Source organism: Pocillopora damicornis, chromosome 4 (assembly GCF_964200805.1).
Source record: "Pocillopora damicornis chromosome 4, jaPocDami1.2, whole genome shotgun sequence".
Lineage (NCBI taxonomy): Eukaryota > Metazoa > Cnidaria > Anthozoa > Scleractinia > Pocilloporidae > Pocillopora > Pocillopora damicornis.
Genome location: NC_142673.1, coordinates 17128497 through 17247281, shown reverse-complemented (window position 1 = coordinate 17247281; position 118785 = coordinate 17128497). Strand labels below are relative to the sequence as shown.

Below are 118785 nucleotides of genomic sequence, written 5' to 3'. Positions count from 1 at the left end.
GTTTTGTATAGACCAATCATATCAAAGGAAATGGTATAGACAAAACTGTCTATGGCTCGGACTGTTCCTTAAGGGAAACAAAGGACCCAGTAACATTTCATCCGTTCCTGAAATGTCAGTTCTTAGCGCAGTTAACACATTCTTCCAACTTGTACGTGGAAAAAAACTGGTTGAATCCCCATAGAAGTTTGGATTTTTTCTTTCTACCGTTCTCCTGCAGTGATCAGACACCTGCCAGTTTTTTTAATGGTTGCCTTTAACCAATCTTACTCCCGCGATCCACCCTAGATAAGTTAATATAAATTGCAGTTTAAGCTCACGGATGAAATCAACTTGTCACTCGTCAGTTAATCCTTCTTATTTGACCCGATGAAGCAAGAAGAAGCCTCAGTCGAAGTTCTACAATCTTATGGATTAGTACAAGAAGCCTCCCTCAAAACTGATCAAGAATAAAGCCTAAAAAATCTTTGATTGTGTCAAAAAATGAGCAAAAAATTCTCCTAGTACAGTGATTGACGTCTCTTAGGTAGGGTATAGGGAAACTGATTACCGCGATTCTAAATATCTTCTTTTTCAATTAATACCTTTCCGAAAATTAGACTATAATAGGATATACTCTTATTAACCAGTCACAGTCAGGCGGTAGATCTTGTCCAGTCCGAGCCAAAAATCCTCCCTTAAATTTCCGAAGCCCCGATTGTTCCGATTGTAGTCACTCCAAGTTCGGAAGAAATGCACAGAGCCATCAAATCTCTTCTGAAAACCTTCTATTCTCCACCGTCTGTTGTCTGATCGCAGTAGACTTCAAACTCTCTAAAAACCATCAACAGGATTGATTATGTACAAGCCGCTGTTCTTTTTCCCAGACTTGTAAAGTTCAGCACAATTCTTGTAAACTGTAAATTCAACGAAGGTTTCAAACTGTCTTTTCTAAATTTGGCCAGGCCATTCCCAACTGAGGGTTTTACGATAAGTGGCAGCTGAGAAGCGAAGAGGGGAAAATTAAATTATATTATCATCGCAATGTTAAACATATAGGAATCAAAACACAACAGATTTTATCTTTTTTAAATTATATCATTCACACTGTCAAATTTAGCTTTCTGCCTTGATTAAAAAGTTGCTTTAAATCCAAGCTTAAAGCAGATCGCCAGTTTGTTTACTGGTCTTCTAAGCAAGGAAGAATTTACTCGACCTACGAGTTGAGATGTTAGAGTTTTAATTTTTCTTCTCTGGCCAGGCTTCATATAAAGATAGAAAATTCGACACTTAAATTACCCTTTGTGTATTGTTCACATACAGGTTGCGCATAAAGCTGTTGAAATTATTTAAATCCCATTTTATTCAGTGAATCAAACCCTGGAAAGCTTGGTTCTTCCTCGAACTCAATATGAATTAAAACGGCTCTGGTACGTTGACCATATTTACTTAGCTACGGAGACTTCGCAGTAATTGCTCCGCTGAACCATTCTAAAAAAAGTAGTTAACCCTCTCCATCATGAACAATGAATCCAGTTAGGATTCCCTGAATGTTCTTGATTTCTTGTTTTCAGTCTGGCTAATTCTTGTTTCATTTGCGCAAACATTTGCTCCATTTTTTCGCACTTAGGTACAGGCATAGAAGCTGTTATAATTGTTGTTGATGTTACACAGCTTCGGGCTCGTTAGTTTCGTAGTCGGCTGTAAGTTTACCAACATCGCTATTAACAAACCCAACAGCGTGGCTTGAAATAAATTCATCATCGTGGAATAATGACCATAAAATTGTACAGTTAACAAAATGAGAAAAACACAAACAGCTACATAAGATAAAGAACACTTTGTTTCAATAAGGTGTCTTGATTTTTCAAACGAAATTTTTCGCGTGCGTGCATACCCAATTACGTTTCGAAGCGCGTTGACATTTAGGCTTTGAAGCAAAGTCCAATCAGAATAATTCTGATATCTGTCCTTTTCCGATGCAAACGAAAGTTCGAAACTTCAGCGCTGCACATTTCGAAATAACATTCGCATATTTTTTCAGCTGGAAGGACTAGTGCTATAAGAGAAAGTTTATTAACACAGTAGACTGATGATACCTTCTAAAGAAACCATTTGCGTTGTTTGTTATATCAAAGTGACAACTTGACCCTGATTTCACCAAGAGCGCATATAAACATACATACATTTTACTATAGTTAGTATCAAATTTGAAAATTCAGGGGTTTCTGAAGAGCCTGTTATAGCCGCAAACGCTAATCACGCGTATTTCAAACTTTACTAGAACAAACTTGACACATTGTTGAATACGGTAACTGAAAATGACAAAATTACAAACACGCGAATGAGCATAAAATAACTTACATCGTATGAGTGAAAGTACTGGAAAACGACAAAGTGAGATAAACAAGGATACTTACAAGACGAATGTGACCAACCCAAAGACGAAAACATGAAACCCAGAGCTAGATATGTAACGGTAATTTTCACAAACTAGACAACTAACCAAATAAATTACGCGCAACCAATATATATACGATATGCAAATAAATATAACAAGTACAAAACTGGTAACTGACAAAGGACACTAATGGAAGACGAGAAAATAAACACCTAACACGAAACTATGAAACACCAACACTAACAAAAAATGATAGTACAAATTCTTGCGCCTACACCTGTGACTTCAATATGTCGGCGCATTTCGAAGAGCTTGTTTATACCGGACTGTGTTGGTTCTATTTGATTGAGCTTATAACGTTTGTAGCCATTTTCAGTCGGGGGGTGACAATTTTTATAGTGACACGTCATAACTTATGTCTTTTAAGCGATTGTTTGATGAGTCATACAACCTCACGAATTCATGAATTCGTAAGCTTGTTTACCTCTCCAATATAAATCTCAGATATCTAGAAGCGAGTGATCTGGAAAAATAGTAAAAAAGCATTGATAGCATTTCTTTCCCTCTTTTTTCGGTGTCCTCCTTCCTTATCAAACTGTAGTTCTCTTGGTAATTTAGTGTTAACAACTGGGTTGAAAACGTAAATTAGCCACCGTAAAGAGTAAAAAAGCTGACGTTTCGAGCGTTAGCCCTTCGTCCATCGCTCTGACGAAGGGCTAACGCTCGAAACGTCAGCTTTTTTACTCTTTACGGTGGCTAATTTACGTTTTCAACCCAGTTGTTAACACTAAATTACCTTCTATACTCTCCCACCGACGCAGCACCACAGTTTCTTTAGAAACTTACCCCTTCATTCATCTGTAGTTCTCTTGGGCTTGGCTTCTCCACAAAATTACGGAACCAGTCTCTTTGACGAATAATTTTGACCTAGGAGCCTGGGAGCAAAAATATTATGTTAAAATGGCGGACAATCGGTGTTATTAATGAAATCTTTGATCATGAGTAAGCGGAAAAGTATCTAATTAAACCCTCTTCAGGAAAACTTTTCTATGTCCCGTATTTTTTCACACCGTTCCTTGAAAATATGAGCTCCATTCAGAGAGAGGGATCGAGAGATTTTATCTCAGTTTCCATGCCGTGGAATAATGACGACAAAAATGATGACAACAGCAAGGGACGTCGACATACCTCACTGTATAGGGTAAGAGACCGACAATGTGTGGCACTTGTGTAGCCGATTGTTGGTGTTCGTACTTTCGAGTGGAGTAAGAGCGTTCCATCATGTGAAAACAAAGATCATAAACTATTAAATACGCGGAACTGGATTAGTAGAACGCTGCAGGGCATCGCAGCAGAAAAGGAATGAAGGTTAAAACGTGTGCATAAATTTTCAAAGAGACACAGTTACATGAATTTCGTCACAATCTACTGTATTATAAAGACTTATGGATAAATAAATTTAATGGCTATTGAATTTCATCTTTGCGTAAACTGAATCGAAATTTGTTTACATCGTTAAACTAAATGTGTTATTTATTGTTATTTTTTACTGCAGAAGTGGCGAGCCATGTCTTCTTTTCAAAGATCGCTCATTTTCCTGCTGTGTATTCTTGGTTGTGTCACTTTTTTGTTGTGGCGTAAAGGACTAATGTGGCAAAACTTTGAAACTGACAATATGGATGAAACTGTAGGTCATCAAGGTCACAAGATTTCTGAGGAACATTCTCCAAAGTTTAACAGAGTAAATAAACAGAAAATTATTGAAAATAATTTGAAAGAACTAGAAGAACTCAGGAAGCAACATGCCCTGGTAATAAAGAAAGGGCCTCCAAAGTTGAAAAATAGGGATAAACCAATTGATGACAATGTAGATGATAACAAAAATCTAAATTCAAATGAAGATACAAATCAGGGGGAGATTCATGGTGATACAGGTGTACATACTGAGGATAAGCTGCCCGGTGATGTTGGAGCAGACACTGCTGGCGATGGTGAAGCAAGTCCTGTAGAAAATAATGAGAATTTTGCTCTGAACATAAATGGAGTTAACATACTTCCATTAGATAAACAAAGTCAGCGTCAAAAGAAGGTTGTAGAAGCATTTAGACATGCCTGGGAGGGTTATAAAAAATATGCATGGGGTCATGATGAATTGCGTCCCATTTCCAGATCGCATAGTGAATGGTTTGGTATTGGGCTGACAATTATTGATTCACTAGATACCATGTTGTTAATGAACCTGCGTGAAGAGTTTCAACAGGCTCGTGAATGGGTAGCCAACAGCTTGACCTTTGAGAAAAATGTTGATGTGAATTTGTTTGAGACAACAATCCGTGTTCTTGGAGGACTCCTGAGTGCATACCATTTGTCACGAGATGACCTGTTTTTGAGAAAAGCAGTAAGTAGTTATGAAAAAGTAATATCTTTGGAAGGATTAGCAGATAAGTTATATTGAAGCATGAATTTTTCCAATGCCTGACCTTTATTCCAAACATCAAACACTAGTCAGCTTTTTGAAGCACACACTTATTATTCACATATAGAATGGTTCAGCCATATGTTTCATGTTTGTGTTTCAGCTAAATGTTAGATCTTCACTAGTGCTAAGCTACTTCTATTTCTTGTCATTTCATTTACATCATTTCTGATGCTGATGAGGAACTCAAGAAAAGAATATCAATTACGAGATTATCAGTTGATCCAATACCAAATTCTCTGAACTACCGGTAACATCATAAGAATTGTATGGCAGATAGTGAGGAGAATTACTAATTAGATCTTGGGACTGAAAAGGTTAACCCTCCTAACTTACTAACTTACTGTTTGTATATCTTTTTTTTTTTTGCTATTCAACTAACATTTATTTCCTGCATATGGCTTACTGTCATTGTATTTCATCAATATAGCTGAAACAAATGCAAATAGTTTATGTTCCTTTTATCTCTTGTGTCAGATTGATTTGGGGGATCGCCTCCTGCCAGCTTTTCACTCGCGATCAAACATTCCATATTCCGATGTGAATCTGCTGACTCGTACAGCTCACCCTCCTCGCTGGGGTCCAGACAGCTCAGTGTCTGAGGTTACCACCATACAACTGGAGTTCCGAGATCTCACTTATACCACTGGGGATGCAAAATACAAGGTAACTGGAATATTGTGTCGCAGGGGAATACAGTATTATTCATGTTCAACATGTTGCTTTGATAGCATTTTTTTGTTGCAAGGTATTTTACTGTTGTAGTGTCAATTATTCAAGTACTATTGCAATGTAGGTGATGTAATTTTCATATGAGAGGAAATGTTAGAATTGTATGTAAGAAATACTTTAGTTGAAATTCTTAATATTGCTATGTAAGTTTTGCCAGAATTCTATTCCTAATAGGAAAAGAAATAATATTCCTCTTGACAATAAAACATTAAAAATTTGTTGTCAATGTAGTTAACTTTTTCCATAAAAACTTGGTAGAAAAAATCAGAACCAGGAAAAGAATGTTCATTTTTCAACTACTAAGTTTTGGTATTCAGAATCTAAAATTATTCTCTTATTTAAAAGTATTTTTAGGTAACTATAAACTGTACACTGTATTTATTGATATATTTATTTAAGGTCTTTGTCAATTGATTCCTTATATTTTTAGAATTTGAATTATGTAAAGATTTGTTTTGTTTTGTTTTTTTTATATATATACATTAGGAAAGGTGTGCCCTCTTTGGTGGCAAATGTAGGTTAATAATTTTTTTTCTTTTTTCAGAGTGCAGTAGATACAGTAATGAGTCACATTCATGCCCTTCCAAAGCGGGCAGGCTTAGTACCAATCTTTGTGAATGCAGATACAGGCAAGTTCCGACCTGGTTCAACAATTACCTTGGGTGCTCGGGGTGACAGTTACTATGAGTATCTTCTGAAGCAGTGGCTACAGAGTGGGAAAACAGAAAATTGGTAAGAGAATGCATATACACAGTCTGTTGGGCTTGGTATAATAATCTTGTTTTCTTTCATGTTTGTGTTTGTCTTTTTGCTTGTTTTTATGGGTGTTTTGTTTTTGTTTGGTTAAAATTTGAAAGACTTGGCTACTTTTATCACACCCTTACAGTTCCTCTAGCCTATGCTATGCTCTCAGTTAGAGGGAACAAGGGAGCAGGTATGCAAAAACTGCAGGGTGAGATATGAACAAAAATGAGGGAGAGAAAATCTTCAGAATTTTTTTCAAATTTTTAGCATTTATCTAAGCTGGATAGAGAGGCATAAATCAAATTCCTTGTAGTAATCATTAGTTTGCAGTCTGCAGACCAAGATTTGTTTGCTTGAATTTATGTCTCTAATGGGGGAAATTTCAATTCAAACAAACTTTTGAATTTAGGGACTGCACAGTGAAATATAGCCTGCTAAATTGACTTTAGTTATTGTGGTGCCTGTACTAACTGAGATAATTAATAAAAAGTTTAGCGAATATTCCTTTTTTGCATATTTTCTTGATACATCATTTAATTGTCATTATGTAGTTTGCAAGAAACATGTAGCTGTTTGAATCATTTAATGCTTCATAAACAGATCTCTAGCAAACCGCTGAAAGTGTGTTTAGAGATTAGCAAGAATCAACCAATGCCACAAATGTATTGTTGTCTCACTACCTTCTGTATAGGAAGGAAGGTTGGGTTCAGTAGTTTAATGTTTTTTTTTTCTTGCCAGGCTTCGAGATGACTTTGTAGATTCCATGGATGGAGTCATGTCTCTTTTGAGGAGAGAATCAGAACCAAGCAAGCTGGTGTACATTGGTGAGCTTCTGCATGGCTCAACATTCAGCCCTAAGATGGTGTGTATGAAAAAATAGTAAGAATTTTAACAATAACGATAATAATAATAATAATAATAATAATAATGATAATGATAATAATGATGATGATGATAAAAATAATGATTTTTATAATGGTGATGATAATAATTGTAATGATGATGATAGTGATAACCACCATTATATGCTTCATTTGGAATTCAGAGATTTTTTTCTTAGTGGAGTGAAGAAAATTAGGAAACCAAAAAACAACCTCAACCCATGTGGTATTGGAGAGAGGCAAGCACTCTCACTTCTGCAGCATTCCTGACCACCAATCATTAAATGGTGTACTTTATTTGCCAATCTGTGGTATACCTACTAGCTTAATAAATTATTTACAACCATACTGTGGTTCATCTGTTGCGTCAGGCAAATGTTCTACACATCTCATTAATGAATGTTTATTTTCAAATATCATATCCCAAAATAATTTTTGGGTATCAATATTTCCCCATTTAATTTTGGACAGCAACAAAATGCAAATTTATGTCATGGTAAATGAATCTTACTAAATGTTCAGTTAACATGAAATGTGGAGATGAAAAGATAACATGTTGAGAGTTAAACGTGACCATTTCTTATGTGACCATTCTTAATTTCCCCCCCTCCCTCCCCTACCCCTTCATAAGCAGTCACTTGGCAGTCAATTTTTTAAACCCCCTTCCACCTTGTACTCTGTTGACAACAACTGATCCTCCCTCCACTCCCCCTAGATCCTCTAACCCCTCCTTGCCCCCCCCCCGGCCATAAAAAGCCACTGGTCCCTAAATGTACATCTTCAATGTATAATACCTTGCTAAAAGCTCTCATTGTCCTCCTTAAGAAATCTAATTTCTTTGCTTGCAGGACCATTTGGTGTGTTTTCTGCCAGGAACATTAATGTTAGCTGTCCAGAATGGCCTGGACAAAAAATACGAACAATTTGCAAAGGATCTGTTGGAGACATGTGTTCAGATGTATAAACGTATGCCGACTGGATTGAGTGCTGAACTGGTTTACTTTAACCAAGGGCCTTCCAAACATGAAGATATTCAAGTTAGGGTAAGCTTGTCAACACTGCAGTTGGTAACACGGATACAACACTAGTCACTCTCAAATCTTGGTTCAGTTTCTATTCAGTGCTCATAGTTTAAATCATTATTTATGTCTCGATATCTCGATGTTTCGTCAACTCCGAAGACAAAAGCGTAGAAATTTCCTATAACTACACCCTCACTGAAGTTACTAACGCAATACGATTGAGGTCATTGCTATGTTCGTCTTGAATATCGCTTGTCAAATAACGCTACCCGAAGGTCACGCACATGTGCACTGTAAGCAAGAAGAATGTAACTATGGCTAACTATGAGGTTGTTAGTGAAAAAGTAAAGATATCTTTCATCTGAGTTCATCAAGTTGTTCTAGGTGCTGGAACGTCATCGGAGCATCACTTTAAGAGTGTTTTTTTTTTTTTTTAACATTTTCCAGCCATTAGATGCCCACTGTTTGCTGCGACCAGAAACTGTAGAATCATTATTTATTCTCTATCGTCTAACGAAAGACAAGAAATACCAGGATTATGGCTGGTCCATATTCCAAGCCATCGAGCAACATGCCAAGATAAGCACTGGAGGATATTCGTCGTTGAACAGTGTCAAAGACACAAAGTTGGGATTCAGAGACAAAATGGAAAGTTTCTTCCTTGGGGAGACTCTAAAGTATTTATTCCTATTATTTAGTGATGTGGACATGGTGCCTCTTGATAAGTTTGTATTTAATACAGAAGCACACCTATTGCCTATAAGGAAATCCTAGCCAATGGAACTTTAGGTATAATACTATCAAGGTAACAGAAGCCTTTTTTTTTTTTTGGCCAGTCGCGCTTAAAGTGGGCGGCCGGGCTGAAAATTGTAGTACAGAATCTGGGCGCTAGGATAGCGAAAAAACGTCCCCACGCGAAAGGTGCAATGGGTTACATGCTTAAAGGGCTACACAGATAATGGAAAAGGAATAGCATATCTCGCTCGGGTTTTCCGCACGTACGTGCCCCACGGGCTAGGGAAAATCACAGGGTGCAGGTTTCCTTGACATTTAGTGGTTGTAGTTCTAAGTCCCAATTTTTTTGCCTTTCATCTCTTAAAGAAAGGTCGTCACGCGCGGGTAATCGCGCTTCATTGATAACACACATGACATAAGTTTTAAACTTTCAAATTCTGAGCAGTGGACCACGGATAAAGGCTTTTATAGCAAACCTTCTGTAGCGAAATCTTTAGTTTATCTTGGAGATGAACCATTGCACAATGCAATCCCTTTGAAAATGGCCTCAGTTCTGACTTCTACGGTGGCACAATAGCGAATAACTTCGGCAAATACTTCATTTCAAACAGAATTCAGATAAAGGGATTTCAACCCTCGTGATGCAGCAGAGAATATAAACTGATATTCTCTTGATATGAAGTTATTCCGTTTCGTTTCTAAGCAAGTTGTTGTAACACATCTTCGGCTTGCAAGTGGAAATTGAAATCAGCTATCAACACGCAGTTTAGAGAAGTTTTCAATTGAATGTCGAAATGCCAAAAACCTATTGGTCGCAACGGCCAATCAGAACGAACTTGACTATATTATTAGCCAATGAGAGCCCAAAGGAAAGACTAGCAAACTGCTAAAGGGGCGGGAAAACGCGGCGACCAGTTTGCATCTGATTAGCTTAGGGGTATATAACGCAGATTTTCTCGACCGAACGGAGCGCGGCAATGCAAAACCAATGTGATCCTGGCTTACTTTCGACACTCATTGAAAACTTGACGTTCTTAACGGTGGACACTGTCCAAATAAAGGATTACCATGCAACAGTAACTCTGTAAACGTAAGCTTTTACCAATTCGATAACATGGTTAACTTATCTTTACTAATTTCGTGTTGATAATATACTGAATGCAGCCCTTAAAAAGAACCAATAGAATATAATGGTACTTATTCCTCAATTCCTTCACATTTTGTCACGAAGGGACTCCACTGCAGATGATATTTTATAACGTTTGAAAATATTGTGTTTATTTAATTTTGAACATGTTAAAGGCTGCACAATGGAAAGTGGTCTGTTATGTTTATTCCCCAGCAAACACCTTAGAAATTGTTTTGCTCGTGTACTTTTGTTTCACCCCATTCTCGTCGAGTCAGCAACACAAAGATTTTTGAATTCAGTTTTTCAGCAAGCTCAGACTTTTGCGCTCACTGCAGTCAATGGAGAAAATTTTGAAGTAATCAACTTGACGTCCATTTCTCTCCTCCAACAGGGAACTTTCAGTGAGGAAAATTGGTAAAATATTTTCAAATATGCGGTGGTTTATGCGGTGAAGATTTGTTCGGGAAAAAGGGCGAAATATTCTTGGGAGCTAAAAGTTAATCAAGACAGAACAAAATGCGCGCCATCTTGAAGGAAGCGTAAAACGAAACATGATTGGCCTAGCAAAGGTGTTTAAAGAAAAAAACAGTTTCCCTCTAGAAAAGGGTTGTAGTTGGAGTGTTGCAAAATTTGCTCGTGATTTGGTTGCTGGTGTTTAGAAGAGTTACACGAGTTGAAAACTGCGTCTCGTAAAAATATGCTCGACAAAATGAGGCTTTCTATTCAAGAGAAGCTGACTTAAACACTTAAGGTAGCATTCGATCTTGCAGTGTTAGATCTAGTGCTGGCAAAGTTGACAGCCGTAGTTTGCTTGATGCAAATCAAAGCTAGAGTTCTGCTTCATGATACGGTTAGCGGTCTCCAATTTTCCTTTTACTCAATTGACATCAAACATTCGGCCTGCGTGCTTGTTATGAACCAAAAATTTGCGATGTCTTCGTTGGAACTGTTTTGCTTCGAAAGTCATGCGTTTCAGTAACTACGTGTATCACTATGGTCAAGCTGTTGCATACGTTACTACCTCCAATTGTGGAGGTTTGAAATAAACCGTGCTTTCAAGCCATTCTTTCCATGTCTGTGTTTTCGTGTAATTCACGCAAGCTTCTGAAGGTGTAGCCATGATGAACTCCGTGTCCGTGGCTCAATGGAGTACTTTGCTTCCAAGACAACAACACGGTCATCGCGTTCACGTGGGCTGTTTAATGTAGACTGTAGTGTCTTCGTTTGGTTGGACGTGTGTGGTGTTACTTTTTAAGTGTACGATGAAGAAACCTTGAGACAAAATGCGTAAAAAAGAGGAATTTTCATTAATACTAGAAATTAACGATTACATTACCTACATTTCGATTGGGTGTCGTAGAACCAAGAAATCCCAATTAAAAATCAGAAAATACTTCAAGGGGCTTAAAGTGGAAAAAAGCAAACTGTCTGAACCGTGGTAAAGCGCGGGGCTACGCTGTTTGATTGGCCTTAGAGCTTGCATCTGATTGGTTAGGCTTGTAGCATGCGCGGTTAGCTGAATGAATAGCGTTGTGAAGCAAAACCATTCCCTCAGCAATGCCTGTCGAATTGTGTTTTTGACTCTGAATCTAAAGATGCTCAACTGCTTCGGGGGATCTTACTTACCCGTCCACAATTTCGTTTCCGTCGAAACGAAAGCCATACACTCCTCTTCCATGTCACACTCGTACTTGGCCTCAGCGATGTCATATACTGCTAGTTCACAGGCACCAGGCAAACGTGTGTTTGAACAGTGATAGTCATGCAAGGTGGGAAAGTCGGCTTTTACGATCTTCCTGTACAAATTTAACGGCCTTGTGTACGGTTCTAAACAAAAAGATTGTCAATCAATATGAAAAGTAAATGTAAACGAAGTTCGAGAGGTATTTTTCAAAATCGAAGATCACAAGGTATACCCTAAGGTATCCTTCTCAATTAGTTTGAGCGCTAGAGAAAGACGAGACCCTCTCCACAAGATTCTGATTTTCACAAGTTTTACACGCAACAGATTATGGGGCACAGCCATATCCACAACAGAAAACTCCGCGGTAGCTTGTAGGGAGATTACCACCGCGTTGTTTTATTCCTCGTGAATAATTTTTACCTCGGTGTTTCCCAGCATGTAGAAGGTTGAGAACTCTTTCCAGATGCCAAACAAACGTGTCAGTGTTCCAGATTAGTCTTTGAAGATTCTGTTTGACTTCCTTCAAATGGCCTCGTAATTTTTTCGGAGCTCCCGGCACAAGAACGTGACTAATAACATTCCGGCAGGCATTATCTAAATTTGTAGCAGCAACCACCCCTTGACATCTTCCACTGACACACTTTAAAGTCTTATTTTTTGCAATCCCTCTGACGACACAATCCCTGTCCGCTGAACATCTGGGTTCTTCGTTGTCGACATCGTCAAAATCCGTCAGTTTAACCTCACCGCTGACCAAGATAAACTGCGATAGCTTGAAATCCCGGATGAAGAGCGGTCCGAGAGGAGAATGGGCCAAGTAGTGCAGTAACCTGGCGAGGCCAAGACAAATCTGATGAAAGAAGAAGGATATGCCATAATCAGCATTGTTATTGGTACTCAGCAAAATATTTGATAGCACAGAGGGAACCTACGTTACTGATCAACCAATGTAAGAAGTTCGTACGGGATAGCGCGCAGAGCTAATTTATCTTTCCAGTATGTACAGTAGTGATCACAGTTCAGATCCGTCGGAGCAAAATACATGGAAAAAATTTGCAGTTCAAAGCCGATTGCGACTTGCAGTTTTGCGCGCCTCAAGAAATTAGCCTGTTCCGTTTTTACTTGAAGTTCTGATTGGCTGGTGATGATGGGTATCTTTGTTCTGATTGGCCGTTTTGATTTTAATCGAATTAATAGGATGTAGTCCGCTTCAAGCTGAAGATAATTTTGCATGTTGCACGAAGAATACTTCCTCAGATATCGTGACAGATAAATCGCGAAACGGCTCAGATTTTCTTTCTTCGCTCTTTTTTCCATTTATTGCATCATAGCTATGAAGTATCAACTTTTGTAACCAATAAAAAAATCTTTCCCTACCCTAAATCGTTCCTGCCATGGTAACTGCACCAGTGTGAGGACGTTCAGTTCTGTACCGATCTCTGTTACCATAGTGAGGCCACGACTTTTGAGATCGGCTGTGTTTAACTCATTTTGCCAACAGAAACCTAAAAGCTAGAGAAAAAAAATACTGTAGAACAAACCTCAATACTAGGACGAAGATTACATTCCTGCTCAGTCAGCGTCGTGCTTATGGCTACTAAAGAAGATATTGAATTGAGCCTGATGTGTTCCTTACATCCTGATGTTTTATTTGTCATCCGATCAACCGAAACGAGATCCCCCCTAACTGTGCGTTTGAAGCTCTTTTCTTATACTTTTATTTTGTTCTATTCCGTGAGCAGAAAACCCAGGTCGGATGTTGCCTTTTCACCGAACTGGGAGACGTTATTTTTCGTTATTTTTTGTAGGAATGTTAACTTGTCTGTTATGTCCTTTTTGCGCTTAGAATTTTCCTATTTACCTTGTGGCCTAAAATAGGAGCTAAACTCTGCGTGTTAATTCAAAAGCGTCTGTATCTCCTTGTTTGGTTTTATCTTTAAATCATAATCAACTTTCACCAGATAGATCTCAGCTGCTCCGATGTGACACTTCGGAAGGAAATAATCTCTTGACTTTTCACGACCCGATTTTGATTTTGACACAAGACAGCTGCCTGTTTTTGCAGCCACCTTGGAAATATTAACAAACCTAATACCTTCATGTTCTTTATTCACTCAAACAAACATTGAGAAGTTTATCCTCATCGACTCTAGGCTACTGAGGGGTCATCATCTGTTCGCCTTACCTAAGCATAGCTCGAGGAATTTTAAGTGGTATATTTTAAAGCTGTTATCTTATATATGTAGCACATTCCTAAGCCGTTTAAGAGGATATAAAGGTGAGAAAAAAAATCAAGAGATCAATTGAGCTTTTAAAATGAGTCAGCTCGTATTCACGTGATTTCCAAATCAAGTTTTCAATCGACTTGGTACTTCAGGTAAATTATAAGATTTACATCTCATACAATTCCAACCTTTCCTTAAAACAACTGTATATAATGAACATTTCCAAATAAAAACAAGGTTTGGTTTTCAATTTGACATAGCAGAAATAAGAACTGTAGACATTTAAAATCTGTATCTCTCTGATAAATAATATTGTGCAGTCGAAAAAGGATAGAATAGAGAGAGGAATCCAAAAATAATGGCTATTTCCTGACATGGGAAATAAAAAGTTATGATTAGCTGTCCACTAAACCAATTAAATATTCATGCTGATCGTGCTAACTTACCTTAACAATATTTGCATGCCGCAGCTGTTGCAGCATAATAATTTCCTTAGCAAGCTTATATTTGGCGAAAATGAAACACTCTTCAATTGATCTAGGCGCTGATGGATTTGAAACACAGCTTTTAATATCCTCGTTTTCAATGTGGACGCTTTTTAGTGCGACTTCGACGCCTCTGAGAATTCCCTTTTGAACAGTTTTGGTATAACCTCGACCAATATTCTCCACGACTTGAATGGATTTTACGTCGCTGCAGTCGAGAAATGATTTCCTGTCTGTCGTCGTGTTGTTGTATCTTTGCGCGTTGTGGTTGTCTTTCGATTGTTTCAAGTAGGTTAAAGACTTCAGACCTTTTTCTTTATCCTGATAGTTAGTTACCAATTGTAGATTTTTTAAGACAGCTGCATCTTCTGAGTCTACTGAACTGTGCGAAGCCGGCGAAGGGAAGTCGATAAAATAATTATTTACTTCCGAAGCGCGCAGCTGATGATCGCTGTTAATCTCGCGCTCAGTTTTGAGAAGAACTAATAAAGAGCAAAGCACTATCAACAAGAAGAAAGTCAAAACGGTTTGCGACAGAAATCGACGCCGCAAGCGCTTCATTCCGATTAGATTCCGTCTGCGCTACGCAAAGTTTTCCTCCATGATAAAATTATTCATATCTCGATCGGTCGGCCGGAAAACCAGGAAAACACAGACGCACTCGAAAGTGTCTATCTTCGAGTCATTTTAGACAAATGTCAGAGATGCCTTGCGATGGTAGTGTAAACAAAAGCGAGGCTATCATGTGAAACGGATAGCGCTCGTTTATTATTTCTTAACAAGGGTGTTAAAATAATAGCATGGGGTTGCAGACGGAAATCATTAGGGGAGCATCACAATATAATTTCAATAGGGTTGTTAAAATATCTTTAAACATCACGCCCATTCGTATGATATGAAACGCCCACAAGATAATGGACTGCAAATCATCAGGTTCAGACATTTCATTACCTGTGCAATTTATTGCCACCAGGCTCAATTTTCTTTGCATATTTTCCTGTCTAATCAAGTGGGCACTGATTTCAAGTTCTGTCTTCATTTTCCAATCTTCTGATCCTGAGACAGTGTTTCTACTTGCGTTGACGCGAGAAAGCTGCACACAAAACAATAAGACAGCCTTCCAGCTTTAAATTAATTTCCATGGTACGGATACCCTTGTCATCCATGAGGTCATCTATTTATGATATGAAGCCGGCTCCATTTGAAATGTCTGACATTCTTTGCTGTTCCATAAAAAACTTCAAGCTAAATATTTTGAACGTTTGGAGAAAAAAAGGCCTACTTGAACAAAATCAGAGAAATGCAGAGAAATACTGTTATAGCCAGAGGAGTAATTCAAACGTGTGCGATTCTAAGTTTTCTATGTGTGTTTTTAGAGCGTTCCACCATCCTTCAGAGTTTACCTCAGTCAGTACCGCAGTCACACAAATAGTGACTAGAATTTCAAAATTGACTGACTGACTAAATTACCAACAAATGGCCGTTTTTATGCTAGAGATGTTAAAGTTATCTAAGACGTTAAAGTCGTCTCGAGACGACTTTAACGTCTTAGACAACTTTAACATCTCTAGCATAAAAACGGCCAATCAGACTTAAATGTAAGAAATTTTTTTTCTTTTTCTTTACTTTGTTTTTCTTTTACTTTTTTTTCTCGGGAAGATAATTAATAGAGAAAACACACCGAGTATAAAATGATTACAATCAATTAAGATTCCTCAAATTTCCGACATGAGATATTTAATAATATCATTCAACAGTGTATTTCACAAATGCACGGCGATTCGCAATAATCAAATGGCTATAAAAAAAAGCACAGATATACATAACAACATAACCAAGAGAGGATACATCCTCTCATCTTTTCTTAACCGTTTAGAAATTGTTTCAAACAAGTTAAGAGCGTTTGCACGTAAGTTCCATTTCACTAATGTATTATTTGACCAGGAGCAATTTTCAATCCAGTGTCGCAAGTAAATCTGGGATTGCTTTGGTTTTGCTTCACTTCGCTCTGTAACTGGTCCAAAATATTCGCGCCACTTTCTCAACCAATCAGATTCAAAACTAAAACCAATCGTCACTAGCGTTTTCCCGCGCTTCAGGCATTCGCTTGTATTTACTTTCGTTTCTAATTGGCTCTTTGAATAGTATCCTATGTTCTGATTGGCTGTTGTACATATTTGGTTTTCACTTTACGACACTCAGTCGAAATGCACTCTAAGAGGAGTTGGTGGGTAATCCAAACAGACGGACAGTGCCTGCATCGCGATCGTGTTTGTCCTGAAAGAAAAATTGAAAATTGTTATTATATTTTGCTACGAAATAAAACAGATATCAGACCACGTATATAAATTTGAATCATACAGTTTTAACACGTTGTGCCAAAGCATCGGCAAAATGAGTGCGAAAGGATAGGTTTAACGATTACGACACAACTGTGCATGGTACACGTAATCTGATTGGTCAATCCACTTTTCTATGCAATGTTTAAAGGCTTAAATCCCACAAAGATGAAAATAGAACTATCAAAATTAAATTATTCTCAAAATATGGCCACTGAGGCAAGGAAATGCCATTTTCCAGTCCAAGTTTGTGAAATTAGGAGAAAGAGATTGACGAAGACGTTAAAATCTTATTCAGGCGATTATAAAGATAGCACACAAAGACAAATTGTCCAAATTTACCAAAAAAGGAAATTAAAGTTTCTATCTCTTTTATTACACCAATTAATTCAAAAGAAAGTTTTGTCCAAAAATTCAGTTTCAAACCTTACGTGAAAGGGGGGGGGGGGGGGGGGAGAAGAGGGGAGGGGAGATTCCACAACTGACTGAAATGGTGCGCAACAGAGTAGTAGAGCGCTTAAAGATCCTTTTCAACTGTAGGACTCACCTTATCGTCACAGGCAAATGCCAAAAGAGGTTTCTGAGGATGCCAGGCTACTGTAAATGTTGGAGCATTGCATTGTACTTCACATATCCTCTCTCCTGTCTCAACCATCGCCTGGAAAAAAATATGCAGTGTTACACTAGAAGGCAAGGCTGTCTAGCGGTTCCAATACGGTGTGAAAATATTGTTCAGATAAGTATGATAAACTGGTGGGAAGGAAAGAGGCAAAACATCAAGCCAAAAGAACAATCTGATCCTCAACACCCACTATGTCAATAATGAGATCCTCAGAACCAGACGCTAGCATCCCTCCATCGTGACTAAAACTGAGCGTTCTTACAGGCCAGCTGAAACACAAAGAATTAAGATAGAATTTAATCCTCCGTGTTAAAGATACAGTCTACGCACAAGGTTTCGGTGAAAGACCTGATATGCCACATTGGGACTTATCATGGAAGCTTAAATCAGTAACGATAGAGGATTATATAGATACATGAGAAATCGAGAAAAAAGCCTGAATACAAGATCTACGCTTCGACGAGGCCGAGCTCAAAATTTACCGTCTTTCTCAGTCTCTTGACTCCCACACACACGTCTCTTTCAACATAGCTGATCACGTGAGCGTAGCAAGTGAGCTCTCCCTTGCTTGTTGGAAGGGATATCGGAACTGGCCTCAATTCGAATATTCACGGGGTACTCAGGAATCCATGCTCGTAACAAATATGACTCATATCTCTATAGGGTTTTAAAATGCCAATCATGAACGCACTATCGTGCATAAAGCGGCCGCAGCAGCCGCATAACGAAAGTTAGTCAGTAAAAACGACAAGAAGCCAATCAGTATTTAAAGAAAAAACAACCAGTCTAAAGCGCGGGAAAATGCAGAAGACCAAGTCGCGATTGGTTTTAATTTTGCATCCGATTGGTCGAGAGGGTAGCTCGAGTTTCCTGGACCAATCACAGAGCGTCATGGTGCAAACCAACGCAATTCCGAGTTACTAATTAAAAGACACTCATGAATGAAAGTGATCCTCGCAGTGATGTGCACTACTTAGGCAGTAGTGAAAATAAGGTCTGAAAAAAAAAATTTCAGGCCTGTACGGGATTTGAACCCATGACCTCTGCGATACCGGTGCAGTGCTCTACCAACTGAGCTAACAAGCCAACTGGGAGCTGGTCATGATGGTGGTTCTAAATAAACCCGTGAAGTGATGAATATACGATTTAGAATATATGAAAGTCATATATTTGACACTCAATTGATAATAATTCTAGCGTTGTTACTCACTCTAATCTCGAGAATGTTCTGACACAAACCAGCTCATCCAGATCCCACAAACTTACTAAAGCATCGGCACTTCCAGTAGCAAAGTATCTGTGAAAGATTCAGAGCAAAAGTCACAGGTTATTACATTATTTTTTCAGTTGAATGCATTGCACATGCGTAGTTTTTTATAAAACATACCGCTTTGTTTGTCTACGTAGATGGCCTTATTATTAATAAGCATAACGAGGATTCCGACTTCCATAAAACAAGTTAAAGATTTTCATAGGAGGCATTACTTAAAGACACATACCTTAATCACATCATGCACCATAATAAAGTGATGCCAAATTTAACGGTAGCTAAGTTTTGTCTTTCATTCACAATACAGTGTTGTTACAAAATGTTGTACGTTACCTGGCCCTACTTTGTAGATTCTATTTTTCTCTAGGTGAAGCTTCACTCACCTTCCTTTAGGATCAAACTTTATACATATACAGTTGGCAGGATGAGCGTGTAATGTTTGCAGTGGTTTTAACTCAGGATAACTAAAGAAAACAGAGTTCAGGCTTTAGATGGCTTTTGGATTGAATGTCATAAAAACATAAACAAAGCAGTCAAAATGGCCAATCAGACCAAAGACAAATATCACAATAAAAACACACAAACTACTTAACGCGCGGGAAAATGTACGTGACCACATCATGATTAGTTTTAGTTTTGGCATCTGATTGGTTGAGAGGTTGGGGGGTCTTTTTTAGACCAATCACAAAGCAAAGTTAAGCAAAACTAATGCAATTCTGAATCACTCTCTACACCCAATTGAAAATTGCTCTAGATATGCGTCTACAGTAATGATCTCAAAATCCCTCATCTAGAAAGTTTTTTCACCTTTTCTTTAACAGATTAACAAAGAAGGCCTAAGAAGTGAGGTGGGTTCATTTGAACATGTGTATGAGGGGCCATACTTTAACCGTCTAAGTAACGTAGTTAATTATTTAATTTTGTGCTGCATTATTATTGTTTACCAACAAAAATAACACTAAGAAAAACATATTGCCCCCTGCTGGATGCCTTAAATGGATGCAGTAACTTTTTTTTTGCACAACTACCACCTCATGGTGTAGATTACCAATTAGTACAACACTTGGAAATTTAGATTTTTAGATAATCAGATAAATGCTCCAATTTTCTGATTGGGGGTCATGTTAATTCAAGGGCAGCATTAATTGATTTGTGGAGTTGTTACCAGCAGCATCATCACCATTTACCTTAATATATTTATACACCCATGACCATTAGTGAGAAAAAATTGATCATTGGTGTTGTTCCATGATATTTCATTAACCTGAAATAAAATTTCAAAAGAAAATATTCATTAGTTATTATGAACAACAATGAAGAGTGTGAAATAGAAACCTAAGTGTTCTATTTCCTGTATTTATCAATATTCACAGAAATTAGATCAAAGGAAAACTGAATATCAGAATACCTGTTTTTTTTTGTCTTGTTTTTTTTTCAATTTTGAAAATTAGGGCTCGATATTCAAAAATCTCACCTCAAATTTAAATTGTTCATCACACCTTGCTTTGAATGTTCTTGCATCAATAAATGTAATAAGGTCTTCCTAGGGACAAGAGTGGTTAAAAAATTACATTTATGAAAATTTTGATAAACTTAAAACAAGCTTTAAAAGCAGTTTCCTTCCTTAAAGGGATTATTTTTCCAGACGAGGACGACAAAAAATGAACACTAAATTTACAACTCCCCCCAAAGGTGCTGTTCAGGATCACTGTAAGCATTAGCAAAGAAACAAGTTTTTTAGAAAAAGACATACATGAGGTTAAATATCCCAGTTGTTGAGGTTTCGACCAGCTGGATATGGAAAAGGGGACAGCCAAAGATTTGAACTTGGGGAACACAAAATGAATCAACAATCACTGGATTATGACTCCAGCGGCCTTACCACACCATTGTACTGCCTTTATACAGGTGTCTGAAACTGGAGTGGCGAATGTTGCACCATCAATAACAATTAATCATGAGTGGTGCGACAGCTCTGGTATATAATTATTTTATTACAAACTGTAATACCTTATTTCCCACTGCTATTGTGTTCCCATCTGGACTCCAACAAATATTTATATTCTCTCCTTTGGTATTTACTACTGATACACACTTGCTGGCTGTAAATTAAAATATGACAACTATAACATTTTGCATTACACCTTTCAAAGGGTCAATACTTTTCAGCTATGACCTTTCTTCACTCCCCAATTCAATGTTGGCTAAACGTTCATTCTTTTTTAGAGGGGAAAGAGAGCTAATAAGTTAACTTAAAAAGGGCAAAAGAGATAAAATTGAAGTAATAGGGGGTTGAAAAAGATCAATGTGTCAACAATTTTGTTGCCGCTTAAAGGCTAGTTTTCACAACCAAGTTGCATCTGACAATAACCAGCCTGAATTTTAAAAATTTCTCACATACTGGCCTGGGATACAATTTCTGAGTATACAGAGAGTGACAAGCATAACAACAGGTGAAAAATGGCAAAGCCATCAAAATGGGAATGTGACTAAAGTCAACATTTTACTGAACAGATTTTTACATAACTCATTAAGCTTTGACATAGCTGTCCTTCTGTTTTAATCATTCAAGAAATTCGTTGTGATGCCAAAAAAGAGTGTTTTCAAAGAATTCAAATCTCTCTCCCTCTGGCTTCTCTTTTGGAGCAATGTGGCAATAAGATACAACCATCATACATGGCAGTCGGCCTGGCTTTGCCAAGTACTTTGTGAGGATTAAAATTTCTAAAAATTTTTGTGGTATATTTGGAGTTGAAGTTATGTTACATGGAGTGCACCCTTGCATCTGCTGTTTTCTAGCATGCTTTGATCTGACCATTGGTATGATTTAGAAGATTACTAGACAAAAACCCAGAAACAGAGGTGTTATAGGTTATTTACCTCTAGCATCCCATACTCGGATAGTTTTGTCTCCTGATGCTGTAACAAGGAGATCTGGATTGCTGGGGTGCCAACAGAGCTGATCAACGCTCTCACCATGACCTTTGAAGGTTGTTTCTTTTGTCTAAAACAGAATATGACTAATTAAATCAAACCAATAAATGTGTATTAACCCCTTACAGCCTAAGATCAGTTTGCATATCCTCCGTTCTCTATACATTTCCTAAAATACTGACAAGGAGAATTTGTTTAACAATCAAGAGCTGCTTCAGTTGATCATTCCATTTCTTCTTGTGACCTTAATGTATGATCCAGGGGTAGTAGTGTAAGAAGAAATTAGATCCCTGAACGGGAAAAAAATTGTCAGAGCCAGGTGAGAAGTTCGTTTTCAGTCAGTGGAGTGAGTGCGTCTGTTTCGTGAAAACTGATCACGTTATGATTACACAAAGTAATATAAAGAGGCACATTACAGTATTACTGCTTACCAATCGATCTTTTTCCAAGACGAAAATGCTAACAGTTCTATCAAAAGATCCTGATGCGAGTCTTCTACCATCGGAGCTCCATGCAACTGAATGAACCTAAAGTAAAGTCGTGCAAAATGACAAATCGAACTAATAGTTGTCAATTTCTTACAAAAGATCGAATTTCGAGTTAAAGTAGATCTCTAAAGATCTCTATGACAGAAATCACTAGATAAAATATAAAAAAGTCTTCTTTTATCAAACCTTGGCTGTGTGAGCAACGAAGTCCTTTGTGCGGTTATTATTTTCAAAGTATCGTCGCATTTCGTTCAAGTAATCATCGGCCGCCATTTTAATCTAGTTTCAGTCCCAGATCCTCTACGATTGTCTGGTCAAAGTAGAGAGAGATCTGGGTTAAAGCTGATTAATTATTCCCTCTTGGCTATCTCCTTGCGGAATTTTGCAAAATTAAGGAAAGAGGCTCTTTTTTATCCTTCTTATGGTCCGTTATCAGTGTAGCACTTGGGGTATTTTCTCACCAAAACTCGCGCGAAAATGACTGCACGCACACGGCGTGAGTAGTTGTGAAGAGACAGACAAATAATTTTCAATCCTCATTGTTCATATGGTGATTTGCGAACTAATTTTATTACGAAATTGCAATCAGTTAAAAATTGTGAAAAAAAAACTTCATATGATCATTAAAAAGGTTACATGGCATAACAGTCTGTAAATCGTACGTACGACAAATAATTGGCATTCTTATTGCTATGTGGAAACCCCCACCCACCTTAGGTGGTTTTCAATGGAACTATTGTTGGTATAGGTGACTGATAAGAAAATTAAACCTGAAAAATTTATTGATCACATGGTTTTGTTAGTTTTTGTGTGTAATTTTTTACCGCACACAACAATTGATAGTATCATTTTGAGCTGACTGACCCGATGAATATTCCCATCAACACACAACTCAGGATGAAGAGACTAAAACAAAAGATCGATCGAACGCAGTCGCACAGTCCTCTTTTGTTTTTATTTTTGATTTTATGACGGTTTTCATAATCAGTCAGATTTACCAACGGTCTACGATTTATGGGAAATTATCTTCATACTCTTAACAATTACAGTGTTCAATCCTAACTAAATTTTGAATCTATGACTAAATTATTTGTCCGGCTATACTGAAGTTCGGTAGTACATCCTCTCTTTGAAGTGATGGTACATTGCACCATTATTCATAATGAGATCCAACCTATTTTATTCAGAATAGCAAATCTACGGTGTTTCCCACAAAAAGCTAAACAGTGGTCCAATCCATGTTAAGAAACAATTTTCTTCCTTCAATTGCTGCGTAGCTATCCAGTTCATCTTGCTTTGGAGCCTCCGGCGATTCATATCCGTCGAATAATGAGGTATCGCTGAGATCGAATCCTCTCTCACTTTCGGTCAGTCCTTCTTCGTTGGATATTAAATTGTCTTTGCGACTCTTTCTTTGGTGCCGCTTCCAAATGAAAAGGAAGACACCCACAGCGACGAGGACAAGAAGCCCAATTACAATTGGCAATATGAGTGAAACTGGAAGTTAAACAAAAAGCGAAAAGTATACTTAATGTAGCAGCATTCAGAACATTCATGACAGGACGGATAATGCATGCACTGTAAGTATCTCCCGTTGTTCCATACAAAGCCTTAGAAAAGTTTTCTAAGGCTTTGTATGGGACAACGGGAAGGTACTTACAGTGCATGCGTTTTCCGTCCTGTCATGTTGCATGCACAATACTTTGAGCATAAAACATATTAGAAAGAGGTAAGTATTGCGTACTCTGGAAAACTCGGTGAGGGAAGGGCTACTGACTTATTTTTCAACCTGACTGAGAATTGAATCACGTCTCTGCGCGCCAAGCGAGTAGGACAACAAAAGTTTTTAACCATTTCACTCACAAGATCTCATTTGAAATTCTCCCTACTGTTTACAATACAATTCTCATGATTTTAGATCTAAGAGCTTGGTATTGAATCACCTCATAATGTCCTAATTGATATTTTTCTTCATTCTCATCACTTGTCTGCTTAAATGATTTTGTACTGGTATTGATAAGGGAAATTCTTTCTTGGCCATTTGTGCGAGTTAAAAAACAGGCACTAAAGACCCTGTAAAAACACTGCACGGACTAGAAAGGAGGACGAATTGAAAGAAATCTTTGAATGAAATTATTCCACAGTCTTGTTTTCGCATAAAATATTTCAAGACCACTGCAGTAGTGTAGTTAATCATAGCTGCCATATGATTGCATATAAGTCGTTAACTAACCTTTTCTTTCAACTGCGAGTGCGGCTTCTTTTGCGGAAAAAGGTCCTACTTTGACCGTAACGCTGCGGGTCTCGTTCACCTTTAATTTCCTGTTTGGTCTGCAGCCAAAAATGCACTAAGGCTCTGTGTCATTTAGCTGACAGAGGATGAATCTGCACTGGATGTACACCGTTCCTTTTTTCTTGTGTTTGGAGCTAGACAATTTGTATGTGATTGTCTGGGACGAAGACTTTTGCTGGAAGAAGTAACCACACAGGCGTGGTGCTGACACACAGCTATAAATAGTCAAAAAATACAAATATAACTGACTGAAAAAAACATCACGTAGAAAAGCGCTATAAATTTCTTGTGTTAGGGGCACTTATGAGTAATTAATTTTGTATACCCAGCCCATTCCTTATTGTTTCAGCTGACACTTCGGCAGGCTGAAATAAAAAATGCATATAGAGCGCGAACAGTTGGCCTCAGGTGCATGGCAGTTTTACCCATTCTCTATAAGCGTGGTGCCATCCGTACTGCTGGAGTTGTCGTCAGAGGAAGTGTGGCAGTTTTCCACTGCCACTCCAATAAAGTGAACGCCATTTTTCTTTCCATGATGGTTTGATGAGAACTCGGCCGTCAGCTTGACTTCGTCGCCATTTTGTACAATCTCCTTAGTCTTGTATGTTATCGGTAAAGGAGGATCAGAGTGGCTTACTGAATGAAATTAAAGAAAAAAAAAAACGAAAAAGAAAAGCTAAAATCAATATATGAAGGACAGGAATAGGACCAAACGGACAATGAAAGCGTCAATGAATTTTATTACGCGCACGCTGCGGAACAAGCATTTGGTGTTGTGAGGCAAACCGAGATGGACTAAGGTACACCAATGTGATTTCAATTGCTGATCGGTGCAAAAAAACCAAAATGTCAATGGAGCTAAAACGAACACAAGAGACAAACCGACAAAATGAAGCAAGCAAGCTGCCTGAAACACGAGAAAACGCGGGTGGTAAAGAAAAAAACTTTCGTTCATTGTTGGTTTTGTATCTAACTGGTTGGAAGATCGGGTCAAGATTTTTCCAGACAAAATACGGCCGAGTGAAGTAAGACAATGAATTTTGGATTACTTTGAACACTCAATCGAAAATTTTTCCCTAGTATTAACTTGTGCATTTAAGAGATATACTTTGATTTTGAGAGTTTCTCCTACTTCATTAATATATGAATGACTGCCGCAATATTAATGAAGAGGTCGTGGACAGAACTTACCATTTCTTTGTTGTAACGAAAAAGCTTTGTGGTGATGTCCAACTTGAAAAAGAGTGCTGTCTTGGGTGCTGAAGTTTGGCACAACGTTATCATACTTCAAGGTGGATACATTCCTTTCTGATGCATCGTGCGGTTTCACACATTTAACTTTATATGTTTTAGAAGCACTCCCTGGTTTATTTTTTTGTCCCTTGATGTATCCATAGACTCGATTTGTATAGATAACTGAGCCATTTCCGAGAATTTGCTTGAGCGTTCCACAGTCATTCAGTTCAGTTTGTAATCTAATGTGCGTTGTGTTAATCTGCTGTCCTGTGCAAGATTCGTTGTTTAGGTGAAATAAAGCGTGATTGAAGTTTGAGAGACGATTCTTGGTCAGCGAAATAGCGATACCGTTTGAGAAACAGTCGTACTTTACTGAATTGGAAAATTCGTCGTGATCTGTTGAAAAATTTTGAAAAACTAGTAAGAATGATATCAAATCAAGAGAATATTCTATTCTCTTGATCAACTCATTTTGGCCTTTGAAAATAAGGTACGCTTCAAAGGTGCTGAAAAAGAATCCCCATGAGGCTGGACACGAAACTGTGCGAGAATAACTCGCATAGCTTTGTAGCATGAGGACATGGGTAATTTTGTCTTTCTTCTTGATTGAGATGCCAATCCATCCTACCTAGCACTGCGACAGCGCTTTCCCTGACATATCACAAGTTCCTTTTCAAAATCCCTGGTGGATTTGACACTGTGAAAATAGAGGTGTTTTAGCCAGGAATACAACAAAATGATACGGGGGTTTGAATTCAGACCTTCCAATGTGGAGTCCAACTCCATTATTGTTCATCATGTTGACGGAAACCACGCCTTCCCCGAGGGGATATTAACCGAGGCAATTGAGTATTGTTACTCTTCCCTTTACTAGAATGAAACTCCAAGCAGAGGCTTCTTTGGTTCAACGAAGTTTTGCCAATTATATTTCTGAGTCTTCTAACATAATACGAGCAGACATTCAACTTTTGTCAGTACAAGAGCAAATCGTTCAATTTCCGACTCGACCCAGTGCCCCAAACTGCGACCTATATCGTCACCTAGCAACTAAACTAAGCTGACAGACGAGCCTTGTTAAGCGGCCTAAAGCAGTTGAACAGACTTAAATGCCACTTTCATAAAACGTTATTAAACAATAAATACATCTAACTCAAGATCACATTTACGCTATCTTGACCAAAAAGTATTTGTATGCTGCTAGAGCAAGTGCTACGATTAACAATTTTAGCTATAAATTCCAGATTGCATCTGCTTCGACCATGACTTTTGAATCGTGAATCGCTCCTTGTTAGATTACCATCTAATACACGTCTTTCCGCTATTATACTTACTATTTTCTTTCCCAGGACCGCATAGACTTAGATCAAAGTAAATGAAGATCATTAAGAACGTTGAAAATGAATCAACCATAATCTCCAAGACAAATCGTGAACCAGCAATTTGTAATAGTCCAAATTTGCACCAGTTCAGTTTAATGATCTTTGACCAGCGGCAACTCTACCACCATTTCAACCTCAGAAAGTTGAATGTATTCAATCGTTCCACTGGGAACTCGGCATAATACAGAACTTTCATTAATCCTTTGTTAGTCAGCGCAAGTTTGCGAGGTATTTTCCGACACACAAGAAAGCAATAATTTTCAAGTGCGAAACACTTGTCATATCATTGTCTGGTTGCCTCTTCGTCCAAATGATAAGTTCGAGTTTAAAAGGAGGAAAAGGAAAAGGAACGTTACAATTCAGGAGAAGAAGAACGAAATGTTTTTTCTGTTTTCTCTGCGAACAATATCTAATCCTTTTCGAAATGCTCCTTACTGACTAAACATTCGTGGGGTCCAGAAGTTACCGTAATGATTCAATTTAGCACCCTCGCTCTAAAAATTACCCCCCCAAATTTGTATTTGTAAGTAAGCACCTTATTGCGCAAGCACTCTCCTTACGATAAGCGCCCCTATTCTGTTTCACTGATAGCGACGCTAGACTACATTCCTTATCATTATTATCTGTACATTTGTTACTCTCATAGTTTCTGATATTGTTCCTTTTTAAATAAACATCAAAGCGTTTATAGCACTTTCTGCTGTTTTTCAAAAAATGAAATAAGCCTCCTGTTCCTAATAAGCGGCCTGTTCAGAATAAGCGCCCTCATTAGAGGTAACGGAGGCCTAAGTAATAGCCCTTGGAGGTACCATGAGTATATAGACGCCCCAGGCACTAAATAGAATCGTGAAAGTACTAGGTTTTTTTAGGTGACTGAAGATTTGTGTTGACAAAGGAACCCTGTTGCAAACACTTTTTAGGTAGCAGTTAAACACCGCTCTCGGTTGACGAAAAGAGATTCGGAAGAGGATTTGAGCTATACTGGTAACGTCACATGAAACGAATTTTATTCACAGTCCTCACCTCGTCTATCTCGTCCCCCTTTCGTGATGAAAGAGAGAAACTGAGAACTACTTATAAATTTCAACATGGCGGCGAAAGATTGGAGGATCATGGAAGAATTCGAAATTGTGTCCTGGTTTGGTTACAGCAGAACCGTAGAAAAATATATTCGACGGCTGCAAAATACAGAAATAGAGGAAATAACGATGATAGTTCACACACACAGCCCACGTGCTGCGCACACAGAGTCGAGGTAAGCTCTAGTTTCTCCAAGCAATACATGACGCCTTGTTGCAACTGTTAGTTACTGCCTACTTTTATATTATATTACCGAGTTTTTAAGTCCTACAACTGGTTGGGTTATTTTGGGTACTCTTATGTAAGTATCTAGCAATAATTTGTTTTAGGTTCATAACATAAGTCTGACATGTACACATAATGATCATTACTTAATATCCAGACTGAGCTGTAGTCTGCAGTCTGAATACTAAATGGCTTTTGAAAGGTGCTGTTATGATAAAAATGCTCATCTCTTGAAATTGAAGGGGTTATCATAGAGACTTCCATGAAAGCTTGAAAACTATTTTTTCATTTTGAAATACCTGGGTCAGTTTCAGAGATATTTTGAATATAAGTTAAATATACAAATTAGACAACTGATGATGTCATTTACTTTGCCCAGTTTTACATCAGGAATGAAAAGAGGACTTTTTCCATCAGTAGGCAGCAGATTCTACTGAAATTGGTCATAATTTAGGTTCTGGGTGCTGCAAAATCTCTATTGTTATAATATGCTGTTCCCAGCACACTCTCATGGCCACACACTCATATTCTTGTTCTATCAAACCTAAATGAATTATTTCAGTGATTTTACTTGAAACTCAGTAAATTCAAACCATCTTGACCAAATGCTCTGAAATGCTCATGAGATCATGCAATGGTGTTATAATTACCAAATACTAAAATGCATTGCCAAAAATAGCTAGAAAATCCAAATGCATCAGGTATGGGACTTAGTGAGTTGCTATGGAACCAACTTCACTCTGCAGCCAGGTTTGGATAGGTCCTTCTCCAAATAACAAACAGCCTTTAAAATATATGTTACAAAAAAAAAAAAGATTCTTAATATATTCTGTACATACTGCAAATTTTATTTCAGCATTACTTTTGCTATAGAAAGAAAGACAGTCTGACATTTTTTTTTTTCAACAATAGTTTTCTCATTAGGGGTGTGACCTTAGAGGCATGACAAAATTTCAGATTTCATTTCTCAGCAAAAACATTAAGCATTGGTTGAGTGGAACTATGTATCAATTTTATTTGCAGTTTTATATGTTGGTGTCAATTTTGAGCTGCCATTTTTTAGGAAGGTCTATTTAACTTTATAAGTCATAAGATATCAATACCATGGCTCAATTATAAACAATACTTTCTATCTCCTGAAGTGAATGGATGGTGGCAGTTGATAAAATACTGGAATTTCCCTCTTTCAAAAATATGAGTCCATTTTTGTGCAGAGTGAATTTACCTCTGTTGCCTATGATTTGTGAAGGTAACAAGTTTGTCATGGTATCCAGCTTTATCATTGTGGTGGTGATCAGTAAAATTTAGAGTCACACACATTTCTTGGGAGTGAATACCTTAAATCTGTGGTTTGAATAATAGTCCAATTACCCTCAGTAGAGGAATACACACCTAAGAATTTTCCATTTTTCACAGACACAATTGAGTGAATTGTGAACTACCGACATTTTTGAAGAGTGCAAGAGAGTTGGTTTTCATCCTTAAAAACATTTGCCTTGTCATTCATCATTCCTTGAGGGGTTAATTTTATGAGGTTGCACCCTAAGTCTTTTTATTTTAGCCATTTTGTTTTGCCTTTTCATATTTATTTTCTCTTCATTTTTTTTCTTCAGAACAGGAATGGAGATCATTCTCAAATTCAGCTTTCTCTGGACACATGTACAGTAGAAACCGTTTCTTGAGGCTAGCAACTGGCATTCTCAGCTATGAAATATTATCAGGTGAGACTTGACAGAGTAACAATGGCTATTGGGCTATTAAGGTATGTACCTTTGATTACCAGTGATTAAATCAAAATTTAAGTTCAAATGGAAATCTCAATTTTTTTTTCAATTAACATATTTTTCTGAAAATTGCCAAAGATAATTGGAATAGAACTTCTGAAAAATGAAGGTACACTGAGTTTTGGTTGGATTGTACAACCTGCTGTTCAATATATGGGCAGCAAAATATTTGTAATCACCTCCAAGGTTTAACATTTCTGAAGAGAATGTTTACTTAACAATATCAGAGGTGCAACTTCAGCTGTATGAAAAACCTTTAATGCAGAAAACGTATGTTCATAAGGTGGTGCAAGATTTCAAGTGGGTCAAGTCAGATTGCCCATCTGCCAGAGCTCAGGCTGCTTTAGCACTCTGTCAGAACTTTCCTTGACATTTTTCCAGTACCCATTTTAGACGTCCTAGAGGCAATGTGAAAGTAGAGTGTCTTTACAATGACACAATGGACCTATAGACCCAGAGTTCTGGGCACCTGACCACCAGACTGCTGTTTCTCTCACAATGTTTTTCTTTTGAACAACTGTGAATAGATGAATATTATATATTTATGAACTACAGATTAATAGCACCATGTTTTATTTTACACATCTTTTGCAATTAGATTACCAGTATTAATTTCAGACAAAATAAGTATGTCACCAAATGAAAATACCTTATTTACTCAACTATAAACTGAGTATGACTTTTAAATGCTGAAACCCAAAACTTGAGAGATGGTCTTAAGCTTGTCCCTCTCAGGAAACATGCATTAGTTGTTGAATGATTAGATACAATCGTAAAGATATTCTAAAGCTTATTGAAACAATTAGCAAATCAGCTGTGCTTAATTGCTTATCTATAAATAGGTTTTTGGTGGAAAATTCTTGACCTTTTCTTCTTAGGTTTGAGGTAAAGGTGATCCTCATGGATGAAAGAAGAGAAAATAATTAAGGCAAAGGAAAGAGAAAGAGAATATAAAATAGGGAGTATGTGGAAATATCATAGTCTGTGCTCTGACATCCTACAGAAAAATTGACAGACAGTTCTATGGGAACACTGTATTTCTCCCATGTAATTTATGACTGTTAGATGGAACGTGAAACTCACAGACACGTTCAATTTTTCCAACTATTATATTGAAAGGTGGTATCGATTTGACTGGCTATTTAACTGGCTCTCGCTCTCATTACTGACTTGCTAACAGCTTAAATTACCAGCTGTTCATCTATCAGCCTCTTGGATTAAGAGACAGACCTACAGAACAGTTGGTGAATAAAACGACTAAATTAGTGACTAAAAGCACTTTTGAGTGCCGTCCTGACTGATTGACTGACTGTCTGTTTGATCTAGTGACTGTGTTGTATTTCCTCAGATGGTTAAACTGACAGTTTGTCTGAGTTGCACCGACTGACTGACTGAGGTGTTTTGACGTAGTGTCAGACTTTCTGCTCGGTCAACAGACAAACAAACTGTTTTGCTGAGGTACGCTGTAAAGTGATTGGTTAAATGGCAGAAACACTTTAAAACTAACTGGCTGAATGACTGACTGGCTCACTGTGTGACTGGCTCACTGTGTGACTGGCTCACTGTGTGACTGGCTCACTGTGTGACTGGCTCACTGTGTGACTGGCTCACTGTGTGACTGGCTCACTGTGTGACTGGCTCACTGTGTGACTGGCTTACTGACTGATTTAATGACTGACTGACTGACTGACTGGTCTGTTGTCTCAGTGGCTGGGCGTTCGGACCATGGATCCACAAATGTACCCGCTAGGTGACGCTAGGAGGTACTAGGGCGATGCCATGCACTAAAGTTATGGACATTATCCGTGAATTGAAATAAGCTCGGAGCAGTAGTTTGGGAATCAGTGCCGCTATTTCATTTCGATTTCCAAGTGCAGTGAATTTGAGCTTTGAGACTTACAATACTTCCTCGCCCTGCTATAGTATAGTGCGTTGAAACATTGAGAGGCACAAATCGTAAGAAACTCGTGTGTGCTGATGTCTTTCAGGTAAATAGGGGACTGCTTGAAGAGACTAACTGTACCTCATTGTAGTTTGTTTAAGGGTAAATTGAAAGTCGCATGCTGATCTCCTTATCATTCATCAATAGGTAAGCAATGCTTGAAAAAGTACTCCAAGAGTATTTAACGCAATGCATGATAAATTCGACACCGTCAGCTCGTTTGATTGAGGTCACTTTTGGTTGATGTCACTGTAAATCAAACGTTGTTGCCATTTTTTGTTCTCTGATGAGGCTTCGTCTTTAAATGTCCACTGCTGAAACCTGAGCGAATGAAAGGCAGTTCTTGTCATCTTGTCAACGCAGAGACGAATAGTGCTTTGCTAATCATCTCCGATCTAGCCAGTCCGCGCGCGCGAAAAGTACTGTCAGGGATATTTTAAGAGACATTTATTTTGGTGTCGTTGATTTAAATATGATAGCTATAAAATTTCTGTTTGTGGTACCGTCACATCTTCTAAGACTGAGAATTTATTTTTGACGAGTTGCGAGGAGTTTAGAAATGTGATTAAACATAATCATGTTACGCGTTCATTGATGTTATGTTTTTTTGTTACATATAAATGTTTTTGGTTGTTTGTTTTGTGATTTGTTTTTTTGTGATAGTTACAATTTCATGTTGTTGCATGCAATGTGTTACTTCGAGGTCAACCCATTTGTGTGTTAGCTCTTTTCCATGGTGTTTTATTGTTCCGTGTTTATTCTATTGATGAATGTTGCGAGTTTAAAGGTTTTGACGTCCTTCTATCTCCGATTTTTTTCAGATTTTGGAAGGAGCGTAAGGAAAGGAAATGGGCTCAAGATCACTTTAGCTCTTAAGTAGGCGTCTAAAGAAAATGAGGAGGGCCGAGTATGGTTTTGTTTACTGTGATTGGGATTTGATTGAAATTGTATTTAATACAGACTAAGAGGTATCATCTTTACGTTCCCTATTTCCAAAATTAATGTTTGTGGATACAATTTACTTCAACCTTACGAACAAGGGCGGACCATTGTCTACATTTGCCACATACAAATTTCCGTTTTCCCAGTTTTCCGTATTGTGAAAAAGTTGATTTCAAAGTGACTTTGCTTTTTTCTTAAAATTTGGGGTGGCTCGCAGTCTTTACCGTCTTGAATAACATCCGACCTCCTTTTCAGCTTTTACGTGAAGGTGTCGGCGACTCCTAAGGAGATGCATTCATAATTTGCCGTCGGGGTTCCTGCTTAGTTGTTACTCTGCCGATTATATTTTTTTGTTTTACCACGTTATCATCGGCATAGCCGTCCTGGTTTACATAGCTTCCTATTTTATGGTGCAGGTGAAGGATGTATAATTGTAGTAGATGTTGATTTGTTTTTCTATGGTTGCCGCTATTGTAAAATAATTGTTCTTATTTTGCTATTTTAAGACGATAACGCAAAGACCTCAAGTTTAAAAGGGCGCTCAAGGGAGAAGAGAATGGTGAGTATAATTGATGTGTTATTGTTCAACGTTCAGAACAGAAAACGTTGTTTTTTCTTTAGCTCTTCCAGTTTCTTTTTTAAATATATATCGTGTTTTTCATTACTCTTAAACAGTACACTTTAACTGGTTTGGCAGTGACTGATAACTGATTTATTTTGTGTGTGTTGTACAGTTTCCTTCAGATTCTAAGAGAAGGGAAGGAGAAAACGAAAGGTCCAAGAAAGTACCGGCGTGGAAAGGAAGGGGAAGTTTGGTAACATTCCAAACTATCAAACTACAGTAGATTTAAAGTGGTTTCAATTTGAAAATTTTTATTGATCTATTGTGAGTTAGTTGTACGTTGCAGAGTAAAGCTATATTAAAGAAGACTTCTGCCTTCTCCAAAGTCTCTACTTGCTATAGTTTTTTTCTTCACTTCCAAGTGACTTACCGATGAAATAACCACCTCAAGTTGGAGTCCAAGGAAATGTCTACCTAGGAAGGAACGAATCGAAGGAAGGAAAAATCGGGGGTCGAAGTTGGAGTCCAAGGAAATGTCTACCTAGGAAGGAACGAATCGAAGGAAGGAAAAATCGGGGGTCGAAGTTGGAGTCCAAGGAAATGTCTGCCTAGGAAGGAACGAATCGAAGGAAGGAAAAATCGGGGGTCCACCACCGTCCCCCACCACACCCACCTCTTATAGACAGTTATTTTGTAATTTGACACAAGTTCATCCTTGTGGTTTAATGCATCTTTTAGTACACATGCGTTTTGTTGGACGCATGCCTACTAAGATATGTCGTACCACAATGTTAAACTTCTATAAAAACTACAAAAAAAAAAAAAAAAAAAACTGTCCGTAAGAGGCGGGTGTGGTGGGGGATGGTGGCGGATCGACCCCCAATTTTTTTCTTCCCTTCCAAGGTTGACATTTTTTTCGGTCTCTTCCTCTTCCTCTTCGACCCCCAATTTTTTTCGTCCCTTCCAAGGTTGACATTGTTTTCGGTCTCTTCCTTGAGATGGTCATTTCTCATGACAACTATAAAGTAAGATAGAGAGAGTTCAAATATGCCATACAAACGTTTCCCGCCAGAAGACTTAGAAAAATGTTTCAGTCTTCAGGAACATGCCCATCCGTAGTGGACGTTACGTGAGTGCACCACAAGGACGAAGAGATATTTCGACCCTTGGTTGATAGTTTGATTGTTTCTTGAGCAGAGATACCGTGTACCTGCGAAATATAGAGAAATAAACGAAAAACTAATTTTCTATAATATCATTAGAGAAGGGCTGCATATGAGTTCAACTACACTTCAACAGATATACTCACCAGATTATTAAATGTCCTGGTCTCCTTGGCCTCTTGAAGTAACCATTTTCGCTTTATTGGAAATAAAAAATTCAAGATATTAAAAAAATTCCTACATAGCTGAATCTACGTGAATATGAAAGCGATTTTCGCAGTCATAAACACTACTTGAGCAGTAGTGGAAATGAGGCCTGAAAAAATTTCAGGCTTGTACAGGATTTGAACCCATGACCTTTGCGATACTGGTGCAGTGTTCTACCAACTGAGCTAACGAGCCAACCAGGAGTTGATCATTATCTTGGTTCGATCTAAACCCGTGAAGTAATGAATAACTGACTGTGAATATATGAAAATCACATTTGTGAACTGAGGATAAAGCCGTGAAAATGAAAGCGATCTTCGCAGTAATGAACACTACTTAAGCAGTAGTGAAAATAAGGCCTGGAAAAAAAAAATCAGGCCTGTATGGGACTTGAACCCATGACCTCTACGATACCGGCGCAGTGCTCTACACCAAAAAATTGTGAACTTCCTATCAACTACACAAAAACTAGGTGAAAGGTGAACACATTTGAAAACAACCTAGTTCAACTTAAAATAACATACTTATCAGAGTTGAACATAAAGAAGCAGACCAACTTTACTACTAGTTTTGCTTTTTCAGAGTCCGTGTATATACTTCCTGATTTTGACTCGCCACCCACTTCGTAGGTCTGATCATTTGGCGCAATGGTTCAGAACAAGATAAGAAATTAAATATTCAAATCAAAAGTTTAATTGCAACCTGGGCTGTGCAAATTTTTCTTTAACAATTTTTTCGTTATCGGAAAAAAACAGACTGCGTGAGAAATAGATTCAGTTGAAAAGGATGAACTTTTTTTTTTGGTCAAAGAAGAACGATTTGAAAGGAATTCTTATGTTAAAGACTTCTCTTGAAACGTAAAGACTCGTTATAGAGCATATGCAAACAAATTCAGTCTTTAAATCCAATGAAAGTAGCCAGTGCGATAACAATTGTTCTGCGTGCCCCGTCGTAAATTATCTTCGATAAAAAGACGTGGAATTTGAAAGACCTTTGTAAAAGGGGTGCTGCACCCTCGAAAAGAAAGAGAAACATTTTTCAGGTGGACTGTGGACACGTACACCTTATCTGACGATTCTATAATAGGCGCAGACACTTTGCGAGGTGCATAGTAGTTTGGGGCGACGGAAAATTCGAATGGTGAGCAAAATCTCCCCTCTTGAGATAAGTTAAACAATTGAGTAAGGGAGCTGCCATCCCAATATTATTTTATTTTATAGCATTTTGGCTTTGAGTTTTCGGAATACATACTATGTTCTCATCTGAGTATGGTGTCGATCGCATAAGGCCTGCGCGAAAAACGAAAACAACACAAACGAAACCATGAGAATGTTCTTAATGACCAACAAATATTCGGATGAGCTTAAAAATTCTTGGCCAGGAAAAAAGTCAACGTTGGATGTTTCAGTGCTGCCGCATTCGCCAAGAGGGTTAAATGGCTTGATATTGGAATAATAAAATGACAAATCTAAGGAAATATGAAGACACTAGAACCGAACTGTTACCTTCCTCTATAAATTTCCTTCCATTTGAAAGTAAGCCAATCCTTTGGGTCCAACTCTCTCTTGCTTGAATTTCAAGATAAGATGGAGATAACCAAAAATATCCGGTTGAGCAACTACTTTAAAGGGCATCAACCAACTTCCCATTTGTACAGCTTTTTCAATCTGACAGGGACGCGATGTGCTAGACTTTCATATGACCAGATATCTTGCTCTGAAGTGTGTGTACTACTTCAATCTGGAAATAAAAAACATCGCCACAAGTGAGCCACGCCGATTTCAAAAATAAATACGTATCGCTACATGCAGGACCATTCTCTTAAATAAGCACGTGTCAAGACAAAGAGGAGTGAATTCGCTATTTCCCAAGAGTGTCAGAAGATTAATCAGTACTCCATCACGTGACCGTTCAATGTTCATTATGGAGACACAGGCAGGAGTTCATTATTAGGGGATTCCCCTATCAGCGCCGTTAGGAGAGCATTCCTACCCACACACTTCCTTTATGACAAACAAGTCTGTAACACCCAACAAGTTTCCCATGGTAGGTATTAAAGCATACACAGTCAATAGCTTAGTCTCCGGGGAGGGGGTACTTCCTAGTATTAGGTTGATGGGGATTGTTGACTATAATGGAGTCGCCTTTTCAATGGAATGGGGTCGCACATTTTCAAGATTTTGAGGGTAAAAAAATTCTGGTAAGTAGGGATTTAAAATGTGAGCTACATCACCCAAAAAAGACTATGTTGGGGTCTATAATTAGCCACAGAATAGACTATAATCGGGTAGGGGTTCTAAGAGGCCAACACAACATTCCCAGCAAAAACTAACCCGAGTACCCCTCCCTCTGTATAATCTACAATGGACGGAATTTAGTTTTAACAGTTTACATTATTACTCCACCCCCCCACCACTCACCACAAAAAAATAAAACACAACAAAAATAAAACACTAATTTTTCATCATTAACTAATAATTATACTTTTTGATTGTTTTGCGTACACCAAAATAAAAAATACCTCATTCGCACTTAATTTTGCGGGTATTTAATCTCGATTTTCTAGCGAATGCAAAAAACTCACGACATGAAAGGCCCGCGAATAAAGATTCCTCGCGGAATTTAAACACGCGAACTTTATTACCCTTAAAGAAAATTCAAATCACAGAAAAAAAAATGATTAAACTGTAATAACAACAACACATACAAGATATGTACTGACAAATACACATTAACTCATCTTAATGGTTAGTTCTGTTTTGTATCTTCTGTCGTCAAATGAAGTAAATTTGCAAAAATTTCGTGTATGAAGTAGATAATCAACCAATCATCTTCCTCTGAGTCGCTAGTTTCGTGCAAATTCCTTGGAATATCTTCCATGAAGTAGTCAAAAGTAGACATTTTGAAAAATAAAATGAAGTTGAGAACGTTTGAATTGCGAAATCTGATTCTCTACTTTCATGCTTCTTGAAATCGCGAAATAAAAACCCGCAGAATACCGTCTCGCCAAAATCGCGAAATCGAGTACGAATAAGTTAGTTTCCCCATATTAAACTCGTATTAAATCTCGAGAGCAAGAAACAATAATATCAATTTTGGCGGGTTCACATCTTATTGGTGGAGGTGGTTTAAGGGTTTTAAACCACTGGTGAAATAAATTACGCCCGTGCAAGCCTAGATTTCTTCGGAAACCTGGAAAAGAAAATTGCTCTACTCTCAAGAATGATAAAAAATAACTTCTACTTATTTTAATCAGATACGTTAACCGTGTTCATCAGTATCCAGTGCATAGATTTTTGAATCCAAGAAAAGAAACAAGAAAATAATACCTCATCATTCAGTCTTTACGGTAACTTTCAAATTGCATGATACTTTGTTGAATGCAAACAAAATCCTACTGTTTACCTGCATTTTTGTTTTAATTTTGGCAAAGTGAGTGGGGCTTAACTATATCAATCAAATAGAATTCCTCACTGAGAAAACGTGACCTACTTAGTCTCCATGGGCTAGGAAAATATTCACCAGCCCACATAAGAATTAAAGGACACAGCCTAGAACAGCTTTTTACCTTTTAATTGTGAACCCAATCTTTGCATCTTAGGAGGAGATTTGGTGAGGGAAACTGACTCCTTTGTGGGTAAGCTTTTAGCCACCCATCTCTTGTAGACAGTTCAAGATCCCTTCAGACAAACCAGTTTCTGAAACAGCTTTCTCTCTTTTATCTTTCTCTTTGTCTTTTGATGGAAAAAATGTTTAGTATCCAGATAAAGACTGGGAACGAGACTTTGTGTGAGGCTGACTCTATTTAAGGTGAGCTGTGCATCACCCATCTCTTGTAAACAGTTACAAAACTGCTCAGTACAACAAGACAGTCCAGTTTCTGAAACAATTTCCACACTCTTCTCTTTCTTTTTTGGTGGACCAAGTCTTAGCATCCCAGATCAAGATTGAGGAAGAGACTCAGTGGGTGAAGCTGACTCCATTGCAAGTCAGATTTTAGTTGCCCACCTCTTGTACACAGTTCAAGATCTGAGACAGTCCAGTTTCCAAAAGAGTTTTCATGCTCTTCTCATTGTTTTTTTGGTGGACCCAGTCTCAGCATCCCAGATCAAGACTGACGAAGAAACTTTATGGGTAAAACCAGCCAACTCCATTACAGATCAGCTGTTAGTCACCCATCTCTTGTACACAGTCAAGATCCATTCAGCGCAGTAAAACAGTCCAGTTTCCAAAACAGATATCACGCTCTTCTCTTTGTTTTTTGATGGACCAAGTCTTGGCATCACTGATCAACACTGAGAAAGAGACTTAATGGGTGAAGCTGACTCATTAAAGGTCAGCTATTTGTCACCTGTCTCTTGTTCACAGTTTGAGAACTGCTCAGCACAGCAAGACAGTCCAGTTTCCAAAACAATTTTCACACTCTTCTCTTTCTTTTTTGGTGGACCAAGTCTGATAGCATCCCAGATCAAGACTGAGGAAGAGACTTAATGGGTGAAGCTGACTCCATTGCAGGTCAGCTTTTAGTCACCCATCTCTGATACAAAGTCCAAGATCTGTTCAGTACAGCAATACAGTATAGTTTCCAAAACAGTTTTTGCACACTTCTCTCTGTTTTTTAGGGAACCAACTCTCAGCATCCTTACCTTAAAGGCTGATATTTTTCAATCACCTCTTTTTCGAAGGGGTCAGAGATACCTGCAAAATAGAGAGAAATAGAAAGAAATTGAAGTTCAGACAAATTAAGATGCTTTAAATTCTTGACTGTCAACTATATCATGAAAGTGTATGCTTCTCTAACAAACTGGAGAATTGAGCTTCCATGTGGTCAGTTGGGGTCACTTGTGTCATTAGTGCATGTAGCTTTGTAAAGATTTTATTACTGTACCTGAAAATTGGCTCCAAATGATATATGTTGTACTTGGAACATTTTCCTGTGTGTAACTTAACTTTCTTTTCAACTTAAAAAATGTATTTTGTATTGACCAATAGAAGGTAATTTTTAATAATTTGTGCCATAAAACCTTTGTAGTGCAATCTTACCAGTGAGCCTCATGTCACAAACTTTTTGGTTCTCTCAATAAATTTTAAAGAATTACTATTCACCAAAATGGAGATGAAAAATTATTGACATCAACCATCTCATAACAAGTACAGATAAGCATTTATTGCAATAACAATGAGGTGTGGAGCCATTTGTTTTAGCAGATATCACACACATGGAATAACTAGAGGACAAAAATTTTTTAATATTTCTGACAATACATTATGCATCAACAAAATGCAAAACTCATATATGTAAAACTATTGATACACAATGCCTCTGATTATGTGGAGATGTAGTGGCATAACTGTTCACAAGCTGGACTCTGGGTCAAGAGATCCAGTTAAAAGACCTAGAAGGGTCATTATGTTGTGTTCTTGGGCAGAGCATTTAAAATGGGTACAGGCAAACTGTAACGGGAAGCTGGAAAAATGCCAGGGGGTAATCTGTGATGGATAAGCATCCCATCCAAGGGGGAAAGAAATACTTCTAGTTGCTTCATGCTACCCAAACAGGAATAATCTGTGGTTGAATGGGCCACCAGCCTCGAGTGCAGACCTCACCCACCTTCCAATCTTGTAAACATGACATTCTGAAGACACATACTGCAACATAATAGACATATATTCAATGTACTTTAGTTATACAACTATAACAACTTCAAGATTTATCTTAGGGATTAGGGTTTCAAGATTGAGATTCAAACATTTTCCTTTGTATGCATTGAATTCAAAGCCTATAGATGCAATATTTAAACTATACTAAGAAAGCATTCAAGAATATCAAGAATAAAATCATGTAATCATACATGGCTTGAGCATAGTTCAGCTTAGATATTCTCCTTTTTATTATGTCACCTTTTCAGCTGCAATTTTGTCCTCAAATAATCTCTTAACGAATGATTTTAACTAAAATCCTATCAAGAAGTGTGTTCAGCCCCATTAAAAAAAGTGTACAAGGTACTAACAGGCACGATTGACAATAACTCGATCAGATGTTCCTTCAGTGGAGAAAGTATTTAAACATCCCGTAAAACATCAAAAACTGTGCGTAAAGAATATCAGAATAAATCAAAAATATTGCAAGCTTGCTTCGCAACTAAAACAAGCACGAAGAAGTCGAGATAAAATGTTTCAATCTACCTGAAGAGCAGTGCTCACTTCTAGTATTTTATATGACTGTCTCACGTTGTCTCCACTTAAGAGCTTTCCAGCCACATTTTCCATATCTGTAAAGAGTCACTTTCGCTCCTGTTGTAGTACCAGAATAGCCATTTCAATCCACACTCTACTTCCAATGTAACTCAAATTGGCCACAATGTTATGTTTACTTTCCTCTAGATCCCAGTGTTTTTCGTTCGTGACGCAAATTTGCGTCATCCTCACACGCGCAACTGCGCGGCAACACGCTGTCCACAAGTTTAAAACCTTCCGCAATAAGTGCCAGTCATAGTGACACCTCCACGAAGTCTGTCAAAAGGATGTTAAAACACTGGAAATGGAGAGGAAAGATAAATGTTACGATCGATTAACTTCCAGACAATTGAATGGTCCAAACTCGCAAAGGCGGGAAATTTGTTATCGTCTTAGATATCGAAGTATCTGTTTGCTCACTAAATTCGTATTCAGCGTTCGGCCGTATTCCAATCGATAATTTCGCTTTCTGAACAAAATTTCCAATTCTATGATGGCACGTAAATTAACTTCGCAAGAAGTGAGTTCCTTGTTTGAGAGAAAGTTGTCTGAAAGGTCAGGTCTGGTGAAGGATGTCAGGTCAGCAGAGTTCATTCTTCGAGAGTATGAAACTGCTACCGTCACCAAAACTGCGAAAGAGCCCTTAAGCAGGAAGAGAAAAATAACCATTGATTTAGCATGTGGCATTAAAAACTGATTCTCAGAGCTTCCCATGAATTGTTTATTAAGATAATCGTCGAAGTGAAATACATCTATGTAGTAATTTTTATATATGTACAATTCAGCTAGATCTTGTAGATCTTTCGCTAAGTACGCTCTTGCATTTAGAATTGAAAATCCTCATCTCAAATATTGTAAAAATATTATCATGAAATATTTTCAGTGATATCATGGCACAACGGAGATAGAGAACATGTAATAGTTGAGACAAGACATGGATTATCCTTGTCGACAAAAGTAATATCGCTTGCTACATTATATTCATACTTAAATCTCCGTCCAATCGAGGTAATGTTCAATTTTTTAATCAATTACCATATTAGAAATAACAATATATCGCTTAAACTCTGAACGTAATTACCTTAAATTTATTTCATCAGAAATCCAGAAGATTTTTAGTAGTTTTGGGCGTGGTTGCTTTTACTGAGTTTACCATGTACCTAGATGTTTTATCTGAAAAGCTTTATTTAAGAAAAGGTATTTCTGTTTACAATGCCTTATTTCGTGCGAAGATAGTTCGTATTTAAAACATCATTTCCGGTGTTTTAACATCCTTCTTCTGACAGATTTCGTGGAGATGTCATTACGTTGTAGTTTTGATCGGCCATTCCTGAAAAGGAGGCGTCAAATGGAATTTGTGGAATCTGTCATATAGGTTAGCAACGGAAAAAATACAATACGCTAATACAAAGTCATGAGCGAAAACGACGTAAGTGGCTCTAAAATTCTAAAGAAGGCCTTCAATTACGTAGAGAACATCGGGCGAGCTCGGATTTCGTCATCAGGCATCTACCCGAGATGACCTCTGGTGTTTTAACACCCTCCTTTTGACAGATTTCGTGGAGGTGTCAATATGTTGTAGTTGTGATCGGCCATCCGTGAAAAGGAGGCATCGCAAAAATTTTGTGGATTCTGTAATATAGGTTAGCAACGAAAAAAAATGCAAATATCTTCACGCTAATACGAAGTCATGAGCAAAAACGAAGCACGCGTTCATTTCTACTCTGTTTTGCGGGTGTAATATGCTAAATAGGGCCTTTATCACGAGCACAACATCGGGGGAGCTCGGATTTCGTAATCGGAAATCTACCCGTGGTGACCTCCTTCTGACGGATTTCGGAGTACGCTTTCCTTCATGCATAAACCCGGTTTGTAGAAAACGTGATCAAAATTAAAAATAAGACTTGATTCGTCTATCAAATTTCGCCACTGGCGTGATGTCATTGTCTGAAGTTTATGAAAGGGCTTTATTTTTTTTACAGAGGCGCATGAGTTTGGTAACTCGAGTGAGTTCTCTTAACGAAACCTTAGGAAAATCCCACTCAAATGGATGGAGAAAAAGGCATCAAAAACGCTTTTGAGAAGCTGAAGCGTTTCTTTAGTGGTAAAAGGTTCCAAGATAGCTCGTGGTCATGGGTTGTGTGTATTACAGCGGCCGTGTGTCATGCAATCAACCTTGGTTTTGCACTCAGTTTTGGAGCTTTGTTCCCGGAGTTGATGAGGCACTTTAATGCCACAAGAGAAAGGACAGGTATGCTGATGATAAATCTGTTTCAGTAACGGAAAGTTATAAGCTAAACGCTGATTTTGTCGTTCAATTCTTATCAGAACACTGGCTTAGGCCTGAGGGCACACCATGAGATAACTATGTTAATAACCAGTATGAATAACACGAACAAGCTTTAGCGGAAGTGACAGGACAATGCTTCTCTCTTTTTCCTTGTCTCTTTTTATTTTGGAGCTGTGGAAATGCAAACCCTTGTTCTAATAAACCATGTTCAATAAAGCCAAGCGCTTCATCACTAAAAAGTCTAAAAACGTTGATTTTTGCAAGCTGTTTAAGAAGGCCTGTCGTATACGATGAAGACGATCGTTCATTTTTAAAAAACAACGCATCCGAAATTAATTTTTGTGATCCACTGTTTGCTTCGGCAGCTTTCGTTTAAATAACTGGCCCTAAGATTTTTAGGCCTGAAGAGTCCTCCCACCGCAGAGTACCAATGAGGGAGTCTTTCATGTAAAGTATAAGCTTGTGGTTCTCTGTTGATAACTAAAGATCAACTGCAATTAATTTCTGCTGTATGAGCTGCGGATCGAAAAAAGTCATATGTAAAAGAACTTTTGTATCAGTTTAGTAAAGTGATACTGGAAAACCAAGAATGGAGTGCCGTAGCAAATCAACTGAAATGATTCCTTCAGGTTTTCTAAACATTTATTACGGAATGTCCACCAAAGTGACCTTGCTTGACCAAGTGGTAAAGCCGCAGATGTTTAGTATGTAAATTTTTGTAATAATTCACAAAACTCTTAGATTCTATTAATACGTGACCCACGTGTGTCTTGGTTCATAACGCAGACAAGATGCGGGATTGCCACACTAGACTCAGGCAGTTTTTGAAAAAGAAAAGACGTACCGCGCTGAGATGACTTATATTTATCGATGAGATGCAAGTTGGCATTAGTGAAATACTATAACACCATGGCTGTTTATCTCAGATGGCATGGTTGTTGTTGAATCCTGTCTGAAGAGGAACATAATCATTTCTCTTGAAATGTCAACAACCGTTATGATATGTTTGAACTGGCAAGGGCCAATTCGAAGAAAACACAACACGATGCCTCAGCAAATGTTTTACTTATACGTTATAAAAAAGTAAATTCCAAAAAGAAATTAAAGAAAACGATGAAAATAAAGCCGCTTACCAAATGCTGGGGAAACCGCGAAAAAGATAAAATCTACTGCTACGAATACTGTTCCACGGATAGACACGAAAAAATTCTGGTAAAAAGAAAGGGGCGGGATAACAAACTATATAACTAAATTTACACACAGCACGTAACAAAGGTAATTAACGAAATACCGAAGAGCAAAAAAAAGCACACAATGAAATGTAAGTGAGAAAACGAAAGCAAAGGGAAATTATGCCCCAATAATGTTTTTCCTAAAGATTTTCAGCTGATTTTGTATCGGTAATTATACAAATGAGATGAAAGGAACTCATATCACTGAAAATCATCTTTTTGACAGCCTGGGTTGGTTCCATCGGCCTGGCCATGGTTTGGCTTGCCAGTTTACCGGCCGGATACCTGTGCGATCACTTTGGATGTCGTATAACGTGTTTTTTAGGAGGACTGCTATGCGTGATAGGTCTGGTAGCAACTTCCTTCGCCAACAGCCTCAGTCTGATGTATTTTACCTATGGTTTGGTGTACGGCTTGGGAGGGTGCTTCATATGTAACTCTGTCTACTTGATAGTTGGAAAATATTTCAATGAAAAACTCTCATTAGCTGTTGGTATAACGGCATTTGGGTCGAGTGTGGGTGTCCTTTACACAGGCCCGTTACTTCAGCTTCTTTTGGACGCTTTTGGATGGAGAAACACCTTTAGAATAATGACGGCAACCTTCGCTCTTGTTTGCATTTTGAGTTTGAATTTCAATCCAAACGTAGTTGAAGCAACAATGGAGACGGAGGTAAAAGCAGAAGCGTTGGACAAGGGGCAAAAAGTAGGAATTAAGGGCAGCATCTTTTCTTACTGCAGCGTGTGGACGTTTCCTGTTTTCACTTTCGTCGCCATTTCTTTAATGGTGGGATCTTTTGGACTGTATATTCCTTACATCAATCTGGTTAGAACACAACAGTCTATAATATAGCTAATATCAATAATCTAGATATTTTCTATTGCTAATATATACTTTTGACGCTGAAAGAAGATGAGAAAATATTTTTTTATATGTGTTTTAAAAGTGCATCATATATGACGTCTTGAGAATGGTTTGAGTCTCGTAACGATTGGCCGTGCCAAAAACGTTGACGGCTGGCCAGGAACGTGAGATTAGTCAATCATATACAAAGGTTTAGAATTCTAGCTGGTTGAGATGCTTCATATAGATAACTGCACAAAATACGACAGAACTACCAAATTAAGCTAAAACCGGGAAGATTCCGAAATCATTCAACAGACGTCACCTTCACATTCTTTGAGAAGAGACAACTTGAAAACACTAAGATCTTCAAATTTAGATGCGATATGATATGACAAACTCCTGTGTTGCCTCATTTTCATGCCGTGTCCTACATTAGGGATTTTATAACAAGGTATATGTCTTAACTTTAACCAGGTCAAGTACTGTGATGATCTTGGTATCGCGGCGCAAAGTGCCTCTCGACTGTTCATCTTCATTGGCCTTACCTCATCACTTGCGCGGATTCTGTCCGGAAAACTGTGTAACAATCCAAAGATCAATCCAGTATTTGTTTATCAGTCATCGCTGTTTATCGGCGGTGTATGTGTGCTCCTGTTACCTATGGCAACTACATACTGGGCCTTGGTTGCATTTAGCAGTGCTTTTGGAATAAGTGATGGAATTTTCATAACCACGCAATGTTACATCTTGCTTAGCTGTGTGGATAAAGAGAGAGCTACAGCTTCATTTTGTACCCTTAACGTGCTTTATTCATTTTCGGTGGCTACCGGTGGACCTATTGCTGGTAAGATAGTCCCTTTGTAACAAACAAATTCCGTCACTTTGTTATGAAAGGGGCTTATCCTTTGAGAGATTTGTTTTGAAATGCGTTATCTACACACTGCAATCTTGATTTCTTTTGTATGTGTTGTTTACCACAGGTTTGATGGCAGACCAAGATGGGAACTATGTTAATTCGTTTTACATGACTGGCGGGGTTCTGATGTTTGCATTTGTTATTCCTTTCGGATTGATTTTCATCAAGCGGAAAAGGTCTCCAGTCAGTCCAATAGTGTCACCAGATATGCCTGACTTGGAAGCAAGAAAAAACCGTTCTATACCTTAGCAAATGTGACAAAAGGACTTCAGTGTTAGTTGATTGATTTGAAAACAAAAAAATGTCAGGGCATCTAAGATTAACTGTTTTGGTAAAACTCAAATAAAAGCCATCGAACAAGTTATTGCTACAGTTGGGAATAATTTGTAACGAAAGCTTTCGTTTAAGTTAATCATAAACAATTGCTCTCAGGTTTCCCAAAGAACACCGGACATATAATGACGACTACTGCGAAAGGTCGCTTGAAAAAGAATCGAAATTGAAAATATTTAACGAAAAAAACGTTCTGACAATGAAGGTCTCTTTCAAAGAATTAAAAACTCTTGTCACTCGATCAAAAATATGGAAAAAAATTGATCACCACTTCACGTGGTTCTGAAGCAGAAGTCGTTGCGGATGTAATCTTATCAAATACGATAGTACGAACTCCCTGATTGGTCAAAAACCCATCGCTTATTGCACTAGTAAAATCATAGTTACCGCACTTTCTATCGGTTTACCGGTGTAATAACCGACTTCGATTTTGGGAGAACACTCGAAAGTCCAGAGGCTAATAGGAAGTTTATAAAGGGCCATGAGTATAAAACTTGACACTTATGCGTTGTTTCCACCTGTTTATTATTGACTTCTATATCAACTTGAACCTGTTATTTTTGATGAAGCAAATTTTTTATTAACTGAGAATGGGAAGAGAGGAAAATAAAGGAAAAAACCCAAATATTACAGATCCAGAAAAAGCAGTTTCAAATAAAGCCACAAACAGTTAAATTTATTCTTTACTTTTAGGTTGTAATTACTGAAGGAGAGAATTCACTCTTACTTCAAAGAGATTCTTTTCCTTCTTTGCTTTACAATAAGCATATTTGTTTTCAATAAACTCTTTCACGTCAAAGCGTATTTTTTATCTTCTTCTTTGTTTTTAGATGGATTTGCAATAAGGAAAGAGAATGTCGCGAAAAAAAGATGAATGTAATATAACTTTTTGACATAACTGATATAAGGTACTCCGTTACTGATCTAAGGTACTCCGTCACAGTATCTAGTAAAAAATAAAAAAAAAGTAGTTGCTTTCTTTTGATCAACTTTAGCTACAAAATACGGATAACTGTTAGTTTAGCAGTGTCGCATATAAGCCATGACAGGTGGTCTTTAACCAGGTTCTTATCTAGTCTGAATCAACTCGTTGGGGAATACTTGTTTCAGTTATAGATAAAGAGCAAAGAGTTGTCCGGCCCTGCAATCACGCGGCTCTGTTGCAGATACCTTTCTAATTATTTCAATGTAAGAAACCGTGACATTCACCGCCACAAAACTAGAAATAATAATGACCTTACTTTAGAAAAAATTAATTTAGAATGCACCAAGCGCGCTTTTTTCTACAAAGGTGCAAAAATTGTTAATAATTTTTAATAATTCTTAGAATTTATAACTGTTCGATCTTTCGTTTAGTGAAACTATTTTGTAATATTGTAATTTGATTTTTATCTATATTTTAAATCTTTTTTATTTTTATTTTTATATTTTTTAATTTTTTACAGGACCTGCATTGATAGCAGTTTTTTTTCTTAAAACTGAAGCAGCAATCCTGCATAAATATGTTTGTATTATTATTATAACTAAAAGAAAAAAAGTGAAAAATTCGAGCTTTTCGATGAGTTTCTTGTTCTGACTCGAGAAAACCATTATAAAGGGACATTTTTTATTGTAGAATCTCTTTGTGGTTTTCCTGCGTGCGCCCTTCTATCACGTCCTATCTAGTTTGAAACAAAATTTTCGGAATTTTCAACATTCTGGGGTCGAAAAAGTGATAAAATTATTATTGACTGAGTTTGGTCGGGCCGAAAGGGAAAATGTTCAGTGTTCGGTCTTGACGCACAGAGTCCGGTGCGCTCGGTCCGTAAGTCATGACCTCGAACCAAATATTTTTTTCTGTTCAGCCCTCTCACTCAGTCAATAAATACATGTTATCTTCACAGAAAAAAGATCTGAGTAAACTGCATTTTTCAACCCAACTTTTTAGAAAGTTGCTGAGCAATGTTTTATTAACACATCTTAGGGGGTTGTGGAGGTTTCACTTTATTGCCAGTTCGTCCCTACAACCTTTGCAAGCTCGCCCCAGCCTGTACCAGATCGCCCAAGCCTGTACCAGATCGCCCCCAAATCTTTGAACTCGTTTCCTCAAGGCAGAAAATATTCCTTTTCTATCGAAATCATAATATATTTTGAGTAACATGCAATTTTCTTTCTGAGACAAAGCCAAGCTTGACAAATAAAACACACTATTTTGAAACGTTAGGCTCAACGTAACACGAGTGAAAATATCAAACTACGAAATAGGTACGTTGGTAACTACCTCTGAATATGTGTAGGCTCCTTTAAGTTTTAAGACCAGAGTTATGTGGCGGCCGTGCAGTAGTCATGCGTTGCTTAATGCAGCTAGTAATTTGCATGTTGATTGAGGTTGTTACGGTTTCGCTGTAAAATTGCATATTGGTCAAAATATATTGTGATTTTGACAGAGAAGGAACGCGTTATGCCATGAGGAAACAAGCTAAAAGACTGGGGAACGAACTGTTGAATGTGGGGGCGAACTCATTTTACTGCAGGGGGCGAACTTTAAAAGGTGACAGAGAAATGAACTTGCATTGCCGAAAAACTTCCAGATACCATCTCAAGTGGCAGTTGAGGTATCAATGTATTGTTAACGCTAATGCAAATAAAAGCACAAGCTTAAAGTCATTTGGTTTCTGAAGCAAACTACTCTATGTGAATGCTTTAAATAATCAATGCTTGTTTGGGGTCTTCTTACGAGAACAGTTACGCCAATCATTTGTACAATGATGCGGGAGTGCTTACTCTTTTAGTAAACAAGAAAATTTAAATTCACTTCTAGAAAACCTCCTTTGTTAACAAATTCAATAAACCTTAGGAAAAACAAACATATCACGCCACAAGGCGCAAAGATCGCAATTTGATAATGCTACGTGTGTTAATTTTTTCAGCCTGCATATTTTATTACTACAACCTGAATTCCAGAGAAAAAGACGGTTCGGCATGTAAAGTTGAATTGTGACACTTAGAATTTCTCGGGCTGCGCATTGACCATCTCATTACAGAACTGTGTAAGGAATAATGGAAAAGACGTATTTTGTCTTGCCATGAGCGTGAGACAAAGGAAAAATTCTGAGTCCCCATAAGGAATCGTCGGAACGTCAGAACTTCAGGTTCTACGCTCCAATTCTCTACCAAAGAGACTCTCTTAATTTCGGTTCGGATTTGTGCATTTTTTAAAGGTGCATTTCACGTCACCATTTTGTGTATAAATATCAAAGATTTTAGCAGGTGCGAACTCAATTTCTGTTTTCTATTTGAAGTGGTACATAATCTCGCAAAAAAGGTTGTGGTTATTCATCGTGGTGAATAACAATAAAAGCTAAGTTTTTTCCGTTTGTCTCACGACGTAGTCACGTGTGATGTAGATCACGACGTTTAGACTGCATACTGCTAGTCTTCTTCAGGCGATGAGGTCGACTGGTCATGCGTGATCTTCTAAAGCATGATGCTCTGCTGTCATTAGTTGTTTTTACAACAGCTCTGATTGGTGCATTTCGATCCTGGCTGTTTCACTCAGTGATTTGCTCCCTCGGCGGTCCACTGTCGCACAGCTCTCCTGTTGTGTTTTTTTGTTTTTTTTTTTATCGTGGGCATCCACGCTTCTGGAATTTCTATTCCACTATCCCTGTTGATTTTGTTAGGGTGAAGTCTTATATGATTGCCTCTTTGACCCTGCGCGTGTAGTGATAAGGGTCACGATCAATAAACTTTACTTCGTTCCAGACTGGCTTGGGTCCGGTGTTGTGGGCATGCTTTGAAACGGCGGAGGTCTCGGTACGGGTGAGTCGGATGTCTCGATCGTGCTCCTTAATTCTGTCTTGCATACGTCTTCCAGTCTCTCCGATGTACACCTTGCCCATTCACAGGGAATCCTGTAAACTACGCCATCTTGTTTAGCCGGGTCAACAGCGTCTTTTGGTCATACTAACTGAGATGGTCATACTAACTTGAAAACAGCGCCCACGCCTTGTTGTTGTAGGCAACGGCGGAGCTGTTCACACAGACCTTTGACATAAGCTAAAACCGCGGTAGCTTTGAACTCGTTGGCGGGTTCAGCACTGTTGTTTGGTTTTCCGGTCTTGGTAAGTTTTGGCAAGAAAGAAAAAGGATAACCATTAGAAACCAGAACAGATGACAGATGTTATTTCTCCTCGGAGATGACGGAAGGTTTTGTTACGAGACGTTTGGCGCGCTCGTAAAGGCACTTAACAATACCGCGTTTTGCTGATTAAAGAGTGTGAATCATACGCTAAGTACTGACCGGTGTGCGTGGGCTTCCTGTATACGCTAGTGGTGAGGCGGCCTTCAGATTCTTTTAAAACTGCGGTGTCTGGGAAGGCGAGTATGTTGTCTTTCTCTGTCTCCATGGTGAAGCGGATGGAAGGCTGCTGGTTGTTTAGATACTGTAAGAAGTCATCCACGTTTTCGCGATCCAGGATGGTAAAGGTATCGTCCACGTAGCGTTTCCAGATCCTAGGCTCGTAGGATGATGAAGTTATCGCCTGTTCTTCGAAACTCTCCATGTAGAGGTTAGCAATAACAGCGGAAACTGGACTCCCTATGGCGGCTCCGTCTTTTTGCTCGTAATCGATCCGTTATACTGGAAGTATTTGGATCTCTTTTGACCTTCGTATTGAGATCAAAACGACAATGCTCTTAATTATTTTGAACCACCCAAATACAACTCTATTGGCTGATATGACAATGACGAAAAATACAATGTTACTAGAGTTTTCACTCAAACTTTACATTTAAGGATTTTTCAGCGCTACCTAAATCCTGCAGCGACTTGAAGAAGCTCGATCCTAATGCAAAAAGTGGACCATATATTATTGATACTGACGGAGGACTTCAGCCATTTAACGTCACCTGTGACATGAGTGATAAAAACGAAATTGGCGTGACTGTCATAAGTCACGGTAGCGAAGACAAGACATTGGTGGATGGATATGAAGTAGGGGATCTTACTCTCGTGACATACATTACAACGGAGCGAACATGCCTCAACTGGTGAGTCTTATCAACATTTCCCTATTCTGTGAGCAGCTCATCAAGTACGAGTGCTTCAGTTCCAATATGGAATTTGCCTTCTGGGTGTCACGTGATTCAGTGGAAAGGACTTACTGGGGTGGAGCAGCTCCTGATAGTAGTAAGTGCGCATGCGGAACGAACAACACCTGCGCAAGTAAAGACGAAGTTTATAACTGTAATACGTATGACAAACTGGCAGGAGGACAGTGGTCTCCTCACTGAAAAGACACACCTACTAGTTAAACAGCTGAGGTTTGGTGATACAGGAGCAAACATGGAGCAGGGCTACTATGCTCTAGGAAAGTTTAAGTGTTATGGAATCCAATGACTTTGAAAGGTAACACGAACAAGCTGTTCTGCCAATCTTAATGCTAGCTTTCCTTAAACCACTCTGTCATACATAACAAACGTAACTGATTTGATCGATCAACTGATTTATTAGCTCATTCATATAGTTTTAAATAATTTGGCATGAAAGCTCACCAGAGCTTAAGGTAGTCATGATTTAGTAAGCAAGTGACACATTGTGCCCTTTTCTTTTTCTAATTTCAAAGAAAATGTAAACCTCTTATAAAAGCGAGGTGAAAAAACTTTGGCAGGGTAATTGTCTTTTATTTTGCTTAATCAATGACGCAAAGTGTGACAAATGTGAACCTACACATTCTACCTTTTTTGTTTCTAATTTCAAAGAAAATGTAAACTTCTCATAAAAGCGAGGTGAAAAAACTTGGACAGGGTAATAATGTTTTATTTTGCTTAATCAATGACGCAAAGTGTGGCAAATGTGAGCCTACATTTTGAATAAACGAATGGACGAACGAAAGAGTTATTAACTATAAATTTTGAATAATAATTTTACACAATTAACCACTGATTCACATCGATGAAAGCTGTGCAAATTTCGTGCGATATTAAGTCAAGTAAAGCAAGTGAAATATTCACAATATGTCAAAACGTTCTGATTTAATCACAGAAGAAGTGGATTGAAAAATGAGTAATCGTTCTGCATGTAAAGTACTAAAAAATACACGCCAATATTCCTGGCAAAATTCTAGGTGTTCTTAATTGAGAGATTGTTATTTGATTTCGCGGCTGATTGTAACTAGATTGTGATGGAATTCTGGCTTGGAAATCTGTAAGTTACGGATTCCGCCTGCGAGGTTTATAGCTATGATTTTGGGAACTAACTGAAAATTTTTTGTTATGATAGGGAGAGGAGTTTACTGAAAATTGATTTCGGCGATTCTTTTGATGGGTAATGTATTGTAAGTAGTGGATTAGAATTAATGTATCGTACGCGAATTTAGTGCAGATAATGAAAAATAACACTGCATTGCAATAAAAAAGTATTCACAACTGTTGTGTAACTGCCAGGTTTTCAAACTTTGAACGGTAACTACAATAAGAGACTTCCATATTTTTAATGCATGAGAATACACGAGTTGCCAGCAGCACTTTTTTATACTTAAGTTTCACTTCGCGAGTCAGCTTCTCAGCTTTCCATCCTGGTCTATGCAATAAGCCACTTTGATTACAGCATGAACGACGTTTCTTTTGACATTCGTGGTAATGAAGTCAGAGAAAATTTACCAGCGAAACGCATTGTTGTATAGTATGAAGTTCGATTGTATTTAGAGTCATGCGAGAACTCTTTCGCACAGTTAAGTGTCCATTGTAAATAACACTGTGTGGAGATACTTCCTAAATATTTCTATTAGGACCTAAAGAAGTCTAGTGTTTTTGAAAGTAAATCCAAAATAGTAACGTATATTTCTCGTTGAATACACAGCTCCCTTATAATTTTAGGGTAGATAATGAAAACAATTGCTTTCCAAAGGTAGGGGGGTCTCAAAAGGGTTATCTGTTAGCCATGAAACGGCAAAAAAAATTAATTGTTAAGGGTAAAAAGTGATAAATTTAACCATTAGTTATAAAAAAAAGTTAACCGCAAAATTCCATCTTTTAATTGCAACGGACAGAAATTAACCGCTGGACCTAAAATGGCCAAAATTATTAACTGTTAACCGTGAGAATCAATGCCCCGTAGAGACCGTTAAGTTAAATTTACCTTGTAACTTAAATAAACTTAGTAAGCATCCATGATTTAAGAAGAATGATGCAACTTTATTGTTAATGGTGACTATGCTATACGTTGGGTAAGTACGTAATCTAATCGTGAATAGCGTAATTCATAGTATCCCGCGTGTAACAGTTTTATAAGTACGCCACAAAATTTCCAATGTAAGAAAAAACCACAATAACCCCTTCCTTTTTGATAAAACGAAGGTGATTCATTTGGTTTTTGTTTTGCGACAAATACGTACCATCTACATAACATTGGTATTGTGAGTGATGTCGCAAATCTTATTAAAAATATTTTAAATAGTAGATAGTATGTAGAATATAAATGAACGAATGAAATAAAAAAAATTAATTAAACATAAAAGTTGGTTCTTCTTCAAACTTCATCAATCAACATCATTTACGACAACACATTACAACTAACTTTATTATGAACAAATCAAGTTTTAGCCAAATTTCGTCACCAGTTCCAACCCGTTAATACTATTTCAAATATTATTACAGTTGCAGTGGCGGTTGCTTAAAAACCATAATCAATTAGGATGGAAAGTAAATGAAAAGAAATCCACAAGGAAAAAAAAAACAGAGGGAATAAAACCTACAAGACAAAGATACGTACGAAGGTTTTGTGACTTTGTCAAAATGGATGGCAAATGGTGGAAAACAGAAACCGTAACTAATGTTAATCTTGCACGAATGGCAAAAAATCAACGATGAAGCTTTTTTTAAATGATCCTAAACAAAGAGAAAATTTTTTCTAAAAAACCCTATCAGATTTTATATCAGGGTGAGCGAAAGAATATGAAAACAATACGGGAAAAATGGCATTCAAAACATAAATGCAACTGGGAAAACAGGTGAGTTTTTAATTGGGAATGCCTTGGCAACACATAGTACTGATGTTCTGGGTTTATTTGGTGACAATTACTCGGTGAAAAGTCTACAGCTATATTTCCATCGGGATCCAATATAATCAGCGATAATGAGAACAAAATCAAAAGAGTTCAGGATAGGATTGTATATGTTTTTCCTTGATAACTCTGGGAAATGAAAGCTTGCGATAAAGATGGTTTTAACCTCAGGAAAATTAACAAGGCAGCGGTATTAAGGACATTTTAATGGCAAACAGAAGCATACAACCTAAGTTATATGCTCAGTTACATGCTTGTGTGAAAAATAATTAACTAAATAGAACAATGAACCTAAAGGTCCGTTTTTTGATGCATTTGAATATTTCCTAGCCGTCATTTTCGTTAGGGACCTTAGTAGCTCTTAGCCTCTCTGGTTTGTTTCCCGAGCGCTTTTCGCATTTTTCTCTCAAATAAGAGAAGAAGGGAAAATCTTCCTCAGTTTTAGTCATAAGGGAGGAGATGATACAATTTCAGACCTGGTTGACGAGGAAGTAAGGGAGCACTTACAAGAACGAGAACTGGGTATGAGTTTTTCAGGCTCCTCACGCCTTCCTCGGCCAATATGGCGGCTAACATTTATGGCTTTTGTATAGTAAGACGGCAATGTACAAGATGAGATTTTTCAATGACCCAGCTCAACTTGCCTTGTTCCCTTTTCCTAAGTTCTCCCTATGAAGCTTGAAAGAGAGTGGACGGTAGCCATCTCGAAATCTATTGAGAAGGGGTTTGTGGGGAATGGCGCCCAAAGATCATCCAAGTATTTTACACACATAACTGCTAGTTTCCAGAAGAAATTATTGTAACTAGCATTCACGTGAATCCTGCTCAAAATTTTGAAGCAAAAAAATACAACATTGTAGACCAGCGTTAAGAATATCTGGTACGCTACCCGTTAATGAAATATGAAAATTCCAAAAGTAACTTTGATTATCTGAACATCGAACTATTATAGTAGTGTGTACAAACAGGAAGCACAAACCGTAAGAGTGAACATCGATCGCTTTGAAGGAAGGGACGAACACGAACAAGTCTTCAACACTTTGTTTTCATTAAATAGTTCAGTCATATTACACAATATTAATTCTACTCAATATTTACATATTTTGCTCAAGTCATTTGCCCTCCACTTTTTCGCTTCTTCTGGCAGAATTTAAGGCTGGGTTTTGAGCTTTTCTTTAAAGGTTAAGTTAAGGGAAAATACTCTGGCGCAATATAACAATGAAGGGGGATATACAATTATCCAAGATTTCACCTAAGACAGCAGTGTTTTTTATTCTCACTTTTTTCGCCGCCTTCGATAGAAATCAATAAGAAAGGGACACAACTTGTGCCATGTGCTTCAGAGATCTTGTTTCAGTGATTGAGATCATGACATTCGCGCACAATTATCCTAAACGTTTCGTGGCTAATAACTGAATGATACTCGCTACTTCAGTCCTGAACTTTGGCGTTTCATCAACAGTAACGAGCGACTAAAGAGCAACCTTTAAGGCCATCAAATCATAAATTGAAGGGTGCTATTTATCAAACACTCTACTGAACTGGATAAAAGAATTGTCATCTGTGTAATAACAATTGTTGGACTCTATAATACGAGTGGTCAAAACTATTTAACATGTGTGTAGATATTGATCAGTGTTTAGAATAAATAAATTCTTAGAAAACAAGATGGTGGTGTTGAAAATCCTATCACTTTTAAGGCTCGACTATTTTCACACCAGTAACGTTTCCTTTAAATTGTTCCCACCAGAGAACAAGGCCTGCTTGTGCGATGTCACAGTTTGCCTTCTGAGTTGCAATTTCATCCCCTGAAAGGACTCTGCTCCAAAGATTGACTTCTGTTACCTCACCCGGCCCAAAGCTCTGTTTGGTTTCAAATTTCCTTCCGACTTTATCTTGGTCTTGTCCAATGATAACTGTTCCACCGGCTGGTATCTGATGATTTTTCTTTAAGTCTGTTCCATTGCTTTGAAGTTGTCCATCAAGATAAAACTGCCAGTAGCCTTTGGTGTTTTTCCAGGTAACACAAATGTGATGCCACATGGTATCATTAATTTCGACTCTGGTGTCCGTATTACTTAGAAAATAAACATAAACAATTAAAACTATGTTAGAAACTCTCGTTTCTTGACTGATTGCGGTCTAATTCAATGAGGCATCAAGATATATATAAATATACATATAGTGCTACATACAGGATTGGAATGCATGTTGACAACGTCGTTTGAGCTGCTGGAATGGGAGATATATTAAGATATTTTAATGTCACTTAACTTTTTTAAATTCTATTGCTATTTATTTCATTTGAAAAGAGAAAGGCTCCATGCACTCGATTTCCAACACGCCATAGCTTTTAATTTTGTCACTAACAATGATTTAATCACTAGACTCATTTAATCGTTTATTTAAAGTCGCTTGGGAACAAAAACTAGAGTACGTAATTGTTAACAATGCCAAATACCATCAGAAGCCTCGATAATACTCCGCTGAGAGCACTTTAGCCCATTGCGGGAACAGGCATATTATTTTTTTGAGGTGAGCCAAGGAGCTGGAAAAAATTCATCTTCGCGTCCCTTTCTCACTTATAATTCGCCATCCATTCCGGTATATTTTTAGTTCTCTTCTGTGTTGTGTTCTTGGGCGACAGACGTTATTCTCACAGTGCTTCACTCCACCCAGGAGTGTTACGGCACATTGTTGGGGAAACCGAATGAAATGCTGAAATTGCAATAGATAAGCATCCCATCCAAGTTTTTATACTTGGAAGTTTTCATACTCCTACTAGGAGACCAATACGGTTGGTTGGATGGGTCATTTGACTCGAGTACAGACTATTTCTATCGTGTTTGTCATATCACTTACTCATTTCCCGAGGCTATGGCGATCCTAATTCCTGGGCAAAACAGACAAACGTAGAAGGCATTCCCATAAGGTGCTCCAGTAGTCGCATAACTGTAGAGGAACTGTTCACCAATCAAATTTGTGTCCTTCATTTTGACGAAAAGGCACATAGTAAACTCCGAGAGACTAGACGAGGTGGCGTTTGTTATGCTGGCGTAACTCTTGTTGGTGGGCTGTCCAAAGACCATTCGGTAAGCTGTAGAAAACAACAAAACACAATTTTCTTAACTTAAGTTTCACTGAAATGAAAAAGCAACTCTTAAATTGGATGAATCTTACTGCGAAATTTCTAGATTAATCTTGTTTCAGAAATTACTTTATATCTCATGTCCGCTACCAGATCACGTACGTAACTGATAAACACTCATTGACAATGCAAAAGGTTCTGTCTAAAAGAATAACTCTTTACGAAATAAATAGACCAGAGAATTCGGAATGAGAGGATTATTCAGCCAGGAGGGGACATACAAAAGTAATCCGGTTATTGCGACAAATGATAGAGTAAAGATTGTCTTTGTTTTTCGAAAAATCTTGCTTTGGCTTCTGCACGGCTACCACGCACGCCAGAGAGAAGGATACAAAAAAAAGTACCTTGAGCGCTCTGAGATGTCAAAGGTAGCTTGTGGTGTTCACCTAAATATGTCAGCTCGTTTGAAATAATTGTGACCGCTTAAGCAAAAAAAAACCCCGAGGTATAAACTTTTCACTACTATTTAAAATCCAACAGTTACTTTCTACTTCTTTTGCCCTTTAACCCCTAAGAATGACTAGCATCTAATTTCTCCCTACAATGTTAGCGCTGAATCAAACATTAAGGTCATGAGAATAAAGGAAATGATGACCAACAAAAGAAGCTTTTGATCGGTAAACAAACTCTCCTGGTCAGCACCTTAGGAAATGTATAAAGAACAGTATGGAGAATATCATACTGATGTTATGGTGTAAAGAGTTAAAAGGTGATAGATTGGATTAATATAAGTATGTGAGCAACTACGCACTCACCCCTCCCCTATATATTAATCTAATCTTATATTAATCCAATGTTAGCACATTGATCTAATAAGTTTACAGCGTCCTGTCACTGACGATTATTAGTTGCGGAAAGTTTTTTTGAGAAACCGTTATCAAAATAAAACATTGGCGTGGTCTGTCTTCAAGAATCTTAATTAATGTCTCATCTAAAACTCTCTAAAATATTAATTGGTCATCCGCATCTCCACGAGAGTCCTCCTAAATTGGAGAAGGAAGCTCTCCGAATATGTCATCAAAAATACGATACACTTCTCTACAAACCTGATGAACAAGACAGGCCTTCAATCTTTTCACACTGCGTCCCGTGAAATCCTGGTGCACAGCTACAATTATATCCGTGGACTTCATCTGTGCAAGTTCCATTATTTTTGCAGGGATGGCTGTCACAAGTAACTTTTTGGGGGTATAAGAGGTATAAGATAACGTCAAGAATTTTCGTCAATACTATTTTGCTAAACGTCCTAAGCGACGTAACGTTAATTTTAAAAGAATGAAGGAAAATTGTGGAACCTTACATGAAACGCGCGGGGCCGATTTGACTCCACTGACGCGCAGTCATTTTTCCGCTATGCCATGTACAAAACGCTTTGTGATCGGTTATTTTTCAATAAATATCAATCTTAGATCTGCTGATTTGTTAACTTAAAAAAAGATGAAATGTTGGACATTTTGAGATTTATTTCACGTAAAAAAATTGTGCATACACACATAAATTTTGAATCCCCCGTATCTTTTCCATTATTGTCAGTTTTTTGTTTAACTTCTCTCCTAGAAAGCTCCGTTTTGCTTTGTATCGTTATTCTGACTTTTGTTGATCTGTTTGTTTCCAAGTCTCGGAGACAAATGTTTTGCGTTGTTTTGGCTTGACAGACAGAACTTTACCATCTTCATTCTACTGTTCACAATTGTTCTTACCCAGCTCAGCACAAGTTTCTCCGGTCCAATGCTGCTTGCACTTGCATGAATAAGTTTGTTTTTTCTCGTCATACACGCAAGCACCTCCATTTTTACATCTGTTGGTTATTTGACAGCCCTAACAAGAAGCAGTAACAGACAATACGTCGTAAAAAACTGTTCAGAACACGAATATGAATGTACCTTGGAATTATTACCAAAAAGTGCTTTAGCTAGCTTTTTAAGTTTTTCTTGGACTCAACAATTCGAGCCCGATGTAAATTTCGGACCAAAAATTAATTGCCGTATAAATTAAAATGTAATAGTCGATTTCTGCTGTTATTAAGCCTGTCACAAAGAATAATGCATTTAAAATTGTATAAAGAGGGTAAATTTCTAAATAAACTGAGGTGCTGCTTCTGTGGGAGAGTATAACATGCAGGGTAATACAATATTAACAACCGAGTAGACGACGTAACTTGGCCATCGAAAAGAGTTGAAAGCTGACGTTTCGAGCGTTAGCCCTTCGTCAGAGCGAAAGATGGAGGGCTAACGTCAGCTTTGAAACTCTTTACAGGGCATTTAGACTTTTATTTGTTCCCCTTGTTCAACTGAAAGATTCTAAAGACAACCGGAAAGTTAAGTATTTTCTTTGAAACATCCATTCCTTCATTCCTTCATGTAATGGGTCACTTCTGATCCATCCAATCACCAATCTACATATCTATCCATTTCATATCAGTATAGAAATGAAATTACAGGAGATTTCCATAGTGCACTGATATCAGTTTCAAAAGGAAAATTGAGCTCGCCTTTCACTGAATAGCTGTTTCGATGCCGGAAGCCTAAAGTGCCAAAATTTATCATCTGTTTTGGCAGAACTTAGAAAAAAAAACCAAACAAATTAAAATAACAAACCCGTTCACTTAACACGTCGCCGGCACAAATTACAATTTTGTTAAACTAGATTCCTCTAGAAAAAACAGCTACTGAGGCCTGTACAGTATATGTTGCCTTCGGTCCGAAAGATTTTGCCATTAGAATTCAAAATGCTAGCACATAGGCTGAACAGTAGGCGATAAGACCATAGATTTTGTCAAACGCATTTTACAGGCCAGAAACATATTTTGTTAAGACTGACAGAAGCAGGTCAATGTCTTCTTTCTTCGGCTTATGCTGAAATTAATCAGTCTTTCGGCTCCTGATAGCTTTATTTTCTCCGTGCTTTAATTCCTGAGCGAAATATTTAGCATGTTTCTAGAAGTAAGAAAAAAGCTGTGGTTCTGATCATGGTTAATGAAGTTTATGAACAAAAATATTTGTATAAATGATGATTCATATAAGCCGGCATTACCTTATTCAAGGTAGGGTTTGCCCTTCATCGAAGAAATGGTCACTAATTTTTGTTCTCTTGTCTTTTCCTCATTGTCTGTCATTTCAAGGATTAAATTTTGTCTGATACCAGCTGCTCGTAACTCAGAATGCTCAAGAATAATACAGAAATCTAGCGTAAAGGAGACTAATTGTGAGCAAATCGAAAAACGAAAACAAGCGTTGAGAGGGGTAACAGTCTTAAGGATGTATATTAATTTTCTCAAACAGACTTTGCCGTGAAGAGCACCTGTCGGCTAGTTAGCAATAAATCGAGCCTTTCATCATTTTAGCAACGATATCGCACACGGGATATGTTAGCAATCGCTTTTGACTCATGATTTACAGTAATACTCGTGTTCTCCCAACACCTTGTACTAGTTATTAGGCTGGTAAATCGATAGAAAGTGCCGACTAGCGCTTTTATATAATAGGTATGCTCTTGGTTTTCTTGTGCAATAACAATAATTTTTTCCAATCATATGCACCCATAATTTGAGGAAATTCAAGACATCTATTTTTCACATCCAAGTAAGGTTTTTGCTCAACTTCAATTGTAGCGCTGTAGTCATGAATTTTCACTTTCCAGCCTTAAAATTCTAAAAATTGCTAAAAAAAACAATGTGGCGCCAAAGACTTTAGCCCAAATGAGTCAATTCATTTTAAAAATGAAATATTAGCGATATGAATTATCGAAGACACGCAGGTTAATTTCAAAATTAAACTCCAATTAACAATTTAAATGTCAATTAAACTGCAGTTGCATTAACTTAATCTTGCGGAGCCCTTTAAAGCCAAATGAGGCATTTTAGGTTGTTCGTTACCTTAAGAGGCATTGAGAAAGTGGCACCTTCCTCGAACTGCAAATGCATGTTTTCCTTGACAACAGAGCCATCGTGCTTGTTTAGTTCGCAAGTTCCTTTGCCATCAGACTCCGAAATATGAGGAGCAAGTTTGAAGTTTGTTGAAGTACACCAGGCGTTTTTCAAACAAGACTGACTGCACCAAATTTGACCGGGAGACTTAAACCGTTTCACGACAAAACCTTTAAGCTGCTTATTTGTCAACGTTGTGAAATATGTTGACCGAGAAAGAGCAGAAGATTCTACTCCTGCGTGGAAAACTGCGTAGAGTAGTATAACTCCTCGAAAGAAGACAAAGAGGGGAGTGTTTTCAAGTCCCATCGCGAAAAATGTCATTACAGAATAAGTCTGTTTACTGTCTTTGCCGATGTCTTTAAAGACGTACCCACGCAATCCGAATTTTGATCTGTCATCTTCAGCGTAATTTAGACAATTGTACTCGGATGCCTAACAGAAAAGATTATACATGACAACCAGCTGAATGACAGGCCGTTGTGGTTTGAAGTTTCAAATGCATTATGCACAGGTAACAACATGATTTCGAATTTGGTGTTGATAAGCTCGAGTAACTTTTTCAAAGACGGAAAAATTGCACGGGTCCCTAGGTCGAGCCTAAACAATACTAAATCATTTGAAGCTCTGACAAATTTTTGTTGGAACTATTTTCAAATTATCGACTGACATTAAAAATCGGCTTCATGAAAACCTGAATTATTCAGATTATTTACCTAGCGTCAAACGTTTATGAGATAAAAAGCACGAATATGCATGCTAAGATCAAATTCAAAGATAAATTCAACATGAAAAGATTCAGTTGCGTGAATCACTAGAATTGTAAGCTCAAGTCTGGAAGCCTAAACAATACTAAATCATTTAAAGCTCTGACAAATTTTTGTTGGAACTATTTTCAAATTATCGACTGACATTAAAAATCGGCTTCATGAAAACCTGAATTATTCAGATTATTTACCTAGCGTCAAACATTTATGAGATAACAAGCACGTAAATGCATGCTAAGATCAAAATTAGAGAAAGGGCTTGCTTAAAGTGAGCTCGTATTCCATAGGCCACACCTGCCATGACAAATGCACCAGTTTGATCAACACTGAAATTGGTAATTTTAAGGAATACGCCACACTTCGTGACAAGCACACAAAAAGAAAACAGAATTTCTGACAATATGACATCTTCTAAACGGAAACTAGACAGGTGAATTCATCACCAAGCGCAACAAGCGCATACTACATAAATTCACGTCCCGCTTCTTGCGGTAAAATAGTAAAGTATTGGATAATTGATCATGAATATTCCTCGTTGAATACACAGCTCCCTCATAATTTTGGTGTAAATAGTGTAAAAAATTGCTTTCCAAGGGTAGGGGGTCTCAATAAGGATAACTGTTAGCCGTCAAAGAATAGAACTTGGTCAGGGGCGATAAAGACGCTTTTGAGCCTGAGAAAATTAAAAAAGGTGGCGGTATATATTGAGGATCTGTTAATGGCAAACAGAAGCATATAACTTAAGTTATATGTATAAGATAAGTTAAGTTATATATATAACTTAAGTTATATGCGAAGTTATATGCTTGCGTGAAAAACGACTAAATTAATGCATTTACATTTTAATGCATTTGAATGTTTCCTGGCCATCATTTTCGTTAGGGACCTTAGTAGCTTTCAGCCTGTCTAATTTGTTTCCCGAGCGCTTTTCGCATTTTTCTCTCTAAAAATAAGAAAAGAAGAAAATCCTCCCCGGTTTCAGTCACAAGGAAGGAGATGATACATTTTTAGACCTGGTCGACAAGGAAGTAAGAGAGCTCTTACAAGAACGAGGATTGGGTTTGAGTTTTTCAGGCTCCTCACGCCTTCCTCGGCCAATATGGCGGCTAAAATCTATGTCTTTTGTATGGTAGGACGGCCATGTCCAAGATGAGATTTTTCAATGACTCAGGTCAACTCGTCTTGTTCCCTTTTCCCAGGTTCTTCCTATGAAGCTTAAAAGAGAGTGGGCGATACCCATCTCGAAACCTACTGAGAAGGGGTTTTTGGGGAATGGCGCTCAAAGATCATCCAAGTATTTTACACACATAACTGCTCGTTTCCAGGAGAACTTATTGTAACTAGCATCCACGTCATGATCTTGCTCAAAATTTTGAAGCCAGAGTAAAAAAAAACATTGTAGATTGGCAAGAAATTATTGCAACCACTGAAACTTCAAATACAAAGAAGAGCTCTGTAAAATTATAATTTAAAGAAAAAACGCAAAGCAGAAAGAACTTGACCAATTTCCAGCCAACTAATCAGTCAGCGTTCGGCTAATAACACTTATATCGTGTCCTTTGCGTTAAGAATATCTGGTACGCTACCTGTTAATGAAATATGAAAATTCCAAAAGTAACTTTGATTATCTGAACATCGAACTATTATAGTAGTGTGTAAAAACAGGAAGCACAAACCGTAAGAGTGAACATCGATCACTTTGAAGGAAGAGACGAACACGAACAAGTCTTCAACACTTTGTTTTCATTAAATAGTTCAGTCATATTACACAATATATTCTACTTAATATTTACATATTTCGCTCAGGTCATTTACCCTCCACTTTTTCGTTTTTTCTGACAAAATTTAAGTCTGGGTTTTGAGCTTTTCTTTAAAGGTTAAGTTAAGGGAAAATACTCTGGCGCAATATAACTCTGGAGACATCAACTATCCAAGATTTCACTTAAGGCAGCAGTGTTTTTTATTCTCACTTTTTTCGCCGCCTTCGATAGAAATCAATAAGAAAGGGACACAACTTGTGCCATGTGCTTCAGAGATCTTGTTTCAGTGATTGAGATCCTGACATTCGCGCACAATTATCTTAAATGTTTTCGTGACTAATAACTGAATGATACTCGCTACTTCAGTCCTGAACTTTGGCGTTTCATCAACAGTAACGAGCGATTAGAGAGCAACCTTTAAGGCCATCAAATCATAAATTGAAGGGTGCTATCTATCAAACACTCTACTGAACTGGATAATAGGCCTGTCATCAGTGTTATAACAATTGTTGGACTCTATAATACGAGTGGTCAAAACTATTTAAGAGAAGATGTCAGCATCCATCGAACAAATTTGAAATATTGTGGCAAGTCGCCCAAAATTAGTTTTCTCTCCTACTTTCATATTTTGTTGACCAATATGTTCTAATAATTGTGGTGTAGTTTTTTTTGCGAAAATATATTTTAGTTTTCGAGAAATGACTTTTTTCGTTCGACCGCTCAAATATGCAAATTTTTACCGTAAATATTACCCGAGTTGTGTGACCTCATGTAAAGAATGTACTGGACCTACGGTATTTCTGTGAACATAATCCTTTGTTTTATCATTTAAACTTAATCCCCTGTCGTTATTGAAGCTGCCAAGGAAAAAATTTATTTTTTGGTGAATATTTTTGTTCGACATACTTTTCCTATGTCGAAAAGTAGCATCAAAACAAAGACAATTTTAACAATGACCGATATGACACAATCTACTGAACTTCAAGCTTTTAAAAGACCAAAGGATGGTTATAAAGTTACTGTAAAAATTTCCTTGTGTATTTGCGAATGAAATGCTGAAATTGCAATGGATTAGCATCCAATCCTGGGGGGAAGTATTAATACTCCTACGAGTCGCTTTATGCATGCATCTTTCTCTCGTACGCACGCCAGAGAGAAAGATGCAAAAAGAAAAGTACCTTGAGCGCTCTGATATGTCAAAGGTAGCTTGTGGTGTTCTCATAAATAGGTGAGATCGTTTGAAATTATTCTGACTTCTCAAGCCAAAAAAAAAGGCCCAAGGTATAAACTTTTCACTACTATTTAAAATCCAACAGTTACTTTCTACTTCTTTTGCCCTTCAACCCCTAAGAGTGACTAGCATCTAATTTCTCCCTACAATGTCAGCGCTGAATCAAACATTAAGGTCATGAGAATAAAGGAAATGATCACCAATCAAAGAGGCTTTTGATCGGTAAACAAACTCTCCTTGTCAGCACCTTAGGAAATGTATAAAGAACAGCATGGAGAATGTGCATACTGATGTTATGGTGCAAACAGTTAAAAGGTGAGATTGGATTAATACAAGTATGTGAGCAACTACGCACATACCCCTCCCCTAACCCAACATTAACCTTAACTTGTTATCAATTGACGATTGTTGGGTTAGGGGAGGGGTAGGAGCGCAGTTGCTCAGATACTGACATTGATCCAATAAGTTTACAGCGTCCTGTCGCTGACGATTATTAGTTGTGGAAAGTTTTTTTTGAGAAACTGTAATCAGAATAAAACATTGGCGTGGTCTTTCTTCAAGAATCTTAATTAATGTCTCATCTAAAACTCTCTAAAATATTAATTGGTCATCCGCATCTCCACGAGAGTCCTCCTAAATTGGAGAAGGAAGTTCTCAGAATATGTCATCAAAATACGATACACTTCTCTACAAACCTGATGAACAAGACAGGCCTTCAATCTTTTCACACTGCGTCTCTTGAAATCCTGGTGCACAGCTACAATTATATCCGTGGACTTCATCTGTGCAAGTTCCATTGTTTTTGCAGGGATGGCTGTCACAAGTAACTTTTTGGGGGTATAAGATAACGTCAAGAATTTTCGTCAATATTATTTTGCTAAACGTCCTAAGCGACGTAACGTTAATGTTAAAAGAATGAAGAAAAATTCTTGTCAGTGTTAACCTCTCCCTTAAAAAGAGGGTAAGTTTCTAAAGAATTTGAGGTGCTGCTTCTGTGGGAGAGTATGACATGCAGGGTAATACAATATTAACAACTGAGTAGATGACGTAACTTGGCCATCGAAAAGAGTTGAAAGCTGACGTTTCGAGCGTTAGCTCTTCGTCAGAGCGAAAGATGAAACTCTTTACAGGGCATTTAAACTTTTATTTGTTCACCTTGTTCAACTGAAAATTTTAAAGACAACCGGAAAGTTAAGTATTTTCTTTGAAACATCCATTCCTTCATGTAATGGGTCACTTCTGATCCATCCAATCACCAATCTACACCTCTATCTATTTCATATCAGTAGAGATAAATGAAATGATATTAGAGAAGATCTCCATAATGCACTGATTTCAGTTTCAAAAGGAAAATTGAGCTCACCTTTCATTGAATAGCTGTTTCGATGCCGGAAGCCTAATGTGCCAAAATTTATCATCTGTTTTGGCAGAACTTAGAGAAAAAGACGAAACAAACAAAAACAACAAACCCGTTCGCTTAACATGTCGCCTGCACAAATTACAATTTTGTTAAACTACATTCCTCTGGAAAAAACAGCTTCTGAGGCCTGCACAGTATATGTTACCTTCATTCCGAAAGATTTTGCCATTGAAATTCAAAATGCTAGCACATAGGCTGAATAGTAGGCGATAAGACCACATATTTTGTCAAACACATTTTACACGCCAGAAAGCAAGTCAATGTCTTCTTTCTTCGGCTTATGCTGAAATTAATCAGTCTTTGCGGCGTCTGATAGCTTCATATTCTCGGTGTTTTAATTCCTGAGCCTCATGAATATTTATCATGTTTCCAGAAGTAAGAAAAAAGCTGTGGTTCTGGTCATGGTGAGGGAAGTTTATGAACAGACATATTTGCATAAATGATGATTCTTATAAGCCGGCATTACCTTATTCAAGATGAGGTTTGCCCTTCATCGAAGAAATGGTGACTAATTTTTGTTCTCTTGTTTTTTCCTCGTTGTTTGTCAATTCATGTCATTATTCAAGGCATACATCCATTTCGCTTTCGAAAAAAAAAAACAGCTCTGATTAAAACCTCAAAACAGAAAAAAAAGTGGAAAGGCAGGTTTTTATTGCTTGCATTTCGACTGTATTTAGATCGTGGCATACACGAAATCAAGGATTCAATTTTGTCTCATGCCAGCTGCTCGTAACTCAGAATACTCAAGAATAATGCAGAAATCTAGCGTAAATAATTTCTCTGTAAAGGAGATTCATTGTTAGCAAATCAAAACGAAGAAAAGCGTTGAGAAGGGCAGTAGTCTTAAAAATGTATGCTAATTTTTTCTAACACACTTTGCCGTGAAGAGCACCTGTTGGCTATTTAGCAATAAATCGAGCCTTTTATCATTTTAGCGACGATATCGCACACGGGATATGTTAGCATAACAATCCCTTTTGACTCATGATTTACAGTAATACTCGTGTTCTCCCAACACCTCATACTAGTTATTAGGCTGGTAAATCGATAGAAAGTGCCGACTAGCGCTTTTATAAAATAGCTATGCTCTTGGTTTTCTTGTGCAATAACAGTAATTTTTTCCAATCATATGCACCCATAATTTGAGGAAATTCAAGACATCTATATTTCACATCGAAGTTAGGTTTTTGCTCAACTTCAATTATAGTGCTGTGGTCATGAATTTTCACTTTCCAGCCTTAAAATTCTAAAACCTGCGAAAAAGAAATGTGGTACTGAAGACTTTAGTTCAAATGAGTCAATTAGCGATATAAAGACACACTAGTTAATTTCAAAATTAGTCTCCAATTAACAATTTAAATGTTGCATCAACTTAATCTTGCGGAGCCCTTTAAAGCCAAATGAGGCATTTTAGGCTGTTCGTTACCTTAAGAGGCATAGAGAAAGTGGCACCTTCCTCCAACTGCAAATGCATGTTTTCTTTAACAACAGAGCCATCGTGCTTGTTTAGTTCGCAAGTTCCTTTGCCATCAGACTTCGAAGTTTGAGGAGCAAGTTTGAAGTTTGAAGTTGAAGTACACCCGGCGTTTTTCAAACAAGACTGACTGCACCAAATTTGACCAGGAGACTCAAACCTTTTTACCACAAAGCCTTTAAGCTGCTTATTTGTCAACGTTGTAAAGTATGCTGATCGAGAAACAGTGGATGACTCTAATGCGGTGATGAAAACTGCCTAGAGGAGCAACAATCCTCGAAAAAGAACAAATGGAGGAGCGTTTACAGGTTCCATCACCTCAACCTTCAATGTTTGTTGAAGGCTTCAGCCAAGAGTTTACACACGACCACTTACCACGTTTTTTTCATCGGTCGATTTACGTAAGGAAAATTTGCGGAGACGTTCGGTTATACTCGCTCACGCAATTAACGCTTTGCAATGTAAATTCATGCTTGATTGCCAGACGGTGTGTGCACTCTGATTGCTTTCACCGCTATATTGTAAATGAACCTATCACAATGCAACGCAATCGGAGTGCGCACACCGCCTGCTTGATTGTCAATTATACAGTGTGGAATGACAAACATGCCGATTTCCAATTAACCAAAAAGTGTCGATTGGTCGAGAGAACATTAATTAAACTCCAACAGTACGGAAATTGAAATTGAGAATACAAAGTTGCACACTCCCAGAAATCTTTTAAGCTGATTTCTTGTGCCCTTAAGAAGAAACAAGCACTCCCCGATTTCACGACATTTACACGCACCTTAAGGGTTTGCGCAATGTTTTTGAAAAAAAAAACTACTCATGCTTGCATATTTATTCCAAATTGCACGGTTGGTTATAAACTTATTACTTACCTATGATCATCACCTCGTGGTGGAAAAGCAAATCGATCCCATCAAATTAAATTGCCTGTCATCTTGCAGAAAACGTCCGAGACGTTTGGGCAAGTGTATGCAGTCTAATCGTGATTCATAGTATCCCTGTACATTAGCAGCATTTTAATGTGTATTTTGAGTCAACTTGAAGAGAAAGGTATCTTGTATCGTGATTACAGCATGAACGACGTTTCTTTTGACATTCGTGGTAATGAAGTCAGAAAACATTTACCAGCGAAACGCATTGTTGTATAGTATGAAGTTCGATCATGCGAGAACATTCGCACCGTTAAGTGTCCATTGTAAATAACACTGTATGGAGATACTTCCTAAATATTTTCTATTAGGACTTAAAGAAGTCTAATGTTTTTGAACGTAAATAAAAAAAAGTAACGTGTTGGATAATTGAATATTTCTCGTTGAATACACAGCTCCCTCATAATTTTAGTGTAGATAATCGAAACAATTGCTTTCCAAAGGTAAGGGTCTCAGTATGGTTAGCTGTTAGCCGTGAAACGGCGAAAAAACTAATTTTTAGGGATAAAAAGTGATAAATTTAACCATTAGTCGTAAAAAAAGTTAACCCCAAAAATTTTATCTTTTAATTGCAGCAGAAAGAATCAATGCCCTGTAGAGACCCTCGAGTTAAATTTACCTTGTAACTTAAATAAACGTAGTAAGTATTTATGACTTAAGAAGAATAATGCAATCTTATTGTTGATGGTGACTATACTATATGTTGGGTAAGTACGCAATCTAATCGTGAATAGAGTAATTCATAGTATCCCGCGTGGAACAATTTTATAAGTACGCCGCAAAATTTCCAATGTAAGAAAAAAATAAAACAAGAAACCCCCCCCCCCCTTTCTTCTTGATAAAACGAAGGTGATTAATTTGGTTTTGGTTTTGTGGCACCCAGTTGAAATACGTATTTGTACTATCTATGTAACATTGGTATTGTGATTGATGTCGCAAATCTTATTAAAAATATTGTAAATAGTAAATAGTATGTAGAATATAAATGAACATATGAAATGAAAAAAACAAATTAAACATAAAACTTCAAGTTGGTTCTTCTTCAAACTTCGTCAATTGACCTTCTTTACGACAAAACATTATAACCGTGCCCTTTATTATGAACAAATCAAGTTTCAGCCAAATGTCGTCACCAGTTCCAACCCGTTAATATTATCTCAAATATTATTACGGTTGCACTTGCGGTTACTTAAAAACCATAGTCAATTACGATTACAATTGAAAAGAAATCCACAATGACAAATATTTAAAACCGAGGGAACAAACCTACAAGACAAAGGTACGTAGGAAGGTTTTGTGACTTAGACACAATGGATGGAAAACGGTGGAAATCAGAAGTAATGTTAATCCTTTAAAACTTGAACACAGGAATGACAACGATGACTCTCTTTTAAATGATTCTAAAAAAGAGAATTTTTTTCTGAAAAACCCTATCAGATTTCATATCAGGGCGAGCGGAAGAATACGAAAACAATAGGGGAAAAATGGCATTCAAAACATAAATGCAACTGGGAAAACAGGTGAGTTTTTAATTGGGAATGCCTTGGCAACACTAAAGTACTGATGTACTGGTGTTTATTTGGTGACAATTACTCGGTGTAAAGTCAACAGCTATATTTCCATCGGGATCCAATATAATCAGCAATAATGAGAACAAAATCAAAAGAGTTCAGGAGGGGATTGTATATGTTTTTTCTTGATAACTCTGGGAAATGAAAGCTCTCAGCCTCTCTAATTTGTTTGCCGAGCGCTTTTCACATTTTTCTCTCAGATAAGGGAAGAAGGGAAAATCCTCCTCGATTTTAGTCATAAGGGAGGAGATGATACAATTTCAGACCTGGTTGACAAGGAAGTAAGGGAGCACTTACAAGAACGAGGATTGGGTATGAGTTTTTCAGGCTCATCACGCCTTCCTCGGCCAATATGGCGGCTAAAATTAATGGCTTTTGTATAGTGAGACGGCAATATGCAAGATGAGATTTTTCAATGACCCAGCTCAACTCACCTTGTTCTCTTTTCCCAGATTCTCCCTATGAAGCTTGAAAGAGAGTAGACGGTAGCCATCTCAAAATCTGTTGAGAAGGGGTTTGTGGGGAATGGCGCCCAAAGATCATCCAAGTATTTTACACACATAACTGCCAGTTTCCAGAAGAAATTATTGTAACTAGCATTCACGTGAATCCTGCTCAAAATTTTGAAGCAAAAAAAATACAACATTGTAGACCAGCAGGAAATTATCTCAAGCACTGAAACTTCAAATACAAAGACGAGCACTGTAAAATATAATTTAAAGAAAAAACGCAAAGCAGAAAGAACTTGACCAATTTCCAGTCAGTTAATCAGTCAGCGTTCGGCTAATAACGCTTATATCGTGTCCTGTGCGTTAAGAATATCTGGTACGCTACCCGTTAATGAAATATGAAAATTCCAAAAGTAACTTCGATTATCTGAAAATCGAACTATGATAATAATGTGAACAAACAGGAAGCACAAACCGTGTGAGTGAACATCGATCGCTTTGAAGGAAGAGACGAACACGAACAAGTTTTTAACACTTTGTTTCCATTAAATAGTTCAGTCATATTACACAATATGAATTCTACTTAATATATACATGTTTCGCTCAGTTCATTTACCCTCCACTTTTTCGTTTCCTCCAACAAAATTTAAGGCTGGCTTTTGAGCTTTTCTTTAAAGGTTAAGTTAAGGGAAAATACTCTGGCGCAATATAACTCTGGAGGGGGGCATGCAACTATCCAAGATTTCACCTAAGGCAGAAATGTTTCGCCGCCTTCGATTGCCTCGTGCAACGAAATCAATGAGAAAGGGACACAACTTGTGTCTTGTGGTTCAGAGATCTTGTTTCGGTGATTAAGATCATGATATCCGTGCAAACTTAGCTTAAACGTTTTCCTGACTAATAACTGAATGATACTCGCTACTTCAGTCCTGAACTTTGGCGTTTCATCAATAGTAACGAGCGACTAAAGAGCAACCTTCAAGGCAATCAAATCATAAATTGAAGGGTGCTATCTATCAAACACTCTACTGAACTGGGTAAAAGGGCTGTCATCTGTGTAATAACAATTGTTGGACTCCACAATACGAGTGGTCAAAGCTATTTAACATGTATGTAGATATTGATCAATGTTTAGGTGTTCCTTGTTCGAGGAAGCCGGGATCTCTTTCTATGATAAACAGTTCGTCGTAAACAAGATGCTGGTGTTGAAAATCCTATCACTTTTAAGGCTCGACTATTCTCACACCAGTAAAGTTTCCTTTAAATTGTCCCCACCAGAGAACAAGGCCTGCTTGTGCGATGTCACAGTTTGCCTTCTGAGTTGCAATTTCATCCCCTGAAAGGACTCTGCTCCAAAGATTGACTTCTGTTACCTCACCCGGACCAAAGCTCTGTCCTTTCTCAAAGCCCCCTCCGACTCTATCTTGATCTTGTCCAATGACAACTGTTCCGCCAGCTGGTATCTGATGATTTTTCTTCAGGTCTGTTCCAGAGCTTTGAAGTTGTCCATCCATATAAAACTGCCAGTCGCCTTTGGTGTTTTCCCAGGTAACACAAATGTGATGCCACATGGTATCATTAATTTTGTTTCCGGTGTTCATATTCCTTAGAAAATAAACATAAACAATTAAAACTATGTTAGAAACTCTCGTTTCTTGACTGACTGCGGTCCAATTGTGGCATCAAGATATATATATGTATATATATATACATATAGTGCTACATATAGAATAGGAATGCATGTCAACAATGTCGTGTGAGCTGCTGGAATGGGAGATAAATTAAGTTATTTTAATGTCACTTAACTTTTTTAAATTCCATTGCTATTTATTTCATTCGATCTCCAACACGCCATAGCTTTTAATTTTGTCACTAACAATGATTTAATCACTAGACACATTTAATTATTTATTTAAAGTCGCTTGGGAGCAAAAACAAGAGAACGTGATTGTTAACAACGCCAAATACAATCAGAAGCCTCGATAATACTCCGCTGGGAGCACTTTAGCCCATTGCGGAAACAGGCATATCATTTTTTTGAAGCTGAGCCAAGGACCCTAAAAAAATTCATCTTTGCGCCCCTTTATCGCGCGTAATTCACCATTCATTCCGGTATATTTTTACTTCTCTTCTATCCTATTCTATTGTGTTGTGTTCTTGGGCGACAGACGTTATTCTTACAGTGCTTCACTCCATCCAGGAGTATTACGGCACATTGTCGGGGAAACCGAATGAAATGCTGAAATTGCATTAGCATCCAATCCAGGGGGAGGTATTAATACTCCTACGAGTCGCTTTATTTTAAGAAAACCGGGATACGGTTTGGCTGGATGACCCACTTGACTCGAGTACAGACTTTATCTATCGTGTTTGTCATATCACTTACTCCTTTTCCGAGGCTATGGTGATCCTAATTCCTGGTTTAAGCAGACGAACGCAGAAGGCATTTCCATAAGGTGCTCCAGTAGTCGCATAACTGTAGAGGAACTGGTAACCAATCAAATTTGTATCCTTCATTTTGACAAAAAGGCACATAGTAATTTCCGAGAGACTAGACGAGGTGGCATTTGTTATGCTGGCGTAACTCTTTATGCTAGGCTGTCCAAAGACCATTCGGTAAGCTGTAGGAAACAACAAAACACAATCTTCTTTACTCCAGTTTCACTGAAATGACAAAGCAACTCTTAAATTGGATGAATCTCACTGCGAAATTTCCGGATTAGTCTTGTTTCAGAAATTACTTTATATCTCATGTCCGCTACCGGATCACGTACGTAACTGATAAACACTAAGTGCAAAGGGTTCTGTGTAAAAAGAACAACTCTTTACGAAATAAATAGGCCAGAGAATTCGGGATGAGAGGATTATTCAGCCGGGAGGGGACATACAAAAGTAATCCTAACGGTTATTGCAACAGATACCCAGAGTAAAGATTGTCTTTGTTTTTTGAAAAATCTTGCTTTGGCTTCCGCATGGCTACCACGCATGCCAGAAAGAAAGATACAAGAAAAAGTATCTTAAGCGCTCTGAGATGTCAAAGGTAGCTTGTGGTGTTCTCCTAAATAAGTTATTCTGACCTCTAAATCCAAAAAAACCTTGAGTTATAAACTTTTCACACAATTTAAAATCCAATAGTTACTTTCTACTTCTTGAACTCTTTAACCCCTAAGAGTGACTAGCACCTAATTTCTCCCTACAACATCAGCGCTGAATCAAACATTAAGGTCATGAGAATAAAGGAAATGATCACCAACAAAAGAAGCTTTTGATCGGTAAACAAACTCTCCTCGTCAGTCAGCACCTTAAGAAATGTATAGAGAACAGTATGGAGAATATGCATACTGATGTTATGGTGTAAAGAGTTAAAAAGCGATAGATTGGATCAATATAAGTATGCGAGCAACTACACACTTACCCCTCCCCTAACCCAACATTAACCTTAACTTGTTATCAATTGACGATTGTTGGGTTAGGGGAGGGGTAGGAGCGCAGTTGTTCAGATACCGTTTACAGCTTCCTGTTGCTGATGATTATTATTTAACGAAAATTTTTATGAGAAATCGTTATCAAAATAAAACATCGGCGTATTCTGTCTTCAATAACCTTAATTAATGTTCCATCTCGAACTTTCTAAAATGTTGAATTGTCATCCACATCTCCACGAGAACTTCTCTTTGTAGAAGGAAGCTTGCGCTCTCAGAATATGTCATCAAAATACGATACACGTCTCTACAAACCTGATGAGCAAGACAGGCCTTCAATCTTTTCACACTGTGTCCCGTAAAATCCTGGTGCACAGCTGCAGTTATATTCGTTGACTTCATCTGTGCAAGTTCCATTGTTTTTGCAGGGGTGGCTGTCACAGGTAACTTTTTGCGATTACAAGACAACATTTCAAAAGAGTTGTTGTCAGTAAAAAGAAGCTACATCATATGGCGACTGACCTACCGATCTTCAAACCATATATGATTAAGGTGGTCTAGCTAATAACGCTTTTGAATCGAATTAAATCTCTTAAAGGATGAGCGTTACAAAAGAAAAACAATGCGAAAACTTTTAAGAAAAAGATCTCATTAAAATAGCGTTCGAACGAAGTTTGTTTGCTTGTTTGCAGAAAACCGTCTCGCCACATTTTTTTTAATTGTCGCACATAAACGTAACAGGAAAACTGCTCTCAAGCTTTTCTCGACAGGCAGCACTTTACAACTTCTTTCTACTTTACAAATTTGTTTCTTACACAGATCAGCACAAGTTTCTCCGGTCCAAGGGGGCTTGCATTCGCATGAATAAGTTTGCTTTTTCTCGTTATAAAAACACACACCACCATTTAAACAGGTGCTGGCTGCTAGTCGGCAATCCTAAATAGAAAGAGTAGCCGATGGAATAATGAGAAGAATATAAATAAACATAAATATGCATCAAAATTATTTCACTTTCCTACTGACAGATTAAAAACAATTGGCTGGAAAATAGTCACGCTCTCGACTACGGTTTTTTTGTTATCTCCTAGATCCAGCTCCAACAACCGGGTGAGTATCAAGCCTACCCTACCGCCAAATTTAACGAAACAATTTATCTGTCCTTGCCAATTCTTCAACAAACTTCTGAAATATGATTTACAAGGTGGTAATGCGTTTATAGGCAAAAACAACGGGAAAAAAAACACTGGCTGCCTTAAAGTTTTGCTTTTAACTACGCATTTAGTCAACATCTACAAGTACATGTATTGACTTCTGCCAAACGAAGTCAAGGCATGTTATTTTATTAATGGTCTAGCTTCTATAAACTTCAGTTAAAAACTACTACATATTCAAACACAGTAACATGCGATTCGCTGCAACCCCAAGCTTTTACTTACGGTGGAGTTATTGCACTTTTTTTGTGATGCAAATGAGAAACAAACAAGAGCCCACCAGCCGTTTGGGGAAGGCATATAATTTCAAATATCTCATCAAAACATGGTGTTTCTAAATTCCTACCTTTGCTGGGAAAGGATTTCATTTAAAAGGGAATAAAAGAAAGTGTATGTGCCATTTCCAAAACTTGCTTCTGCTGGCAAGCATCAGTTCTAGTTTTTGGTTCTTTACAAAAATTTGCATAATTAGTGAATGGTTTCTTTAAGGTGCATAACATTTGCAGTTGATTTTATTATCTCTTCTTGTTATTATTATCCTTAGATAGTTAAAGGAGAAGTATTTTTCCGTTTTCATGAAAAAGAACTTCTAACTTTCATGCTAAATCGGTAATCGATGAATGCTATCACGAAAGGTCTCAAACGTCGGCGGGGAAACAAAATATGTTTGGTGCAACCAGCTTGTTTTTACGGCTCACGAACTGCATGAGGTGGGTGGATCTTTTCACAGAAAAGGGGGTTAACGAACAACTAAAACAAAGGGTTGAAAATTATGGGTATAGAAATAACAACGGTTATTCTTACTAGTTCTCTTTGGTCGTTATGCAGGTTGTGTGTCTGGTACTACAGCTCGGCGTAAAAATTCAGTTTTCAATCATCTTTGGATTTTAGTTTTTTTATTCATAATTTTATTGAATTCTGGAGCTCTCCGAAAAAAAAGATCGCACTGAAGACCTCTGCCTAATTAAGGGTTTATTTTCCTGAAGTAAGGGATCGCTGAATACATTGAAAACGATCAAAACATAGCAATTATTTACCTTAATAAGTGTTGAGAAAATGACTTCCGCCTCGAACTGTAAATGTGCGTTTTCTTTGATAACTTCGTGCTTGTTTAGTTCACAAGTTCCTTTGCCATCAGACTTGGAAGTTTGAGGAGTAAGTTTGAAGTTTGTTGAAGTACACCAGGCGTTTTTCAAACAAGACTGACTACACCAAATTTGACTGGTCGACTTAAACCGTTTCACGACAAAACCATTAAGCCGCTTATTTGTCACCGTTGTGAAATATGTTGATCGAGAAAGGGCAGACGATTCTACTCCTGCGTGGAAAACTGCGAAGAGTAGAAAGACAAAGAGGGGAGTGTTTTCAAGTCCCATCGCGAAAAATGTCATTACAGAATAAGTCTGTATAATGTCTTTGCCGATGTCTTTAAAGATGTACCCACGCAATCCGAATTTTGATTGGTCAACTTCAGCGTAATTTAGACAATTGTACTCGGATGCCTAACAGAAAAGATTATACATGACAACCAGCTGAATGACAGGCCGTTGTGGTTTGAAGTTTCAAATGCATTATGCACAGGTAACAACATGATTTCGAATTTAGTGTTGATAAGCTCGAGTAACTTTTTCAAAGACGGAAAAATTGCACGAGTCCCTAGGTCGAGTGTAATTTGTAGTCTGAAAAATGTATAAGTGCTTATTTGTACAAATTGCACGAGAAATCACTTTGTTACTTATTAATAATTTACATAAAAAACGCATAACAGACAGTCAAAACGGACAAAACTTTGCATTTGAAATTTGCATTCGTGCTATAACTTTGCGCTCGTGTTACATGAAAAAATACACTCGTTTTCGACCAATCGGACGCGCGTGACTTTTTGATGTATATTAATACATATTAAATTCAAAATAAAATGATTCAGTTGCGTGAATCACTAGAATTGTAAGGTCAAGTCTGGAAGCCTAAACAATACTAAATCATTTAAAGCTCTGACAAATTTTTGTTGGAACTATTTTCAAATTATCGACTGACATTAAAAATCGGCTTCGCGAAAACCTGAATTATTCAGATTATTTACCTAGCGTCAAACGTTTATGAGTTAAAGCTCTGACAAATTTTTGTTGGAACTATTTTCAAATTATCGACTGACATTAAAAATCGGCTTCGCGAAAACCTGAATTATTCAGATTATTTACCTAGCGTCAAACGTTTATGAGATAACAAGCACGAAAATGCATGCTAAGATCAAAATTAGAAAGGGCTTGCTTAAAATGAGCTCGTATTCCATAGGCCACACCTGCCATGACAAATGCAACACTTTGATCGACACTGAAATTGGTCATTTTAAGGAATACGCCACACTTCGTAACAAGCAAACAAAAAGAAAACAGAATTTCTGACAATATGACATCTTCTAGACGGAAACTAGACAGGTGAATTCATCATCATGCGGTAAAATAGTAAAGTATTGGATAATTGATCATGAATATTCCTCGTTGAATACAACGTAAGAGTGAACATCGATCACTTTGAAGGAAGAGACGAACACGAACAATTCTTTAACACTTTGTTTTCATTAAATAGTTCAGTCATATTACACAATATATATTCTACTTAATATTTACATATTTCGCTCAGGTCATTTACCCTCCACTTTTTCGTTTTTTGTGACAAAATTTAAGGCTGGGTTTTGAGCTTTTCTTTAAAGGTTAAGTTAAGGGAAAATACTCTGGCGCAATATAACTATGAAGACATCAACTATCCAAGATTTCACTTAAGGCAGCAGTGTTTTTTATCCTCACTTTTTTCGCCGCCTTCGATAGAAATCAATAAGAAAGGGACACAACTTGTGCCATGTGCTTCAGAGATCTTGTTTCGGTGATTGAGATCATGACATTCGCGCACAATTATCTTAAACGTTTTCGCGACTAATAACTGAATGATACTCGCTACTTCAGTCCTGAACTTTGGCGTTTCATCAACAGTAACGAGCGACTAAAGAGCAACCTTCAAGGCTATCAAATCATAAATTGAAGGGTGCTATCTATCAAACACTCTACTGAACTGGATAATAGGCCTGTCATCAGTGTTATAACAATTGTTGGACTCTATAATACGAGTGGTCAAAACTATTTAAGAGAAGATGTCAGCATCCATCGAACAAATTTGAAATATTGTGGCAAGTCGCCCAAAATTAGTTTTCTCTCCTACTTTCATATTTTGTTGACCAATATGTTCTAATAATTGTGGTGTAGTTTCTTTTGCGAAAATATATTTTAGTTTTCGAGAAATTACTTTTTTCGTTCAACCGCTCAAATATGCAAATTTTCACCGTAAATATTACCCGAGTTGTGTGACCTCATGTAAAGAACGCACTGGACCTACGGTATTTCTGTGAACATAATCCTTTGTTTTATCATTTAAACTTAATCCCCTGTCGTTATTGAAGCTGCCAAGGAAAAAATTTATTTTTTGGTGAATATTTTTGTCCGACATACTTTTCCTATGTCGAAAAGTAGCATGAGAACAAAGACAATTTTAACAATGACCGATGTGACACAATCTACTGAGCTTCAAGCCTTTAAAAGACCAAAGGATGGTTATAAAGTTACTATAAAAATTTCCTTGTGTATTTGCGAATGAAATGCTGAAATTGCAATGGATTAGCATCCAATCCTGGGGGGAAGTATTAATACTCCTACGAGTCGCTTTATGCATGCATCTTTCTCTCGTACGCACGCCAGAGAGAAAGATGCAAAAAAAAGTACCTTGAGCGCTCTGATATGTCAAAGGTAGCTTGTGGTGTTCTCATAAATAGGTGAGATCGTTTGAAATTATTCTGACTTCTTAAGCCAAAAAAAAAGGCCCAAGGTATAAACTTTTCACTACTATTTAAAATCCAACAGTTACTTTCTACTTCTTTTGCCCTTTAACCCCTAAGAGTGACTAGCATCTAATTTCTCCCTACAATGTCAGCGCTGAATCAAACATTAAGGTCAGGAGAATAAAGGAAATGATCACCAACCAAAGAGGCTTTTGATCGGTAAACAAATTCTCTTTGTCAGCACCTTAGGAAATGTATAAAGAACAGCATGGAGAATAAGTATACTTGAAAAGATAGAGGGGCCGCAGCCAGGATAAAACATCTTGTAAAATTTAGAAAACGATCTCTGGCTAAAACTTTTAAAAAATACGAGCTTTCGGCTGTTTGCGCTACAGCCTTCAACGGGTAAAATGATAAAAAGGTAAGAAATACTAGGTGTGAAGTACAAAGTAAAAAATTAAAAATGCTGATAACTAAGAATAGTCAAAGTCTATTGGCGTGACTATTGGCAATAGACTTTGATAATGCATCTATTATTGACAAAGGCGGTTTTAGAACAAGAAAAACACTAGAAGCGTGGCATTTCAAGTTAACTCCCAATGCGGACAACAATTCCTGTCCTTTGCCCGGACAATACAACATTCTTTTTAACAAACATTCTTAGTTATCAGCATTTTTAATTTTTTACTTTGTACTTCACACCTAGTATTTCTTACCTTTTTATCATTTTACCCGTTGAAGGCTGTAGCGCAAACAGCCGAAAGCTCGTATTTTTTAAAAGTTTTAGCCAGAGATCGTTTTTTAAATTTTACAATAAGCATACTGATGTTATGGTGCAAAGAGTTAATAGGTCATAGATTGGATTAATATAAGTATGTGAGCAACTACGCACTTACCCCTCCCCTAACCCAACATTAACCTTAACTTGTTATCAATTGACGATTGTTGGGTTAGGGGAGGGGTAGGAGCGCAGTTGCTCAGATACTGACATTGATCCAATAAGTTTACAGCGTCCTGTCGCTGACGATTATTAGTTGTGGAAAGTTTTTCTGAGAAACCGTAATCAAAATAAAACATTGGCGTGGTCTTTCTTCAAGAATCTTAATTAATGTCTCATCTAAAACTCTCTAAAATATTAATTGGTCATCCGCATCTCCACGAGAGTCCTCCTAAATTGGAGAAGGAAGCTCTCAGAATATGTCATCAAAATACGATACACTTCTCTACAAACCTGACGAACAAGACAGGCCTTCAATCTTTTCACACTGCGTCCCGTGAAATTCTGGTGCACAGCTACAATTATATCCGTGGACTTCATCTGTGCAAGTTCCATTATTTTTGCAGGGATGGCTGTCACAAGTAACTATTTGGGGGTATAAGATATCGTCAAGAATTTTCGTCAATATTATTTTGCTAAACGTCTTAAGGGACGTACCGTTAATGTTAAAAGAATGAAGAAAAATTGTGGATCCTTTTTTAATTTTCCATATCTTTTCCATTCTTGTCAGTGTTCTATTTAACCTCTCCCTTAAAAAGCTCCATTTTTCTTTAATTCGTTTCTCTGACTTTTGTTGATTTGTTTGTTTCCAAGTCTCGGAGACAAATATTTTGCGTTGTTTTTGGCTTGACCGACAGAACTTTACCATCTTCATTCTACTGTTCAAAATTGTTCTTACCCAGCTTAGCACAAGTTTCTCCGGTCCAAGGCGGCTTGCACTTGCATGAATAAGTTTGTTTTTTCTCGTCGTACACGCAAGCACCTCCATTTTTACAACTGTTGGTTATTTGGCAGCCCTAACAAGAAGCAGTAACAGACAATACGTCGTAAAAAACTGTTCAGAACACGAATATGAATGTACTTTGGAATTATTACCAAGAAGTGCTCAGCTAGCTTTCAAAAGAAAAATTGAGTTCGCCTTTCATTTAATAGCTGTTTCGATGCCGGAAGCCTAATGTGCCAAAATTTATCACCTGTTTTGGCAGAACTTAGAGAAAAAGACGAAACAAACAAAAACAACAAACCCGTTCGCTTAACATGTCGCCTGCACAAATTACAATTTTGTTAAACTACATTCCTCTGGAAAAAACAGCTTCTGAGGCCTGCGCAGTATATGTTACCTTCATTCCGACAGATTTTGCCATTAAAATTCAAAATGCTAGCACATAGGCTGAATAGTAGGCGATAAGATCACATATTTTGTCAAACACATTTTACACGCCAGAAAAATTTTTTGTTAAGACCGACAGAAGCAAGTCAATGTCTTCTTTCTTCGGCTTATGCTGAAATTAGTCAGTCTTTGCGGCGTCTGATAGCTTTATATTCTCGGTGTTTTAATTCCTGCTTAATTCGAGCGAAATATTTAGCATGTTTCCAGAAGTAAGAAAAAAGCTGTGGTTCTGGTCATGGTGAGGGAAGTTTATGAACAGACATATTTGCATAAATAATGATTCATATAAGCCGGCATTACCTTATTCAAGATGAGGTTTGCCCTTCATCGAAGAAATGGTGACTAATTTTTGTTGTCTTGTTTTTTCCTCATTTTTTGTCAATTCATGCCATTATTCAAGGCATACATCCATTTCGCTTTCAAAAAAAAAAACAGCTCTGATTAAAACCTCAAAACAGAAAAAAAAATGGGGAAAGGTAGGTTTTTATTGCTTGCATTTCGACTGTATTAAGATCGTGGCATACACGAAATCAAGGATTCAATTTTGTCTCATGCCAGCTGCTCGTAACTCAGAATACTCAAGAATAATGCAGAAATCTAGCGTAAATAATTTCTCTGTAAAGGAGATTCATTGTTAGCAAATCAAAACGAAAAAAAGCGTTGAGAAGGGTAGTAGTCTTAAAAATGTATGCTAATTTTTTCTAACACACTTTGCCGTGAAGAGCGCCTGTTGGCTATTTAGCAATAAATCGAGCCTTTTATCATTTTAGCGACGATATCGCACACGGGATATGTTAGCACAACTATCCCTTTTGACTCATGATTTACAGTAATACTTGTGTTCTCCCAACACCTCATACTAGTTATTAGGCTGGTAAATCGATAAAAAGTACCGACTAGCGCTTTTTTAAAATAGCTATGCTCTTGGTTTTCTTGTGCAATAACAGTAATTTTTTCCAATCATATACACACATAATTTGAGGAAATTCAAGACATCTATTTTTCACATCGAAGTTAGGTTTTTGCTCAACTTCAATTATAGTGCTGTGGTCATGAATTTTCACTTTCCAGCCTTAAAATTCTAAAAACTGCTAAAAAGAAATGTGGCACTGAAGACTTTAGTTCAAATGAGTCAATTAGCGATATAAAGACACACTAGTTAATTTCAAAATTAATCTCCAATTAACAATTTAAATGTTAATTAAACTGCAGTTGCATCAACTTAATCTTGCGGAGCCCTTTAAAGCCAAATGAGGATTTTAGGCTGTTCGTTACCTTAAGAGGCATTGACAAAGTGGCACCTTCCTCCAACTGCAAATGCATGTTTTCTTTAACAACAGAGCCATCGTGCTTGTTTAGTTCGCAAGTTCCTTTGCCATCAGACTTTGAAATATGAGGAGCAAGTTTGAAGTTTGTTGAAGTACACCAAGCGTTTTTCAAACAAGACTGACTGCACCAAAATTGACCAGGAGACTCAAACTGTTTTACCACAAAGCCTTTAAGCTGCTTATTTGTCAACGTTGTGAAGTATGCTGATCGAGAAACAGTGGATGACTCTAATGCGGTGATGAAAACTGCGTAGAGGAGCAACAATCCTCGAAAAAGAACAAATGGAGGAGTGTTTACAGGTTCCATCACCTCAACCTTCAATGTTTGTTGAAGGCTTCAGCCAAGAGTTTACACACGACCACTTACCACGATTTTTTCATCGGTCGATTTACGTAGGGAAAATTTGCGGAGACGTTCGGTTATACTCGCCCACGCAATTAACGCTTTGCAATGTAAATTCATGCTTGATTGCCAGGCGGTGTGTGCACTCTGATTGCGTTGCATCATGGTCGTAAAATGAAAAATAAGTCATTTGCATCCTGTCGTGGTCGAGTGAATATCTCTGGTAGCAGCAAGATAGTGTGAATAAACGTGGAATTTGATGAAAATTCACTGTCTGTTGCAGTTCCTTCGAAAGTTAAAAAGTGTTTGCGGGCCTGTGCGACTCCTGTTATTCCTCCGTGACAAATTTGTTGTTAGGAGGCAATTGAAGACATTCAGAAAGAATCGAAACTGCAGTCTTGCCCGAGAATCTATTCGTTTGGCAGCAGTTTCACACACAGCTGATGGCTGTGTGAATAATATCAAATCCGCGAGTAATTTAACGGAGAATCGTCCCTTGACATGCAAATGTATTCCAAAGAGGCATCGACCTTGTAATACCCGAACTATTTTCCATGTCATACACTTAAGGGCGTGAATACGGAATTCGCGAAAGGAGAAGCCTTACACCTCCTAACACCAAATTCGTCACGCTCAACGTTTATTAAAAAACGTACAGAGTTTCAAATATGCTTAAAGAATATAGAATACCTAGAATAAGGTTTTGACAAACGTATCTTTGGAGTTATATTCTGCGGGAGAGACTGATACTTCAAAAAAAAAAAAAAAATAGCGCTTACACATGAAAATAATACCTTTTGTAACGCAATCTCATCCGGCTTTTCCAAACCTCAAGAACATACAGATGGGGAAATGACACCTTAAAACTAACCCTTAATATCACATCGCAAACGGAATTCATTAAAGGATATCCTAATAACAGCTAAGCTTTCAGGTTAGAAGATTCAAAAGCGCAAGCGAATGGCAGAAGTCGCTCTAGCAATCAACACCGTTTAACGATCGACTACCTTTTGCTTTCCGGCCTACCCGGTGTGTCGCCGTGCGCATTGTAGAGTTATTCATTGGTCAAGTGATTCCGTTAATGGCTCAAATTCAACTGTCCTTCATTTAATGATCAAGATAGTAGATTTACCATAAAACACTCGCGATAAGTTAATTTCCTTTTACTTAGGAAAGTAGATTTACAACACAATTGACTATATAATAGTAACGCTGTGTAACGCAACAATAAGCCTTTTCTCGGCCACAATCGGTCTCAAACACCCGCACTTAAAATGCGAGAAACACATGTACCGTTGGAGAGCGTTTGAGAGCATTTAGTCAGAGCTGTTAAGGAAGGATCAAAGCAGCCATCCAAATCTTTGAAAGGCTCCAAACTACGACGTACATCAAATTTGACCTTCTTGAAATCCGGTCTCAAATTACAGTGATCGCGTTTGTCTTTGAGAACCATAGAATACGCCACAAATACGAACAAAAAATACTTTTACACATTCAGAATAAATCAAATTACATTGAGCCATGGTGAAAGGAAAAAGGAACGGCCTAACTTTTACGGAATGTTCAGTCAAAATCTGCCGAATTCTGCTGCTTTCTCCGCCATATTGAAAATGAAGCTACCACAATGCAACGCAATCGGAGTGCGCACACCGCCTGCTTGATTGTCAATTATACAGTGTGGAATGAGAAACATGCCGATTTCCAATTTATCAAAAAGTGTTGATTGGTCGAGAGAACATTAATTAAACTCCAACAGTACGGAAGAATACAAAGTTGCACACTCCCAGAAATCTTTTAAGCTGATTTCTTGTGCCCTTAAGAAGAAACAAGCACTCTCCGATTTCACGACATTTACACGCACCGTAAGGGTTTGCGCAATGTTTTTGAAAAAAAAAAACTACCCATGCTTGCATATTTATTCCAAATTGCACGGTTGGTTATAAACTTATTACTTACCTATGATCATCACCTCGTGGTGGAAAAGCAAATCTATCCCATCAAATTCCCTGTCATCTTGCAGAAAACGTCCGAGACGTTTGGGCAAGTGTATGCAGTCTAATCGTGATTCATAGCAGCCCTGTGTATTAGCAGCATTTTAATGTGTTTTTTAAGTCAACTTGAAGAGAAACGTATCTTGTATCGTGATTACAGTATGAACGACGTTTCTTTTGACATTCCTGGTAATGAAGTCAGAAAACATTTACCAGCGAAATGCATTGTTGTATAGTATGAAGTTCAATCGTATTTGGAGTCATGCGAGAACATTCGCACCGTTTAGTGCCCATTGTAAATAACACTGTATGGAGATACTTCCTAAATATTTTCTATTAGGACTTAAAGAAGTCTAATGTTTTTGAACGTAAATAAAAAACAAGTAACGTGTTGGATAATTTAATATTTCTCGTTGAATACACAGCTCCCTCATAATTTTAGTGTAGATAATTGAAACAATTGCTTTCCAAAGGTAAGGGGTCTCAGTAGGGTTAGCTGTTAGCCGTGAAACGGCGAAAAAACTAATTTTTAGGGATAAAAAGTGATGAATTTAACCATTAGTCGTAAAAAAAGTTAACCCCAAAAATTTTATCTTTTACATGACAGGACGGATAATGCATGCACTGTAAGTACCTCCCGTTGTTCCATACAAAGCCTTAGAAAAGTTTTCTAAGGCTTTGTATGGGACAACGGGAGGTACTTACAGTCCACACGTTTTTCCGTCCTGTCATGTTGCAACGGAAAGAATCAATGCCCTGTAGAGACCCTCGAGTTAAATTTACCTTGTAACTTAAATAAACGTAGTAAGTATTTATGACTTAAGAAGAATGATGCAACTTTATTGTTAATGGTGACTATGCTATACGTTGGGTAAGTACGCAATCTAATCGTGAATAGAGTAATTCATAGTATCCCGCGTGGAACAATTTTATAAGTACGCCGCAAAATTACCAATGTAAGAAAAAAAACACAAGAACCCCCCCCCCCCCCCCCCTTTCTTCTTGATAAAACGAAGGTGATTAATTTGGTTTTGGTTTTGTGGCACCCAGTTGAAATACGTATTTGTACTATCTATGTAACATTGGTATTGTGATTGATGTCGCAAATCTTATTAAAAATATTGTAACTAGTAAATAGTATGTAGAATACAAATGAAGATATGAAGTGAAAAAAACAAATTAAACATAAAACTCCAAGTTGGTTATTCTTCAAACTTCATCAATTGACCTCCTTTACGACAAAACATTACAACCGTGCCCTTTATTATGAACAAATCACCAGTTCCAACCCGTTAATATTATCTCAAATATTATTACGGTTGCACTTGCGGTTACTTAAAAACCATAGTCAGTTATGATTACAATTGAAAAGAAATCCACAATGACAAATATTTAAAACCGAGGGAACAAACCTACAAGACAAAGGTACGTAGGAAGGTTTTGTGACTTAGACACAATGGATGGAAAACGGTGGAAATCAGAAGTAATGTTAATCCTTTAAAACTTGAACACAGGAATGACAACGATGACACTCTTTTATTGATTCTAAAAAAGAGAATTTTTTTCTGAAAAACCCTATCAGATTTTATATCAGGGTGAGCGAAAGAATACGAAAACAATAGGGGAAAAATGGCATTCAAAACATAAATGCAACTGGGAAAACAGGTGAGTTTTTAATTGGGAATGCCTCGGCAACACATAGTACTAATGTACTGGTGTTTATTTGGTGACAATTACTCGGTGTAAAGTCAACAGCTATATTTCCATCGGGATCCAATATAATCAGCAATAATGAGAACAAAATCAAAAGAGTTCAGGAAGGGATTGTATATGTTTTTTCTTGATAACTCTGGGAAATGAAAGCTCTCAGCCTCTCTAATTTGTTTGCCGAGCGCTTTTCGCATTTTTCTCTCAAATAAGGGAAGAAGGGAAAATTCTCCTCGATTTTAGTCATAAGGGAGGAGATGATACAATTTCAGACCTGGTTGACAAGGAAGTAAAGGAGCACTTACAAGAACGAGGATTGGGTATGAGTTTTTCAGGCTCATCACGCCTTCCTCGGCCAATATGGCGGCTAAAATTAATGGCGTTTGTATAGTAAGACGGCAATATGCAAGATGAGATTTTTCAATGACCCAGCTCAACTCGCCTTGTTCTCTTTTCCCAGATTCTCCCTATGAAGCTTGAAAGAGAGTAGACGGTAGCCATCTCAAAATCTATTGAGAAGGGTTTGTGGGGAATGGCGCCCAAAGATCATCCAAGTATTTTACACACATAACTGCTAGTTTCCAGAAGAAATTATTGCAACTAGCATTCACGTGAATCCTGCTCAAAATTTTGAAGCAAAAAAAAAATACAACATTGTAGACCAGCAGGAAATTATCTCAATCACTGAAACTTCAAATACAAAGAAGAGCACTGTAAAATATAATTTAAAGAAAAAACGCAAAGCAGAAAGAACTTGACCAATTTCCAGTCAACTAATCAGTCAGCGTTCGGCTAATAACGCTTATATCGTGTCCTGTGCGTTAAGAATATCTGGAACGCTACCCGTTAATGAAATATGAAAATTCCAAAAGTAACTTCGATTACCTCAAAATCGAACTATGATAATAATGTGCACAAACAGGAAGCACAAACCGTGTGAGTGAACATCGATCGCTTTGAAGGAAGAGACGAACACGAACAAGTTTTTAACACTTTGTTTCCATTAAATAGTTCAGTCATATTACACAATATGAATTCTACTTAATATATACATGTTTTGCTCAGTTCATTTACCCTCCACTTTTTCGTTCCCTCCAACAAAATTTAAGGCTGGGTTTTGAGCTTTTCTTTAAGGGTTAAGTTAAGGGAAAATACTCTGGCGCAATATAACTCTGGAGGGGGGCATGCAACTATCCAAGATTTCACCTAAGGCAGAAATGTTTCGCCGCCTTCGATTGCCTCGTGCAACAAAATCAATGAGAAAGGGACACAACTTGTGTCTTGTGGTTCAGAGATCTTGTTTCGGTGATTAAGATCATGATATCCGTGCAAACTTAGCTTAAACGTTTTCCTGACTAATAAATGAATGATTCTCGCTACTTCAGTCCTGAACTTTGGCGTTTCATCAATAGTAACGAGCGACTAAAGAGCAACCTTCAAGGCAATCAAATCATAAATTAAAGGGTGCTATCTATCAAACACTCTACTGAACTGGGTAAAAGGGCTGTCATCTGTGTAATAACAATTGTTGGACTCCACAATACGAGTGGTCAAAGCTATTTAACATGTATGTAGATATTGATCAGTGTTTAGGTGTTCCTTGTTCGAGGAAGCCGGGATCTCTTTCTATGATAAACAGTTTGTCGTAAACAAGATGCTGGTGTTGAAAATCCTATCACTTTTAAGGCTCGACTATTTTCACACCAGTAAAGTTTCCTTTAAATTGTCCCCACCAGAGAACAAGGCCTGCTTGTGCGATGTCACAGTTTGCCTTCTGAGTTGCAATTTCATCCCCTGAAAGGACTCTGCTCCAAAGATTGACTTCTGTTACCTCACCCGGCCCAAAGCTCTGTGCGCTATCAAATTTCCCTCCGACTTTATCTTGGTCTTGTCCAATGATAACTGTTCCGCCGGCTGGTATCTGATAATTTTTCTTCAGGTCTGTTCCATTGCTTTGAAGTTGTCCATCCATATAAAACTGCCAGTAGCCTTCGGTGTTTTTCCAGGTAACACAAATGTGATGCCACATGGTATCATTAATTTTGACTCTGGTGTCCATATTACTTAGAAAATAAACATAAACAATTAAAACTATGTTAGAAACTCTCGTTTCTTGACTGACTGCGGTCCAATTGTGGCATCAAGATATATATATGTATATATATACATATAGTGCTACATATAGAATAGGAATGCATGTTAACAATGTCGTGTGAGCTGCTGGAATGGGAGATAAATTAAGTTATTTTAATGTCACTTAACTTTTTTAAATTCCATTACTATTTATTTCATTCGATCTCCAACACGCCATAGCTTTTAATTTTGTCACTAACAATGATTTAATCACTAGACACATCTAATTATTTATTTAAAGTCGCTTGGGAGCAAAAACAAGAGAACGTGATTGTTAACAACGCCAAATACAATCAGAAGCCTCGATAATACTCCGCTGGGAGCACTTTAGCCCACTGCGGAAACAGGCATATCATTTTTTTGAAGCTGAGCCAAGGACCCTAAAAAAATTCATCTTCGCGCCCCTTTATCGCGCGTAATTCACCATTCATTCCGGTATATTTTTACTTCTCTTCTATCCTATTCTATTGTGTTGTTGTGTTGTGTTCTTGGGCGACAGACGTTATTCTTACAGTGCTTCACTCCACCCAGGAGTATTACGGCACATTGTCGGGGAAACCGAATGAAATGCTGAAATTGCATTAGCATCCAATCCAGGGGGAAGTATCAATACTCCTACGAGTCGCTTTATTTTAAGAAAACCGGGATACGGTTTGGCTGGATGGCCCACTTGACTCGAGTACAGACTTTATCTATCGTGTTTGTCATATCACTTACTCATCTCCCGAGGCTATGGCGATCCTAATTCCTGGTTTAAACAGACGAACGTAGAAGGCATTCCCAAAAGGTGCTCCAGTAGTCGCATAACTGTAGAGGTACTGTTCTCCAATCAAATTTGTATCCTTCATTTTGACAAAAAGGCACATAGTAAATTCCGAGAGACTAGACGAGGTGGCGTTTGTTATGCTGGCGTAACTCTTTATGCTAGGCTGTCCAAAGACCATTCGGTAAGCTGTAGGAAACAACAAAACACAATCTTCTTTACTCCAGTTTCATTGAAATGACAAAGCAACTCTTAAATTGGATGAATCTCACTGCGAAATTTCCGGATTAGTCTTGTTTCAGAAATTACTTTATATCTCATGTCCGCTACCGGATCACGTACGTAACTGATAAACACTAAGTGCAAAGGGTTCTGTGTAAAAAAACAACTCTTTACGAAATAAATAGGCCAGAGAATTCCGAATGAGAGGATTATACAGCCGGGAGGGACATGCAAAAGTAATCCTAACGGTTATTGCAACAGATACCCAGAGTAAAGATTGTCTTTGTTTTTTGAAAAATCTTGCTTTGGCTTCCGCATGGCTACCACGCACGCCAGAGAGAAAGATACAAGAAAAAGTACCTTGAGCGCTCTGAGATGTCAAAGGTAGCTTGTGGTGTTTGTCTAAATAGGTGAGCTCGTTTGAAGTTATTCTGACTTCTAAAGCCGAAAAAACCTTGAGGTATAAACTTTTCACACAATTTATAATCCAATAGTTACTTTCTACTTCTTTTACCCTTTAACCCCTAAGAGTGACTAGCACCTAATTTCTCCATACAACATCAGCGCTGAATCAAACATTAAGGTCAGGAGAATAAAGGAAATGATCACCAACAAAAGAAGCTTTTGATCGGTAAACAAACTCTCCTGGTCAGCACCTTAGGAAATGTATAGAGAACAGTGTGGAGAATATGCATACTGATGTTATGGTGTAAAGAGTTAAAAAGCGATAGATTGGATCAATATAAGTATGCGAGCAACTGCACACTTACCCCTCCCCTAACCCAACATTAACCTTAACTTGTTATCAATTGACGATTGTTGGGTTAGGGGAGGGGTAGGAGCGCAGTTGTTCCGATACCGTTTACAGCTTCCTGTTGCTGATGATTATTAGTTAACGAAAATTTTTATGAGAAATCGTTATCAAAATAAAACATCTGCGTATTCTGTCTTCAAGAACCTTAATTAATTTTCCATCTAGAACTTTCTAAAATGTTGAGTTGTCATCCACATCTCCACGAGAACTTGTCTTTGTAGAAGGAAGCTTGCGCTCTCAGATTATGTCATCAAAATACGATACACGTCTCTACAAACCTGATGAACAAGACAGGCCTTCAATCTTTTCACACTGTGTCCCGTAAAATCCTGGTGCACAGCTGCAGTTATATTCGTTGACTTCGTCTGTGCAAGTTCCATTGTTTTTGCAGGGATGGCTGTCACAGGTAACTTTTTGCGATTACAAGACAACATTTCAAAAGAGTTGTTGTCAGTAAAAAGAAGTTACATCATATGGCGACTGACCTACCGATCTTCAAACCATATATGATTAAGGTGGTCTAGCTAATAACGCTTTTGAATCGAATTAAATCTCTTAAAGCATGAGCGTTACAAAAGAAAAACAATGCGAAAACTTTTAAGGAAAAGATCTCATCAAAATAGCGATCGAACGAAGTTTGTTTGCTTGTTTGCAGAAAACCGTCTCGCTACATTTTTTCAATTGTCGCACATAAACGTAACAGGAAAACTGCTCTCAAGTTTTTCTCGACAGGCAGCACATTACAACTTCTTTCTACTCTACAAATTTGTTTCTTACACAGATCAGCACAAGTTTCTCCTTCCAAGGGGGCTTGCATTCGCATGAATAAGTTTGCTTTTTCTCGTCATAAAAACACACACCACCATTTAAACAGGTGCTGGCTGCTAGTCGGCAATCCTAAATAGAAAGAGTAGCCGATGGAATAATGAGAAGAATATAAATAAACATAAATATGCTTCAAAATTATTTCATTTTCCTACTGACGGATTAAAAACAATTGGCTGGAAAATAGTCACGCTCTCAACTACGGTTTTTTTTGTTATCTCCTAGATCCAGCTCCAACAACCGGGTGGGTATCAAGCTTACCCTATCGCCAAATTTAACGAAACAATTTATCTGTCCTTGCCAATTCTTCAACAAACTTCTGAAATATGATTTACAAGGTGGTAATGCGTTTATAGGCAAAAACAACGAAAAAAAAAACACTGGCTGCCTAAAAAGTTTGCTTTTAACAACGCATTTAGTCAACATCTACAAGTACATGTATTGACTTCTGCCAAACGAAGTCAAGGCATGTTATTTTATTAATGGTCAAGCTTCTATAAACTTCAGTTAAAAACTACTACATATTCAAACACAGTAACATGCGATTTAAATTACTACATTTGCTGGAAAAGGATTTCATTTAAAAGGGAATAAAAGAAAGTGCATGTGCCATTCCCAAGACTTGCTTCTGCTGGCAAGCATCAGTTCTAGTTTTCTGTTCTTTACAAAAATTTGCATAATTAGTGAATGGTTTCTTTAAGGTGCATAACATTTGCAGTTGATTTTACCTATCACCAAACGCCCGATGGAATATTTTTCTTCATCTCTTCTTGTTATTATTGTCCTTAGTTAGTTAAAGGAGAAGTATTTTTCTGTTTTCATGAAAAAGAACTTCTAACTTTCATGCTAAACCGGTAATCGATGAATGCTATCACGAAAGGTCTGAAACGTCGGCGGAGAAACAAAATATTTGTTTGGTGCAACCAGCTTGTTTTTGCGGCTCACGAACTGCATGATGGTGGGTGGATCTTTTCGCAGAAAAGGAGGTTAACGGGTAACTAAAACAAAGGGTTGAAAATTATTCCGGGTATAGAAATAACAACGGTTATTCTTACTAGTTCTCTTTGGTCGTTATGCAGGTTGTGTGTCTGGTACTACAGCTCGGCGTAAAAATTCAGTTTTCAATCATCTTTGGATTTTAGTTTTTTTATTCATAATTTTCATTGAATTCTGGAGCTCTCCGAAAAAAAAGATCGCACTGAAGACCTCTGCCTAATTAAGGGTTTATTTTCCTGAAGTAAGGGAAGAGTTAAACTGTAAAAATGAAAACTTGCTTAATTACAAGACTTTTAAAAATAAACGAATTGGTGACTAACCTGCAGATGATTAAACTTGGTATCGCTGAATACACTGAAAACGATCAAAACATTGCAATTATTTACCTTAATAAGTGTTGAGTAAATGACTTCCGCCTCGAACTGTAAATGTGCGTTTTCTTTGATAACGTCGTGCTTGTTTAGTTCACAAGTTCCTTTGCCACCAGAAGTTTGAGGAGTAAGTTTGAAGTTTGTTGAAGTACACCAGGCGTTTTTCAAACAAGACTGACTACACCAAATTTGACTGGTCGACTTAAACCGTTTCACGACAAAACCTTTAAGCCGCTTATTTGTCACCGTTGTGAAATATGTTGATCGAGAAAGGGCAGACGATTCTACTCCTGCGTGGAAAACTGCGTAGAGTAATATAACTCCTCGAAAGAAGACAAAGAGGGAAGTGTTTTCAAGTCCCATCGCGAAAATTGTCATTACAGAATAAGTCTGTTTACTGTCTTTCCCGATGTCCTTAAAGATGTACCCCACGCAATCCGAATCTTGATTGGTCAACTTCAGCATAATTTAGAAAAGAAAAGATTATACATGATAACCAGCTGAATGACAGGCCGCATAACAGAAAGTCAAAACGGACAAAACTTTGCATTTGAAATTTGCATTCGTGCTTTAACTTTGCGCTCGTGTTACATGAAAAATACACTCGTTTTCGACCAATCGGACGCACGTGACTTTTTGATGTATATTAATACATATTAAATTCAAAATGAAATGATTCAATTGCGTGAATCACTAGAATTGTAAAGTCAAGTCTGGAAGCCTAAACAACACTAAATCATTTAAAGCTCTGACAAATTTTTGTTGGAACTATTTTCAAATTATCGACTGACATTACAAATCGGCTTCATGAAAACCTGAATATTAATATGATCATCCAATTATTCAAATTATTTACCTAGCGAGATCAAAATTAGAGAAAGGACTTGCTTAAAGTGAGCTCGTATTTCATAGGCCACACCTCCCATGACAAATGCACCACTTTAACCGACAATGAAATTGGTAATTTTAAGGAATACGCCACACTTCGTGACAAGCAAACAAAAAGAAAACAGAATATCTGACAATATGCCATCTTCTAAACGGAAACTAGACAGGTGAATTCATCATCATGCGGTAAAATAGTAAAGTATTGTATAATTGATCATGAATATTTCTCGTTGAATACACAGCTGCCTCATAATTTTAGTGCAAATAATGTAAAAAAAATTGCTATCCAAAGGTAGGGGGTCTCAACTGTCAGTCGTGAAAGAATAGAACTTGGCCGGGGGCGATAAAGACGCTTTTAAACTTGAGAAAATTAAAAGGTGGCGGTATCAAGGATCTGTCGATGGCAAACAGAAGCATATAACTTAAGTTATATGCTAAGTTATATGCCTGCGTGAAAAATGATTAACTTGGTAAAGCAACAGCGCTAAAGAAGCCTTTTTTGATGCATTTGAATGTTTCCTGGCCATCATTTTCGTTAAGGCATTTTTCTCTCTAAAAATAAGAAAAAAAGAAAATCCTCCTCGATTTTAGTTACAAGGGAGGAGATGATACATTTTTTAGACCTGGTCGACAAGGAAGTAAGGGAGCACTTACAAGAACGAGAACTGGGTATGCGTTTTTCAGGTTTCTCACGCCTTCCTCGGCCAATATGGCGGCTAAAATTTATGTCTTTTGTAAAGTAGGACGGCCATGTCCAATGACTTAGGTCAACTCGTCTTGTTCAATTTTTCCCAGGTTCTCCCTATGAAGCTTAAAAGAGAGTGAACGGTAGCCATCTCGAAACCTACTGAGAAGGGGTTTGTGGGGAATGGTGCCCAAAGATCATCCAAGTATTTTACACACATAACTGCTCGTTTCCAGGAGAACTTATAGTAACTAGCATCCACGTCACGTTCTTGCTCAAAATTTTGAAGCCAAAAAAATACAACATTGTAGATCGGCAGGAAATTATTGCAACCACTGAAACTTCAAATACAAAGAAGAGCTCTGTAAAATTATAATTTAAAGAAAAAACGCAAAGCAGAAAGAACTCGACCAATTTCCAGCCAACTAATTAGTCAGAGTTCGGCTAATAACGCTTATATCGTGTTCTGTGCGTTAAGAATATCCGGTACGCTATCCGTTAATGACGTATAAAAATTCCAAAAGTAACTTTGATTATCTTAACATTGAACTATTATAGTAGTGTGTACAAACAGGAAGCACAAGCCGTAAGAGTGAACATCGATCGCTTTGAAGGAAGAGACGAACACAAACAGGTCTTATGACGATTTGTTTTCATTAAATAGTTCAGTCATATTACACAATATAAATTCTACTTGATATTTACATATTTCGCTCAGTTCGTTTACCCTCCACTTTTTCGTTTCCTCCAACAAAATTTAAGGCTGGGTTTTGAGCTTCTCTTTAAAGGTTAAGTTAAGGGAAAAGACTCTGGCGCAGTATGACTCTGGAGAGGGGAATGCGACTATCCAAGATTTCACGCAAAGCAGGAAACTTTTTTATCCTCTCTTTTTCCGCCGCCTTCGATTGCCTCGTGCAACAAAATCAACGAGAAAGGGACACAACTTGTGTCCTGTGGTTCAGAGATCTTGTTTTGGTGATTAAGATCATGATATTCGTGAAAACTTAGCTTAGACGTTTTGTGACTAATAACTGAATGATACTCGCTACTTCAGTCCTGAACTTTGGCGTTTTATCACAGTAAAGAGCGACTACACAGCAACCTTAAGGTTATCAAATCATAAACAGAAGAGTGCAATCTATCAAACACTCTACTGAACAGGGTAAAAGGGCTGTCATCTGTGTAATAACAATCGTTGGACTCCATAATACGAGTGGCCAAAGTTATTTAGCATGTATGTGGATACTGATCAATGTTTAGGTGTTCCTTGATCGAGGAAGGATCTCCTTCTGTGATAAACATTTCGTCGTAAACAAGATGGGGGTGATGAAAATTCTATCACTATTAAGGCTCGACAATTTTCACACCAGTAACGTGTCCTTTAAATTGTCCCCACCAGAGAACAAGGCCTGCTTGTGCGATGTCACAGTTTGCCTTCTGAGTTGCAATTTCATCCCCTGAAAGGACTCTGCTCCAAAGATTGACTTTTGTTACCTCACCCGGCCCAAAGCTCTGTGTGATCTGAAAGCCCCCTCCGACTTTATCTTGCTCTTGTCCAATGACAACTGTTCCGCTGGCTGGTATCTGATGATTTTTTTTCAAGTCAGTTCCAGAGATTTGAAGTTGTCCATCCAGATAAAGCTGCCAGTAGCCTTTGGTGTTTTTCCAGGTAACGCAAATGTGATGCCACGTGGTATCCTTAATTTTGACTCTGGCGTCTTTATCACTTAGAAAATGAACATAAACAATTAAAACTATGTTAGAAACTCGTTTCTTGACTGATTGCGGTCCAATTCAATGTGGCATCAGGATTGGTTGTTCACCTTTATTTGAACTGTTTCAACTTTCTGGGCCTCATCAGTGCAATGCTAATGTTAGGAAGGAGGTGTAAGCATTTAGCTACCCCGAATGATTCCACAATTGTGGTATCATCCAACCCATGTCAGAGGACTTGTGAGAATGCACAATGGCGAGACATGACTCCTCCTAAATAGAGTGCTCAATTTGGACATAAAATAAATAAATGACACTCTTGATATATCTCCCATTCCAGCAGCTCACACGACGTTGTAAACATGCATTCCAATTCTATATGTAGCACTATATGCATGTTTACAACGTCGTGTGAGCTGCTATATATATATATATTAAGAGTGTCATTTATTTATTTCATCCGAAAAGAGAAAGACTCCGTTTTTGCGGGAATTCACTTTGCAATTTTTCTTGCTCACGGAAATTCTCAAACTCCATACACTCAAAATTCAACACGCCATAGCACTTAATTTTGTCATTAACAATGATTTAACCACTAGACTCATTTAATTATTTATTTTTAAGTCGCTTGGGAACAAAACCAAGTTAACGTGGTTGCTAACCATGCCAAAACCATCAGAAGCCTCGCTAATACTCCGCTGGGAGCACTTCAGCCCATTGCGGGAACAGGCATATTATTTTTTTAACGTGAGCCAAGGTAAGTGTGAATCTCGCGTGAAGGAAGGAGCTCAAAGAATTCATCTTCACTTCCCTATCTCGCGCGTAATTCGCCGTTCATTCCAGTATATTTTTAGTTCTCCTCTATCTTGTTCTATTGCGTTATTGTGTTTTTTTCTTGGGCGACAGACTTTATTCTCACAGTGCTTCACTCCACCCAGGAGTATTACGGCACACTGTCGGGGAAACCGAATGAAATGCTGAAATTGCAATAGATAAGCATCCCATCCAGGGGGAAGTATTAATACTCCTACTGGTCGCTTTATTTTAAAAAAACCGGGATACGGTTTGGTTGGATGGGCCATTTGACTCGAGTACAGACTATTTCTATCGTGTTTGTCACATCACTTACTCAATGCTCGTATCGTCTATAGAGATCCTAATTCCTGAGGAAAACAGACAAACGTAGAAGGCATTCCCACCAGGTGCTCCAATAGTCGCATAACTGTAGAGGCACCGTTCATCTTTCAAAATTGTATCCTTCATTTTGACAAAAAGGCACATAGTAAATTCCGAGAGACTAGACGAGGTGGCATTTGTTATGCTGGCGTAACTCTTTATGCTAGGCTGTCCAAAGACCATTCGGTAAGCTGTAGGAAACAACAAAACACAATCTTCTTTACTCCAGTTTCACTGAAATGACAAAGCAACTCTTAAATTGGATGAATCTCACTGCGAAATTTCCGGATTAGTCTTGTTTCAGAAATTACTTTATATCTCATGTCCGCTACCGGATCACGTAAGTAACTGATAAACACTAAGTGCAAAGGGTTCTGTCTAAAAAGAACAACTCTTTACGAAATAAATAGGCCAGAGAATTCGGAATGAGAGGATTATTCAGCCGGGAGGGGACATACAAAAGTAATTCTAACGGTTATTGCAACAGATACCCAGAGTAAAGATTGTCTTTGTTTTTTGAAAAATCTTGTTTTGGCTTCCGCATGGCTACCACGCACGCCAGAAAGAAAGATACAAGAAAAAGTATCTTGAGCGCTCTGAGATGTCAAAGGTAGCTTGTGGTGTTCTCCTAAATAGGTGAGCTCGTTTGAAGTTAATCTGACTTCTAAAGCCAAAAAAACCTTGAGGTATAAACTTTTCACACAATTTATAATCCAATAGTTACTTTCTACTTCTTTTACCCTTTAACCCCTAAGAGTGACTAGCACCTAATTTCTCCATACAACATCAGCGCTGAATCAAACATCAACGTCAGGAGAATAAAGGAAATGATCACCAACAAAAGAAGCTTTTGATCGGTAAACAAACTCTCCTGGTCAGCACCTTAGGAAATGTATAGAGAACAGTATGGAGAATATGCATACTGATGTTATGGTGTAAATAGTTAAAAAGCGATAGATTGGATCAATATAAGTATGCGAGCAACTGCACACTTACCCCTCCCCTAACCCAACATTAACCTTAACTTTCAATTGACGATTGTTGGGTTAGAGGAGGGGTAGGAGCGCAGTTGTTCAGATACCGTTTACAGCTTCCTGTTGCTGATGATTATTAGTTAACGAAAATTTTTATGAGAAATCGTTATCAAAATAAAACATCTGCGTATTCTGTCTTCAAGAACCTTAATTAATGTTCCATCTAGAACTTTCTAAAATGTTGAGTTGTCATCCACATCTCCACGAGAACTTGTCTTTGTAGAAGGAAGCTTGCGCTCTCAGAATATGTCATCAAAATACGATGCACGTCTCTACAAACCTGATGAGCAAGACAGGCCTTCAATCTTTTCACACTGTGTCCCGTAAAATCCTGGTGCACAGCTGCAGTTATATTCGTTGACTTTGTCTGTGCAAGTTCCATTGTTTTTGCAGGGATGGCTGTCACAGGTAACTTTTTGCGACTACAAGACAACATTTCAAAAGAGTTGTTGTCTGTAAAAAGAAGTTACATCATATGGCGACTGACCTACCGATCTTCAAACCATATATGATTAAGGTGGTCTAGCTAATAACACTTTTGAATCGAATTAAATCTCATGAAGCATGAGCGTTACAAAAGAAAAACAATGCGAACACTTTTAAGGAGAAGATCTCATCAAAATAGCGTTCGAACGAAGTTTGTTTGCTTGTTTGCAGAAAACCGTCTCGCTACATTTTTTCAATTGTCGCACATAAACGTAACAGGAAAACTGCTCTGAAGCTTTTCTCGACAGGCAGCACATTACAACTTCATTCTAATTTATAAAATTGTTTCTTACACAGATCAGCACAAGTTTCTCCGGTCCAAGGGGACTTGCATTGGCATGAATAAGTTTGCTTTTTCTCGTCATAGAAACACACACCACCATTTAAACAGGTGCTGGCTGCTAGTCGGCAATCCTAAAGAGAAAGAGTAGCCGATGGAATAACGAGAAGAATATAAATAAACATAAATATGCTTCAAAATTATTTCACTTTCCTACTGACGGATTAAACACAATTGGCTGGAAAATAGTCACGCTCTCAACTACGGTTTTTTTGTTATCTCCTAGATCCAGCTCCAACAACCGGGTGGGTATCAAGCCTACCCTATCGCCAAATTTAACGAAACAATTTATCTGTCCTTGCCAATTCTTCAACAAACTTCTGAATTATGATTTACAAGGTGGTAATGTGTTTATAGGCAAAAACAACGAAAAAAAAACACTGGCTGCCTAAAAGTTTTGCTTTTAACTACGCATTTAGTCAACATCTATAAGTACATGTATTGACTTCTGCCAAACGAAGTCAGGGCATGTTATTTTATTAATGGTCTAGCTTCTATAAACTTCAGTTAAAAACTACTATATATTCAAACACAGTAACATGCGATTCGCTGCAACCCCAAGCTTTTACTTACGGTGGATTTATTGCACTTTTTTTGTGATGCAAATGAGAAACAAACAAGAGCCCACCAGCCGTTTGGGGAAGGCATATAATTTCAAATATCTCGATCAAAACATGGTGTTTCTAAATTCCTACATTTGCTGGAAAAGGATTTCATTTAAAAGGGAATAAAAGAAAGCGTATGTGCCATTTCCAAAACTTGCTTCTGCTGGCAAGCATCAGTTCAAGTTTTTTTGTTCTTTACAAAAATTTGCATAATTAGTGAATGGTTTCTTTAAGGTGCATAACATTTGCAGTTGATTTTACCTATCACCAAACGCCCGATGGAATATTTTTCTTAATCTCTTCTTGTTATTATTGTCCTTAGTTAGTTAAAGGAGAAGTATTTTTCTGTTTTCATGAAAAAGAACTTCTAACTTTCATGCTAAACCGGTAATCGATGAATGCTATCACGAAAGATCTCAAACGTCGGCGGGGAAACAAAATATTTGTTTGGTGCAACCAGCTTGTTTTTGCGGCTCACGAACTGCATGAGGTGGGTGGATCTTTTCACAGAAAAGGGGGTTAACGAACAACTAAAACAAAGGGTTGAAAATTATGGGTATAGAAATAACAACAGTTATTCTTACTAGTTCTCTTTGGTCGTTATGCAGGTTGTGTGTCTGGTACTACAGCTCGGCGTAAAAATTCAGTTTTCAATCATCTTTGGATTTTAGTTTTTTTTTACATAATTTTATTGAATTCTGGAGCTCTCCGAAAAAAAAGATCGCACTGAAGACCTCTGCCTAATTAAGGGTTTATTTTCCTGAAGTAAGGGAAGAGTTAAACTGTAAAAATGAAAACTTGCTTAATTACAAGACTTTTAAAAATAAACGAATTGGTGACTAACCTGCAGATGATTAAACTTGGTATCACTGAATACATTGAAAACGATCAAAACATTGCAATTATTTACCTTAATAAGTGTTGAGAAAATGACTTCCGCCTCGAACTGTAAATGTGCGTTTTCTTTGATAACGTCGTGCTTGTTTAGTTCACAAGTTCCTTTGCCATCAGACTTGGACGTTTGAGGAGTAAGTTTGAAGTTTGTTGAAGTACACCAGGCGTTTTTCAAACAAGACTGACTACACCAAATTTGACTGGTCGACTTAAACCGTTTCACGACAAAACCTTTAAGCCGCTTATTTGTCAACGTTGTTAAATATGTTGATCGAGAAAGGGCAGACGATTCTACTCCTGCGTGGAAAACTGCGTAGAGTAATATAACTCCTCGAAAGAAGACAAAGAGGGGAGTGTTTTTAAGTCCCATCGCGAAAAATGTCATTACAGAATAAGTCTGTTTATTGTCTTTGCCGATGTCTTTAAAGATGTACCCACGCAATCCGCCGAATTTTGATTGGTCAACTTCAGCGTAATTTAGACAATTGTACTCGGATGCCTAACAGAAAAGATTATACTTGACAACCAGCTGAATGACAGGCCGTTGGGGTTTGAAGTTTCAAATGCATTATGCACAGGTAACAACATGATTTCGAATTTAGTGTTGATAAGCTCAAGTAACTTTTTCAAAGACGGAAAAATTGCACGAGTCCCTAGGTCGAGTGTAATTTGTAGTCTGAAAAATGTATAAGTGCTTATTTGTACAAATTTCACGAGAAATCATTTTGTTACTTATTACTAATTTACATAAAAAACGAAGAAAACTTTGCATTTGAAATTTGCATTCGTGCTATAACTTTGCGCTCGTGTTACATGAAAAAATACACTCGTTTTCGACCAATCGGACGCGCGTGACTTTTTGATGTCTATTAATACACATTAAATTCAAAATGAAATGATTCAGTCGCGTGAATCACTAGCATTGTAAGGTCAAGTCTGGAAGCCTAAACAATACTAAATCATTTAAAGCTCTGACAAATTTTTGTTGGAACTATTTTCAAATTATCGAACGACATTAAAAATCGGCTTCATGAAAACCTGAATTATTCAGATTATTTACCTAGCGTCAAACATTTATGAGATAACAAGCACGAAAATGCATGCTAAGATCAAATTCAAAGATAAATTCAAAATGAAATGATTCATTTGCGTGAATCACTAGAATTGTAAGGTCAAGTCTGGAAGCCTAAACAATACTAAATCATTTAAAGCTCTGACAAATTTTTGTTGGAGCTATTTTCAAATTATCGACTGACATTAAAAATCAGCTTCACAAAAAACCTGAATTATTCAGATTATTTACCTAGCGTCAAACGTTTATGAGATAACAAGCACAAAAATGCATGCTAAGATCAAAATTAGAGAAAGGACTTGCTTAAAGTGGGCTCGTATTCCATAGGCCACACCTCCCATGAAAAATGCTGAAATTGGTAGTTTTGAGGAATACGCTTCACTTCGTAACAAGCAAACAAAAAGAAAACAGAATTTCTGACAATATGACATCTTCTAAACGGAAACCAAACAGGTGAATTCATCACCAAGCGCAACAAGCGCATACTACATAAATTCACGCCCCGCTTCTTGCGGTAAAATAGTAAAGTATTGGACAATTGATCATGAATATTCCTCGTTAAATACAACGTAAGAGTGAACATCGATCACTTTGAAGGAAGAGACGAACACGAACAATTCTTTAACACTTTGTTTTCATTAAATAGTTCAGTCATATTACACAATATATATTCTACTTAATATTTACATATTTCGCTCAGGTCATTTGCCCTCCACTTTTTCTTTTTTTCTGACAAAATTTAAGGCTGGGTTTTGAGCTTTTCTTTAAAGGTTAAGTTAAGGGAAAATACTCTGGTGCAATATAACTCTGGAGACATCAACTATCCAAGATTTCACTTAAGGCAGCAGTGTTTTTTATTCTCACTTTTTTCGCCGCCTTCGATAGAAATCAATAAGAAAGGGACACAACTTGTGCCATGTGGTTCAGAGATCTTGTTTCGGTGATTGAGACACAATTATCTTAAACGTTTCGTGGCTAATAACTGAATGATACTCGCTACTTCAGTCCTGAACTTTGGCGTTTCATCAATAGTAACGAGCGACTAAAGAGCAACCTTCAAGGCTATCAAATCATAAATTGAAGGGTGCTATCTATCAAACACTCTACTGAACTGGATAAAAGGGCTGTCATCTGTGTAATAACAATTGTTGGACTCTATAATACGAGTGGTCAAAACTATTTAAGAGAAGATGTCAGCATCCATCGAGAAAATTTGAAATATTGTGGCAAGTCACCCAAAATTAGTTTTCTCTCCTACTTTCATGTTTTGTTGACCAATATGTTCTAATAATTGTGGTGTAGTTTTTTTTGCGAAAATATATTTTAGTTTTCGAGAAATGACTTTTTTCGTTCGACCGCTCAAATATGCAAATTTTCACCGTAAATATTACCCGAGTTGTGTGACTTCATGTAACGAATGTACTGGACCTACGGTATTTCTGTGAACATAACCCTTTGTTTTATCATTTAAACTTAATCCCCTGTCGTTATTGAAGCTTCCAAGGAAAAAATTTATTTTTTGGTGAATATTTTTGTCCGACATACTTTTCCTATGTCGAAAAGTAGCATCAAAACAAAGACAATTTTAACAATGACCGATATGACACAATCTACTGAACTTCAAGCTTTTAAAAGACCAAAGGATGGTTATAAAGTTACTGTAAAAATTTCCTTGTGTATTTGCGAATGAAATGCTGAAATTGCAATGGATTAGCATCCAATCCTGGGGGGAAGTATTAATACTCCTACGAGTCGCTTTATGCATGCATCTTTCTCTCGTACGCACGCCAGAGAGAAAGATGCAAAAAGAAAAGTACCTTGAGCGCTCTGATATGTCAAAGGTAGCTTGTGGTGTTCTCATAAATAGGTGAGATCGTTTGAAATTATTCCCACTTCTTAAGCCAAAAAAAAAGCCCCAAGGTATAAACTTTTCACTACTATTTAAAATCCAACAGTTACTTTCTACTTCTTTTACCCTTTAACCCCTAAGAGTGACTAGCATCTAATTTCTCCCTACAATGTCAGCGCTGAATCAAACATCAAGGTCAGGAGAATAAAGGAAATGATCACCAATCAAAGAGGCTTTTGATCGGTAAACAAATTCTCTTTGTCAGCACCTTAGGAAATGTATAAAGAACAGCATGGAGAATATGCATACAGATGTTATGGTGTAAAGAGTTAAAAGGTGATAGATTGGATTAATATAAGTATGTGAGCAACTACGCACTTACCCCTCCCCTAACCCAACATTAACCTTAACTTGTTATCAATTGACGATTGTTGGGTTAGGGGAGGGGTAGGAGCGCAGTTGCTCAGATACTGACATTGATCCAATAAGTTTACAGCGTCCTGTCGCTGACGATTATTAGTTGAGGAAAGTTTTTATGAGAAACCGTAATCAAAATAAAACATTGGCATGGTCTGTCTTCAAGAATCTTAATTAATGTCTCATCTAAAACTCTCTAAAATATTAATTGGTCATCCGCATCTCCACGAGAGTCCTCCTAAATTGGAGAAGGAAGCTCTCAGAATATGTCATCAAAATACGATACACTTCTCTACAAACCTGATGAGCAAGACAGGCCTTCAATCTTTTCACACTGCGTCCCGTGAAATCCTGGTGCACAGCTACAATTATATCCGTGGACTTCATCTGTGCAAGTTCCATTGTTTTTGCAGGGATGGCTGTCACAAGTAACTTTTTGGGGGTATAAGATAAACGTCAAGAATTTTCGTCAATATTATTTTGCTAAACGTCCTAAGGGACGTAACGTTAATGTTAAAAGAATGAAGAAAAATTGTGGACCCTTTTTGAATTTCCCATATCTTTTCCATTCTTGTCAGTGTTCTATTTAATCTCTCCCTTAAAAAGCTCCATTTTTCTTTGTTTCGTTTCTCTGATTTTTTTTGATTTGTTTGTTTCCAAGTCTCGGAGACAAATATTTTGCGTTGTTTTTGGCTTGACCGACAGAACTTTACCATCTTCATTCTACTGTTCAAAATTGTTCTTACCCAGCTTAGCACAAGTTTCTCCGGTCCAAGGCGGCTTGCACTTGCATGAATAAGTTTGTTTTTTCTCGTCGTACACGCAAGCACCTCCATTTTTACAACTGTTGGTTATTTGGCAGCCCTAAAAAGAAGCAGTAACAGACAATACGTGTAAAAAAACTGTTCAGAACACGAATATGAATGTACTTTGGAATTATTACCAAGAAGTACTCAGCTAGCTTTCGAGCCCGATGTAAAATTTCGGACCAAAAATTAATTGCCGTATCAATGAAAATGTAATAGTCGATTTCTGCCCTTATTTAGCCTGTAACAAAGAATAATGCATTTAAAATTATATAAAGAGGGTAAGTTACTAAATAAACTGAGGTGCTGCTTCTGTAGGAGAGTATGAAATGCAGGGTAATAAAATATTAACAACTGAGTAGATGACGTAACTTGGCCACCGAAAAGATTTGAAAGCTGACCTTTCGAGCGTTAGCCCTTCGTCAGAGCGAAAGATGGAGGGCTAACGTCAGCTTTGAAACTCTTTACAGGGCATTTAAACTTTTATTTGTTCACCTTGTTCAACTGAAAATTCTAAAGACAACCGGAAAGTTGAGTGTTTTCTTTGAAGCATCCATTCCTTCATGTAATGGGTCACTTCTGATCCATCCAATCACCAATCTACATCTCTATCTATTTCATATCAGTAGAGATAAATGAAATGAAATTAGAGAAGATCTCCATAATGCACTGATTTCAGTTTCAAAAGGAAAATTGAGCTCGCCTTTCATTTAATAGCTGTTTCGATGCCGGAAGCCTAATGTGCCAAAATTTATCATCTGTTTTGGCAGAACTTAGAGAAAAAGACGAAACATGCAAAAACAACAAACCCGTTCGCTTAACATGTCGCCTGCACAAATTACAATTTTGTTAAACTACATTCCTCTAGAAAAAACAGCTTCTGAGGCCTGCACAGTATATGTTAACTTCATTCCCAAAGATTTTGTCATTAAAATTCAAAATGCTAGCACATAGGCTGAATAGTAGGCGATAAGACCACATATTTTGTCAAACACATTTTACACGCCAGAAAAATATTTTGTTAAGACCGACAGAAGCAAGTCAATGTCTTCTTTCATCGGCTTATGCTGAAATTAATCAGTCTTTGCGGCGTCTGATAGCTTTATATTCTCGGTGTTTTAATTCCTGCTTAATTCGAGCGAAATATTTAGCATGTTTCCAGAAGTTAGGAAAAAGCTGTGGTTCTGGTCACGGAGAGGGAAGTTTATGAACAAACATATTTGCATAAATAATGATTCATATAGGCCTGCATTACCTTATTCAAGATGAGGTTTGCCCTTCATCGAAGAAATGGTGACTAATTTTTGTTCTCTTGTTTTTTCCTCATTGTTTGTCAATTCATGCCATTATTCAAGGCATACATCCATTTCGCTTTCAAAAAAAAAAACAGCTCTGATTAAAACCTCAAAACAGAAAAAAAGTGGAAAGCTAGGTTTTTATTGCTTGCATTTCGACTGTATTAAGATCGTGGCATACACGAAATCAAGGATTCAATTTTGTCTCATGCCAGCTGCTCGTAATTCAGAATACTCAAGAATAATGCAGAAATCTAGCGTAAATAATTTCTCTGTAAAGGAGATTCATTGTTAGCAAATCAAAACGAAAAAAAGCGTTGAAAAGGGTAGTAGTCTTAAAAATGTATGCTAATTTTTTCTAACACAATTTGCCGTGAAGAGCACCTGTTGGCTATTTAGCAATAAATCGAGCCTTTTATCATTTTAGCGACGATATCGCACACGGGATATGTTAGCACAACAATCACTTTTGACTCATGATTTACAGTAAGACTCGTGTTCTCCCAACACCTCATACTAGTTATTAGGCTGGCAAATCGATAGAAAGTGCCGACTAGCGCTTTTTTAAAAAATCTATGCTCTTGGTTTTCTTGTGAAATAACAGTAATTTTTTCCAATCATATACACCCATAATTTGAGGACATTTACGACATCTATATTTCACATCGAACTTAGGTTTTTGCTCAACTTCAATTATAGTGCTGTGGTCATGAATTTTCACTTTCCAGCCTTAAAATTCTAAAAACTGCTAAAAAGAAATGTGGCACTGAAGAATTTAGTTCAAATGAGTCAATTAGCGATATAAAGACACACTAGTTAATTTCAAAATTTACACACGACCACTTACCACGATTTTTTCATCGGTCGATTTATGTAGGGAAAATTTGCAGAGACGTTCGGTTATACTCGCCCACGCAATTAACGCTTTGCAATGTAAATTCATGCTTGATTGCCAGGCGGTGTGCGCACTCTGATTGCGTTGCATCATGGTCGTAAAATGAAAAATAAGTCATTTGCATCCCGTCGTGGTCGAGTGAATATCTCTGGTAGCAGCAAGATAGCGTGAATAAACGTGGAATTTGATGAAAATTCACTGTCTGTTGCAGTTCCTTCGAAAGTTAAAAAGTGTTTGCGGGCCTGTGCGACTCCTGTTATTCCTCCGTGACAAATTCGTTGTTAGGAGGCAATTGAAGACATTCAGAAAGAATCGAAACTGCAGTCTTGCCCGAGAATCTATTCGTTTGGCAGCAGTTTCACACACAGCTGATGGCTGTGTGAATAATATCAAATCCGCGAGTAATTTAACGGAGAATCGTCCCTCGACATGCAAATGCAATCCAAAGAGGCAGCGACCTTCTAATACATGAACTATTTTCCATGTCATACACTTAAGGGTGTGAATACGGAATTCGCAAAAGGAGAAGCCTTACACCTCCTCGTCTTACACCAGCCTTACACCAAATTCGTCACCAAATTCGTCACGCTCAACGTTTATTAAAAAACGTACAGAGTTTCAAATATGCTTAAAGAATATAGAATACCTAGAATAAGGTTTTGACAAACGTATCTTTGGAGTTATATTCGGCGGGAGAGACTGATACTTAAAAAAAAAAAATAGCGCACAGACATGAAAATAATACCTTTTGTAACGCAATCTCATCCGGCTTTTCCAAACCTTAAGAACATACAAATGGGGAAATGACACCTTAAAACTAACCCTTAATATCACATCGTAAACGGAATTCATTAAAGGATATCCTAATAACAGCTAAGCTTTCAGGTTAGAAGATTCAAAAGCGCAAGCGAATGGCAGAAGTCGCTTTAGCAATCAACACCTTTTAACGATCGACTACCTTTTGCTTTCCGGCTTACCCGGTGTGTCGCCGTGCGCATTGTAGAGTTATTCATTGGTCAAGTGATTCCGTTAATGGCTCAAATTCAACTGTCCTTCATTTAATGATCAAGATAGTAGATTTACCATAAAACACTCGCCATAAGTTAATTTCCTTTTTAAATTTCCTTTCCTTTAAGCTGATTTCTTGTGCCCTTAAGAAGAAACAAGCACTCTCCGATTTCACGACATTTACACGCACCGTAAGGGTTTGGGCAATGTTTTTGAAAAAAAAAACTACCCATGCTTGCATATTTATTCCAAATTGCACGGTTGGTTATAAACCTATTACTTACCTATGATCATCACCTCGTGGTGGAAAAGCAAATCTATCCCATCAAATTCCCTGTCATCTTGCAGAAAACGTCCGAGACGTTTGGGCAAGTGTATGCAGTCTAATCGTGATTCATAGTGGCCCTGTACATTAGCAGCATTTTAATGTGTATTTTTAGTCAACTTGAAGAGAAAGGTATCTTGTATCGTGATTACAGTGCGAACGACGTTTCTTTTGACATTCGTGGTAATGAAGTCAGAAAACATTTACCAGCGAAACGCATTGTTGTATAGTATGAAGTTCGATCGTATTTAGAGTCATGCGAGAACATTCGCACCGTTTAGTGTCCATTGTAAATAACACTGTATGGAGATACTTCCTAAATATTTTCTATTAGGACTTAAAGAAGTCTAATGTTTTTTAACGTAAATAAAAAACAAGTAACGTGTTGGATAATTTAATATTTCTGGTTGAATACACAGCTCCCTCATAATTTTAGTGTAGATAATCGAAACAATTGCTTTCCAAAGGTAAGGGGTCTCAGTAGGGTTAGCTGTTAGCCGTGAAACGGCGAAAAAATTAATTTTTAGGGATAAAAAGTGATAAATTTAACCATTAGTCGCAAAAAAAGTTAACCCCAAAAATTTTATCTTTTAATTGCAGCGGAAAGAATCAATGCCCTGTAGAGACCCTCGAGTTAAATTTACCTTGTAACTTAAATAAACGTAGTAAGTAATTATGACTTAAGAAGAATAATGCAATCTTATTGTTGATGGTGACTATACTATATGTTGGGTAAGTACGCAATCTAATCGTGAATAGAGTAATTCATAGTATCCCGCGTTTTGTAAGAAAAAAATAAAACAAGAAACCCCCCCCCCCCTCCCCCCTTTCTTCTTGATAAAACGAAGGTGATTAATTTGGTTTTGGTTTTGTGGCACCCAGTTGAAATACGTATTTGTACTATCTATGTAACATTGGTATTGTGATTGATGTCGCAAATCTTATTAAAAATATTGTAGATAGTAAATAGTATGTAGAATATAAATGAACGAATGAAATAAAAAAATAAATTAAACATAAAAGTTGGTTCTTCTTCATACTTCATCAATTGACCTCCTTTACGACAAAACATTACAACCGTGCCCTTTATTATGAACAAATCAAGTTTCAGCCAAATGTCGTCACCACTTCCAACCCGTAAATATTATCTCAAATATTATTACGGTTGCACTTGCGGTTACTTAAAAACCATAGTCATTTACGATTACAATTGAAAAGAAATCCACAATGACAAATATTTAAAACCGAGGGAACAAACCTACAAGACAAAGGTACGTACTGAAGGTTTTGTGACTTAGACACAATGGATGGAAAACGGTGGAAATCAGAAGTAATGTTAATCCTTTAAAACTTGAACACAGGAATGACAACGATGACACTCTTTTAAATGATTCTAAAAAAGAGAATTTTTTTCTGAAAAACCCTATCAGATTTTATATCAGGGTGAGCGAAAGAATACCAAAACAATAGGGGAAAAATGGCATTCAAAACATAAATGCAACTGGGAAAACAGGTGAGTTTTTAATTGGGAATGCCTCGGCAACACATAGTACTGATGTACTGGTGTTTATTTGGTGACAATTACTCGGTGTAAAGTCAACAGCTATATTTCCGTCGGGATCCAATATAATCAGCAATAATGAGAACAAAATCAAAAGAGCTCAGGAGGAGATTGTATATGTTTTTTCTTGATAACTCCGGGGAATGAAAGCTCTCAACCTCTCTAATTTGTTTACCGAGCGCTTTTCGCATTTTTCTCTCAAATAAGGGAAGAAGGGAAAATCCTCCTCGATTTTAGTCATAAGGGAGGAGATGATACAATTTCAGACCTGGTTGACAAGGAAGTAAGGGAGCACTTACAAGAACAAGGATTGGGTATGAGTTTTTTAGGCTCTTCACGCCTTCCTCGGCCAATATGGCGGCTAAAATTAATGGCTTTTGTATAGTAAGACGGCAATATGCAAGATGAGATTTTTCAATGACCCAGCTCAACTCGCCTTGTTCTCTTTTCCCAGATTCTCCCTATGAAGCTTGAAAGAGAGTAGACGGTAGCCATCTCAAAATCTATTGAGAAGGGTTTGTGGGGAATGGCGCCCAAAGATCATCCAAGTATTTTACACACATAACTGCCAGTTTCCAGAAGAAATTACTGTAACTAGCATTCACGTGAATCCTGCTCAAAATTTTGAAGCAAAAAAAAATACAACATTGTAGACCAGCAGGAAATTATCTCAAGCACTGAAACTTCAAATACAAAGACGAGCACTGTAAAATATAATTTAAAGAAAAAACGCAAAGCAGAAAGAACTTGACCAATTTCCAGTCAACTAATCAGTCAGCGTTCGGCTAATAACGCTTATATCGTGTCCTGTGCGTTAAGAATATCTGGAACGCTACCCGTTAATGAAATATGAAAATTCCAAAAGGAACTTCGATTATCTGAAAATCGAACTATGATAATAATGTGCACAAACAGGAAGCACAAACCGTGTGAGTGAACATCGATCGCTTTGAAGGAAGAGACGAACACGAACAAGTTTTTAACACTTTGTTGCCATTAAATAGTTCAGTCATATTACACAATATGAATTCTACTTAATATATACATGTTTCGCTCAGTTCATTTACCCTCCACTTTTTCGTTTCCTCCAACAAAATTTAAGGCTGGGTTTTGAGCTTTTCTTTAAAGGTTAAGTTAAGGGAAAATACTCTGGCGCAATATAACTCTGGAGGGGGGCATGCAACTATCCAAGATTTCACCTAAGGCAGAAATGTTTCGCCGCCTTCGATTGCCTCGTGCAACAAAATCAATGAGAAAGGGACACAACTTGTGTCCTGTGGTTCAGAGATCTTGTTTCGGTGATTAAAATCATGATATCCGTGCAAACTAAGCTTAAACGTTTTCGTGACTAATAACTGAATGATACTCGCTACTTCAGTCCTCAACTTTGGCGTTTCATCAATAGTAACGAGCGACTAAAGAGCAACCTTCAAGGCTATCAAATCATAAATTGAAGGGTGCTATCTATCAAACACTCTACTGAACTGGGTAAAAGGACTGTCATCTGTGTAATAACAATTGTTGGACTCCACAATACGAGTGGTCAAAGGTATTTAACATGTATGTAAATATTGATCAGTGTTTAGGTGTTCCTTGTTCGAGGAAGCCGGGATCTCTTTCTATGATAAACAGTTCGTCGTAAACAAGATGCTGGTGTTGAAAATCCTATCACTGTCAAGGCTCGACTATTCTCACACCAGTAAAGTTTCCTTTAAATTGTCCCCACCAGAGAACAAGGCCTGCTTGTGCGATGTCACAGTTTGCCTTCTGAGTTGCAATTTCATCCCCTGAAAGGACTCTGCTCCAAAGATTGACTTCTGTTACCTCAGCCGGACCAAAGCTCTGTCCGCTATCAAAGCCCCCTCCGACGCTATCTTGATCTTGTCCGATGACAACTGTTCCGAGGTCTGGTATCTGATGATTTTTCTTCAGGTCTGTTCCATTGCTTTGAAGTTGTCCATCCATATAAAACTGCCAGTCGCCTTTGGTGTTTTCCCAGGTAACACAAATGTGATGCCACATGGTATCAATAATTTTGACTCTGGTGTCCGTACTACTTAGAAAATAAACATAAACAATTAAAACTATGTTAGAAACTCTCGTTTCTTGACTGACTGCGGTCCAATTGTGGCATCAAGATATATATATATATATATATATATATATATATATATATATATAACTAACTGCAGACAGTACTGTTTCGGCCTTCTGGGCCTCATCAGTGCAGTGCTGATGCTAGGATGGGGGTAAGACCATATAGCCACCCCAAGTGATCTCACATATGTGGGATCATCTAAGCCATGCCAGAGTGCTCAAACTAGAAAAACTAGTGAGCATGCATAATATATGTATATATATACATATAGTGCTACATATAGAATAGGAATGCATGTTAACAATGTCGTGTGAGCTGCTGGAATGGGAGATGAATTAAGTTATTTTAATGTCACTTAACTTTTTTAAATTCCATTGCTATTTATTTCATTCGATCTCCAACACGCCATAGCTTTTAATTTTGTCACTAACAATGATTTAATCACTAGACACATTTAATTATTTATTTAAAGTCGCTTGGGAGCAAAAACAAGAGAAAGTAATTGTTAACAACGCCAAATACAATCAGAAGCCTCGATAATACTCCGCTGGGAGCACTTTAGCCCATTGCGGAAACAGGCGTATCATTTTTTTGAAGCTGAGCCAAGGACCCTAAAAAAATTCATCTTCGCGCCCCTTTATCGCGCGTAATTCACCATTTACTCCGGTATATTTTTACTTCTCTTCTATCCTATTCTATTGTGTTATTGTGTTGTGTTCTTGGGCGACAGACGTTATTCTTACAGTGCTTCACTCCATCCAGGAGTATTACGGCACATTGTCGGGGAAACCGAATGAAATGCTGAAATTGAATTAGCATCCAATCCAGGGGGAACTATTAATACTCCTACGAGTCGCTTTATTTTAAGAAAACCGGGATACGGTTTGGCTGGATGGCCCACTTGACTCGAGTACAGACTTTATCTATCGTGTTTGTCATATCACTTACTCTTTTCCCGAGGCTATCACTTACTCATATGACGAGTCTATAGATATAATAATTCCTGTTTGAAGCAGACAAACGTAGAAGGCATTCCCACTAGGTGCTCCAGTAGTCGCATAACTGTAGAGGCACTGGTCACCACTCAAATTTGTACCCTTCATTTTGACAAAAAGGCACATGGTAAATTCCGAGAGTCTAGACGAGATGGCGTTTGTTATGCTGGCGTAACTCTTTATGCTAGGCTGTCCAAAGACCATTCGGTAAGCTGTAGGAAACAACAAAACACAATCTTCTTTACTCCAGTTTCACTGAAATGACAAGGCAACTCTTAAATCGGATGAATCTCACTGCGAAATTTTCGGATTAGTCTTGTTTCAGAAATTATTTTATATCTCATGTCCGCTACCGGATCACGTACGTAACTGATAAACACTAAGTGCAAAGGGTTCTGTGTAAAAAAACAACTCTTTACGAAATAAATAGGCCAGAGAATTCCGAATGAGAGGATTACTCATCTGGGAGGGGACATACAAAAGTAATCTTAACGGTTATTGCAACAGATACCCAGAGTAAAGACTGTCTTTGTTTTTTGAAAAATCTTGCTTTGGCTTCCGCATGGCTACCACGCACGCCAGAAAGAAAGATACAAGAAAAAGTACCTTGAGCGCTCTGAGATGTCAAAGGTAGCTTGTGGTGTTCCCCTAAATAGGTGAGCTCGTTTGAAATTATTCTGACTTCTAAAGCCAAAAAAACCCTGAGATAAAAACTTTTTACACAATTTAAAATCCAACAGTTACTTTCTACTTCTTTTACCCTTTAACCCCTAAGAGTGACTAGCATATAATTTCTCCATACAACATCAGCGCTGAATCAAACATTACGGTCATGAGAATAAAGGAAATGATCACCAACAAAAGAAGCTTTTGATCGGTAAACAAACTCTTCTGGTCAGCACCTTAGGAAATGTATAGAGAACAGTATGGAGAATATGCATACTGATGTTATGGTGTAAAGAGTTAAAAAGCGATAGATTGGATCAATATAAGTATGCGAGCAACTGCACACTTACCCCTCCCCTAACCCAACATTAACCTTAACTTGTTATCAATTGACGATTGTTGGGTTAGGGGAGGGGCAGGAGCGCAGATGCTCAGATACTGACATTGATCCAATAAGTTTACAGCGTCCTGTCGCTGACGATTATTAGTTGTGGAAAGTTTTTATGAGAAACCGTAATCAAAATAAAACATTGGCGTGGTATTTCTTCAAGAATCTTAATTAATGTCTCATCTAAAACTCTCAAAAATATTAATTGGTTATCCGCATCTCCACGAGAGTCCTCCTAAATTGGAGAAGGAAGCTCTCAGAATATGTCATCAAAATACGATACACTTCTCTACAAACCTGATGAACAAGACAGGCCTTCAATCTTTTCACACTGCGTCCCGTGAAATCCTGGTGCACAGCTACAATTATATCCGTGGACTTCATCTGTGCAAGTTCCATTGTTTTTGCAGGGATGGCTGTCACAAGTAACTTTTTGGGGGTATAAGATAACGTCAAGAATTTTCGTCAATATTATTTTGCTAAACGTCCTTAGCGACGTAACGTTAATGCTAAAAGAATGAAGAAAAATTCTTGTCAGTGTTCTATTTAACCTCTCCCTTAAAAAGCTCCATTTTACCGTTTACAGCTTCCTGTTGCTGATGATGATTAGTTAACGAAAATTTTTATGAGAAATCGTTATCAAAATAAAACATCGGCGTATTCTGTCTTCAAGAACCTTAATTAATGTTCCATCTAGAACTTTCTAAAATGTTGAATTGTCATCCACATCTCCACGAGAACTTGTCTTTGTAGAAGGAAGCTTGCGCTCTCAGAATATGTCACCAAAATACGATACACGTCTCTACAAACCTGATGAGCAAGACAGGCCTTCAATCTTTTCACACTGTGTCCCGTAAAATCCTGGTGCACAGCTGCAGTTATATTCGTTGACTTCGTCTGTGCAAGTTCCATTGTTTTTGCAGGGGTGGCTGTCACAGGTAACTTTTTGCGATTAAAAGACAACATTTCAAAAGAGTTGTTGTCAGTAAAAAGAAGCTACATCATATGGCGACTGACTTACCGATCTTCAAACCATATATGATTAAGGTGGTCTAGCTAATAACGCTTTTGAATCGAAGTAAATCTCTTAAAGCATGAGCGTTACAAAAGAAAAACAATGCGAAAACTTTTAAGGAAAAGATCTCATCAAAATAGCGTTCGAAAGAAGTTTGTTTGCTTGTTTGCAGAAAACCGTCTCGCTACATTTTTTCAATTGTCGCACATAAACGTAACAGGAAAACTGCTCTCAAGCTTTTCTCGACAGGCAGCACTTTACAACTTCTTTCTACTTTACAAATTTGTTTCTTACACAGATCAGCACAAGTTTCTCCGGTCCAAGGGGGCTTGCATTCGCATGAATAAGTTTGCTTTTTCTCGTCATAAAAACACACACCACCATTTAAACAGGTGCTGGCTGCTAGTCGGCAATCCTAAATAGAAAGAGTAGCCGATGGAATAATGAGAAGAATATAAATAAACATAAATAAAAAAATAAATAAAGAATATAAATAAATATGCTTCAAAATTATTTCACTTTCCTACTGACGGATTAAAAACAATTCGCTGGAAAATAGTCACGCTCTCAACTACGGTTTTTTTATCTCCTAGATCCAGCTCCAACAACCGGGTGGGTATCAAGCCTACCCTATCGCCAAATTTAACGAAACAATTTATCTGTCCTTGCCAAGTCTTCAACAAACTTCTGAAATATGATTTACAAGGTGGTAATGCGTTTATAGGCAAAAACAACCTGCTGCCTAAAAGTTTTGCTTTTAACTACGCATTTAGTCCACATCTACAAGTACATATATTGACTTCTGCCAAACAAAGTCAAGGCAGATCTAGCTTCTATAAACTTCAGTTAAAAACTACTACATATTCAAACACAGTAACATGCGATTCGCTGCAACCCCAAGCTTTTACTTACGGTGGAGTTATTGCACTTTTTTTGTGATGCAAATGAGAAACAAACAAGAGCCCACCAGCCGTTTGGGGACGGCATATAATTTCAAATATCTCGATCAAAACATGGTGTTTCTAAATTACTACATTTTGCTGGAAAAGGATTTCATCTAAAAGGGAATAAAAGAAAGTGTATGTGCCATTTCCAAAACTTGCTTCTGCTGGCAAGTATCAGTTCTAGTTTTTTGTTCTTTACAAAAATTTGCATAATTAATGAATGGTTTCTTTAAGGTGCATAACATTTGCAGTTGATTTTACCTATCACCAAATGCCCGATGGAATATTTTTCTTAATCTCTTCTTGTTATTATTGTCCTTAGTTAGTTAAAGGAGAAGTATTTTTCCGTTTTCATGAAAAAGAACTTCTAACTTTCATGCTAAACCGGTAATCGATGAATGCTATCACGAAAGGTCTCAAACGTCGGCGGGGAAACAAAATATTTGTTTGGTGCAACCAGCTTGTTTTTGCGGCTCACGAAGTGCATGATGTGGGTGGATCTTTTCACAGAAAAGGGGGTTAACGAACAACTAAAACGAAGGGTTGAAAATTATGGGTATAGAAATAACAACGATTATTGTTTTTTTAAAGGGCACGGTAACGAATCTTGCAATCTGATTGGTTCTTTACCTGGTCAGTATTTTCCTATCTCTGCCCACGGGCCACGGTAACGCTTTCGTGAGTCGCCGAGTACATCCCAACTTTCGTTGTCATTTTTCATACATATACCTCGTTTTCCGGCTGGGCAGTATTTTTAAGCAAACACGTCGGTCAGTACCTCAAGCCGATAAATAACTTATGAATCCTCTCTTTTCTCTCTATCAAATCACTTTGGTTGACAGTAAAATATTGGTTTCAGAATGAATTTGTATAAACAATAGTGTCATTACGTTGGTTGACAAGTGGCCTAAAAACCTTCTGCAATCAATTTTAATCGTTCACAATAAGTACCCAGAAAGTTGAAACGTGAGGTATTTGGTTACAGTTAAACTGAACGATGGAACTTTTATTCATTTAATATCTGAATTTTCTCGAGCAATTTGTTCATAGTGAAAGAGCGAGCGAAGTTTTAATTTAAGTTCTACAACAAATATACGCTCCTGGTGAGTCTTTCCAATTCCGTTCAATTTGGACATTTGTACCTTAAATTGCACAACAGAAGTTGAAGGAATTTTTTGAGAAAAGGCCGCATTACATTCCCTTGTGTCTCGTTGGAGTGTGCCGTTCGAATTTAGTTTTTGTGAAGGAAAGATCAGAGTTAAACACGCCATTACAGCAAACAAACGAGCAAACTCTCACAACTTCAAAATAAAAAAATTGAATTTACTCACAACTACTTTCCTCGCCGTTTACTTAATGAACAGAGGTAAATCTTCTTACATGAATGAATGGTCGATGAGAGTGAATAATACTTTCCGTTAGACCATTAACTGATTTTGAAGAAAACATTGTTGTGACAGTCCTTGCCAAACTAGTTCTGTTTGTTTTCAAATGTTCCTACGCTTTTTTTTGTCTTGCGCGCTCTCTAATTGACAGGTGTCAAATTGTGACAGATACTTGTAAAAATAATGTTTCAAAGTTTGTTTGAAAGCCTTTTAAATCACCTTTATCGTTACGGAAATAAAAATGTTTCGCTGAGGCATCTCTCTTAAATTTGCATCACCTCTATTTTAACTACCATTTACCCACTCAAAAATTGTTCAGTTTATGGAAGATCTTGCCGTATTTACGTCCATAAATCATTCGGGTTCTTTCGGAAAGAATTTCGTCAAGTTTAAAAACAATAAATATGTTATTTACCGGCTAAGGGTCGGTCCGTATGGTGAAAAACTGTGACCTCGGTCTTGAAAATGCTGCCCTCGGCCTACGGCCTCGGGCAGTATTTTCAAGACTTCGGTCACAGTTTTTCACCATACGGACCTCCCAGCCAGCAAATAACATATATTTATTATTACTAGTTCTCTTT

At 37.6% G+C, this 118785-nt stretch overlaps 11 protein-coding genes, 2 long non-coding RNA genes and 1 pseudogene across 34 annotated transcripts; 4 read left to right on the top strand and 10 right to left on the bottom strand.

The window, feature by feature from the left end:
- The first annotated feature begins 3315 nt into the window (after positions 1-3315).
- LOC113665639 (endoplasmic reticulum mannosyl-oligosaccharide 1,2-alpha-mannosidase) lies at positions 3316-10287 on the top strand. Its single transcript, XM_089205222.1, has 7 exons — positions 3316-3581; positions 3936-4778; positions 5334-5522; positions 6133-6320; positions 7071-7194; positions 8062-8256; positions 8683-10287. Exons 1-7 carry the CDS (start codon positions 3465-3467, stop codon positions 9007-9009), a joined length of 1983 nt encoding a protein of 660 aa, XP_089061348.1. The 5' UTR covers positions 3316-3464; the 3' UTR covers positions 9010-10287.
- LOC149047050 (extracellular tyrosine-protein kinase PKDCC-like) lies at positions 10222-15395 on the bottom strand. Its single transcript, XM_089205223.1, has 5 exons — positions 14455-15395; positions 13161-13295; positions 12204-12633; positions 11726-11926; positions 10222-11371 (listed from the first exon to the last, which is right to left on the bottom strand). Exons 1-5 carry the CDS (start codon positions 15052-15054, stop codon positions 11286-11288), a joined length of 1452 nt encoding a protein of 483 aa, XP_089061349.1. The 5' UTR covers positions 15055-15395; the 3' UTR covers positions 10222-11285.
- Positions 15396-16213: 818 nt separating this feature from the next.
- On the bottom strand, positions 16214-22458 carry LOC113665638 (THO complex subunit 3). The gene is made up of 11 exons (XM_027181358.2): positions 22333-22458; positions 22090-22185; positions 21605-21728; positions 20735-20826; positions 20199-20267; positions 19912-19988; positions 19108-19188; positions 18665-18751; positions 17645-17723; positions 17380-17490; positions 16214-16770 (listed from the first exon to the last, which is right to left on the bottom strand). Exons 1-11 carry the CDS (start codon positions 22417-22419, stop codon positions 16708-16710), a joined length of 966 nt encoding a protein of 321 aa, XP_027037159.2. The 5' UTR covers positions 22420-22458; the 3' UTR covers positions 16214-16707.
- Positions 22459-23232: 774 nt separating this feature from the next.
- On the bottom strand, positions 23233-27142 carry LOC149047049 (uncharacterized). Its single transcript, XM_089204219.1, has 6 exons — positions 27007-27142; positions 25631-26071; positions 24865-25075; positions 24496-24654; positions 24232-24239; positions 23233-23643 (listed from the first exon to the last, which is right to left on the bottom strand). The coding sequence occupies exons 1-6, from the start codon at positions 27083-27085 to the stop codon at positions 23366-23368; spliced, it is 1176 nt and encodes a 391-aa protein (XP_089060345.1). The 5' UTR covers positions 27086-27142; the 3' UTR covers positions 23233-23365.
- Positions 27143-28080: 938 nt separating this feature from the next.
- On the top strand, positions 28081-33974 carry LOC113665637 (uncharacterized). Of its 12 annotated transcripts, none has more exons than XR_016186374.1 (7): positions 28081-28309; positions 29973-30080; positions 31022-31105; positions 32177-32232; positions 32907-32992; positions 33534-33586; positions 33762-33974. It is a non-coding gene; the product is annotated as an uncharacterized LOC113665637 (long non-coding RNA). The 12 variants fall into 12 exon arrangements; XR_016186370.1 differs by having other exon boundaries at positions 32132-32232; XR_016186372.1 differs by having other exon boundaries at positions 29973-30121.
- Positions 33975-34253: 279 nt separating this feature from the next.
- LOC113682603 (uncharacterized) lies at positions 34254-41349 on the bottom strand. 2 transcript variants are annotated; one of them, XR_016186381.1, is made up of 6 exons: positions 41146-41319; positions 40571-40608; positions 38528-39657; positions 36465-36699; positions 34899-34949; positions 34254-34799 (listed from the first exon to the last, which is right to left on the bottom strand). It is a non-coding gene; the product is annotated as an uncharacterized LOC113682603 (long non-coding RNA). The 2 variants fall into 2 exon arrangements; XR_003447290.2 differs by lacking the exons at positions 34254-34799; positions 34899-34949; positions 36465-36699; positions 38528-39657 and having other exon boundaries at positions 40102-40608; positions 41146-41349.
- Positions 41350-42780: 1431 nt separating this feature from the next.
- On the top strand, positions 42781-47612 carry LOC113682610 (monocarboxylate transporter 8). 3 transcript variants are annotated; one of them, XM_089205619.1, is made up of 5 exons: positions 42781-43064; positions 43179-43447; positions 44945-45543; positions 46039-46408; positions 46545-47612. In XM_089205619.1, exons 2-5 carry the CDS (start codon positions 43243-43245, stop codon positions 46727-46729), a joined length of 1359 nt encoding a protein of 452 aa, XP_089061745.1. In that variant the 5' UTR covers positions 42781-43064; positions 43179-43242; the 3' UTR covers positions 46730-47612. The 3 variants fall into 3 exon arrangements, with proteins under 3 accessions (XP_089061745.1, XP_089061746.1, XP_089061747.1); XM_089205621.1 differs by lacking the exon at positions 42781-43064 and adding an exon at positions 44273-44363 and having other exon boundaries at positions 43125-43447; XM_089205620.1 differs by lacking the exon at positions 42781-43064 and having other exon boundaries at positions 43123-43447; positions 44945-45504.
- Positions 47613-51199: 3587 nt separating this feature from the next.
- On the top strand, positions 51200-54220 carry LOC149047048 (neurexin-4-like; annotated as a pseudogene).
- A 1666-nt stretch (positions 54221-55886) lies between these two features.
- LOC113672139 (neuronal pentraxin-2-like) lies at positions 55887-69010 on the bottom strand. 8 transcript variants are annotated; one of them, XM_089202701.1, is made up of 7 exons: positions 67576-69010; positions 67053-67121; positions 66845-66961; positions 66385-66516; positions 59053-59184; positions 57721-57955; positions 55887-56935 (listed from the first exon to the last, which is right to left on the bottom strand). In XM_089202701.1, exons 3-7 carry the CDS (start codon positions 66912-66914, stop codon positions 56554-56556), a joined length of 951 nt encoding a protein of 316 aa, XP_089058827.1. In that variant the 5' UTR covers positions 66915-66961; positions 67053-67121; positions 67576-69010; the 3' UTR covers positions 55887-56553. The 8 variants fall into 8 exon arrangements, with proteins under 8 accessions (XP_089058827.1, XP_089058824.1, XP_089058826.1 ...); XM_089202698.1 differs by having other exon boundaries at positions 67053-69010; XM_089202700.1 differs by having other exon boundaries at positions 66845-67121.
- Positions 69011-72063: 3053 nt separating this feature from the next.
- Positions 72064-78385, bottom strand: LOC149047047 (C-reactive protein-like). Its single transcript, XM_089205221.1, has 5 exons — positions 77212-78385; positions 75779-75899; positions 75279-75410; positions 73928-74162; positions 72064-73146 (listed from the first exon to the last, which is right to left on the bottom strand). Exons 1-5 carry the CDS (start codon positions 77563-77565, stop codon positions 72765-72767), a joined length of 1224 nt encoding a protein of 407 aa, XP_089061347.1. The 5' UTR covers positions 77566-78385; the 3' UTR covers positions 72064-72764.
- Positions 78386-81226: 2841 nt separating this feature from the next.
- Positions 81227-84175, bottom strand: LOC149047046 (uncharacterized). The gene is made up of 3 exons (XM_089204218.1): positions 83447-84175; positions 81680-81797; positions 81227-81366 (listed from the first exon to the last, which is right to left on the bottom strand). Exons 1-3 carry the CDS (start codon positions 83804-83806, stop codon positions 81227-81229), a joined length of 618 nt encoding a protein of 205 aa, XP_089060344.1. The 5' UTR covers positions 83807-84175.
- Positions 84176-88520: 4345 nt separating this feature from the next.
- LOC149047045 (C-reactive protein-like) lies at positions 88521-93746 on the bottom strand. Its single transcript, XM_089205220.1, has 5 exons — positions 93614-93746; positions 92250-92369; positions 91751-91882; positions 90391-90625; positions 88521-89603 (listed from the first exon to the last, which is right to left on the bottom strand). The coding sequence occupies exons 2-5, from the start codon at positions 92293-92295 to the stop codon at positions 89222-89224; spliced, it is 795 nt and encodes a 264-aa protein (XP_089061346.1). The 5' UTR covers positions 92296-92369; positions 93614-93746; the 3' UTR covers positions 88521-89221.
- A 2128-nt stretch (positions 93747-95874) lies between these two features.
- On the bottom strand, positions 95875-101907 carry LOC149047044 (uncharacterized). The gene is made up of 5 exons (XM_089205219.1): positions 101502-101907; positions 99940-100060; positions 99441-99572; positions 98080-98317; positions 95875-96963 (listed from the first exon to the last, which is right to left on the bottom strand). Exons 1-5 carry the CDS (start codon positions 101868-101870, stop codon positions 96582-96584), a joined length of 1242 nt encoding a protein of 413 aa, XP_089061345.1. The 5' UTR covers positions 101871-101907; the 3' UTR covers positions 95875-96581.
- Positions 101908-111115: 9208 nt separating this feature from the next.
- LOC149047043 (C-reactive protein-like) lies at positions 111116-116862 on the bottom strand. Its single transcript, XM_089204217.1, has 5 exons — positions 116788-116862; positions 116170-116290; positions 115671-115802; positions 113784-114018; positions 111116-112766 (listed from the first exon to the last, which is right to left on the bottom strand). The coding sequence occupies exons 1-5, from the start codon at positions 116860-116862 to the stop codon at positions 112388-112390; spliced, it is 942 nt and encodes a 313-aa protein (XP_089060343.1). The 3' UTR covers positions 111116-112387.
- Between the last annotated feature and the right edge of the window lie 1923 nt (positions 116863-118785).

Excerpts from the sequence above, each read along its gene's own strand:
- LOC113665639 (XM_089205222.1), top strand. The coding sequence starts at position 3,465 with ATGAGCTCCATTCAGAGAGAGGGATCGAGAGATTTTATCTCAGTTTCC. Across the intron at positions 4,779-5,333 it reads ACCTGTTTTTGAGAAAAGCA|ATTGATTTGGGGGATCGCCT; the intron begins GTAAGTAGTTAT and ends CTCTTGTGTCAG. Across the intron at positions 8,257-8,682 it reads ATGAAGATATTCAAGTTAGG|CCATTAGATGCCCACTGTTT; the intron begins GTAAGCTTGTCA and ends AACATTTTCCAG.
- LOC149047050 (XM_089205223.1), bottom strand. The coding sequence starts at position 15,054 with ATGAAGCGCTTGCGGCGTCGATTTCTGTCGCAAACCGTTTTGACTTTC. Across the intron at positions 13,296-14,454 it reads GGCATGCAAATATTGTTAAG|CTTTTAGGTTTCTGTTGGCA; the intron begins GTAAGTTAGCAC and ends TTTTTTCTCTAG. Across the intron at positions 12,634-13,160 it reads CATGGCAGGAACGATTTAGG|ATTTGTCTTGGCCTCGCCAG; the intron begins GTAGGGAAAGAT and ends TTCTTTCATCAG.
- LOC113665638 (XM_027181358.2), bottom strand. The coding sequence starts at position 22,419 with ATGGCGGCCGATGATTACTTGAACGAAATGCGACGATACTTTGAAAAT. Across the intron at positions 21,729-22,089 it reads TCTTGGAAAAAGATCGATTG|ACAAAAGAAACAACCTTCAA; the intron begins GTAAGCAGTAAT and ends ATTCTGTTTTAG. Across the intron at positions 20,268-20,734 it reads CAATAGCAGTGGGAAATAAG|GAAGACCTTATTACATTTAT; the intron begins GTATTACAGTTT and ends TCTTGTCCCTAG.
- LOC149047049 (XM_089204219.1), bottom strand. The coding sequence starts at position 27,085 with ATGGTTGATTCATTTTCAACGTTCTTAATGATCTTCATTTACTTTGAT. Across the intron at positions 26,072-27,006 it reads CGGTCCTGGGAAAGAAAATA|ATCACGACGAATTTTCCAAT; the intron begins GTAAGTATAATA and ends ATTTTTCAACAG. Across the intron at positions 24,655-24,864 it reads ACCACGCTTATAGAGAATGG|CTGTGTGTCAGCACCACGCC; the intron begins GTAAAACTGCCA and ends GACTATTTATAG.
- LOC113682610 (XM_089205619.1), top strand. The coding sequence starts at position 43,243 with ATGGATGGAGAAAAAGGCATCAAAAACGCTTTTGAGAAGCTGAAGCGT. Across the intron at positions 43,448-44,944 it reads TGCCACAAGAGAAAGGACAG|CCTGGGTTGGTTCCATCGGC; the intron begins GTATGCTGATGA and ends TCTTTTTGACAG. Across the intron at positions 46,409-46,544 it reads TACCGGTGGACCTATTGCTG|GTTTGATGGCAGACCAAGAT; the intron begins GTAAGATAGTCC and ends TGTTTACCACAG.
- LOC113672139 (XM_089202697.1), bottom strand. The coding sequence starts at position 62,255 with ATGACATTTTTCGCGATGGGACTTGAAAACACTCCCCTCTTTGTCTTC. Across the intron at positions 59,825-61,880 it reads CTTTCTCAATGCCTCTTAAG|GGCTGTCAAATAACCAACAG; the intron begins GTAACGAACAAC and ends GCTTCTTGTTAG. Across the intron at positions 57,956-59,052 it reads AGGCCTGTCTTGTTCATCAG|CTTACCGAATGGTCTTTGGA; the intron begins GTTTGTAGAGAA and ends TGTTTTCTACAG.
- LOC149047047 (XM_089205221.1), bottom strand. The coding sequence starts at position 77,565 with ATGACATTTTTCGCGATGGGACTTGAAAACACTCCCCTCTTTGTCTTT. Across the intron at positions 75,411-75,778 it reads AGAAACTTGTGCTGATCTGT|TTACCTGTGACAGCCACCCC; the intron begins GTAAGAAACAAA and ends AATCGCAAAAAG. Across the intron at positions 73,147-73,927 it reads ACCATAGCCTCGGAAAAGGA|GAATATGAACACCGGAAACA; the intron begins GTAAGTGATATG and ends TTATTTTCTAAG.
- LOC149047046 (XM_089204218.1), bottom strand. The coding sequence starts at position 83,806 with ATGGAACCTGTAAACACTCCTCCATTTGTTCTTTTTCGAGGATTGTTG. Across the intron at positions 81,798-83,446 it reads CTTTGTCAATGCCTCTTAAG|GGCTGCCAAATAACCAACAG; the intron begins GTAACGAACAGC and ends GCTTCTTGTTAG. Across the intron at positions 81,367-81,679 it reads AGAAACTTGTGCTAAGCTGG|TTACTTGTGACAGCCATCCC; the intron begins GTAAGAACAATT and ends ACCCCCAAATAG.
- LOC149047045 (XM_089205220.1), bottom strand. The coding sequence starts at position 92,295 with ATGCGAATGCAAGCCCCCTTGGAAGGAGAAACTTGTGCTGATCTGT. Across the intron at positions 91,883-92,249 it reads AGAAACTTGTGCTGATCTGT|TTACCTGTGACAGCCATCCC; the intron begins GTAAGAAACAAA and ends AATCGCAAAAAG. Across the intron at positions 89,604-90,390 it reads GCCATAGCCTCGGGAGATGA|TAATATGGACACCAGAGTCA; the intron begins GTAAGTGATATG and ends TTATTTTCTAAG.
- LOC149047044 (XM_089205219.1), bottom strand. The coding sequence starts at position 101,870 with ATGACATTTTTCGCGATGGGACTTAAAAACACTCCCCTCTTTGTCTTC. Across the intron at positions 100,061-101,501 it reads TTTTCTCAACACTTATTAAG|GATTGCCGACTAGCAGCCAG; the intron begins GTAAATAATTGC and ends CTTTCTCTTTAG. Across the intron at positions 96,964-98,079 it reads ATAGACGATACGAGCATTGA|TGATAAAGACGCCAGAGTCA; the intron begins GTAAGTGATGTG and ends TCATTTTCTAAG.
- LOC149047043 (XM_089204217.1), bottom strand. The coding sequence starts at position 116,862 with ATGCCGTCCCCAAACGGCTGGTGGGCTCTTGTTTGTTTCTCATTTGCA. Across the intron at positions 115,803-116,169 it reads AGAAACTTGTGCTGATCTGT|TTACCTGTGACAGCCACCCC; the intron begins GTAAGAAACAAA and ends AATCGCAAAAAG. Across the intron at positions 114,019-115,670 it reads AGGCCTGTCTTGCTCATCAG|CTTACCGAATGGTCTTTGGA; the intron begins GTTTGTAGAGAC and ends TGTTTCCTACAG.